Source organism: Astatotilapia calliptera, chromosome 22 (genome assembly GCF_900246225.1).
Source record: "Astatotilapia calliptera chromosome 22, fAstCal1.2, whole genome shotgun sequence".
Classification (NCBI taxonomy): Eukaryota; Metazoa; Chordata; class Actinopteri; order Cichliformes; family Cichlidae; genus Astatotilapia; species Astatotilapia calliptera.
The window spans coordinates 3,275,956-3,389,069 of NC_039322.1; the positions used below are offsets into that span (position 1 = coordinate 3,275,956).

Consider the following 113,114-nt stretch of genomic DNA (forward strand, 5'->3'; position numbering starts at 1 on the left):
TTGCTGCCATGTGATTTGCTCATTAGATATTTGTGTTAACACGCAGCTGAACTGATGTACCTAATGAAATGGCCAGAGATCGTAGATGTTCCATCAGGTGACATTGTTTCCATCCTCTCAGTGATTCCTCTGAATGGAGGCACTGCCCTCCAGGAGCTCCCTTCATGACTCCATGATAGCAGTCGTCACCAGAGGATAAAGCTGAGCTCTCAGAAGAAACGTGGACGGACTGGAGCAACAAAATAATGGCTGAACACCGTTGGTCCTTCAGTCACATGTTAATGGTACAATTTTAATTTCATGGAAAAAAGTCTCCTGTATTGTCGAAGGTATATTGATTATAAGTTCCCCAAGCAGATGCTATAGTTTTAAGCCAGTTTGCAGTTTTAAATATTATCACATCAAATAGCAAAATACATAACTTACTGAACTAAACTGGGACCTAAAAACCAGAAGATCAGTAGGAGCTCATATTCATCACAATTCACAGCTTTTGCGAGTATATCACCAAATGTGATCTTGATCTTCACAGTTTGAGTGATGACCCGTTAGTGATCAATGTGTGCAGGTTTGACTGCATTGCTCACATGCTTACTGTAAAATAAGCGGTGAATTGTGTGAATTGCGGACTGAGGGAAAACAGATGCCTCACCCTGGCAGAGCTCGTTGGCTGTTGAGCTGAACAAGTTGTAAAAAATACAAAAAAACCTCCACATGCTCATATTCTGACATTTCACTGAAAAAAAGATTCAGACACAAAACGACAAAACTCCTTCAGCTGTGTTTGAAATTGTAAATTACCATCTTTTTTATTTCACATATTTTCACATTATTTTCAATGACAAGCGTTCTCTTTAAGTGTTTTTTTTTTCTTTCTTCTTTTTTTGATCACAGCTATTCTAAAGACATTCAGGAGGAACCGAAGGAACAAAGGGACTCGGGGTTCATATATTCTATCTTCTTTTTCTCTGAGAAAGAGGCAGGATCTCAAGCATGGACAAAGGACAAATAATCAGAATCACGTCTGGGCGAGAAGAAAAGGGAGCAACTGGAACCGAGAGACAGACACGACAAGAAGAACAAGGAGACGAAAATAGAGAGAAAGAAGAGGACAGAAGTGGGAGGAGTGCAGGTACTCGAGTGTCCAGGTAAGAGTGTGACATAGCAGAGTGTGTAAGTGTTCAGGTGTTTACAGTGTGTAGTTATTAGCCTCACTCCATCCCTGAAACTGCTGCTTTCCTTACAAATGCATCGTTCTCTGTCAGTTGCGAGCATTAGTCTTCATGGTTTTCTGATATCTTTACTCATTATTTTCTCTGTGTTTACAATGTTAATCTTTATTTTTGCAGGTCTGTCCTCTGGCTGTACATAAACTACTCCTTTAAAACTACAGTAACAGTGCATGTCTGGCTTATAAATATTCAGATTTTATGTTATTCCCCTGCATGTGCGTTACACGTGTTGCATCTGCTCACTGTGTGTGTGTGTGTGTGAGTGTGTGTGTGTGTGTGTGCATACAGTTTCATCTCCCTACCTTTAAGTTCAGTGCATAATTTATTTATTTAGTTATTTTTAGCTATTTTCTTTTGCTTATCTGTAATCTGTCCTTATACATGGCTCGTTCCTTGTGTGTGTGTGTGTGTGTGTGTGTGTGTGTGTGTGTGTGTGTGTGTGTGTGTGTGTGTGTGTGTGTGTGTGTGTGTGTGTGTGTGTGTGTGTCATTGCAAGTCATTCGTCAGTCAGTTTCACAGAGCGCTGGGGTTCCTGAAGTTATGGCCTGCAAAGCGAGCCTGGTCGCCCAACTCTTCCTCAATCCTACAGTGGCAGGAAGACAGAAACAAAAACAACATTTTTTAATTGTTTTTGAAGGAAATAATTTCTGTTCTTCTTCATAAGGTCAGCCTGTAACCAGGAAGAGTTTATATTCTTTGCACTGGCGACATGTGATCATATATATTGAAAATAATATCTGCATGTCCAGCACAGCCTTCTTACTTATAATCTGCTTTGCATAAAAACTTCAACAAATCAACAAAAATCTGACAAGCTGCCACGTCACTGCACCACAGCTGCAGGCAAAATAATCCATTTATATCCCTAGATAAAAGCAAAATAATCGACTTTAGAAGATCATTGGTCATATAAAAAATAAAACAGGATGTATGCGAAAATGCAAATCACAACTCAGTTTTTCCATTGTTAAAAAGCTCATGTTACAGCATCTACCTGCTGCACAACAGATTCTCACGTGTGTGTGTTCACGCTCGATTGCGCTGATTAGCATTTATTGCTCGTTAATGCCCCCGTTAAGTCTCTGCACCCTTAACAGGTCCTCAGCAGTCCAATGGGATTACACCGCTGAGCCGATCCAATCTCCCTCCCTCCTGTCTCCTCCTCCCACCTCCCCCTGCCACTGACTGGCTTGGGCACATGGGGTGACACCAGCGCTCCTGTCGCCTGTCATGTCAATTAGCTCTCTGATGGTAAGCACTAGGACAGAGCAGGCACCTGAGGAGCTGCACTGTAATGCTGCCGCCTGATCTGGAGCTAAAAAAAGGGGCTACTAAACATTCAACAGGCCAGAGGACCAATTAGGAATTCATGAGTAAATACTGAAGAAAAGGACTGTTTTTGGAGTTATTTTAATTCTAGATTCAAAATGTTTTCACATTAAATACATACATATATATATACATATATATATATATATATAGAGAGAGAGAGAGAGAGACCTCTCTGTCTGCAGCACACTGACCTCATGAGCTGGTTGTACTTGGCCAGCCGCTCAGATCTGCAGGGGGCGCCAGTCTTAATCTGCAACAGTAAGATAAACATTATCCTGCAGGTGACCAACAGAATATTAAAATATAACACCAAGAACTCTCTGGACTTCTGGCTTCACAGGGAAACACTTGAATGATAGTTCAGAATGAAGCTGGACAGTTGTGGAGCTGTAGCCCAAAAATGTAAATTTAGTGAGGTGAACGAGAAGTTTAGCTAGAGGATAGCATCATTCAGCCACCCTAACCAGCTTCTTTGTACAAATATGGAAGTTTGTATTGTGGTGTACCTGCACTTCAGCTGTGTAATTATCAGCATGCATTAGCACAATGCTAATATTTTATGGGCTAAAGGTCATACTAAAGAATTAAGGTCATAAGAGAAAATTATTTAAATTGCTTATTGTTACTGTATTAGCAAAAGATAAAATAAAATGTGTGTTTCTGTGTTTAGAAGCCAAGAGAATTGATAATTATTTTAGACATTTAGTTCCATTCACTTATAGTCAGTTAGTCTAAAGAATAATACAAAACAATATAAGGCTGAAGTTAAATTTCTCATGAAGAAATGCACTAATATCTTTATTTTATCTTGTTCAGTTTACTTCACAATTTATTTTATATATTTAAAACAAACTTACAAAACGTAATATTCACTGTAAGTTTAGTTTACTGACATTTTAAAGGCAACAAGAAAAAAAACAATAGCTAAACGATTGTGGATTCTTACATCCTTACAAGGACAAAAACCTGAAACCTATATCTACATCAGCCATAACATTGACTTTGGTTTGGAGGAGAGACTTGAACGTTGGAGTCAGCTTCTAAACTTACCTGTCCAGTGCAGAGTCCCACCACCAGGTCAGCAATGAAGGTGTCCTCTGTTTCTCCTGAGCGATGGCTGACCATCACACCCCAACCATTTGCCTGAGCCAGCTTACACCTGAAGGACAAAGTTTGTTTCAAAGCACTCTGTTAGTCATTTTCATTTTCTTCCAATTGATAAAAGGATAATAATTGATAATAAAACTGTTCCCATAGACAAACCTCCCTTTGCTAAGAAAGATCTCTACCTGATAGCAAAGTTACATCTCCAAAGCCGTCATAACTTAAATTTTCTCTAACCAAAACTAGACAGCTACAAAAGACAATCAGACAGCAGTTTCCCGGTGTTGAAATGTTCACTGGGTAACGTTTGACACTGTGGGACAAGAACATAAAAAGCCAAGAGACAACATAATTTTAGCTATGCCTACAAGAAAGGCTAAACTCTGCTTTCTTTCAACCCTAAAATCCAACAATGACATAAATCCCTAAAAGCGACCACTAAGAGTCACTTTTTATTTAGGTGGACTACTGAAGAGGGTTGGATGCTAACCACTGTAGCACAGTACGAGGCAGCACTGAAGGTCGTGGGAGCACATAGTTCACCTTCCCTCTACACACTGATGCCACACTGTGCTGCATATATTAACTGCGCTGTGCTAATTGGACAAGTTAATTAATCTGATATAATTCATTTGTAACTGCGGCTCATCTCGCATGTTAACCTGCTAACAACATGAAGATTAAGACATAAAGTGTATTGCCCCCTCAGGGTTCGCGTGAGCTATAAAAAAAAGTAGCTAATGTATCAGATTCACGATGCAGGAAGCTTTTCATGTGATGGATGTAATACATCACCTTTACTGTCATCAGCTCTGTGTCTATCATTTAATCTCCCTCCTCCCCTCCTGCTCTAATCCAGCTACACTGTTGTGACTGATGGCTTCATAACCCTGAGTGACAGTTTGGTAAGTCTGTTATAGATGATACACACATCCAAGACTGGAGCAAACACACTCTTCACAAATTTATCATCAAGTGTACAGAAACATACGCAGCAGTGCCAACCCACGTCAGCAGTATGTCTGACCGATAGCTGAACCTTATCCTAAACATCTTCTGTCACTTCCTGTCCTTCATTTATCCGCCATAAATGGAACAAGGCCAACATGGCTGACAGGTAATGACCGATGTGACTGACACTATAGCGACATCCACTGGGTATGTGTGTGTCTATATTTCCACATCTTTGACTGACAGCTGGACAGCTGTGCCTCTCTCTGTCACCTCAGCAAAGATTGAAAGCGCTGTTCGGCCAATCCGAGGCTTCGAGGTCACGGACCTGCCTGAGGGGGTGGAGGGTTACTCTGTAGCTCCAGGACAACACTGTGTCAGTGACAAATTGAATTTATGCATCTTTAAATACCCAATATGTAAGAATTTGTAACTTCTTTCATTTATTAAATGGCCTTGTTTTTATTTCCACAATGTGAATCGTGTCCACACTGAAATTTCTCATTGAACTGTGGACTAAGCAGACGTACGCCTGTATGGCCTCGGTGACAGAGCCGATCTGGTTCACTTTGAGCAGCAGGCAGTTGCAGGCTCGCTCCTCAGCAGCTTTCTCTATTCTCTTGGGGTTGGTCACCGTCAGGTCATCCCCAACAACCTGGATCCCCACCTGGGCCGTCAGGCGCGACCAGGCCTCCCAGTCATCCTGGTCAAACGGGTCCTCGATGGACACCACTGGAAGTGAAAAAGGAGAGGTCTGTTACTCATCAATAGAGGGACTGCTAGTGCTAACTAGTGATTTAATAATAATAACCAATAATGTAATTTTTCAGATAACACAACACAAGTCCTTGAAATTATTGGACAATTTCAAGATATCATCATTTAAGTGGTATAAAGGGAACTCTTTCAGCTGCCCTGAACTCCGTTTTTAGACTTTTCAAAGTATATCACATAGCAGACAACTCACAGGTCTTTTCAGGCCAGATCAGATGAGTGTTACAGAGTAAAAAGATCCCTACAGGAAGTGAGACACATGGCACAACTGGTTACACAGAGCTATTCTTGGAATCAAAACAACCCTTATTTATCTCTCTTCTCGCCCCATGAGAGTTCGGATTCGTAGAAGAAGATGGATGAATGGATCTGATTACATGTCCTCTCTCAATGACATCATACAGAGCTCGGCTCACAGGGATTACTTCTACACTCACTGATTTTACCATTTAAAAGTCTTACAGTGTTTCATTTGAGCTTCTACCACTGAAGCTGTTTATATATGATAGATTTTTTTACATTTGTATTTACATTTAACCTTTTATATTGTGTATATTGTCTACTTTGTTACTTAACGTTCTGTTTATTTTTATCTTTGTGCACAGCCCTTTGTGACTGCCTGTCTGTGAAATAAATAAATCTTTACTTACATACTTAAATGGGGAAAAATATAATGGGTCATAGAGGGGACATTAAACGTTATTGCAGAGAACAGCGGCAGAAAAAAGTCAGCCTCATCTGGAGAAGGACTAATGCAACAGAGTTTAATCCAGTTTGACATTGATAGTAGTCACCCCTCCAAGTGACTTCTCTACAAACTTCATATCACCTGTAATACTTGTAAATCCTCCAAATCCAGTTGGCCTTATTATTGTCTTTATTATTGTTGAAGGGTTTCTGTATCTCTTCTGTATTATTTTAGGGAAAATAATAAAGCAGAAATATCCACCTAAAAGTACCCTGAAAAAACCCCAGAAATTTTACTGAGCCTGAGAGTAATCCACTAATGGAGAAAATGCTGAATTTTCACCGTCCCAATGCGTAAACAAGGGTGGAGATAAAAGCATTTGGCCCTGAAGTCAGCTGAAAATGTCAGCTAGCTAAAAGGCCAAGCCGTTTTTCTTTGGGTTTCATAGAGTCAGCAACCTTGGATTTAAAAGCATGTCGTGCTTCTGCAGTCCAGCAACACTACTGAAGAAATAAGCATTTCACCTTTATGTCACATTAACTTATTTTATCACTAGATAAAGAACTACTTTTTTAACCATTTGACATTGACTGAACTGCATTGAACCAAACACTGGTTGAGTTTTGTACAAATTTAAATAAGCAAACCTGGGTAGCTGTTGACGAAGCCCTGGTAGATGTCAGCCAGTTCCTCTGCAGTGATGTGTCGCTCTGGATCTGGTGGGGATTTGAAGTCCAGGTCGTACTTCCCCTCACGGTAAAACTCCGAGGCGGCAACGTCCATCCCGACTACTACCTTTTCTGTGAAGCCAGCCTTCTCAATGGCTGTCTGCAGCAGATCCAGAGCTGAAGAACAAAGAAAGAGACAAGGGGGGGGGGGGGATATAAAATAAGGAATGGAGTGAATCTTTTGCCCCCAGGCTTCTCGGGTAGGCAGGCATGTTTGCCCCAAATGTGGTCCACGTGGAAGGGCCACATTTAGCTTTGACAGACAGCGTTGACTCAGGTCCAATTTATATATGGGCCACATCTCAGGTATGTTTGGTCCATATTTGGCCACAACTGTGTGAGTACTATAACTGAGCTGTAAGTGCTGAAAGTAGGCCAGATTAGGCTCAAACGTGTCTTCTGTATGAGTTAGCTTCTCAGGCTGCAGACAGGCAGTACTGAGAGGTGGAAAACATCTAAAGCATTTCTGATGACTGAACCTATTAAGTAATATTAAACTTACATGTCAGTAAATATTCCATTTTAGATTTTGTTTTGTTTACCAATGGAAGTCAAGTAAAGATCATGTTTACAGAAATTTTCCATAATCAAAGCTTTCCCAGATCTATCTACTGATTCCCACTCCAGTTAAAGAAGGTGGCTTAAAAGCTGCTGCAAACAGACCCAAACATATTGGTAATTATTCAAATATCTGTTCCTCACCCTCACTGTTCTCCAGGATGTTGGGAGCAAATCCTCCCTCGTCTCCAACGTTGGTGGCGTCTTGGCCATATTTCTCCTGAATGACTCCTTTCAGTGTGTGGTAGAGCTCTGATCCTATCCTTAGCGCCTCCCTGAGAGACAGAAGAGATACCTGTTAATGACTGTGACAGGATGCAAGAACAAGGAGGCAAGGAGCAACACCAGCTGTGGTTTCAAAAACAACAAAGCAGGATGATTTAACGAGAAATGCATTAAATCAAATAAATCTAGCAGCTGAGAAATCAGACTTTTATGAACAGTCAATGCTTTTAAAGGTGAATTCCTACTTGAAAGATTCAGCCCCAACTGGCAGCACCATGAACTCCTGCATGGCCAGTTTGTTTCCTGCATGAGATCCTCCGTTTATCACATTAAAGGCCTGAAGAGAAGAGAAAAGAAGAGGAAAGGAAACAAAAAGGCAGAAAGAAGGCTTTAAAAACGATTAAAGGTCCTCGAATTCATCACTTTCTGTGTTTCTATAGCAGCTAATCAAAAAGACTTTTAGTAGAAACGTCTTGCCAGTGTGCAGAAGTATTTAAATGTGGTGTAAACAGAAGCATTAAATATATGAAATGTTACATTACATGGAGTTCTAATAATCCTTCAGTGACATACTGAACAACAAGGTGCCGTGTGAATGTTTCCACAGCACTGTAGGTGTTCTGCAGTGATTTAAATGCTTACAGGAACCGGCAGCACCAGCTCTGTGTTTCCAGCCAGGTCAGCTATGTGGCGGTACAGGGGGACTTCTTTCTCTGCTGCGCCAGCCTTACAGATGGCTAGAGACACTCCCAGGATGGCGTTGGCCCCAAACGTGGCTGTTTGAAAGGTCATAAGAGAGAAAGTGATGGGTGTTAGCATCCACAGTGTCTAGTGTCTCAGTTCACTTACCCTGAAAAACTATTTTAAGGAGTCGGTTCCTGTTAAAGGTCCAATTTTATAGCAGAAAAAGCATGTTTACAACCTGGCTACATTATAGGAGCGTGGCCTCTTTGACACACAGGTAGATGTGGGGGTTTTATGATGATTAATGCTGTTTTCTTCAGTAAACTTTAAATAAATAATGTTAAATGTAGATCGTATTTGGCATGACCAAGTTTGGCAGGTAGGATTCCATTTACAGCCATTTTCCTGGATTTTTCCTGGATTAAGCCTACATCCAGAAGTATCTGTCACCTTACGACTGTAGCTGCAACATTTTGTAGTGAGTATTGGATCCATTCAAATTTACATGATTTTTAAAGAGTTAAAAGTTAAACCTTTAAACTCAAACTTTAGCATTTCTGATATAGATTCCATAATTCAAATCAGATTCTATTTACTGACATTTTTTTCATGCTACCTTACATTTTGTTATTCTTTTGAAAAACACAATTTATTCCTCGATATGTTGTTGCTTTAAATTCTTTTATCTTTTGCTTTAATTTAAAAAGATTATCTCACTATTTTTTAACCATAGATTTAAAAAATGAGTTTAAATTTGTGTAGCTGTAAAAACTAAAGCAAAGTGAAATGCCACGGCTCTTTGGGTATAAGCATGTTTGTCGTTGAAAGCCGATACATTCAGCTGCAGTTCAGTCTGACAGGTTTCCGTGCTGGCGGAGATTAATTTCTCCCAAACGACATTACTTTGAGGGCTGATTACACTGCTGCCTGAACATGATTTTAAATTATAATAAATGAGCACTGCATTTATTTATTAAAGATGTGAGTTTGCATTGATCGTGCCAAAGCTTGTTTGGAACACAAATCTCTTTGCTCAATCTGTATTTATGCCCCTCGTCGCTCTGCAAAGCGCTCTGCGCAAAGCATTTTTCAAAATGTGTGTGACTTCACACGAATGGATGCTGAGCTGCAGAAACGGGGAGATTTCCAGCTGGCTGCTAGACTCTGATGATGTGCTGTTAGTCATCTTGATTTGCTCCTGTCGGGTTTCAACTCACATTTGTTTTCTGTGCCGTCCATCTCGATCATCATGTTGTCCAGCTGCTCCTGCTCCACCACGCTGATGCCCTGCAGACAAAAGCAGAACAATAAGTGGTGATATTCACATATAGTCTACAGTCATACGTGTTACATACATACATTTAGTTGCAGTAAATGTAAAAGACATGAGATCGTTTTTCCTTAATAAGACAAACACTCATTATGTAGGCTAAACTACCATGCTTTGTTATTTAAAAAGTGTAACATCCCACCAGTATGACATATTGGGAACATTTACCACATATAAAATCCACTTCTGGAGTTACTAAATAGTCAGTATGGTAATCCATCAGCTGTCGTCTGATGACAATTGTTTGTTCCAAGACAATTATTCACATTTTAAGTCTTAACATTTTCAGCCTCAATAACTCAAACAGCTAATTAATTAAGGCTATAAAATGTGGAGACACACAAACACGTGTGCAGTTTTTAATGCACGGTTCCCAACACAATGATTAATTAGAAGACATTCATAATGGTAATTAAATTTCCCTTTAAAGGGAACCTATTATATTTATTTCCAGCTCCATTATTTCCAACTAAAGCAGCTTAGTGTGATCAAAAGGTCACAATAATCATGATAATCAAGCTGTTTTGGATGTTTTGGCTATTTTCTTCCTTCTTTTAAGCCAACTTTTGTCTGATTGGCTGCTGCTCAGAACAGGATGTGGGTGGGGCATCTGTGTGTGAGATGACCATATGAAAGATATCCCCTTTCACTCCCATCATAATGGGAAAAAAGCAGAAATCCTTGCTTTAATGCAGATGTTTGCAGCTGTTGTTTCAGCTCACAGGAATCACAGAGTGCTTGTAGCTGAAAATTATTTTGAGCGGTCAGTTCGATTAAGAAAGTACTATATTAAACTGAGTACATAACAAAAAATAGGTTTAAGATTGACGTTAATCCTCTATAGTATAATAAGTGATGTGAGGACTTACAGAGGCTAAAAGGGCTGGAGCCAGAGTATCGTTGATGTGCCCAACTGCCTTCAAAACACCTAAAGTGACAAAGAAGGAAATCAGACGCACAGCATCACAAAAACGTGAGGTGAACACGTGAATTATCAATAACAAATAATGTTAAATTGTAGTGAAAACAGAGCACAGTTTTATCTATTAGTGTTCTTCCAAATTACTTGGAAATATTTTCATATCAGCACTGATTGCTTTTGCAGCAACTCTAGGGTGAGATTTACTGTGGATTCATTTGTTTGAGGGTTAGGTGAGCACCGCAGCCTTAATGGCTGTTTTATAGTCACTGAAGTGTCTTTCAGTGTTCGCCAGCAGTAAAAATGATTTGTTAGACAAATTTAAAATGCTGGACTTTATCAAGACTTTTGTGGCATTTTAGCGTCATATTATGAATAAAAATAAGATGTCCAAACATCTACACTGCAAAACTATTTGTGAGAGGAATACGTCGACAGGACAAAGAGTTTCTCAGCGTCACAAACACTGAATTAAAGAAAGCTTCTAGAAAACTGTAATTTATACTTTAAAGGTCTCTGAATGTTCTATATTTTTGTCATTGTCAACACATCTGGCTTATTTCTTCTTAAGTATTTTTACTTTTGTTGGGTATATAAAGCTTTTATAAAAATCTATATTATGTCTATTATGTTTTTATTTTGTTTTGTAGGGTTTTTATAAAATGTGAAGTGTGTTGGTATCATATAAATGCAGCACTAGTGACTGAAAACAGCACTCTGTTTCTGTTAGTCAGTGATCTCTTCATTGTTCGCCCTCTTGTGGTCATAAATACTGAATGCAGCTTTAAGTTCTCATCGAATGTAACGGTCTGTGCAAGCTCAGCTGATGCATCTTCATACCTTTGCCCTTGTAGCGGCTCTTGTCTCCATCTCGGAGCTCCAGAGCCTCATAGATCCCCGTGGATGCTCCGCTGGGCACCGCAGCCCTGAACAGACCTGGAAAACGAATTAAGAGAGAAAGAATTAAGGTTTTGATATGATAGATATTAGACAAGTCTTCATCTCAGACTGCTTTCCCTATGCCTTGTGTCATTTCTTAATAATCCCTGCAGTTGCTCAGCTTCATTTTACAGGCCAGCTGAAGGGGATTTGATGTCCCAAACAGCTGCTTCAAACTACCAAGCTCTGCATTTTTATTTTTATTTTTTAGCTTTCTGGCATGGTAAGTGTGAGCTGCTTTCCTGGTGGTAAAGATTGTGTTATTTTCTTCCTGTGACATTTTCAGACAGGCTCTTTAGCGGTCACCTTTTTCTGTGCGGAGGTCCACTTCAACAGTGGGGTTTCCACGGGAGTCCAAGATCTCCCTGGCAACTATGCTGACGATCGACATCCTGAAAGACACAGACAAGAAAAACAGCCCACCGTTAACTGTTTTTAACTTATAACTTCACCTTAACTGCACCAAGGAGATGAAACACAGAAAACTTCAGCTCCTGGATGAAAAGATCTATTTTTACAGTGAACACAAACACACGGCAGCCTGCCAGGGGAGACGGCGAGCAACATCAATGCAGAAATCAAAGCTCACTACAGAGGAGTGCATTGTCTCTCTCTCTCTCTCTCTCTCTCTCTCTCACACACACACACACACACACACACACTGCAGTTACTTTTCTGTTTCTGGAAGCAGCAAAAAGAAAAACTTCAGTAGGAGAGAGAGTAGTTTTAAATAATGCATCAGTTCGTCGCTGCTTTTATCCAGACTGGAATCTGCTGATTTATTCTGGTTTCGTGGTGATGTTCTATATTTTTCTCATTGTCAACAAAACTAGCGAGGCATTGATCATACAAACAAGTACTGTGAATCAAAGCCTGATAGATCTTATTTTTTCTTTCTTCACGCCGATTTCTCCCTCTCTGTTTCACTGGCTCACAGTTTCCTTTGTTACTTTGAAAGCTCTGTTATTTTACTCCTGCACACAGCCTCCTGCAGCCAGGAATATTCTCCACGGCACCAACAATCTGTTAATTTACTACAGAGAAAGCTCCCAACAAATGCAACATGCCTTTCAAAACATTTGCTAAATAGTACAACTCTGAGAATAGGTGCTATAATCACTGGGCTTGATCCTGTTTGAAATGTTTTAGTATCAGTTTATTCCTCACATCATGAATTTATGGCAGATGTTACATTAGAAGGTGATATATTTGTCATGTAGCTTAAGCAGAGAAGCGCCACCCACAGTCTGTTCAAACTTTCTGTTTATGAGGGGCAGCCAATCAGAGGAGAGCTTGTTTAAAGGTGAGGAGCTAAACTGGAATGAAATTAAAGGATGCACTGAGGTCCACTTTAAATCAAAAAGGATTATTTTGATCGAGGAATCATGCAAAGCTAATTTATTAGAGTCCAAGAAAAATATATAAAGTGGAAAATGTAATCAAACGAACACTGGTGCGACTGCGTACGGTATTACTTCTTTCCTTTCTTACAGTAATCTTTGAGTTTGTGTATTTTTCTGCATCATGATATATAATGAATACTTAATGACTGTGTTTGTATAAATGCAGTTCAGACAGTAAGACCCCCAACAATTAAACACATGTATACATTAATACATAAAAGAGATCGAAGTAAAAATGATGTTGCCTTCGTAGCCCTTCCGATCACTGATCTATTTAAGTTAATATACTTTGAAAACTTTGATCTCTTTCAAGGGATTTTAGCCATCAGTCTGACCTTGGCAAAGCTTTTTTAGGCTTCTACCGCTGCTGTTTACTGCTGCTTCTTGTATCCCAGGAGAGAGATCTCAGAAAATCTTTCAGTGCTAATGCAGGAAGGATGCTCCTCTGTGGGCAACCTGACACTTAAAGAAAAAACACAGCTTGACTACATGGTATTCTTCGAAATAGGCCACTGCAGCCAACACTTTTCTTCTGGTTGTTTCTGGACCTTTGTTCTGTTTAAATGCAAGAATTAAAACATGAAGAAAAAAAGCACGTGAACGCTAATGCTGTTTCTAAATCCATGCATGTTAAAAGTGGTTATGTGCATTAGATACAGAAGGAGTGATTGGACTATCGCTCAGAATGTGCCTATACAGTATGTTACACTGGTACAGATGCTATGTGCAATAAGCCACAAACACTCTTGGTATTTAACTTTTAATAGGTTGAAATGTTTGTTTTGTTGGTTTGTTTATTTGCTTTTTTAGTGCTTTTACTTGAATCTGAATTTAGAGGTCAACCTTCACACTGATGATTGATGCTTGTTGTCATGGTGTTTAAAAATCTGGCAATGAAGCAACAACTAAAGTAACACTAAATAGAAAAGCAGATTTTATCACCACACTGTGATGCTCAGAGATCAGCTGTGGGTTTAACAGCCTGTTGTTGAGGTTCAAAACATATCAGCAGCTTATGGCAGACAATGGCAAGCACACTTATAATTAACATTTACATGATGTGCACTGCTTGTCATTCATGTTGTTTGGTGTGAATAAGTTATTTATACTTCTGTAACCATCGACTGCGGGGTGACATTATCTCCTTTCCTTTCATAAAGGATGGTCTAGTGTATCCTCTGCTAAATGAGCTAATAAAGGAAGCATTAACCCTCCTTTATCAGCTGTCAGTATTACTTTTACACCTCATGGTTCGCTTTGTTTTTTATGTTAATTCCATCTTTTCAATTTTCAAACCCATTTTCGAGCCAGTGGAGAGAAGCCAGGATTGTGGTGATGTGATACCATCTGCTAAAACCAGAAAGAAGCCGAGCTGCTGCACTCTGAACTAGATGGAGGCGAGAGTTTTGTGACTTTTTGTGCAAACCATGAGGGAAGGAGGTTTCCTTTAGTCGAGCAAACGTTAGAATACGATTAAGATGATTTAAATATCAGCTTTTAAAAACACAAAAGTCAAAGATGGCTCACGAAGAACCAAGAGAGCCTCTTTCACTGGCCTTTCAATCTCTCGTGTACCCTTAACTAACTTAAAGCTTTCAAATTCTGTTTCTCAGCCAGAGAGACTGAACTCCACAGCACAAGATTAAAAATGTATTCCATCACTTTGATGTTGAATTTTTAATTTCTGTACCACTGTGACATTATTGCCATAACCTCAAGAGCATTTGAAGCTTTCATTAATTCTATTCTCCTGCGGTGGTGTTTCCCCTCTTCCTTCTCATTGACAGTCCAGGCACTCAGCGTTGTAACTGCAGTGATACATCAAAAAGGGGCTTTTTATGCCGTCCTCATCCCTCCGTACTGTATGAATACTTTATTGATCTGTGAGCTAAATCTGGCTCCCAGCTAGCTTGCAGAAACCTGGCGCCGAGGCTGTCCTCTTCAGATGCACTGACAGAAATATGGAGGCTCGGAGGAAGAGCTCATCCTCATATCTCTGTACAATACATCTTTTTTGGTTACAGACGTATAGATAAGATGTGGCAACATTGTTTTAGAAGTTCAATTGAATCCCAATAATGATAAATCAGCTCCACGTTGTATGAATGCACAACAGAGGGTATGTCACTTTAATTTTCTATCTCTGAAATATGGAAGAAGCTTCCAGACCTAAAGACCAGCAGAGAGCAACTTTCTCTGGAAATCTTGAGTCACCCTGTATCTCATATCACACTCATATCACAGTCTTATTTAACACAATGTGATGATTGTTGTGTAAATTGTGGTCATATTAAGATTTAAATATGTTTCAGAGAGTATGATCTGGGATGAGAGTACTTTTCAAAAAAGTTGGGGTTGAAAAATGCAAATTAAAAAAATTGTACTTCCCCAAAAAGTTGGCTCCAAAAGTCTCACTGTAGCTCATTTCTGCTGATTGAATACTATGACACTGCCATAGCTACAGGCAGTAATTTGAATGTAAATCATAAATGGCAAAGAATTGTGGGAAAATATTGTCTCATTAAAGTAAGTCTTCACTACTCCAATTCCATTACATTTACAGCAAGGGAAGGTTTTTCTGTAAATGCCATTTAGAGTAACGTCACTGGAAATGATGCAAAGACAATGAAATTTGCAGTCTTCACAGGAGCTTTACTGTAAAAGGTTTACAGTAGCTTACCGGCTTCCAGCTGCCAGTGAAATTGTAAAACTACAGCAACCTGTCAAACAGACATGCGCAGACATGAAAAATAATATGATTAGAGCCTAGTACGATAAATGCTTTTAAAGCCATCACTGTTAGGATCACGGCCACTTTCATCGACCAGCGCAAACACAGGCAGCCTCTAACTGCGGATGAATCCTGTCTGAAAAGGTTTGTGCTCCACATGTGTCTGATTGTTGTGTTGACTGGTACTTGGATGTAATTAGACTTAGTTGATCAGTTAGCAGGTCACCCTTTAGTCCAACTACGGTCACTGCTGGCTCCAGAAGAAAAACATGGAGGTGTTTAAAATGCTGATGTTAAGGATTCCAAACAACCAAAGAAACAGAGTCCTGCTGTTAAGCATGGTGGAAAATAATTGTATGAAATGATGGTGGCAACTAATGATTGTTTTAATTATGAGTTCATCTACACAACATGCTCTGAACTCATTGGTTAACTTTTTTTAACAGGTTATAAACCAAAGTCTGAGATTTAATATACTTAACATGTAATATGAGACCAAATCTCCCAACTGTAGAAACATAAACAGAAAAACGAGCCAGGTGAAATAAATAAAGACGGTCTCCTTGGCCTATCTTCATTCGTTTTATTGTCGAGTTAACCTGCCGGTGTTCCTGTGGGAGCACATTTTAAAAAGTGATTTCTGTCACTTTTTTCTATTTCTCTATATAATTTATGTCCTTGTGCTATCTTTCTTCTTCCTCTGTTATTTCCCCCGGTATTTATCTGACTCACATCCTGAATGCAAACCCTTTCTGCTTATGTGAATCTTTCCTGCAAACATCAGGCAGCGTTTGTTTCTTTTTTTAATTCCAGGTGTCACCTTCTTTCTCTTCTACCAGGTACACCATTTCCCTTGTGTGTTCCTTTTAACCCAATGCAAAGTCACATTACTCCTCTTGTCCTCTGACTCCTTCGCTCAGCACTGCTCTATCACGATTCCTCTGCGCAGCTCAGGGACATTATTTCCACCCATTTTCCCCTCACCATTGGTTTATTGTGGCATTTATGAAAATTTATGCTTATTCAGTTCTTACACTCGTAAGTCACAGGAGATAAAAGTGTCAGCATAATGAGTAAAGTGTATAAATGGTGCTCAGCAGAAGAGAAAGCAGATACTGTAAGGTGCCACCAGCATACTGAAGCGTCAGCTCACTCTGGATGTGTGGGTGGTTTAATTATTTCTTTTTTTAAAGTTTTGGTGCTGTTTGGAGCCCCACCCTGCCGTACTGCAGACTTTTCCAAACAGTTCCTCCCTGGGCTGGAGCAGCAGCGCATGAGATACCTCCTCAGAAACCCCACAATCCCCAGTTTTCATCTAAACTGTTTTAGTTTCATGAGGTAAAACTTGCTTTCCTAAGGCGACCGAGTGACTGCCTGGAGATTTAATTATAGCATTATTGTGTCAGGACTGTTCAAGGGCCTTGCAGATATATAGGTCTTGCGTCATCTGCTGTGTGGCCTCCCAGTCATGGTTTCACTCATTTATGCAGAGAAAAAATATTTCAGTGCCTCCTACAGCCTGCAAATGAAAAGAGACTTGTGTCTTAATGCATCGAGAAACCTAATTATGTTTATGTTTCATAGTCTGAGGCGATGCATTCTTTTAATATAAAGACATTTGAATGTAAGTTGTGCATTAATATCACTACTAACTGCATGCAGCAATCTCATATCCACACACATGTTCTTGCTTCCTGATCTGTCACTACCTTAATGGGATTATCTCATTACCCTCATTTCCATCCCTCTTTTCTCTCCTCGCTCTTGTTCTCTCTCCATCTCGCCCAGTGCTGTTTGGGCACGTTGCTGTGTATTACGTAAGCTCTACAGCAGCAGCAGCAGCAGCAGCAGAGAGGGATGGAACCCATGAACACACCACACCTACCAGAGACTGCAGAGCTCAGCAGAAAATGTACCAGCACCAAAAGAGGGCGTGCCAGAGAGGAAGTGAACGAGGAGAAGGGAGAGTGAGATGAGGGCACACAAGGAAAGGAAAGAAATAGAAAAACATCAACTCTGTGTGTCTCTGCATGTGGCTGGAGGGACAAAAGGATCAAAGGAAAAAGAGCAAGACAGATGTGATGAAAATCATCAGAAGAGAAGGAGAGAAATGAGCGAGAGGAAGAATACAGCCTATAAAAATAACACCACCTACCCATTTTACCCTCAAATTCTTCATAAACTCACAAAATATTTAAAACAACCACTTTCTGTACCTAAGATATTCCACATTTTGAAGCACTAAAAGAAACAAATTCCCATTTGAAAGCCCTCAGACTGCATAAATGAACAATGATCTAATTTAATGGTGCTCAAAATGCTCCACAATCCAAAACCTAACATAACTAATGTTCTTCCTGCACTGCTAGCAGCTGAGGAGCTGAGGACTTTGATGGCTTTTCCCACTTCGCAGGAGCATTAGTTATTGCACGGTGCATGGCTAATGTGGCAAACGTTACCATCTGTTTCCTTCCCTCCTACTCTATGTGCCCGTGTAGACTGTACTTTAATCAAATGGCACCCATCAAGGCTGAGAAATAAAGGCAACGCTTAAGTGCCAAAAACTGCAGGTCCCCTGATGACCACTGGAGGCTGGTTCCAAACAGAGACATTCCCCATGGACTCCAATGTTACAGTGTTCAACTCGTTCATCTCTACAGCAGAAATAAACATGTTTACAATGATTTTGGTCTCTAGCTGTTTTATATGACTCATGAACTGACTCATGGCACAGACCAGCGGTGCCCAACATCCGGGCCACGGACTGGTACCGGTTGAGTCTATACCGGGCAGCGAGAGTTGAGGCTCGGGTTTGAAATTTATGGTTTCCAGGGTTTTTACCATAGCGACCAGAGAGCATTAAGGGGCAGAGAGGAGGATGTTAAGGACGCTGCTAATAAAGTTACACAATTACACGGTCAATTCATGTTTATTATTATATTTACAAAATACCACAGTTTTTGTCTTGGTCATTTTATTTTATTTTGCTGTATTTATCTGCGACACCTTAAAGGCCGGTCTGTGAAAATATTGTCTGTGGTGCAAAAAATGGTTGGGGACCGCGGGCATAGACTTTATATAAATAGATGAATGTAGTGACCATGACATCACCCAGTAACTAAAGAAGTCCCACTATGAAGTCTCAGCTGGTTTGAAACTGGACAACATCTGGCTGTGCATGCTGCTCACCTACTGGTTAATGCCTTGTCAGTCACACTGAAAACATCCCCTGGTTCATCTCCCTTCTGGACTAATAGTAAACATATTTCTAAATGAACTTCAAGACATCTTTTTTATGTATAGTCTATGGTTGCAAACCAAGCTAGCTAGCATTAGCTAATTATGTAGCTCTCAACCAATTAGGATCACTCATTCTGGCACCAAAACACAAGGCGACAAAATGTCCAACTAAAAGCTTCAAACAGGAGTGCACAAATTACTGGGTGATGCAATTCATGCTGCCATCTTTTATATACAGCAAAGAGCAAACAGATGCAAAGGTCAGTATTTATTCCTGTGAGTGAAAGCCCTGATTATTTACAGTCTATTTTTAACACTTTCAGTTCATTTATTTTCATAAATAACACGTAAACAAAACAAATGAAAGCAGCCGTAGAAGGAGAGAAAAAGGCAAAGACAGAGGAACAAGTGCTAAAATGTGGCTTTAAATATATGCAAACTGAAAGAGAGAGAGACATAGGGAATGGCCAGGAGGAAGGAGAGAGGGAGGGAGTGATGAAGGACAAAATGGAGAGTGAGTGGAAATGAGGGAGGGCGAGAGAGCGATAGAGAGAGATAAAAAGAGGAGAAAAGAGGGAAAGATAAATAATTAAATGACTGTGTTTGGCTGGAGAACAGAGGGGAGATGGAGGGATGAAGGGGAGGAGGAGGAGGAAGGCAGGGAACAGAAGGCTGATTATGGCACACACTTGGGAAGTGAAGCAGTCTCACACATACTGTATGTAATGCTGATAATGTGTCGACGTTTACACACATGTAGCTTCAGCTGGCGATTGTCGCAGGTACTCGCGCACACTTAACGTCCGCCCACGCGTCACAGCAGGCAGCCGGAGATGCAGAAACCGAACACGCGCTGCTGTTACACCAGACCACAACACAATCAAGCGTCGGATCAAACACAAACGCACACGCATTTGACTCCTGCTGCCAACACACACACGCTCTGTACAGCCATTTTCCAAGAAATCAGAGACATGTTGGGTTTTTTCAGTGCTGCCATATTAAAAAGCATCAGACAGAAAACACACACAGTAAAGATTGACTGTAGAATCACACAAACACATTTTAGCAGGAAATCACCCCACCAAGGAAAGCTGGAGACGGATTCTTGCATTCAGATTGATTCAACATATTTTTTAAAAACAAAAATAAAAGTCTCTTTAATATTTATTCATACAGCTGTATATGTGCAATGATAAAGAATCCATCCATCCTGAAATTTGAGATACACTCCCTAATTTCCTTCGGGATTAATAAAGTATTCTGATTCTGATTAAAATTTTCAGTAACAAATAGTCTTCCTGAGACACAAAGATCATCGTGCAATATGACTTCGATTCACAATCTCAGATCCACTCCGACCATAAGCAAACAAAGTGTTAATGATTCATGTTACAGAATCATGCCTCTTCTCCCTCAAGGGAAGTTGAGTCACTATAGTGTGTAAACAGATGCTATACCTTTGAGATAGATGGATGCACTTTTATTCATTCAGTCTAAAATTACAAAACATATTAAACAACATTTTTGTAAATGTGCCAAATTGATAAACTGACTGATGTGCTACTCCTAACCCTTGGCTCTTTGAGAGGAACAGCTGATGGTGCTTAGACTGTAGACAAAGACTGACGTAGCTTTTCTTTCTGGAAAGTGGAGTCAGCACAGAAGGCGGTAAATCCTGTGGTTTCAAAAAAAGATGTCTGGCTCTATAGAAGTCTGAGGAAATGACGCTACTTCTCACTTGACCTGTGATCTTATTGGATATATAAGTAAAAATGGCAGAACGTCATAGTGGCTATTTCCCAGTGTGACATGCTCAAGAATCATAAACCTCTGAACCTGGAGACTCAACTCAGGAAGTCACAGACTTCAAAGTGCAATCCCACAAAGGCCTCGAAGCCATTATATGTACATACAGTAAATATAAGATTTCCAAAGCAACCATGGCCTCTCCCACTGGTTTCTGAAGTCCCGCTGTGAAGCCCGAAGCTGAGCCATGTCAGCTTTTTAAAACTAGCTGTCATGGAGCTGACTGTGAAATCGATGGACACTGCGTAGGCTAGCAACTAGTCGGTCACACAGCAAAGCTTACCCTCAGTCCTCCTTGGCTCTAATTGTTACTGAAATATACAAAACAGGCCTCATGTTGTATTCAATCAGCCTTAAAACTATCGACTTAAGATGGGACCATAAACTCATCAGGACGGTGCTCATGCTGGAAGCTCAAATGCACGAGATAGAGCTTCTTTCATTCTGAGATGTTCGCTGGTTAAAGGATGAAAAACAACAAACCAGCTGCAATAAAGAGAGAAGCTAGCCACAAAGTAAGACAAATGCATGATGCATTCATCCTTTTTGCTTGAAATGTGACATGCAAACAGCAAAAAATAAACATCTATCGCTGCTTCAAATCAATTAAAATCTATATCTCACTATTTTTTTTAATCATATATACTTCATCCATCCATTTCTGTAGTTTACTGACAAAGCGTAGCTGGAACTTATCCCAGCTTTCATGCAGTAAGAGGTGAGACACACCCAGATCACCAGTCCATCACACACGGACACCTCACATCCACACCTAAGGCCATTTAAGCCAGCATGCACCACCAGGTCGCCCATATTCATTTCACTAGTCTGTAAAGACTTTCAAAACCCTTAACTTTCCTTTTTTCAGTTATTGTTTGTTACTTTTCCCTTGAGGACGCGTTCCTGGAATGATTAAATAATGATTCCTGCTGTAAAAGCTGAATGTAGGACAAGTTATGAAATATTGTTGTTTTAATACCATCTCATTGTATCTCATGTCATATCAATTTTCACTGCTGTACTTTATTTATTGATTAATATTTGTTGCTTCTGTCAACCCCCACTCATAAATGTACCTGCTGCAAAAGCACTAACACACACACACACACACACACACACACACACACACACACACACACACACACACACACCTATTTGTGCCTCTCAATGAAACACATACACGGTTGATGTACCGAGGACTCAAACGTAATTGACTGCAGGATCATACACACAGACACAAACACACACACACAAACACACACACACACACACACACACACACACACACACACACACACACACATAGCATTCCTACAGCCAAGACTCACATGACCAAATACACACGCAATACACTTGACAGCCATTTTACAAGAAACCAAAGGAAATGCAGGCAGCAAACAGACACACACATTTTCTGTTAGATAGTTTGTCATAACACATCTAGCAAACACACACACACACACACACACACACTTACACTTCATAATGACAGTTGAAAGCTTTAACCCTCCTCCCCCTCTCACAAACCAGCTCACACACACAAAAAGCCATGACACACATAAATAAACCACAAATTAGTATCTAAAACTGCAGCTCTCTCACACACACACACACACACACACACAAGCTGCCACAAGACATCAAACCAATGCGTTCTTGCAAGAGGTTGTTCACACAGATTATGTGCATGTTGCCAAAACACACACAGACAAATACACATCATTTCCTTCCGCCTGTATACGCACACACACATTTTTGAAAGCCACAACAATGCAACATTTAGACACACATCTAAAACTGACGCTTACACACATCTTTCAGTACATGCACACACATGCATGACTTCCGGTCTTACACACACACACACATACACAGTTGGACTACGACCTCTCACACACACATGCAGTAAGACCTAAAACTGAAGCATTTCATTCTCGTGCACAACCTTCTGTATCCGCTATGCAGCACACAGAAAAGACACGCAATTACAATGATGCAGGAACACAAAGATGCAAAGAGGAAGAGAGGATTTCCTGCCTTTACCTGATGCCGGTGTGTGTGTGTGTGTGTGTGTGTGTGAGTGAGTTCTGCCTTTTACGGCGACTGAGAAAATACTGGAGAGGCAGAGCGATGAGAGAGAGAGAAACAGGAGGGGAGGAGGAAGAGAAGAGGAGAGAAGGAGGGGGTGATATATATGTGCGAGTGTGTGTCAGAGGGAGGAGGGGAGGGAGATGACTCAGAAGGGAGATGGGGAGAGGAAGAGGAGGGTTAATTAAAAAGGAGGAGATGGACGGAGGGATGATGATGGGGTGCAGAGGCTCTTTGCCTGACAGAGGAGGTAAAAATAGATGAAGGCAGGACCGGTTCTCGCGCTGCGTGTCTCCCTGCCTCTCTCTGGTGCTGCAGTGGGGTTCAGCTGATGTATATATGGTTACATAATTGAGCCTTCTCCACTATACTCACACGACATGATGCTCAGTGTGTGTAATGCTCATGTTGTAGGGAGATAAATATGACATAACAAGCAAAAATTGTGTGTTGCACTAAAAAGATATCAAGTGAAGTTGAACTATGGCCGTGCTGTACTTTCCTGTGATACTGATTTAACCTGTTTAACCAGGTGGGTCATTAAACACATCAACTGTTAGTTACAATGTTTGCCTGAAAACGGGAAAATCCTTGTGGGGACATGAGGAAGGACTAAAAAAGAAATTAAAGAAATTAAAGAACAGTAGCAACATACCGACTGACAAAATGCTGCCCTCTGGTGGTGAAAATGTAAAGTTTTCAGAGCGTAATTACCAAAAATCTGCATTTAAGCATATATAACCTAAATTTATGATGATTCAGTGCTTGAATAAAACCCCGAGCCTTAAATTGAAGCTGTTTATAATGAGGGCTGTCAGTTCCAGCAGCTAATTTACTGATTGTTTGGGAGTCTGTAAAAAAGAAAATGAATTGCCTGGATTTCATATTTTGTGCATCCTATTCATTTTTACCCAGCAGATGTTTTTCTTTAGTAGATATCCATGTGTAGGGCAGAAGGCTAAAAGCATGTTTACTCTTTACAGAATGAGAGATGAAAGAAATGCTCTTGAGAAACTAACCAGCTTTGTTTCTTCTGTTTTGATTTTTAGTTTTGTCCCTTTAATGCACGTACACGCTAATTTATCCACTTTTTACCACACAGCGAAGGTGCTTTCCATATTAACTTGTACTCATGATTTAACTAAAACTTGTATCTCTATATTTTCACTGGTGTTGTGTGATATTTCCCGATTTGTTTGTAACTTGGTTAAGTTATGGTGGTGTAACCAAAGACTCCAGTGATCTTTCACCAATAAAATTTTACTTTCACCAAATCAAATTCTGGCCTGCGGCGCAAATCCACCGTCGTGTCCTGAAAATGCTTCTAAACTGATGAGTTTACAGGAACTGTGACTGCGTTCTGGACAGAGCTCACCATAACTTCATTGTTCTTCCTTTGTTCTGTGCAGAATCGTGTTGAGCTGTGTCCTTGCTGCTCTAAAAACAGACCGGTGACGCTGCTAATGCTGAGAGTGACACTGATACACATTGATAGGGCAAAAGGGTGAAGCCAGTGTGTGCTCAGTGTGTGTCACGGTTGTCTATTATGGTGTGTCTTTGCCTGCATGCAAGAGTATTATCGGGCAGGTGCATACATCCACCTGTGCGAACGTCTCTGGGTGCGCTTCTGTGTGTGTGCGAGAGTGTGAGATAATCTATAATTAAATTCCTGAGTTTAATGGGATTATCTTTGGGAGACAAGCGGCACATCGTCATTGGCATCAATCCCTGTGGTTAGCTATGGGTGAGCGACTAAGAGAAACATATATACAGAAGGAGAGAGAGAGAGAAATAAATGGGGGCAGATGAGAAAAAAAGATGAGGGAGCAACAAAGAGGATTTTTTTCCCCAAAAAGCACTGATGAGATCAAAAAGCAATGAAATGCATGTGAAGTGAGCAAAACAGCGAGGCCATCCAGAGGGACGGAGTAATAGAGGAGCACCTCGCATTGTAATTATCTCATTTTCTGCTGCATTATCGCTGAAGGTTGACAAGCCTTTCCCTCGGCGAGGTCTCCCTTCACCTCCAGCACATCAGTGCTGACCAGGCCAACCAAACAAACAGATTTATCCCTATTAAAGACATAATACAGAGGACCAGCTTGCATATTCACTCATACTCATCTACATGGCTATTTTTACAAGCTTATGAACTGTCCACATCCAATTCCTAACTCATTATCGACCAGAGTCTGATCATTTCGACACAGCAGAACAGCTCTTCCCTGACCTCACGCTGTTTTCCACTGCGGTCAAGGGAAACAAATTAGATTGGATTGGTGTAAGAACTTGTATAGTATACTATAATATACTTAGTTATTTCTTGGATGACTTAAAATGTATCATATAAATGTTTAAAATCTATTTTAAACTTTTTTAAAGGCATTTTTAATGACCAGCAGGGGGCAACACCTCTAGTTGCAAAAAGAAATCTGTTTGCACAGAAGACTATTGGAAAAAAGTTTGGACTCTTCGCTCTATTACTGCAGTAAATAATCATTTTCTGCCTTAGCCACTCATTTCAGGTCATATTGAATAAAATATTATATCAGGGAGTTTTGTTTTGTAAATAAAGTATAGTTGTTAGCAAAGATAACGAAGGCAAAAACTATCAGCATGAGACTCCAAAACAGGATTTCATTAACCGATGAGCGATTTCACAGTGTTACATCCATGCTGTCTATAGATTAAACAAGCAGGGCGCGCATTCAGTGGCTAATACTAATCATATACAATGAAATTTAACATGTTTTGTTAAACAGATACAAAAAATGTAGCACGTTACAGGCTGAATTGCTCATTTTAAAGGTGCCTTGAATTTGAAATCTTTTCCTAATTTTTTCGTTGCTCAAATGGAAATGTCAGCAAGTGTGGAGTGTATGAATCCATGGAGATTTCTGAAGTAGCAGAGAACACCAGGATGCTCTCTGGTTGTGTTAAAACGTGTAAAATGGCCCTTGAAAATGAGCATTGCAGTGACCCTAAAAAGAAAAACAAAAGTATCCTCAGTGTGTACTTTATCTCCCTCTGGTGATCACTGAGGAAAATCTGTCAGTCTATGTGTGGTTTTTACATTTTATTGAACTGGAGCCAGGTTATTAATGCGAATCTCTACTGTTAACCTAAAATATCAGTTTTAAATTCGATTATGTGGCTCTATGTTGTACCTTTTAATGCTAAGATGACCTCTGATTGTGCATCCAGGGACTGTTTTAGATTATCTTTTAAATCATTTTCTTCTCAACCAAAAATGGGTGAAACCACTTCTCTGTTGTCCTGGTTTTGTTTGATCACGATAAAACTGTTTTACTTTCTATTTTAGACACATGTATTTTAAAAAATCAGTGACAAAAAACACAATGAATAATAACAGAAAGAAGAGACATAATTTAACCACAAATCTCGAAGAAAGAAAATGTTTAAAGACCGTAGAATATAAGCTCTGAAAATTGAAAACTGAGCAGAGGATTAGAAATAAGCTTGTGCTCTAGCTCAGGTGGTGAATATAAGAACCTATTTACACCTGGTTGTTGCAGGGAGACAAAGTGACGACAAAGACAAAGTGACGTCACATCCGCAGGCACTAGCTGCACTGTTTTGGCCATGCTGACCTCCCAGGTTTCCTACCATTTTAGCAAGTGCCCCTGTTGCCACAGCCAAATTAAAGACACAAGTTTATGATCGTGTTGGCATTTACTGCAATGTTAATGAAAGAGATGTTGCAACAGTTTGAAACGATGAAACTTTAAAAATCTTTACTCCTACTCATGCTCTCACTGGGAGTATAAATGTTTCCAAGCTGTGACGATGTCACTGCGCAAAGCCACCAATGTGGTGAGCATGATGCTCTCATAGGCTTGGACAGGTGAAGGCCTGACTGGGTGTTTGATCATGTTAAGCAAATTTTTCTATTTTTCTGAGAAAAATATAAAATTAAAAAATATAAAATTTGCATTTCTTACAGATGCAAAATTTCTCAGTGATGTAAATTTCATAACGAGCAGACCTTTGAGTGCCTGCCTGTTTTTTGTGATTGCACAAGAATTTACATTACACCTGCACTGTAATGTAACTATAATGTAATACAGTGTTATTTTAATAAGATTTTTTTTTTAAATAATAAATACATTACCTATTACCTGTGGCCGTGTTGTTTTAAATCAATTACAGAATAAAAGACTAATAAAAGAAAGACTGAAAGATTAATAAAGATTGTATTTTACAGTGATTGGTTTAAGTACAGGAACGTGGTAATTTTTAAGCCATAAAAATTCTCACATACCTTCCACACAAAGCTTGATTTTTTTAAAATTAAAACCGGAAATAAAAACTAAATAAATAATGAATAAAAACTCATGTACCATAACTTTTAATTTATATATTTTTGTGATGTTAACTAAATTAAAGCGAGTTAGAATTAACAAACGCTTTTATACATGAAGAGTAATAAAAACAGAGGAACTTGAATATAACATGGGTCATAGTTCCGCCTTCCGCCTCGGGTGAGGAGGGGTAGTTTACAGGAAGCACCTGAACGTAGCACCGCATTATAGCAAGTCCAGCGGCTGTGGCTTGAAAAGGTAGGCGCTGTAAGTGACGTTAACGATTTATCGGTGGTAAATACTGAAATATCCACAAAAATCACCGGGAGGTGTTGGGCTCATCTTTCCGGAGTTAAAACTGGCTGTTAGTGAGCTGACAGCTCACTCTCCTATACGGTAGTTGTCAAAACAAATGATTTCCTTGAGCTAACTTTAAGCTAGCTTCGCTGTTAAATCTCTGCCCAAAGTTACCGGTACGTTGTTTTTTTGTTTTTATATATTTGGGAGGTAAACTACAACGTTTAACCCTCTTATTTATAAAGTTTACACACGCGTCTTTTAAGATTGTTTTTGTCATTATCTTTATGTTAAAATACTTTTAAGCAGGTTATTTTGCTGTGGGTGGGGGTCTGGGCGGATGTAACTTTAGGTTAGCTTAGCCTCATTTAGCGAGCTTCGAAGAAGTAAAACTTTTAATGATAAACTTTTAGCAGATTATTTCCGTGAAAAACTGTCAGCAGGTAGCGACGTTAGGCGTTAAAACATAAAGAAATCTGTACTCAGTTACTGTACAAGTAGCAGGCCTGCGATTAAAATCTTACTGTAAGTAAGTGGACAGCTTCACATGCGGAAGTGAGTGAAAAGCAGCAACACTTGAATGGATTTTTAACCATTTACAGCTGAAAAAGTTGCCATAAATAAGTTGAAGTTGTCGGTGTTTGCTCAGGGTTCTGTTGACTTTTCTATTTGACGAGTCGGTGTTATTAAACTGCTGTTGGTAGTACCTCATACAAAATCTATCTTAAATTTGACAACGAAAGTTGAAAGTGTCTTATATAAAACTTATAAACACTATGCTTTCCTTGAAGTTACCATTTTAAAATTTTTGGATATTTTAGCTTTTAAAGGCGATTCGATTAGGTTCAAATTTTTTTTTATATAGCATTAAATCACACAGTTGCCTCAAGGCGCTTTATATTGTAAGGTAAAGCTCCTACAATAATACAGAGAATACAGAGAAAATCCCAACAATCAGATGACCCCCTATGAGCAACCCTTTGGCCACATAGGGAAGGAAAAAACTCTGCATCTGCTGCAGCCGGGTGAGGCAACGGGATGGAAAGATATGTAGGATATAAAGCTATACTAGTATCTTGTTTTTTAGCATAAATAAACCATTATCTACATGGTTTATTCTTGCTCACGTTCATTTGAGTTGGTGAACTCCAGTTGTTAGTATTGTTATGGGATGCATTGACTAATTATCTGAACAAATGATAAAATTTATCAATGTCAGGTGCTGTTGTCTGTCTGTTGTTTCCATAGACCGTATAGAAAAGACAGATGCAACCAACATCATTAATTTTGCATTCTGCTTAGATTTTTAAAGCCACAAAGTTGCTGTTTTGGCTCCTGCTGTTATTTTTAATGTAATTTTATTTTTAGAGTCAGAAGTGACTTTAAGTGGGGGAGTGCCAAATTATATAATAGATGTATAACTCTCTGTATCCCACTGTATTTCTATTAGCACGTTCCAGATTCCTGAGTACTACTGTGAAGTGTCAATTATGATACATTTCTCATCCTCTCCTCCTTCTTCTACACCCTCCACTAACGCTCTCTCCTCTCTTATCTCCATCTCATCCTCTTCACCTAAAGCCTGATCTCCTGGACTCAAGTCAGGGCTCTAGCATAGGAATGTGTATGTCGACAGGCATATTTATATGATTCATGTCAGCAGATCACACATCCAACTGTCCCATCTCTGGGCAGCTGACAATGAGCCGCCTATAACAACTACCGGATATAGGCTAATATTATGTCAGCTAATGGCTTGAGTGTGTATAAATAACACTTTTCCTCTGATAAACAACTTGATTATGTTCTTAAATGGTATGAGAGGCTATTTGCTTAGTGTTAGAGTCTGACAACTGATCCATTTCAAAGAAGCTTTCAGTAATACCAGGTAACACTGGCAAACGCAGGAGTGCTTACCGGCAGAAAGGTTAATCTCACCTCAGTATAGCTGTCATTGGTCAGAAGTGAGATTCACTGACTCATCGACTCATATCGGACTACTTTCACAAAGCTTTACAACCTCCTCCTGAGTAAATAGATGTGGACGCTTTACAGCCGGCATTTTAAAAGCTGTAGTAAACAGCAGGTTGATGGCCTACACTCACTACAAATGAGCGCCATCCAGAACCTTTGTGATAAATCAGGGGTAAAAATTTTAAATATCCCAAAATATTTAACACAAGTCCATTGCTTTATTTCTGATGTATTGCTAATGTTGATATTATTCAAATACCAAATAGTATGAAAACAAAATATTTTTACTCACAAACAGTAGTAGAAATGTGTCGGCCAACCACAACCATTATTACAGTACAGATAGATAAAAGACATAGCTGTCGTGACATCCTACTCTAGTAAAAGTCCCGTCCCAAGCTTGCGTTTACCATCTTGGTGTGTTGAAACACTGCATTACAGGTGATGGGTGGATCTAAGTGTTAAACTGCAGTTATTGGCAAATGACTTATGATTGACAAGATGTTAGCTAATGAATTTGGCTAATTTTTGGAGTTGGCCTCAAGTGTAATTGAAGTTTTCTTCAGACATAAAAAATGTTATTTTTCTATAAAAACATATTTTCTGTTTTCCCATAAAAGCAAAGTAAACTGACAAGAATACAGCAGTTCAGTCTAACAGCAAGTCTTTTAAACTAACATATTTCAACAATAAGTATTTCGCTAGTCTTGAATAAGGACATCAATACGGGCAACCAAGAAAACTGAGCTATTGAAAGTTGTAGCAGTAGTTGCGTCTTAAGGCAAACTGACATCCAAAGTAGTTTAGTATTTAGACGATTTGAGAATGTCCTTCAACATATATAGAATACTAAATATTAATTGTACATTATCTTTCACTGGTCTTTGTAGTCCAACTGAACTCTGCTAAATGGTAAATGGACTCGTTCTTATATAGCGCTTTTCTACTCTATCTGAGCACTCAAAGAGCTTTCTACAACAAATTCATTCGGCCAGTCACACCAATTCACACAAGCACCTTTTCTAAGCTGTTAGTGCCTATCTAAGATTCATGCACATTCACACTCCAATGGATGCGTCGGTTAGTATCTTGCCCAAGGATATTTGGCATGTAGACTAGGGGGAAGCCAGTAATCAAACCACCAATCTTCTGATCAGTAGATGACCTGCTCTACCGCCTGAGCTACAGCCCACCCCTAAGCTAAAATGCTTAGGGTTTTAGAAATGAGCCCTGTAATGAAAATTATCTGGATGCAACTGGGGCAGAAAGGGGCATTGAAAAGACTCAGCTAGCGCTAATTTCCCAAAACTATGTTTTGCTGACAAATGAATTCTGCAGACATAACTGGTGTCTTCATGCCTGCAAATGACTGGCCACCTTGTTTCTGACTCATCAGAGTTCAGCTGAATTCTGGCACTGCAAATTTACCCAAACAAAGAGCCAGTGATGAAGTGGCAGGCCATAGCCCTCTAACCATTGTCCTTCTTAATGAAGCCGCAGAGTGGGTATGAGAGCTGCTCGGCATCAGAGAGGTCACAGGTTCTCTAGTCATTGTGTAGTAAACATCGCGCCACAGACCAGGCAGTGTTTCCATCAGCCAGTCTCATACTGACTCTGCATTTTCATATCACCTGATGCAAACAGGCAGAGAAAAAAGGGCATAAAAACCATTTAATAATTCTTAAACCTGCAACTGAGCAGGTGTTTGTAAAAGTAATTTAATCTACATTTTGATCACCCATAAGCATCTATACATAGTAAATTAGTTAATGCTTCGCCCTCTTACTTGACACAACACAGTGGCAAGTTGAGCATAGTATCAAAACATAACTACATAGAAAATCTTGCATGTTAATATGACCCTTAAAGCTGTCCAGAAATGCATGTAGGTTTTGTCCAGGGGAGTTATAAGAAAACAGACCAAAGAGCCAGTGTAACAATGCCTACTGGCATTACTGTGTGAGATTTTGCTGGTGATATATCCCTATAAACTGGTGCTCAAAGTTGAAAAACAATTCTCAAACAAAATTTTGGCATGAGATTTGGACACTTGATTTATTTGAGTGATGTTTTTAACAACACCTAAATGTGTTTTTTTAGCCCTGAAGATAGGGTGAAAAAATAATACAGATGAAACGACACAAAATATAGCCCGTTGTCTACTTTGAGGGCCTGCAACTTGGAAAACACTCACAGTATGAAGCTAAAATTTATACATGACTTCATTTGATATACTAAAGTTGTGTGGAAATTACATGTAGATAAAAATCATTTGATTAAGAGGGTGGTTGGAGAAGTCGTTTTCTCACATTTATTTGCTTCTGTATAAAATCAACCTGTTACAGAGCAGCTGTGTCTGCTTGCACTAAAACTTAATTAAAAGTAACTGGAAATTGTGTCGTAAGCATCGACTGTAATGACTGAAATCTTTTGTCTCATATTGTCAAGGCTTGTTTGTATACAGTTATGTTGCCATGGTTACCCTTCTGCACATGAAGCATTGGTGGGAGGTGCAGAATCAAGAGCAGGGCATCACCTCGCTTATGGAAAGCCCCTGAAATGTAGCAGTTGCACCGGATGCTCAGTTTGATAATGACTGAAGTACAACTACAGCCTATTAATACTTTCATTCTCAGTGATTCAAGTAGATTAAACCTTAGATTATTCTCATAGATCCTTTTAGACTTGGTACAGATTGTCTCAAAAAGTTGCTTTTGTCTTAAAGGCAACACTCATCAGGTGATTTCCATTATGTATAACATATCTAATTACTTTCATTATGGACAAACACCTGATTAAGGTCTGTCAGGGGCTTATTTTGTCATTCCAGCAGTCTTCCAGAGACCCCACTTCCCTGTCTCACATCTGTTGTACACTTAGTTACTGATATGTCCTTTTTTCTTAACCAGCATATGCTCACTATGCTACTATGCTAACTTTTGTGGATTTAAATGTGGTGTTTTTAATCATGAAATTAAAACAAGAAGGTGTTTTCATAAGGTGTTGTAGGTGCATTATATCGGTGCACAGTTCAATTTTGTGGATAAAAATAAAATTTTGTGTGAAATAAAAATGATATGGTGATTTTTTTATAAGGTTCTGTAAGGTGCAAAAATGCGATAAATGAGCCATATCAGCCCATTGGTAGGTGGTTACTAGGCAACATGATGACGTTTAAATATATGACATACATAGGAACACCTCAGGGATCTAAGGTGTACCTGTGTGCCAGGTTTGGTAGCTAGCTCCTTGTGGTTTTAGGATCAGTTCAGGGATAAAGAAACAAACACACAGATGGAGATTGTGTTTGTTTTAATAAGAAGGTTTTCTACTTTTCTCCTCCTCAGATGCAAACTATAAAGTGTGTGGTGGTGGGTGACGGTGCAGTGGGAAAGACATGCCTGCTCATCTCATACACGACAAACAAGTTTCCCTCTGAATACGTTCCTACGGTGAGTAGTCTCAAATAACACGAGTAACTTTTTCACTTCCCCAAAGTAATAATACTTGAAATGACAGAGAGCTGACGCACAGCAGCAGCACGGGCCACTTTATTCCTTGTAACACCCAGTGTGCAGGTCTTTCCTGTGGAGTGATACTGATAGATGGGTAAATGCTGTACGTAGGTTACATAAACAGGTTTCTGAAAAAAGTATCGTCAGTATCGACGCCACTGTATTTACAGCATGCACATACCTTTCCAGTTCAGTGAGAGAGTGTCACTCATATTTCAGCTTCACTTTTATTTTTAAAAGATGGGAATGGGTACCAAAACTTGGTAGTAGTACACTGTAATAAAACTCTGGAGTCTTTTAAGAACTGAAAGTACCAAGTTGGGTCGTTTATGACTCTTATATTTTATACTGAAATATTTTTTTAATGGCTTTTGATGGGCTTGGATCAGTTCTATTGAAAATGCGTTAACACACATCACCTTCAAAGAAGATTACATTTCATTTATATGTACATAAACGTATTGCATGTACTGCGGTACAAGTGTATCATTTTAATAAAAAAACAGGATGAACTTTACTTTGATCAATAACAAGTTTGAATCAAGTCATTGTAGTCAGGCTGTTTGTTCATCCTTTATTTTCATTATGCTGTGTAAAACGATATATAAGCAAACGGCTTGCTTGTAACTGTAACATTTCAAATATTTTGTGCAGATAAATTCAAAATGAAACGTGCTGCAGCAGTAACTCTCACTTCTCTAGGTCTGTTAGGAGTGTTCCACAGCAAAACATCATGTAGTGGTTGAGAAGTTGTAGAAGAAGTGCATTGGCAAATTAGTGATGTGAAACTTTCTTGATGTGAAGCACATATAAATATGTGTCTTTTTTTTTAATATAAAATCAACAGACTTCAGTAGTCATTTCAAAGCTTTCTATGTGTAAATATGTCTGAATGTAGAAGTAGAAAATTACAGGTCATCCAGGAATTGAATTGTTTGAGACAAGCCTGTAGTTTACTAATTTATGTGTTTCCTGATCTAATTGTGTATCATTGCCAAATAAATCAAAATATGTGCAGTGTTTCTGTGACATAGAAAACATGTATAATGAGAAAAATATTGGTCCTAGCACAGAACCCTGTGGAACGCTACGACTAAAGTTTGGTCAACAAATGATCATAATTGATACAAAAATATGTGAAATTTCATCAGATAAGTTAAAGACCCGTCCCCTTTAGTTTACCTAGACCAATCATACTTACCTGTACCAGTCTGGTAAGGACAACTTAAGACTGAGTGCTGTAAATTTCTTCATCCGATGATGAACATGTGCACACATCCATGTCCCCTTAAATTTTCTGTGCTCACACAAGCTTTGCCCTCAGTTATTATATGTGCATCAACTATGCACGTGCCATTCAAGCAGAGGTGAGGTGGATTCAAGGAACAATAAAACACACCTTTTCAGACACTCAAACTGAAACAAACCTCCTTTTTGCATTTGGTCTCACTGTGTTCATTTATAGTAGGCAAAGTTTGTATGAGACGTTGATGTTTGGTCTCCAGATATATCCAGTGTTTTCTAATAACATTTCTAGTGTTATTATAACTGTTTCGGTCAGCAGCACCTTGAAATTACATCACATATATTTTTCTCAAATATCTTAAACAATTGGTCGGCAACCTGCGGCTCTTTAGTCCTTCTAGTGCGGCTCCGCGTGGTTTGGGAAAATAAATTAAAGTATTTTGCTGAAGTGTATTTTATTTATGTTAGTTCTTTTTTTTAACTTGTAGTTCTAAATTGGAAGATTATTGTGATATTGAAATATAAAAATAAAATTATATTTTATAATTTTTTCATCGCTCAAAATAAGCGTCACACTCACAGAAGCCGGTGTACCCACCGAAACGCCATGGATTTATCGAGACTTTCAACCCCAGGCAGGCCAATTATGGATCTTCGGATCCACATTATGTCAGCAGCTGTTCTCCACCGTGAACTATGTTAAAAGACAAACACCGCTCACGCCCCACAGACGACAGCTTACAGTCCTGCATAAAGATGAAAGTGACTTCATACAGCCCCGATTTGCAGACGCTGTGCGCAAAAGTTCAGGAGCAGAAGTCCCGTTGTAAACATGTCACGGCAGACCCGACGATGTTTGCATGAACACGCTTTTCAGCATCTCTTTATTGACCACTTTTCTCACACGGTTGCTGTACGCATACAGCCGGCTGTAGCGTTTCAGCTCACAGCCCGACACACACCAACAATAACACAACAGCATAGATGGCACAGACGTTAAGGCGGCGAGGCGTGATTGCGGGTGCCGCTCAGGTGCGTCCGCCTCCCTTGCAGTGGTGCTGCAGACCACCCCCCCCCCCCCCCCCCCCACACACACACACACACACACATTAACCAGGTAAAATACATATTTAGGCAGAATTTTGCAAATATCTATTTTTCATTTTTCAGCAGCATAGTGCTTTTTTTTTTTTTTTTTTTCCAATTATTTTTTTAAAAGTCAGGTCAAGGCTCCAAAAGCCCAAAGGCGATATAAGGTCACTTGTCTTTCATGGAATATTTTTCTCAATATAGATTTAAACCAGTAATGGTCATCAAACATTTTTACATGGAATAACTTGGTTGACCCACTTTCCTCTAATCTTTATTGAAAAATGGTTCCTAAATTAAATTTGTGCTGATGTTACAGTTTTCAAGGTTGACACATGATCAAGCTGGACTTTTCTTTATACCTATAAAAACACGGTGGAAAAAAAAACTAAATGTTCTTGATAGAGAGTAAGAAATGTTAGAAAAGGAGACACTACGTTACACTTCGAGGTGTGTTTCTCATACTGCTGAGCCAACAGAGCCAAATATTGATTAAGCTCCACCTTAGATTTAAGCTGACATCTTGATAAATGGTAAGTGGACTGGTTCTTATGTAGTGCTTTTCAGCTCTGTTTATACAACATGGCCCTTTCATACAAACACTTATTGTTTATACTTTAGTGCTTTCTATCCACCACACACACACACTGCTACTGCAATGAACGCATTGCAGATCGAACTTTGCGATTACAGATGAACCGCTCCTAACCTCCTGAGCTACAGCTTCTCCATTAGGCAGAGAGAGGTTGTGACAGTTCACACACAGAAAATGCTACAAGTTAAATGTTGCATATAAAAATGAAGGGCTTAAAAGTTTTTACAATACGCTTGTTAAATGATGACTTATAAACCCTGCTACTGGGTCCAAGCTCCTACTGCATTCATTAAGCTGTCCTCTTTTAATTTGTTAGTGAATTGTATCTTGGTAGCAGCACCCTTTTGCACTCAAGCATGAAGCTGGATGATATTTTGGTAAAAAGTTCTTTTTCACACCTTCAAGAGTTTTTGCACATCATTTCCTGAAGTTGTAAACTTTCTAGCGCTCGCTGTTTGTTCTGATTCTTGTACACGTTTGTGTCATTTTTGGTGCGTGCAGTCGGTGGTTTCATGTCTGTACCTGCAGGATTAGAAATGTGTGCTTGTCTCCTGACATCCTGTTTGATTCGTGACTATTCAAAAGTGTTGCGTCACGCTGCAGCAGCACGATGAGGAAGAAGCTTCGCAAGCTCTGCAGCGTGACACAAATGTGGTCCATGTGCGCCTCAGCTCAGCTGATCCGGCATTCTCTGACTCTGTGGTTTGTTGCCATCAGAAAACGGCTTGCTGAGCGTTGACAGGCTCTGCAGCCCTGCTAGAAATATCTGAAATGCCTCCTAATTGATGATGGGTAGGGTCTGTGAGTAGGGACTGCAAACTGATGAGTAATTGTCTTCTGTTTTCTGTTGGTGCCATTGCTTGATCTGTCAGCAGTCAGCACTGTTTGAGAATTGCGGAAGCAACAGTGCTGACTCAACTTTTATCTTTCTCTTCCTGTCAGACTGTCCATCTCACTCACCTCGCTTCCACTCCACTATTTTTAACTCTTCAGTACAAATGTCGTTCAACCAATTCTGTTTGAATTTTTATTACGATTTTTGACGGCCACCAATTACTAAAACAAGATCTTCTTTTTTTTTTTAATGTTAAAAAATGCACTTTTTTTTCCAGTATTAATACGGCTGTTACTGATTATTGTTGTCGTATAAAAGCACAACCTTCACATCTAGACTGTTTTGTAGCTTAAACAACAGTAGTATTTGCCATTTTACCTCTTTATGATTCCAAAACCTTATCAAGATCAGAAAGTACTTTGGTCTTTTAAATGCATTAAAGTTTAATGGGAAAATACCTAGGGAAAGAGAGTTAATGATAAAAACCCTGACCACCATAAATTTCACCCCGAGCCTCAACTCTCGCGGCCCGGTACCAAACGTCTCACAGACCCTTACCGGTCCGTGGCTCAGGGGTTGGGAACCGCTGCTTTAATAGGCTCGTTCTTCCCCGGGCTGTATGTTTGGCGTACCTCGTATATGCAGGAATGGTCATGTCAGTATTTATCTATTATTTGTTTATGTACAACTACTTTATTTCAAATGCATTGTTTAAATGCCACATTGTTGTTATGAGCTTTCCCTTTTATATTTAAAAATGCGCTCTGCTTCTTCTTAAACTCAGTCAACAAGAGTAGAAGTGAGGGCATCACGTGACCACCTCTGTTTGCCGAGACTGGACTGTTTGCTTTCTGTCTGGTCGCCAGTTCGATCCCCGGGCTCTCTGTCCTGGTCGTTGTGTCCTTGGGCAAGACACTTTACCCTACCGCCTACTGGTGTTGCCCAGAGGGGCCGATGGCGCGATATGGCAGCCTCGCTTCTGTCAGTCTGCCCAAGGGCAGCTGTGGCTACAACTGCAGCTGCCTCCACCAGTGTGTGAATGAATAGTGGCATTGTAAAGCGCTTTGTGTGCCTTGAAAATCACTATATAAATGCAATCCATTATTATTATTATTATTATTATTATTATTATTATTATTACCCACTGAAAAAAATAATGTAAAAACATATCTTAACGTATTAGCTGTATGTAGTTTTCAGCTCGTCTGTGGCTTCCTACTAATGAAAATATTAGCATAGAGCTCTTTTTTTCCTTATTAGCGCTACATGTAGGAAAACCTTTATATAAGTACTAAAGACTTAACTTTATTATCAAAATACTGATTATAATTACTGTGATATTTTCAGAATAAAGGTGCTTTTCAAGACAGAAGTGGAAATACTTTCATATAAATGTAAAAAAGGATATCAAGAACAAAGTTTTATTGTAAAATTTTACTTTCTTTCCTCATAAATGCAACTTTTTATGCTTATTATTTTTTATCATCCGTGAATAGTAATACGATTTTATACACCTCCAACATGATTCAGCAAAAGCTGTGTTATTTTGTTTTTATTGCTTACTGTCACATTGTTGTTATTCCTGTGCAACATCCTGTTCCTACCTGCATTCTCCTGTTGTTAATCACCGCCTTTTTACTTAATGTCACCAACATACTTAATGAACCCTAATCTTTGAGACTAGTCATCATGCAGCATTAAGTTGAGCAATGTCTTGTTTTAGACAAAACACTTTATTCTCCTGTACGCTTTCTGTTTCATGTTTGCTCTGTGTGTGTGTGTGTGTGTGTGTGTGTGTGTGTGTGTGGAGCAACTATACATCAGTGCTGTATTATGTGTCTGCATCGTTTCCTGTCAATCTGCTGACAAACAAGCCACACAGTAAGAAATTAGGAGAGAGTAAGTCTTCTCCAGGAAGTAATTCCTCACCAACAAGTCACCTTACAGGAATCTGATGTCAAACCTGTCACATTTTACAAGGAGTGTGTTTATTGTTTAATTTCAGGCTGTTGTTTGGCTCTGTATGAAACTGAAACGGCATATAAATACAGTTATCGTAACAGCACAGTCGGGACACCGTTCGGCACAGCGCTTTCTTTCCCCACTGTGTCTGCTGTGATCTGTTTCCAGCAGCTTCTGTAGTCGGAGCTCCATCCAAAGCTCTTACCATCAAACCTGTGTCTCTTCTTCTGTCTGTGTGGTGGATGTTTGAGAGGAGGGGCCAGTTACTCAGTGTTTCTGTCCAAACTTGACCTGAAGGGCACTTCTGTCTCTGTTTGTCCATTTCTCTGCGTGTGTGTCGCACACTCTGAACTGTTTCATCAGTCTATCAAACGTCGGGTCAATTCTGCCTCTTTGTGCTCGGAAGGAAAATAAACAACCAACAAACAGACAAGTAGAAGAAATTTTGAACAGTTGTAGCAGCAGCTTCTCTGGACATTAGGTTAGCATTGGGTTAAAAAAAGATGGTAAACCGTCGTGTTAATGCCAAATCCTGTAAAACCAGTTAACAGTTAACTGGGATTTCTTACTGGCTCAGGATCTTTGAGCGTGATTACACATAATCATGATTTGTCTGCATATAACTAAGGCGAAAAGTCTGTGACTTTTCCAGACGTCAGTGCGTTTTCCTGCTATCCTCGGTCATTTGACTGAACTTTCTGTTAAGTTTCAGCAATTAAACAAAAACATTTTACTTTGATGGAAGACCAGAACCTCTGGTGGGTCCCAAAATGTTTTGCGTGCCAGAAAAGCTGTCGTCTGCTGACTCATCTCGCCTGATTCACTTTTGGTGGCGTGCGACCAAAGTGGTTTTTGGCTGTCTGCTTTAGCTGTTTCTCCCTCGACCTGTGGCTACCATCCAATTGTTCTGATGCCTCCAAGTCTGCTGTCTCGCTGTCTCGAGGGTCTCGCTTCACAGCCGTCTGCACAAACAGACACAATGGAGGCTGTGGGCCAGCAGTGACCAGCAGCTCCCAAATAAGATGGGCTTCACGAGCACAAACACCCACTGGTGTGCACCCAACGGTCTGCAGGTCAATCAGCTCTGCCTGTTTAATCATTTCATTTGCAGTGTTTCCAATCTGAATAGTATTTAAAGTAAACTCCTTGTGAAGACTCGTTGCTTTAAGTGACCGAAACGGTTTTCAGTCCAAGACGAGACTAAAAGCTGAGCCTGTATTTTTAAGTTAATGAATAACTATAACTGTAATATAACATTACAGTTATAGTTCAAAATGATGCTGATTGTTTTGTGAAACAGTCGAGCAGCTTGAAACTCGCTGATGAAACATGTCTCTATGAAGATCGTCGTGCAACAAGCATTTCCAGTCAGCTACTGTGACCGTACCTTGTTTTATACTGCATGAGGTCATCACCATGAACACTCCCTGCTTTAGCGCACGTCCGCCGAGCCAAGGTTAGCAGGCGTGTTGGGACTGGACTGTTTTATTGTACACAGCAGCAGCCTGAAGGTATGGCTGTGATTAAATAAAAGGAAGGACTGAACCAAGACGCAGCAGGTCTGTTTACCTGAACAACAACAAAACAATATTCAGTTTCCATCATTTCATGTAATTTGGTAAAGATCATGTATGCAATAAACTATTTAAAGGGCAGCTGTTTTACCCATTTCCAGTTCCATATCTTTATCATTGGACCCTACTGCAGTAGCTTTGCATGATTCACAGTTCACAATAATCCTGATTTCTTTTACACCAGGCCGAGTAGCTGCACCTCTCAAAAAGAAGGGTTGAACAGCACGTAGGTTGGATTTCTCTGGCCAAGATGGCAATTTTGAGAATAACAGCTCTGAATCACATCATACAGATCCAGACAGTGGTCTTAGATACAGCACACAATGTTAAGAAATCCACTTCACACGTTCTCAACACTGGAAATGATCGGTTTCATGGAGGTGAACGCCTGCGGTGTTTAGTCAGTTTAAATCACTTTCTCATTTTCCCTCTTGCTGCAGTTCGTTTGTGCAGATGTAAATATAATCGCACTCGAGTGCGGACAAAAACAACCGCACCGAGACCCTTTGGAGGACGTCTCTGTGCGGTTCCAAATGAACTCAGCAGTTCGTTTGTGGTGTGAACAGGATACGAGCTCAGTCAGGCCCAATTACCATGTAGATGTTGAAAGTTTGAGCTAAAAAAAAAAACAACTTCCCGTAGTCACGTGCGGTTATTTCTTTGTATTCTGTGAAGCATGAGGTACTATAGATGTGCACAGGCTAGCAACTAGCCGCCCAACATAAATTGTTCTTTTTCAGTTGACACGTTTAGAAACTGAACTGATTCTGACCGGAGGAAATAAACTGTAGGTGTGAAACCGCTGATGGGTGCGCTCATCCACTGTTTAATGACTTAAAGATTTGCTTAATGGAGCATCATGTGCTCATATTTTAGCCTTTTTAACTTTGCACATTCAACACTGGAGTTGTCTGATTTGTATGACAGCGGTGCTGAACGTCTGTCAAACAAAATCACTAGGAAAGCACTTCCTTTTTCAACGATTTAACAACTCAAGAAGTCTTCTTCCAGTCTACACTTTACTTCCTTTTTTTGTTTTCTGCTCTCTCTGTCATATCATCCGGCTTCTGTTTTCTCACCTTTTCCCCTCTTTGTCCCCCAGGTGTTCGACAACTATGCCGTGACGGTGATGATCGGTGGAGAGCCGTACACTCTGGGACTGTTTGACACTGCAGGTAAAAAAAATCTAAAACCATTTCAGTTAATTCACTGTAGGAACACCGAACACACTCCCACGAGCAGTGACTGCCTAATATTTACAGAAAGGTTTTTTTTAGTGGAGTTAAAAGCACTACAAAACCTAAAAATAAAACTAAGTCAATGTGCTAACCCTCTTCTGTCAAAAAGATGATGAAAACTTCCTGGGGGAAAAAAATGCATCATGAAATCTTAATTTTTGGCTACATCTCACCACCACTTTTGGTAAAACAGGAAGTCAGAGAGTGAGAGTTTTTGGTAGTGTGAGATGTTAGCTGGTGGAGGTGAGACCGAGTGGACTGCGATCTGCTCCACATTTACCTGTCAAATAAACAAGCCACACTCCTAAGATTAAACCTTTACAGTATCCATATGTTTAAATGAAAATACCCGCTGCGTCGTTATGGTGAAGAGGGTGGAAGGTTTTTGTTTTGTAGCACGCTGCGCATGTTCATGTGTGGTCCAAAGTTGGACACTTTAATATGGGCATTGACTCAGTTCTGGAGCCCACCTCAACTGGACCTGAAGCTTTGTTTTGTTTTTTTATCTCTATTAGCTTAATTTTGTCATCTCGTGCCTCCCCCTGCAGGTCAGGAGGATTACGACAGACTGCGACCCCTCAGCTACCCTCAGACTGACGTCTTCCTCGTTTGTTTCTCTGTTGTATCACCTTCATCTTTCGAGAACGTCAGAGAGAAGGTTTGTTTAGCTCTCTCTGTGTTTTTTGTTTCTAGATTAAGATTGACACATGTACATTTTACCTTTTTAAACAAGGGCTGTCAGAATAATCTGTAAACCAAATTATTTACTATGACAAGTTATTGTCTTCTCAGTAAAAATTAATTGAGAACACCATCAGCTTGGTTTTAGATCTAAATTTGTTCACAGTGTAACTTTAAGGACACAGAGGAGGGTTCAGGTCAGTTGGAGTTGCATTTAAAGTCCATCAAGCCTGACCTTGACCTTGTCTTTTCACAGTGGGTGCCAGAGATTTCACACCACTGCCCACGGACGCCCTTCCTGCTGGTGGGGACTCAGGTGGATCTCAGAGACGACAGCAACACCCTGGAGAAGTTGGCCAAGAACAAACAGCGAGCCCTGAGCTGTGAGAGCGGAGAAAAACTGGCTCGTGAGCTGAAGGCCGTCAAATACGTGGAGTGTTCGGCTCTGACGCAGGTACGGAGAAAGAAGTAGTCGTCTGAGTGGGAGAAACAGGCCTTTAGTATCCATGTGAGCTCAGGTCTGAAAAGATAAACTGATGAGGTCAAAGGAAGTTTCACAGTTAAGTCTAATAAGTGTGGCGACGTGTAGCTACAGAACTGTCTGTGTCCAGATGTGAAACTGTAAACGGCTCATTTCCACGTGGCTCCGTGTACTAGGCATGATTCTGGTTACAACTGCTAATCAGCTTTTAAAAAGCACTTTTAAAAATAAATCATCATCAGACAATTACCTGTGAGTATTAAATAGGAACTGAAACTAGTATTTGAACAAGTGTTTACCTGCTTTAAAAAAAGTCTTCTTAAATGTAATTGATTAGTTAAAAACAGAAGACTTTCCTCCTACATGTTAATCTACTTATTCTACATACGGTCATGTTATTTAGTCAAATTCTTTTATTTATTTTTATGTATTTTTTGGTAGAGCTAGACAGAAACCGCCTCCCCTAGCACATTCAGCGAGAGGACAGGAGCTCCGGTCATTAGAAAAAAGTATTTGTTATTTTACTTTGTTTTATTGCAAGTAAATTTGAGGCATGCAGAGATCTGTGGCAGAACTCCACCTCGGTCTAAAAGGATGGCGACGTCGTCTATTTTCATTTCTAGTTTCCTTTGTAGAATTTTCTTTCTTTTTAAATGTGAATTGAATTTTGAATTTTGAAATTTAAATTTGAATTCATTTTTTTTTTTTTAAATTAATTATTATTTATTTATTTAGTAATGGGTTGTTTTTGTTTATTTAGAGGGGACTGAAGAACGTGTTTGACGAGGCCATCCTGGCAGCTCTGGAGCCTCCGGACACCAAACCCAAAAAGCGCTGCGTTCTGTTGTAGACGCCACGACAAGAAGAAGAAGAGGATAGGAGAAGGTGGAGGTGGACCAGGAGGAGATTATTAACCCAGATGGGAACTGAGGGGGGGAGGGTAGACGCATTTAAACAGTGCCTTCAGCCATAGTGACTTAACGTGGGTGTGGTGTTAGAACGGATAGGCGCTTTGTTTTCATCACCGTAACATGACTAACATGTTTGAGCAACACTCTTCGCTAACCTGGAAACAGGGTTTTAATAATCGCAGGAAGCAGATTGAGCAATAGTAGTTTAAACCTCAGATGCCTTGAAGATACAAACAATGGATGGAGTCACGTTAGCAGCTGAAACTTAACAAAAACTTTTAAAATCATTAAAAAAATCTACAAGGAACTGTATAAAATATCTGAAATAAATGTTGGGAACAATGTGTTGGGTCAGTAAACTGCTGCTTTATATTTGTGACACTTGTGTTAGTGATTGATCTGCTGTTGATTTCATAGCCTTGAAATAATTTGGTAATCAGAGTTTGAACGGCTGTGGTGTACAGTAGCAGTGACGGGCGCTACACTGTTGATCTCAACAATAGCTTTTTTTAATTTGTTAACTTTTCCACGTTAAAACAAAAAAACTTTGAGCAGTATTTTTCCCTTTTCTTTTGTTAACATAAAGATTAACTCTGTTTACAGATTTTGAATTTTTATTTTTAACCTTTAAACCAAAAAATCATATGCAGTTGTGCAGGCTTTGTGGATTTGTGTAAGACATAAGAGAGACACGTGGCACTCGTAGATTTTCAGCTGAGGACTCTCTAAATACAAAAAATAATAACCTACAGGAGAAAAAAGCCTATTTCAAGTCAAACCTGTAGAGCTGCTTTGATTAGATTTGACTGTTGCTTCTGTAAGTGCAGTTTTGATGTCCTGGTCAGCGGTGAAGTTAAAAGTATTTAAGGTAGTGCTTTAAAATAATTGTCCAGAGGTGTTTCAGCGTAGCTGCTGAGTGGCTGTGTTTGCTTCTAGAAAGCCTTTGTTGACATTCTCATCCTGTGGCGAAAAATCCTGTGAAACTTGAGGTAAAGGAGCTAGTTTGCTCTTAATGTATCCACAATACAATTCAAGCAAGTCCTTTTGAAGAAAGCAGGACATCTTTCCAAGCAGCTGTAGTTTGATCCCAACACAAGGTCAGATAAATCCTAAAGTAGATAAACCCATCCACCTCTGCTTAAACTGTAGATTTAAATGTAATCAAAAGTGTTGATCATAAGAAAGTCAACATTAGTGCTGTTTTATTCGGTCACTGGTTTCAAAAAAGCAACAAAAAGAGCATCAACAAACATCTAGCCGACACCTTTGGGCAGTAAAAAAAACCTCCTAGCTGTTTCCTCCAAACACTGAAAGAATGAGCGTTTAACCCAACATGCTGGAGTGAACTCACGCCTGCAAACCGACCAGGGGATTCAAACAAGGAACCTTCCTGCTGTGAGGCAACGCTGCTAACCGCTGCAGCTCCAGTAGCCTTCAGTTTAGGATTGTTTGAGAGCCGTGTCTCCTCCTTATAACGCCTCTGCGTGCTGTAGGTGCGAGTTCTGTAACTTGACTTCATCCGTGTCAAAAAGAATAACTGAGACTAAACATTTACTAACTGGGCAGAAGCTGCACGTTACAGGACAACACATGCATTGGTGTGCACAGTAGCTAACAGTGCCTCAATCTGTAGCTGAGAGAAGTTAGAAACTCGATGTTCTCATGTGGATGCATTGCTTTCCAAAGTAACAAAAATAATATTCAGACTCTTTAAGTCTTGAATTGTCTGAGATTTCTCAAGTTCCACCTGGTAACAGGACAAATGTGGGATATTCAGGAAATCTGAAGTCATGCAGTTTTCACCTGACCACAGAAACGGGAATGTTTTGCAAGAATTTGCATGCAACTGCACACAACATTATATAACTCCTAACAATAACTTTTAACTGTAAACATTAGTAGAGATATTGAAAAAGATTGGGCGAAATGTTCCTTTAGAACGAGTCACTGTGTGAAAACTGTGAGACGCGCCTTTTTTAAGTTTCTTAAATGTTTTCCACCTTATTAAACTGTTAAAGTCGACACAGACAAACGGCCCACGTGTGACCTCCTCTTGTTTTGTTCACTCCTGCTTCGCTGCTCCAGGCTAGAACCCGAGGTGGTTCTCTGGTGACTCGTTGGCTCCTCCTGGAGGCCTTAAAGGGGATTAGGCTGGTTTAAAGGATTCTGTGTGTCATTTCATTGGCTAAAATCAGACTGATCAGTGTTTGAGAAGTTAAAGTTGAGTCTTTTAAAGACATCAGTTCTACCTTCATTCATCTTCTAGCGGCTTCACAGTTTTTATATTTCATTTTACTACCTTTAAATAAGGAAGTGCTGCGCTGACCTTTAGAAAAAACCCTCCTCAGTGACTGAATTTTCCCAGTCATTTATTGAAACCTGCTGCTCTGACAGCAAACTTGGACTGAAAGAGTCGGTGCTGCTTGTTTTTATTCATCTTTCATAAAGTTAGTTAAAGCTACAATCAACAAACCTCTGATCTGAGGATGGTTTAAGGCGGTATGACTGGTGAGATGTTAAAGTTCTCTGACACTGATCAGGAGTCAGTAACACATTTGAAACCTTTAAACTGAAATCATTTCCCATTCAAATGAACTGAAATTCCACTTTCCCTCCTGTTTCTTTTCTATGGTTGATGATGGTTTATTCTGATTATGTATGGATGATTATAAGTATTATATAGATTTTTTTTCTTTATTGTTTCCTGGTGATTTTTTTTAACTTGGTGTTTCTGGAATTTTAATTCCTTTTCTCTTTAGACGTTTTTACTGACACTTGATGGTTGAGTGCCAACAGCTGGTTCGAGTATTGCTGGCCGGGTTGAAACTAAGTGATAACAAGCTTCTAATGGCAGGAGAGAAACATGAGAGCCGAAGCAAGAATTAAAGATGTTTTAAAAGATGAATGTTGGAAGTGGTGGGTGTTTGGAAATAATAAAACCAGTACTTGAATGTTTTTTTTTCACTGGGACTTTATTTGTTGAAATTAGAAAACTGCTTTTTTATCCGTGTGATTGCCAGGATCTTTTTAATTTGTTCATTTGAAATCAGACTGCCTCTTCATGGATGAAAGTATAAATGTTTCAAAATTAGATGGAGGATTTGTAGTTGTTCTTTTCATATAGTATGAATAATCTGAATGTATAATCTTTTGCTCTTGTTTTTTTTTTAAAACAAACAACAACAAAAGATGTGAGGACAGTTAGCTTGTCTGAGAACTTTAGCAGAAGGAATATTAATTTGGTTGTATGAATATATCTAATTATTCCTTTTATTTAAAAAAAAAAAGTGAAAGATGCTTTAAATACTTCAAAAGCAAAGGGCAGCGTAATTAAAGATATGACACTTTTTCTTAACTAAATAACAAAAGTAATTGTTTTCCAATTAGTAACAGACCGACATCCACACTCAACAGGCACTTTGTTAGGTCCACCTGCATGGCTACTTTAAGTGCAAACATTCATCAGCATAACTCAATAACTTAGACATGCAGACACAAGCAAGACATTCTGAAGTTCAAACGTCAGAAGAAAGGTGACTCATGGTTGTGGTTGGGATATGCCTGCACAACCATCTTTGGGGTTTACATAAAATTGTCTGAATGACAGAAAATATCCAGTAAGCAGCAGGTCTCTGGGTAAAAATTACTTTTTAGAGCTGATAGAGAAGCAACAGTAACTCCAAAGTCCTTACAGCCAAGATGAGCAGTAGAGCTACGGTAGAAGACCACACTGGTCCTGAGATAGACAAATAGACATATAGTTAATTAACTATTACTCATCGTAGGGAAAAAAAAAACACCATAAACAGACATGAGAACAGGAAACTGAGGTCCTCACTCACACAGGAGATGATGAAGATATTTTAAATTATCTGCAATAATAACTGAATCAGTTTGCTCATTAAAGCTAGACTTTTAAAAAAGTGTTCAATTGGTTTGGCACATTTAGTCCTCCATACTTCCGTAAATACACGGTTGGTTTTCAATAATGCTGGTTAGTACAGGACCCACACGGCGCTTTCTCTGACTGACAAAGGAGCATGAACTGATTTCCTTTTTCTTTTTTTCGTTTTTTTAGATAGCGCTGATTGTAATTGTTTAAAGTCACTTTGGGCTTCTGGGCTCCAGGAGCCGATATGGAGCCGGTGATCCCTTTGGGCGGATGTGAAGTGTCAAAAAGGGATCGAGATCAGAAAAATCAGGCCAAGAGGACGAGTTATTTCTTTATTTTACTTATAACGCCTTTAAACCCTGTTGGCCACAGACTATTTACCAATACAAGCAAAGTTATTACACATGGGAAACACAGAAACATTGGAAATTATATTTTGGCACCTCGCGTTTTCTTAGTGGACTCTCAAAGACGCATTTTCAGTGGGAAATGTGTCGCGGTTCAGACTCTGTACCTGAAAATAATCAGAGCACAGAGTGTCTGCAGCTGTTTAAATTAACTCCAAAGTAAACAAAATCAGTTTTAGCGTCTTAAAGTTATTTAAGCCTCATCTTCACTCAAATATTTACATTATGTCCAAAATCCAACTGGGATATTTCGATTGATTCCAACACGACAAATGATTGATTATTGATCAATGTGTTCTGTGCCTTAAAAAAACCCTTTGCAAATGAATCAGCTCTTCTTCGCACTTTGGCAGCGGCTGTGAATGAGGAAATGAATCAGCTGGCTCAGGTACAGCAGGAAGGGAGGAGATAGAGGGACACTCAGTTTGCTGAAGAAAATCTGACAGCGAGCAGGATTAGTTCACGGGGTCTGTTACCCCGGTAACTAACTTGGAGTTGACGTTTACTCGGTCTGGAGCAGAAAACCCGAACTTGGCCTCAACCCTGGATTATCAAACTCAGAGCTGATCGCTAAACCCGCTCCCGGAATAAGACCTAGCGGTCCATCGGCTGTGAACAGGAAAGGTAGGAGCTGCCAGTTATTATAAACTGCGATTTACTGACAATAAATACTCAAATATCTTCAGGGTACCTGTGGCAACCAAGACATTGGAGATTTAAAAATGATGGTAATGTGTGCGTTTTAACTCAAATTGTTATTTAAATTATTTTTTATTGCCTGAACATTTTGAGAATACACTTCTTAAACTTCAGTAAATAACAAAATATAATTAAAATAACACATAGGTCATGTATTCAGTGGTGTTGTTTGTCTGGCCAACTTGAAATCAGATTATGCTGAAGTTAAATAGTTTCATTTTTAAAATGAGCTCAATGATGAAAGTCATTTGCTGCAGTCTGCAGAACAGGAGTATCTGGATGCACCTGATAAACAACAATGTTTGACTTCCCAGATAAGAAGATGACATTTAGAAAAATGTTGGCCTGTCACCTGAGTCATGATTACGGTCGACTGTGGAATCTTAGTGCAACAAAAGGTCAGATCAACTTTAAAATACTGATGATCCTCGGACGTTTACATAAAAAACACTTTTTGAGCACTTTTTCAGATACTGATCGTTACACGTCCTTGTCTCTGTTCGCCTACATCATTAAACTAGTGCATTTTTGCTGTTTAAAGTATCATAGTTACACCTCATGATATTTAACCCTGAAACCCTTGGTCACCCTAACCCTTGGTGTGACAGAGGAGGATATTGTGATAGGGTGCGATGTTGGCAGATGTGGTGACTCCTAAAAGGACCAGCCAAAAGAAGAAGATGATGAATGTATAACTGTCTTCACTGAATTAAAACAACAACAACACAGTCAGCTAATTGTGAGGGGGTCATGGGGAACTTTCTCAGATTTGACTGCTTTTGTATCAAATGAACATGGTTATCATATTGTCTGAGGTGTTCTGTTGCCACGGTTACCCCACCAAGGAGGCAGAGGCCAGAGGTGCAGGGCAGAGAGCGGGGAATAGTCTCCAAAGTGAAAAGCCCTTCAAACATCTCTGTGCTGCACTCGGCGATGGACATTTTAAAAAAGGACAAAATTACTTTAATGGTAAAGGCAGCGCACACACTTAACCAGTGATGTGTGTGTCCCAAGGTTCATGAACTTACCATGATTTAAGGCGTCAATGAGCATCATCACGTGCTCTGCTCACCTCAGAATCGCCTTGTCATTGGGAACCATCAACCAATCAGAGCATAGTTGTGGTAGACTTAGGAGAGAGAAGTTCTAGGAGTCCAATATCAATATTTATATTATATTTCTAAATACTTTCAAGTTGTGCCAAGAGATTATGACACACTAATCTGAATCTCTTTCTGGATGCGCAAAATCAATTCGTGCCTGATGTGGAAGAAGAAAAAAGAAAGAAAGAAGATACGTAGCCTCTTAAACATGAAGCAGTAATGTGTTTGGTCTAAACTGAATATATACCAGTCAAGTACATTTGACCAGATTCATTTACATTTAAGATTTTACTCTGTAATTAAAAGTAATCAAATTAGTTAAAATCAGCATTTTTAGCATGAATATTTTCTTGAGTGTTGGTGGTCTGCAGTCTGGTCTTGTTCTGTTTGTACTGACATCAGTTCCAAATTTACAGTGACAACTTTTATTGTTTGTTACTGTAACCATAACTGTTACAGTATCATACATATAATAAGTCTATTTAAGCACAAGTGTCTAATTAAAATCAGCTGCATACTGTAGATGACACTCCAGAGACTCCCTCTGTTCCCCTGCCTCACATTTACTGTTCATTCATTCTTTGCTTCTTCATCATCTTCCATCCTCCTCCTCAGATGTCCACTATAAAGTGCGTGATGTTGGGTGACCTTGAAGTGGGAAAAACCTGCCTGTTCATGTCCTACACGGTCAACAAGTTTCCCTCTGAATACGTGCCCACGGTGAGGTGAAAGTCTGCAGACATGCAGCAGCATTCATTTCACTTTATTCCATGTAACACAGTGTGCAGCTCTTGTGCTGTTCCAGGGTTTTTATGCATAGAAGAACTGTCAGCGCCCCCTTTCAACACTGTGATGAAGCTATTACTATTTATGAACCCATAATATTACACAGAGGAGTGTTTTTAATGGACCTATTTGTGTTGTGTTGTGTTGAAAAACATACAAGTTAAACACCACTTATGATGAAAAAGATTTTTTGTGTAAGGATCCTTGGTCAAGACACTGAAGCCCAAACTGCTTTGATAAATCAGTGTGAGTGCATGGAATAAATCCAATTTTATTATGAAGAACATCTGTAATCAAGTCCTTTTGGCGGGTTTACTTCCTTCCTGTTGTCTCTTTCTTGTTCTCATTCCCCAGCCTCTGTCTCCTCCAGGTGGTGAACACTTACTCCATGACGGTGATGATCAGAGAGGAGGAGTACACTCTGAAAATGTGCGACACTTCGGGTAAAGACAAACATTTCTGCTCTCAGTTTAATAACTAATGAAACTCTGTGTTGTATAATATCAATCTTCATACCAGCAGCAGTCACATACATATAGTCGGAGCAATATTTCCTATAACGCTCAGAGCTGATTGTGATGAGCAGTTTCCCCACCGCTGACGAGACAACCCACACGTTATTTTAAGATTCAAGAATTTTATTGTCATATAAACCGCAAAACACAAGTGGTTACGCAGAGCAATGAAATTCTTACTTTGCAAGTTCCCGTCACACAACTAAATAAACAGCTGACTCAAATAAAGAACAAACTTAACTCTGAACATAGAAAATAATACATAAAGTAAAACAAGTGCTTATGTAGGTTATGCGTGGCTGTAGTCAGAAGTTGAAGTGGTGATATGTACAGAATATGCAATATTAAAATTGTTTATATTGTATATAAATGTACAAAATGCAAACATACAGGTCAGAGATAATCATCATTTTTGTTTTCACTGTTAGAAATTCAAGTGATACAAATTAAATAAACAAACCTATAATTAGATAAAAAGGTTTAGACTGCAGATTAGTGTTGACATAGCCTGTACATAAAAGATGGACATTCTTTATCTACTTGTGTACAGTCCTCAATGAACTCGTGATTTATTTACATCTCCTTGCAGATAAAATGGGGGGAAAACTTTAGGTTTTACAAATACAGAATTGATAGTATGGGCAGGCTAATGTCCAAACTGAAATAAAATGACACTTGTGTCTTTATTTTTCCCCACTGTCAAGCTGATTTTACCCATGAAATGCATTCTTTTATCAGCGAGGCAAGCCAGCTGGAGGTGAGATAAGGACCCAGAACGTAGGCAGTGACTTAGATGTGAGTGAGCTTTATTCACAAGGAGAGCAGGATACAGCAGGAGTGGAGATGACATACACAGAAACCCTAAACTGGGAAATCTAATAAAACAGAACTAAAACCTGAATCCACAGGAAGCCACAAAGGGAGAAACTCACGGAGGAAACACAAAACGATGTGCGGGAGTACGCTGTTATCGCCCCGGCTAGCTATCGAGTGGTGGGTAACAGATGTCTCCAAAAATGTCGGAGCGCTTTTGCAAATATGTGATATCTTGATAAATCGATATTTGAAGTTTACCCAGCTACATTCTCGCCTGAAAATATCTTAAAAGTTTACTTTGTGACCCAGAAAGAGTAATAAGAGTCATTTTGAAACTGAAATTGGCTGGGCCGCGCTGTGAATTCTGGGATATGGTGGGCCACGAAGGATACTCCCGACCCATCCTTCAAATTCGGGAAAAGGAGAACGCATTTGTCGGCTGCGTTTGGAGGAGTCTACGCATTTGGACGGCTTTTGTCGCGTCGCTGTGACGTAATCGGCCTGCAAATGCAGCCTCAGGAGGATGTTTGTGTCTGTTGTGAGGTTGGACATTTTAGCATGTAGAATCTACGGGAACGTCCTCACTTGGGAGGCATTTTTCAGCCTTCATTTGTTCGCACTATTTTTTGCTACTCAGACTCGTTTTGTGTCTCCCCCTGCAGGCCATGATGATTATGACAGACTGCGACCCCTCAGCTACGCCGACACTGACATCTTCCTCGTCTGTTTCTCTGTCGTATCACCCTCAACAGTTTATAGCATCAGAGAGAAGGTCTGTTTGGTTCACTTTTATTTTAATTGTTTCCAGAATAATAAGCAAACCACCTAAATGTTTAAATCGGTTCAAAGAATGTACAAAAAATTAATCCACTAGCTTTAAATTCCAAATTTGAAAAACGCAAAAAATGAGTTTTGATTGTGATCCTGTCGTGTTAGTCCCTCAAATGATTCCAATCAGCTTCAGGTTCCAACACAAAGCAGAGAATACCAGGAGCTGCTACATGACCAGGTTATTGTTCATCTGCTTACCTGAAGCAGAACCTGCAGTTGCACACAGCACGTGATCCTGCTGGCCATCAGGAAAAACAGAAATATGACAAACAGGTGGCAACTCACAAACAAATACTACCATTTCCAGATGCTTTTTTCACAATCCTGGATCAGCCCCCATTTGTTATTACTCCCAAGAAAAAAACTGAAAGGGGAAAACAATGAGGCAAAGTTGGCAATAAAATGGTTGCTTAATAATTAATATTTAGAACTAACTATTAGAATTAATGGTTAAAGAGAGACTCAAGCTGGAAGAAAGAAAATCTGAATTTGGTACTAAAAAAGAAAGGCATAAAGAATAAGTGATCATAATCTTAAACTTATCTGTTCACAGTGGGTACCAGAGATTTTATTCCACTGTCCACGGGTGCCTTTCCTGCTGGTGGGGACTCAGGTGGATCTGAGAGACGACGGTGCCACCCTGGAGACGCTGGCCAAGAACAAACAGCAACCGGTGACCTTTGAGAGCGGAGAGAAGCTGGCTCATGAGCTGAAGGCCGTTAAATACATGGAGTGTTCAGCTCTGACACAGGTACAGAGAGGAGAAGTCTGCTGCTGTGATCTCCTACGAGTCTCTGTCAGCCTTCAACACAAAAATAAAAGAAATGTGAAAGATTCCATTCCTGAAATCACAGGAAGTCTTTACAATTCTCTGAATTAAAAGCCTTTTGTCAAACGCTAGGGTAGCAACATATTTACCTCTGGTGTCCATCATCTGGTTCGGGGTTACCGCCATATAGCTGCAACTCTTTTACAACCAGAGGAGTCGCCCCCTGCTGGTCATTAGAGAGAATACAGCTTTAATGAACTAATGCATTTGCTTTACATTTCAAACCCAGAAGCTTCAGCCTTCTTTTATCCTGCCCATGTGGTAAATGCAACAATCATTTTCATTCTCTTGAATGCTATTCAGTTTAAGGTGACCACAAACAGAAACCAGAAGCTTCTGGGACCCTTCCCTCCAGATTCTCAGTTTCTAGAGACAGACAACAGCAGCTGATCACATTTTACACATTTGCAATATTTGTAGTTATCCGAAGAAAGATTCTGTCTTTCCATTTGATTTATGGTGTTTCCTTTATTTCTTAAGCTGAGTGTGGTGTTCTCTCTTATTCTCAGAAAGGAGTTCAGAATGTGTTTGAAGAGGCCATCCGGGTGGTGCTGGAGACTCTACACAACAAATCCAGTCGCTGTGTCCTTTTATAGACATCACAATAAGAACAAATGGAGTAAAGGGCAGAGGAAGAGAAGGTGGAGATGTACGTGGACGTAGAAAAAGGACTATTAGCCTGGATGAGAAGAGAGAGAGGAAGGACATACATATATACATACATACAAACAAACAAACAAACAAACAAACAAACAAACAAACAAACAAACAAACAAACAAACAAACAACTTTGGGTTACTCACATCTTAAGACTGTTGCAGAAAGCCAGAGTACAGCTGGTAAATCCTCTTGCTTTCATAGCTGCCTTGATGTGCCCATTCATTCATTTTCATTGTCCACACTGGATCGTCAAATCAAATCTCTAATGCAACCAGCCAAGGCTGCTGCTGAACAGCAACAACTAGAAAGCAGGCCTCGAGGTTCAACTGTATTAATGAGCAGTAGGACAGGTGTACCTAATAAAGTGACTGCTGAATGTATGTAGTGTGACTTTAGTGGCCTGTACAGTATTTGGTCTCACATTCTATATATTGTCTTTTTAATGATTTTCTCCATTTCAGCAATTATTCAAAGAAACTGTTTACACTTCATTTTTGTGTCTGAACACTTTTACTGTACATTAGGCCGATATGTTTGCAGTTCTCTGTCCAAGGTCAGGAAGTTTTTAATATTTTTTTTTAAACTGTTATGAAAAATGCCTTAACCAATTTGAGAGCTGAGTTAAGAGTGGTAAGAATGACATTCCTTGTAGAGTATATATATACTGGAAGTGTTGGGTATACAAGTGTGGCCTAAGTCTTCGGTCAGAAAGACTGCAGCAGTCCTGGAGTTTAGTTCACCGTCTTTAATTAAGCTTCACAGAAGAACTGGTTACATCAGGGCTTGCCGTGATAAATCCAACTGTGATGCAGCCAGACATGAATTTATAATTGTAGCAGATGCAGTATAGGTGACTATAAGCATGGTTGTCTGGAAACAGAAACAGGTAATACTATAGCTAGTAGGGTCAAAGATAACTAAGAAACAATCAGAACACATCATCTACTCAGACACAGCAATAGTTCACAATGTCCACAAGGCGTCGCTGTAAGAGCATAAGTTGGCTAAATAGCACATCTCTTCCAAGTTGCTAGTGGGAAGGCAAGAAGGTGGCAAGCTAACAACAATTAAACTAAACAATAAACAACAGAAAAATCCTTTAACCGCGGGATGTAATTATTGGAGGAGATTTAGGCCACTGGTATTTACTTGGTGCAAATTAATTAAATAAACCTACTAACATGATATCAGTTTACAGCGGCACAACTTTAACTTTAACCTGCACAAACAACTATAACTATTATCACACCAGTTAACCTATCAAAGGTAATAACACTTACAGTTTCATTAACTCACACGGAATCACACAAAACTGCGTTACAACTGCTCTGCCGCTGCGCCTTTCGTCTCTCCCTCTGCGTGATGCGCATATGACAACTAATGCGCTCATTTGGGTGCGCTTGAATCTTGCCTGTAGATATCCTGAGGCCGAGTCAGCAGGGAATTTGTACATCCCTGTTGTGAGATTTGCAAAAAGGCGATTGAGGAAGCAGGGCTGCAGATACCATCCACTGGGAGCCAGCCAGTGATGCTTCGTGCAATAAGTGAGGAAGGGAACTTGAATGCATCACACCCCAGCAGGTGTGAACAGGTAGAACGAAAGGTAGGCGCTGTCAGTGACATCAACTACAACTTGACATAGTTTCGTTTTTGAAAAGAGTGCAGAACAGGACCGACTGGATGATCAAACAGTAGCACACTCAGAAGATTTCCTCTGAGTCACTATTATTACGGAGAGTATATTCTCGAGGCCAAACAACCTTCAGATCAGTGTTAAAATTGTGATGAAGCGTGACAGCACGAGGACGCTGATGCTGGAATTATACTGAAAAGCTCCTGACTGACCCGGAGAAGATACTGAGGTAGGCCACAGCCCACAAATCTCCTCTGTGAATATATCAGGCAAGCATCTGTTTGTTTTGTATTATTTGAATTCTGCATATTGTATTTTACAACCAGTTGCATCTTGTGTAGACTTTTATCTAACACTGTGCAGTCAGTCATCAGTTTTTGACTGACACAAGAAGAGTAAGATAATAGTTAGAGACTGAAATTAACTGGTAACCAAAAATCTTTACAACTCGTGCTCCTTTGATCTTTTTTCCCACATGTTTTACTATCACTATACTTTGAAAGTCAAATGTATTTAAAACTAGCAATAAATTCAGTGACCTCTTATTTAATGTTGTGTTTTGTTATTTATTTGTTAGAACACTTTTTCAGAAGTTTCTCGGGGAACATAAAAATCTAATTCTATACCCATCTCTATTTACTCCAAGGCTTTGTAAGTCAGAAAATAATCATAATGACAGACTGAAAGTTGTGCGGCGTCAGTAAATGGACTAAAGTTGCACATGAGAAATCAGCTGATTGGGGTTTTGTCATTTGTTAATGCGATAAATGGAGAGAGTATGCAATCAGTTCTGTTTGTGGGTTTAGTACAGAGTCTTAATGGACCATGTTCTGGCCTCCATTGCAAAGGTGGCTGGCAAGAGCTGCGGTCACCAGGCCATTGATGTTTGCTGCCTTCACATTACAGGAAGATGGAACTCCACAAATACACATCAAAGTGAGAGAAAAATTGAATAAAATATCTTCCTGAGAACCAAGGAAGAACATATTTTCTGTTTAACTGTTGTGATTTCCTGCCTGTTTGGAGCTAAAAAAGTCCACCAATACACGAGATATCATGAGATATCTTGTGTTTTATTGAGCACATCAGGACTTAGTAGTGTCGCTTAAATAAGTCAATAGATATAGACCAAATTAATGTTCATTAGAAAGGACATAGATGAAAAAGCCGGGTCTCTCAGGAGGATATGACAAACTGATCTGGGTCCAGAGCTTCTTCTGCTTGCTGTAGGCCACAAACGGGCACTAACCCCATTACTTTTTCAAGTAACAAGTAATGTAAGGGATAACTATTGCAAACAAGTAATTTGATTACTGTTACTTTCCCGTAAGCAGGCTGTTTTACTGACAGTGACAGTGTACATCACTGTCACAACAGTTTGTTTTCATTCAAAGGCTTTATGGCTTTTCCCATAATACCTGGTGTGCCGGTCTCTAGTCAAAATGCCCGGGCCGATTTTCTGTCCCAGTCCAGCCCTGGGTGCAGCTATCTTTTTGTATGAACACTGTAATAAAGAAGCCATCTTTCTCTCAGCAGCTTTCACACCTTTGTTGATGAAGATTTGTCTTAAATTAAAACCTGATAGTTTAATGTTGATTTCTACAAATCAGCTGAAACACTGGATTTGTGTCAGCTGTAGGTTGATCAAAGTTCAAGTTTTTTTTCTGATACCGTAAAAAAGCTGAAAATGTTTTTAGTGGTTTTATGTTGTTCACACACACAAAAACTGAAGAAAGTCATTAACATGGGAATTATTCAGCTTTGTAGTTACCTTTTTTGTTATTTATTCACCTTTTTATGCCATTCAAACAAAAAATTAATGGAATAAGGGAGCAAACTAAAAAAAAAATATATATATATATATTGGTCACTGGTGTCATTAAGTCCCATCTAATTTTTTCAGTATTTTAGTATTAGACAGCAGTGAGGTCTCTTAGAGCTCAATAGCTGGTTACTCAAAAAAAGATCCTGCCTTAGACATGGTTGTTTAAGAAATCATCGGTTCAACAACGCGTTACCAGCTGAAACATTAATCACTGCAGGAATTATTCTATAGAGGGCTTTTAACTCAGAAAATGGGTAAGAATTAATAGATTAGATTATGTATATTATTATATATAGAGATTCATCATTTTTCTTCTACTTATCCAAATCAGGATCAGCCTATCCCAGCTGTCAAATGCCGAAAGTCACAGTCACAAGTTCTGCAACAGGTGAGGAGTTGAATTTTACTGGAAGCAACTAAATGCAACACAATATCACCAGCCCTCCAGGTAAGGTAGACGCTCTCAGAGACGTAATCTGCAGTTTACACTGAAAAACTGACATTGTGGATATACTACTACTCCTAAAGAAAACAAAAAGTAAGTAAATAAACCAGTAACATAAAATATACATTATTATTTTGTAGCGTTTTTGGTTTGACTCACTTGGGATTGAACTGAAATGGTTTTGCTTTTAAACATGAGCCATATCATGAAAATCATTTCCCTGCCGCAGATCGCTGAACAGGATCGACTGGATGCACCTGACGGACCGTGCACAGTGAGATGACTTCGTAGACAGCATTTGAATCATGGTGAAAATAAATCTCAGTGCTGAGTAAAACATCAGACCTGATGATACTGAAAAGTGATTCGTGAATGATCGGGAGGAGATCCTGTGCTACGCTGTGCCCCACACATCTTCTCTGGGAGTAAGCAGGTAAGCATTCGATTATTTTCTATATTTGAATTGTGCAAAACGTATTTTTAGAACATAGTATAGTGTATCCAGTGATGTGCAGACTATCAGTCATTACATAGTCATTAATAGTATGACTAGTAATGACTTGTAATAGACATTATAAGTTATATTAGTATCTAAACACTTTTTAATATAGTCTGTGTGTCTCTAAACACAGTGTGCTCTGTTCATCTGTTTTAATTAAGCTTTGCTCACATTTTATGGATGTTTTGTGTTTTCTTTTGTAGATGAAGCCGGTGTCAGTCTGAGAGTTTCCAGCTTATGCCCAGAGGTGGTGGGGGCATGACATCACAAAGTGTAGGACTGAATTCACTTAAACCAATGTTAAACTAAGATTTTTCTGTACATATTCACTTATTAAAGTCTTTAATTTTAAGGTTATATGCAGATCAAAGATTCCCATAAACACACTCAGCCTTCCCAGAAGAGTTGTTGCTGTTAGGTGCAAAGGGCAGGATGACATCATCTTAAACTCCTCGATAAATTCAGCTGCATTTATTGAGAACAAGAACTCTGGTGTCATGCACTGCATGTCAGGGTCTTTCCTGGCTAAACTTCAGCCTTTTGAAGGCCTAGCATAAGCATTATTGTCTCTCACACATAATATTGGAAAGGTTACTTTTAAAATGTATCCCACTACAGATTACAGAATACATGCCTCCCAACCGTAGTAAAGGGACCTCTGGCTAATACTTCGGGTTCCGTGTCGGGCTTGTAGCCGAAAAATAGCTTTACTTTGTTGTCTGGGTCAACTTTGCTAGCGAGAGACAGAGAGAGGCGTTGAAAGGCTGCTCCAACGGAACTTATTGTTTCAGAGGAAAACACGAACACAGTGTACAGTCGAGTCTTAACAGCTTACTTACAACTGGGCTCGTCAGGCACTCTTTTTGGCTGCAGTGGTTATTATTATATTTACATGCTTCCATCTCCCGTTTCTGCTCAGTGACAGCTCGTACTTTTCCACTCTCCTTTTTCTCCCTCGCTCACAGACACATAACGGGTATGACGGTCCATTCTCCCTGCAGCATGGACTACACTGCCCATGAGGCTACATGCATTAGGGCGATGCCTGTAACACTCTGCCTGTTGCCTTCATATTAAATCATTTTTAAAAATATTTCTTCACATCATTATGAGACGCGAGATTGAGACACAGACATTAGAGCCTTTTAATGCGCGTTTTGTTTGGGTTTCCACCGACGTGGAATGACCAAAATTAGAGAGGGCATAGCCGAACATATGAAACGGGAAAAGACCGCCGTGTAATCCCTTTATTTCAACAAAGTAACTGCATTCTGAATTCCAACTTTTTGAATGGTAACTGTAACGGAATACAGTTACTCATACAGTGGAACCCCCACTTACGAAATTAATTCGTTCCCGAGGGTCTTTCGTAAGTCAAAAAGTTTCGTAAGTCGAAGCACCCATCGCGCCGTTTGAGCGAGGCGATGCTGAACGATAGGCTATAGGCTAATTACCAGAGGTGTGGACTCGAGTCACATGACTTGGACTCGAGTCAGACTCGAGTCATTAATTTTATGACTTTAGACTTGACTTGAAAAAATGTTCTAAGACTTGTGACTTGACTTGGACTTTTACACCAATGACTTGGGACTTGAATTGGACTTGAACCGGTTCACTTGAAAAGACTTGATATTTTACCCCAAATATAAAATCTAACATGCATATTATATAGAGATTGAAAATGTGACGTCATTCACGGGTAGAACCGCAAAGGATTCTGGGAACTCGTGGCAAGCGGTACTAGCGCACGCAGGCTTTCAATTGAAATCAGTTACACAGCGATAAAAAGAAACACAAAAATGTCAAGAAGCTGTTGTATTATTAACTGCAATAGCCGGTCGCATGACAGCCACGGGAAGCCGACGGGTAAAGAGATCGGTTGTTATCGGATTACGTCGTTGAAGAGAAATTGTTCAAACCATGTTTCCGAAGTAACAAAGAGGCGACTGGATTGCAGCCATTCAAAGATCAAATATAACGTCCCAGAACACTCCAGCTCACAGGTTAGTCTGCTCCAAGCATTTACACGAAGGTCAGTGTTTTTTAGTACTTAATACGTCATTTTCATAACATAATTGGTGATATAGGTTACAAGCAAGTCTGGCGCTGAACAGAAATTGTCGCGCTATGCTCCTTTATTTATTGTGCATAAATAGTGAATTGTCCTGACACAATATTGCGTTTCGCTTCTGTTATTATGGTACACTGACAAAAACATATACTTTTATTCACAGGATAAAACAGGGTTTTTGTATCACTAATTGTCCAGTACGATTACAGCATACAATATTATTGTCACTGCTACATTTCTGTGATGGGTACCAGAAATTATTTCTACTACTAATTAATTACCGTTGAGCTCAAAGGTCCTATTTATAAACGGTTAACGAATGTGTATTTATGACGACAGTTTGTGAGACTGGTAAACTTATGATACGTACGATGGTCTTTCGTTCTACACGGTGCATTTCAAGGTCCTGTACCCATCCGGTGGTAAACTGTACCTGGGCTTGTTGCAGTGACCTGAAGTTACTAAACTTCATGAGTGTATGCACTCACTCCAAGAACCGTATGATTATAAATATGCATATAAATATGCTACGATGAGATAGCTGACTTCATCTAACTAGCAAATGTTGTCCAGGCTACGTTGGTGATACAGTTTTTTTTGTGTATGATATTTTTGTCATGCGATTTTAAAGCTGGTCCTACAACCGCATCCAAGAATAACATGCAGCTTATCTCAGAACTGTCGGTGAAAACTATTCTTGGAGCTAGGTTTAATTGAGCTGCATTTTAAAGAGGTGCAATTTCACAATTTGTGTATATTTTCTAAGTTCACTATTTTGTCATGTGTTGAGAAAAACACAGATTTAAAAATTACATGGTCTAATATTTACATTTAGCATAACTGCAACATGCTTTTTTTCGGGGTTTTTTTAAAGACTCGAAAGGACTTGAAATTCAAAGTTTAAGACTTGTGACTTGACTCGGACTTTTACACCAGTGACTTGAGACTCGACTCTGACTTGCCTGACATTACTTGAGACTTGACTTGAGACTTGAGGATAAAGACTTGAGACTTACTTGAGACTTGCAAAACAATGACTTGGTCCCACCTCTGCTAATTACTAACTAGAACAACAATGCATCGTTCAAGTGGAACAGCGAAGCACAATTACGAAAGCCAAGGAGTTGTCACATGATTCGGAAGGCATTGTGGGCATTGTAGGCTCAGCCAATCAGAGCCAGCGGATTTCGTTACACGGGCAGAAATATTGCCGTTCAACGCCTTCGTAACTTAAATTTTTCGTTAAATGGGATATTCGTAAGTCGGGGTTCCACTGTATTTTGTATTTTAAATACTTAACGGCGGTACATGTATTACGTTACTCCCCAACACTTCATACATACACAACACTTCATAAGCTTAACGAGAATCTTTGATGAGCACCAAGCTCATAATTGTCATAACTTAGAAGTAGGTTTGTAGGAGACACACACAGGTACGCGCACATATAGGCACTCACATGCTCACACATACATACACAAACACAGTGTTTTGGGTTTACAACACACCATGTGGGTTTTACGATGGGCTCACTTCTATAAAACTGTTGTAACAAACAAAGAAGTGGAGATCTGCAGAGGGACACCGGCCCTGTACATCTCCCCTTCTGGAAGCTGCATGTGTAACTGAAGATGAATACATCATACGGTTGACGACATCGCTAATTCTTTGCTGTCCATGTGTTCTTCTATTCTTGATACTGTAGCACCTATCAAAATGAAATCCTCTAGAACTCATTCCCAACATATGTAGATGCTGCCGAGCTGAGAGGAAATGGAAGAAAGATAATCTCCGGGTATCTTTTGATACTTTGGTTTCTAGCCGCCTGGAGTTTCAAATGCTGCTAAACGTGCTAAAGCGGCCTTTTTCTCTGATATTATTGTGACCAATGGCCATAACCCTCGATTGCTATTTAAAATCTTTAATTCAGTGGTTAATCCCTGCCCAGCTATTTCAGAAGCTATCGGAGTGTTTAGCTGCAGACGGGAGGCCGTATTCTGTTGTGCAAAACAAGGTGTTTAAACCAGTCAACGCATTAGTTGACGCATTGACGCCGTGCAGCCCCATGCATGCGGCGATCCGCGGTAACTAGTTAACGGAGATTTTCCGCGTTAATGCAGTTATGGCATTAACGTCATTTTAACGAGATTTACGCTGACAGTACCAGTTTAAACTACGATGAACGTGCTTGAGCCACGCTATGATATCCCGTCGCATGTCCCAGGCATCTTCTGTTGCCCTAACTACAAATGGGTGGACCTCCAGGGCAACGGAAAGCTACGTGACCGTGACCGCTCATTATATCACAGCGGAGTGGGAGATGGAAAGCCCTGTACTGCCCTATATTGCATATTAATTTGTTTTTATATAATTGCGTGGAATGAGTCTTGAGTTGAATGTTTTTTAATAGGCAAAAAATACTTAAATAAGTAAACGGCGAGTTAAATTTTTGTCTTCTTCCTTTTTTTCTGCTGATCCGAAAATTGATCCGATCCGTGACAAAAAAAACATGTTCCGATCCAAACCGTGAGACTTTTGATCCGTTGCACCACTAATGATGACATTGCTCCTTCATTGCACTGCTTCCTCGAGTGCATGAGAGAAGTCAGAGCATGGCTTTCAGACAATTCCCTTTTCCTGAATGAAAAGAAAACGGGGATTGTGGTGCTTGGCATCCATATCCCTAGGGGCCTATCAGCTGATACCTTTGGTTCCTTTGCCACGTCTTTCTCTGACTCAGTTAGTGACCTAGGTTTCCTGCTGGATAGCTCTTTTAAATTTAACAAACAAGTGTCTTCAGTAATCAAATCTAGCTTTTACCAACTGCACCTTATTGCTAAGGCTAAGCACTATGTCCGCCATAAAGATCTTGAAAAGCTCATTCATGCTTTTGTGACTTCTAGAATTGGATTACTGTAATTCCCTCTACTTTGGTCTTCACTCCGCTCTCCTTCATAGACTTCAGCCTGTCCAGTATGCTGCAGCTTGCCTTGTGACTTGCACCAAAAAGCATGCCTCTATCATCCCCGTTCTTATTGATTTGCATTGTTTACCCATAAAATATTGTATTTAATTTAAAATATTCTTGCTCACCTTTAAAATTATAAATGATTTAGCCCCTTGTTATCTTGTCGATCTCCTTATGCTATATGTCCCTGGGCGAGCTGTTAGGTCTTCAGCACAATTACTCTTGGCTCAGCCTAGATCTAGGGGTGACCGTGCTTTTGCCCTGGTTGCACCGAATCTGTGGAACAACCTTCCTATCGCTACCCGTGCGTCAGACTCCATTTTATCTTTTAAATGTGTTGTCTCTGGAGGCCTGAGGAATAAAAAGAACTGGGGTGAAACTGCTTTACCTGACACAGTTCATTTGCTTCCCAACATTTCTTCTTTTCCTCCCTTAATTCTTTTTCTTTCTCTCAGGATAAGGGAATAAAGTGTGTGGTGGTGGGTGACGGTGCAGTGGGAAAGACCTGCATGCTCATCACATACGTAACCAAAGAGTATCCCTCTGAGTACATCCCCACAGTGAGTAGTGTGCTAATAAATCCCAGTTTTATCAGTTTATTCAGTCCATGTCAACAACCTGCAATGTTTCTCAAGATCTTATTTTATTTTTTGAATAATTGTTTTTTGTTTTTTTTAATCCTCTCCTGTGTGACAGCTTTGCAATCAAAGTTATGATCCGAATGTTCTGTTGTGCAAACAAATTTTTCTTTTCCAAGATTGGCTCTATAAATTATTCATAGGCTTCTTTTGTTCAGGTGTTTATTTTATCTTTTTACTTATTCATTACAATTCCTGTTATTTCAGTTATTACATTATATGTGTTACAGTTTGAGAATGTGTAAGGCAGGACAGGCAGGAAAAAGGGAAGAGGGGTGACAATAGGTGAAAATATAATAAAAGAATAGAGTACAAAAGAAATGCGCACTGTATCACCAACTGCTGCACCTGTAAGAAAAGAAAAACACACAGCGCCTGAAATGAAAGTGTGCGTGTGTGTGTGTGTGTGTGTGTGTGTGTGTGTGTGTGTGTGTGTGTGTGTGTGTGTGAGTGAGGAGAGAGAGAGAGACAGAGTGAGAGAGAGGGCCTGTGTCTTTGTCATGAAATGTACTTGAAAACGGAGGTGGGAATCCACAATAACAGCCCCCAGGAGCCAGAGGCAGACAGAGATATCCACACAGCCCAGACCTGAGGCACTGATCTTATTAACCAACCCTCGTCCTCCTTGCCCTCTGTCTCCCCCAGGTGTTTGATAACTACTTTGCTACAGTGACGAATGGTGAGAAGTACAATCTGGAACTCTGGGACACTTCAGGTAAAAAAACAAAACAAATCTACATTCAGTTTAATAAATACTAAAAATTTCAGTTAAGTAATATTTATATTAGTAGCAGCAGCAGCAGGAGATCAAACCTTTAGGGGCAATTATAATGTCATTCACAAAATGTATTTCAATGAACACATTTGTATAAGATAAACGGTCTGTAAGTTTCTCTTACTTCACTCGCATTTTGCAGAATGTATATTTGTTAATAATTTTGAGTTGAATTACTGTGAATACATTTAAGTGTAGGATGGGTAATTTAATTTTGCTTTAAAATCTTCTTTTAGTGTAATGTTTATTGCTAAACTGTATTTTCCCACTTATTTCCCACTTTTTATGTACTGTTTTTTAATACACAGTCGTGCAGTGTGGGTTGTTGGACTTCTGCACTGTAGAGAGGCATTAACTAGCTGTGGAGTGAAACACTTTTCATACCGTGTCTGGTGCATTACAAGGACGTTCAGGCTAATTCCTGTGAATTCAGGATTGTGTGTGAAAATAAATGTTTGTATGTTTTTGTTTTCTACTACAAGCAGACTTTGAGGATAATTTCAACTGTAAAAGGGCACGTGTACAGCCTGAATACCGGCTAGTGTTTTCCATGCTAACAACATTAATAAAACAAGAATTGTTAATAAATTACTTTTAGTATTACTTTAGTAATACTCATACTTTTAGTTTTGAAGAGAGGTGAGAAGTAAAGAAGTCTGAATACTTCATTAGTGCATTTAATTACATTTTTTTTGTAGTTTACCGCGGTATGTATTTTTCTGACAGGTTCAAGACATTTGAGCGAAGTGTTTATTTCACATCATTACATGCCTTCAATCATCAAACTGATGTAAGCCATCATTGAGGGAACAATAAGACATAAAAGACAACCCTGTTGGTGTTTCCATCACTGGGGCTTTTTCCAAAAAAGAGATGAAAGAATATAAACAGGGGAGGAATAATCTGGAACAGCCTTTTTGGTGAGAGACTACTCCAGGTTTTATTAAACATTTGATGACACTCTCTACTGTAAATGACGAGATACCACAGTTTTCACATTAAAGAACACTGTTCCGGTGACGTCACCATCCCGAATGGCAGGCTAAAGCAATAGCTCCCTCGCGAAAATAGTTATTTCGTCCCTTCAGAACATCAAATACTAGACCTACAAATAATACTCGAATAGATGAGAGGGGCAAGAATGGGGAAGACGCGTGCAAACAAAGAAACCACCGCAGCAGAAACTGCAGATGCAGAAAATTTGAGGAGCAGCTCTCTTACGAAGGGACAAGAAGGCGAAGCTAATGCTAACCCAGCTCTCTCAAGTGCCGACGTAAGTTTGACAAAAATCCTGGAGGAGATTCGGGACTTCCGAAAAGACATAAAAGAACAATTAACTGATATTAAATCAGAGATTACCAGCGTTAATCAAAAAATAACAGAGGCAGAGGTACGAATTGAAAAAGTGGAAGACCGTGTTCAAAACTTGGAACAGACTCTGAATAAGATGATAAAAGTCATGCATCAACAAGAAAATAAGCTACTTGACTATGAAGGAAGATCCCGACGAAAAAATTTAAGGATCTATAATGTCCCGGAAGGAGCCGAGGGCTCGTCTATGGTGGACTTTGTGGAAAAACTACTGCGGGACACTCTGGAGATAAACCCTAACGAGGAGTTTGGCATCGAGAGAGCACATCGGGCGCTGGCTTTAAGACACGTGTTGTGCCAAAAAGTGATTGTCTGCCAGAAACTGATTGCCGTCCGCGGGAGCGCGCGCAGCTGCTTAAAGCTGTAGCGCCCGGATTACTTGCGTTGCCAGCTACTTCCGTACAACTGATATAACGGGCGGGGGGGGCAAACAAACACATTTATGCCTTTGTTATTAGGCAAAGGTATGCATATATGAAACTTCAACGTTTCTTGTAACTGAATTATGACGCTTTTCAGAACGTTGCTTTCGGTGTGTAGCGCAGTCACGAATGACTACACGCATCACGATGGAATAATTAATGCCTACAGGTTTAGTATGTCTACTCTCGTTGTTCATATTTGTTATAAGACTGTCGAATAGTAGTTAAAACAATAAAGACCATTTGTGCCAGTATCACCATGACTCTTTCTTGTTTGTTCAGAATAACGACTGAGAACATGGCATTTTAGCGCTACCAAAAAGTGATTGTGGCCTATAACTCGTCACTGAAACAATATTTCTGCTTCAAACTTGGCGGATGTCATTCAGAAGGGTCATATGCCAAATATTACATCTCAAACAGTCCCTTAGAACTGCTGGATAACCTGTAAAGGAACATTAACATTGATAATATGCCATTTTCAGCCTGCCAAAAAGTGATTGTGGCCTATATCCTGTCACTGAAGCAATGTTTCTGCTTCAAACTTGGTGGATGTCATTCAGAAGGGTCCTATGTGACATATTATATCTCAAACACTCTCCAAGAACTGCTGAAAAACTTTTAAAATAACATTAATACCGATAATATCTCATTTTCAACCTGCCAAAAAGTGATTGTGGCCTATATCTAGTTAATGAAATACTATTTCTGCATCAAACTTGTTGGGTATCATCCAAAAGGGTTACATGTGACACATTATATCTCAAACAGTCTCTAAGGACTGTTGAATAACTATTAAAGGACCATTAATACCCATAACATGCCATTTTCGACCTGCCAAAAAGTGATTGTGGACTATAACTTGTCACTGAGATACTATTTCTGCTTCAAACTTGGTGGATGTCATTCAGAAGGGTCATATGTCAAATATTACATCTCAAACAGTCCCTCAGAACTGCTAAATTACCATTAAGGGAACAATAAAACTGACAATATGCAATTTTCAGCCTGCCAAATCACTTTTTGGCAGGCCGAAAATGGCATATTATCAATGTTAATGTTCCTTTACAGGTTATCCAGCAGTTCTAAGGGACTGTTTGAGATGTAATATTTGACATATGACCCTTCTGAATGACATCCGCCAAGTTTGAAGCAGAAATATTGTTTCAGTGACGAGTTATAGGCCACAATCACTTTTTGGTAGCGCTAAAATGCCATGTTCTCAGTCGTTATTCTGAACAAACAAGAAAGAGTCATGGTGATACTGGCACAAATGGTCTTTATTGTTTTAACTACTATTCGACAGTCTTATAACAAATATGAACAACGAGAGTAGACATACTAAACCTGTAGGCATTAATTATTCCATCGTGATGCGTGTAGTCATTCGTGACTGCGCTACACACCGAAAGCAACGTTCTGAAAAGCGTCATAATTCAGTTACAAGAAACGTTGAAGTTTCATATATGCATACCTTTGCCTAATAACAAAGGCATAAATGTGTTTGTTTGCCCCCCCCGCCCGTTATATCAGTTGTACGGAAGTAGCTGGCAACGCAAGTAATCCGGGCGCTACAGCTTTAAGCAGCTGCGCGCGCTCCCGCGGACGGCAATCAGTTTCTGGCAGACAATCACTTTTTGGCACAACACCGGCAAAACTACGAGTGTTTTATGAGGATGGAATAGTTCTGTATCAGACGGCGGAGGAGGCGACTACAGACATGAAGGACAGAGGACTTCCAGTTAATGTGACTACACCGAAGGAGAGTCTGGTCGAGCAGCTGTCCCGTACCGCCTGGGAAACCACGAGAGGTCCAACTCAGCGAGGGACAGACGACGAGCGAGAGAAAGATATCAGGGCGAGACTGCGAACCTTCAGAAGACAGATCATGCCCTCGCCAGAGGAGCTATAAGTACTGTCGGACGTTAAAATGAGGTAAAAATACGTGGTGTTAAATATATTTCAAGATGTTTTGTGAGAATATCTTTACCCCAATTGGATGAGACTACACAGATATAAGCGAGAGACACATAAGGACACACTTTTTGTGAAATGAACAACGACTTTGTTTTCTGCCGCCTCAAGTGCCATGATGGGGGCCCTCAGCCCATATATGGGAGAGGCTTTCCTCCACAGCTAGACGTTTTCTCTAGCTCTACACAGGGTCATTTCTTAGAGACCCCAGCCTTGGAATCACAGTTTTTTGTTTGTTTTTTTTCTCTGTATTTGATGTTTATGTTTGATATGTTTGTCTGTTTAGGGAGTAGATCTGATAAGTTTAATTTTACTTGCTTTATGGACATACGCTGATTACATATGGCTAGTGATAAAGTAAAATTTATATCTTTCAATGTTAATGGGCTGTTAAATCCAATTAAACGTACTAAAATCCTAACTAAAGTGAAAGCAGAACAAGCCCATATAGTCTACTTACAGGAGACCCACATGACAGATAAGGAGCACGTAAAATTAAAGAGAATGGGTTTTACTAATCTGTTTTTTTCTTCATACAAATCAGGACATAGGAGAGGAGTTGCAATCCTTATTTCAAGCAAATTAAACTTTGAAAAAGTATCTGAAATGGGTGATAAAGAGGGCAGATTTATTCTAGTAAAAGGGAAAATAGATGGGAATTTGATCACCCTCTTAAATGTTTATGCCCCACCAAAGAGTGATATTAGCTTCTTCCAAAGGATTATTAATATTATGGTAACAGAAACAGAAGGCCTTTTGATCTGTGGAGGGGATTTAAATATACACCTGCAGCCAAAATTAGACTCGTCTAGCAAGAAAACATACGATATGAAATCTCCATATATCAAAGTGAATGCACTTTTTGAGGAGGTAGGATTAATGGACATATGGCGAGACCTTTTTCCTAATAGAAAGGACTATACTTACTACTCTGCCCCACACTCTCTTTATACAAGGATAGATTATTTTATAACATTTGGTAAAGATAAGGATAAAATATATACTTGTGGAATTGGAACGATAGATATAAGTGACCATGCACCAATATATTTATCCATTGATTTTAACTTACGGTTAAAAAATAATACATGGAAATTGAACTCAAGTCTATTGAATGATTCACCTTTCAAGGCACAAATTAAATCAGAAATTAGTCTCTTTTTAGAGTTCAATGATACCGGAGAAGTACCACCTCCCATACTATGGGATACTCTGAAGGCGGTACTAAGAGGGAAAATTATAGCAATAGCTTCATTTAGGAAAAAAGATAAGAATAGAAAATTAGAAGAGTTGAGTAAGAAACTAAAGGAATTAGAAAGAAGACATAAAAGGGACTTAACACAGGATATATTAAGGGACATCAAAAACATTAGGAACGAAATTAACAATATAGCCACACAAGAAATCAAGAAAGATTTAATGTTCTTGAAACAGAGACAATATGAAAGTGGCATTAAATCTACCAAAATATTGGCGTGGAAATTGAAAAAAAAGATAGCGGAAAATACAATTTATAAAATTAGGGACCCAAGTACAAAAGTGATAAAAAATAAATTAAATGAAATACAGGAAGCCTTTGAAAGATTTTATAAAACCCTATACTCTGAAGCCCCGGGCGGGACTGAAGCTCAGATGGATAGCTTTCTGAACTCTCTAGACTTACCCACTCTAGATGAAGAACAAAATCAAGCAATGACAATGAATATAACTGAGGAAGAATTAAAAGCTGCAATTAATAGGCTTAAATTAAGTAAATCACCAGGACCAGATGGTTACACGGCAGAGTGGTATAAAGAATTTAAAAAGGAACTGATACCTGTCTTACTGCCTACATTGAATTGGGTTTTGAAAAAGGCACAAATGCCCCCCAGTTGGAAGGAGGCAATTATTTCAGTTATACCAAAAGAAGGCAAAGATAAAATGGAATGTGGATCTTTCAGGCCAATCTCTGTTCTTAACGTGGACTATAAACTTTTCACATCTATCATGGCCAAACGGCTAGAAGAGTTCCTACCAACACTGATATGTAATGATCAAACAGGTTTCATACATCAACGCCAAACACAGGACAATATACGAAAGACACTACACATTATGGACCATATACAAAAACACAAAATCAAAGCAATTGTGATGAGTGTAGACGCTGAAAAAGCCTTTGACTCTGTCAATTGGAAGTTCCTCTACAGGGTACTATATAAATTTGGCTTTCATGATATGATTATTAAAACGATACAAGCATTATATGATAATCCTACAGCCAGGATCAAAATTAATGGATGCCTATCCAACAGTTTTACCCTAAAAAGGGGCACTAGACAGGGCTGTGCATGGTCACCATTACTTTTTGCACTATACTTGGAACCACTAGCTCAATCCATCAGGCAAAATAAGGACATTAAGGGAATTTTTATCAAAGGGACACAATATAAACTGGCTTGCTACGCGGATGACATTTTGATTTACCTTGGACACCCAACATATTCTTTACCCAAGCTGATGCAGTCATTTGAACAATACGGCCAATTATCAGGCTATAAAATTAATATAGGTAAAACCCAGCTACTCTCATATAACTACAGCCCACCAGAAGAAATAAAATGTAGCTACTCTCTGGTATGGCAAACGGAGTGTTTTAAATATTTAGGCATAAATTTACCGAAAGACCTTACAAAACTATTCGAACAGAACTACCTACCCTTATACAAAAAAATAAAGGAAGATATAGTAAGATGGAATTTAATTCCTTTCTTTAGTTTTAATTCAAGAATTGATTCTATTAAAATGAATGTATTGCCAAGATTTTTGTATCTATTTCAAACCCTACCAATAGAGATTAACCAAAGTCAATTTAATGAGTGGGATAAAATGTTATCTAGATATATATGGCAAGGTAAAAGACCAAGGGTTCGCCTTAAAACACTACAGCTGGCTAAGCAAAAGGGAGGATGGGGCCTCCCTGACCTCAGATATTATTATTTTGCAGCGCAGATGAGAGCAATAATATGCTGGTGTAACCAATCATACACTGCCCAATGGAAAACCATTGAGGAACAAATGCTGTCTATACCTATTCAGGCAACTCTAGCTGACAATAACTTACAAACCTATATAAAAAATACTGATAACATGTGGGTGAAAAGGACCCTTAAAACATGGAGAACTATTATAAAGGAATATAAACTCGAGACCAATATTACAGTTCTTAAATGGTGTGCTTACGACTCAGAGTTCAAACCTAATGAACTGGATTCTAGATTCAAGGACTGGACAGGTAAGGGCATAACAGCCCTGTGCAGTATAATGAAGGATGGAAAATTGTTCAGCTTTGACATGCTTAGAAAAACATTTTCATTAGAAAAAGAAGACTTCTATCGATATCTGCAGTTAAGGCACTATGCCGACACGAAGATGAGAAACGTAACAATGATAAACACACGCTTGATGGAACTGTTTATAAAAAGCTATAACTCAGAAACTATTGATAGAATTGTATCATGTCTCTATAAGGGTCTAATGGATTTGAAACCACATTCGACTTCATATATTAGAACAAAATGGGAGAAGGAAGGAGGGATAAAAATATTAGAGGAAGAATGGACGGCAATATGGAGATATCAGTGGATGTGTACCAGCTCACAAAAGTGGAGGGAATTTGGCTGGAAGTGCCTAATTAGATACTTTATAACACCTTCTCAGAAGTCTCATTATGATGATAACCCCCCTGCTTGTTGGAGGAACTGTGGAAATCAAAGTGCAAATCATTACCATATTTTCTGGGACTGCTCAATCTTGAGGGATTATTGGAGAGAAATACATAATGCCTTACAGGATATCTTTAAACGTGAAATATCTCTCGAGAGTAAGACTATGTTCTTTGGATATATACCTCAGGAATGGCCTAAATATGATAAACATTTAATAAATATTTTATTGGTGGCCTGTAAAAAGAATATCACCAGAAAATGGTTATCCCCAGAGAGCCCAAACATAAGTACATGGATGGAAATCACAATGGAAATTTATAACATGGAAAAGATAACAGCTTCTGTTAACCACAAGCTGGAGAAATTTACATCATATTGGGAAAACTGGGTTAAATATATCACGCCTCATAGGCCAGATTTTACTATTACAAACCAATAATTATGATGTATGTATATATATTTATAGGATCACCCCATACCAACACATCCGTGGTTTTTTTTGTTTTTTTGTTTTTTGTTTCTTTTTTTTTTTTTTTTTTTTTTTTTCTTTTTTTTTCTCTTTTCTTAGGTTTGTTAGTTTTGTTTTTTGTTTTTTGATTTTCGGATTATGTGATGGTTTCAATTACTTCTATCGTTGTAAGTATTCTTCCCTTATGACTTGGATGTAAATTAAAATACTATTTCAGTATTTAAGGCAGATAACCTAAGTATGAAGAATGCTTACATGATGTACATACTGTGAATGCCTGCTTTTGAAACCTTAATAAAAATATGAATTTAAAAAAAAAAAAAAAGAACACTGTTCTGAAATTGTTCCACAATTTTCAGATTGATGAACATTCTGAGAAACTGTGTCTATTAAATGTGCCTTTTATATTTTTAAATCCTGTTACTGATCTGTTGCAAATTAACCCAATCAGTCGGAAATATTGCTCCAGCTGTTTCTTTTCAAAAAATGTAATTTTCCAGCCTTTTGTTGCCCCATGCTAACTTAAAAAAAATAATTTTCCATTAATCACTTAAATGTTTCAGATAATAGCATTAATCTAACTTTTAATCAGGCTTTTTGTGTCTCACCCTTCAGGTCAGGAGGACTATGACAGATTGCGAGCCCTCAGCTACCCACAGACCGACGTTTTCCTCGTCTGTTTCTCCGTGGTTTCACCCGCATCTTTTCAAAAGGTCACAAACAAGGTTTGTCTACTTGGTGTATGCATTTTTTTTCTAATAAGATCTACATTTATGCCTTTTACTTTCTTTTTACTTTCAGAATAAATGAGTACTTGGTACTTAAAAGTAATTTCGATTAAAATAATAATATATAAATTAATTATTAATCTATGTGACCTTGTGATGTGATGCAACCACTGTGATGTCACAGTGGTTGCCAGAGATTGCATGCCACTGTCCGGGGACCCCCTTCCTGCTGGTCGGGACTAAGGTGGATCTGAGAGATGACAGATACACCCTGGAGATGCTGGGCAAGGAAAACAAGCAAGTTGTGACCTTCAAGGACGGCGAGGAAGTGGCTCGTCACCTGAAAGCTGTCAAATACGTGGAGTGCTCAGCTCTTACACAGGTACAAAAAGAGAAGAAGTCTGCTGGTGTGTGTTTTTTAACTACTAAATGGATCAGTGTCTAGATATTGCAGGTTTTTAGGGTTTCTGAAGTAAGACTGATATTTCCAGGTGCTGGTCATGGTTTCACTATTGCAGATCTGTTTCTAAAAATGTGAATTAAAGGCAAATGTCATCTGAAAAACACAAGAATCATACTCTAGAAAAGTTGCAACCACCATAGCATTACTAAATGCCTTCTCCTAGACAACAAAACATTTAGGCAGGTTTTGCACACTCGCATGCACCCTTAATAAAGAAGATTTATTAAGCTGGTTCACTGCTCCACAACCACAACGCAAAGCATATTGTTCAACATGAATTTGAGTTTCAACCTATAGATTGACTCTCCTCTCTAGTGCCAGGCATAGACCGTCACGCAGTAAGTGTGATCCCCTACCTAAGAGCACACCCACTTCTTATAAAACAGATCCACGACCCCGGTTTGTTAAGGGAGACAAACTTTTCCACATAATGTTGCAAAGTTGGGTCAACCAAAACAGCCTTTGAGGTCAAATAGTACCTCTCAGCTACCTCTGAAGTCCCGCATGCTACACGTGCTCAAAAGGACTCCCTTTTCCTCCACTGTCATCCATCTGATTTAGGGGTTACAGAAAATTTGCAATTGCCTTGTTCTTTATTTGATTCTCATTATACTCGCTGTTCCATCTCAAACTAAATACATATTTTTTCTTATGTGTTGTTTTTATTGGTGTTTCTTTTTAGTTTTTTTCTTCTTCTTCTTCTTGGTAGCTTTGAGTTTCCCTTTCTGTCTTGTTCTCAGATAGGAGTGCAGGATGTGTTTGAAGAGGCCGTCCTCGCTGCTCTGGGGAAGTCAAGTTCCAAACCCAAGAAGTGCTGCACTCATCTATAGATGTCACAAGAAGTAGAACAAGAGGAGGAAAATGACCTTATCCTCCTCTTGGAGAAGTTGGAGGTTTGACCTGGAAGAGAGTAGTAGCCTCGATGTGAACAAAGGAAGGATGCTTAACACGAGTTAGACCAAAAACAATATAAATATCTCTTTATTTAGCAAGCAGAGCTGAAAATGCTCTAAAAATAAAAATACAAAAGTATATTGGACAAATATAAATAATTTATGCAGATTTATTATTAATGAGTGCAGGCAAGTCTTTATATACAGTAGTTTAGGTTTTTCTGAACTTATGTTTACATTGTAATTTTTATGCAGTATTAATTAGTGTCATTCACTCGCTCATTTTTTTAATGGACACAAACTTCTATCAACTAATATCATTCTCAGCCTCTACAGCTTTGCATTGACCTGTTCATATGCAGCTTGTGTTTAAGGTACAACCATGTGAGCAGGAAACTGCACGCAGGAAACCATCTATTCCTTAGTAGGTTTTAAAATGATTTAATTACAACCGTAGATGAACAACAACACATGACATATTATTTATTTAACAAAGCTGTCACACGAAGAAGCAGTGTGTGATTTGGGATCATTTGGGCTGTAAAGTGGATCGGGGGACGCTGATGCACTTTACTTTTGCTTCCTTTGGTGCAAATGAAAGTGACACGAGGTTCACTGGAGAGGGAACAGGAAAATAGGAAAAGGGGAAAAAAGAGACTGGTTTTACAGATAGTAACCAAAAACCATTGCTCTGTCCTTACATCTGATCTTTTTCTCCAGTTCAACTTTTTGTTTATGTCCTTGTCACTGCTGGTAGCATGAGATGGTGCTTCCAACACATTCAGGTTGGAGAGGTAGAACAACTTCTCCAGAATGGCATATCGATGCAAGCTGACCTCTAGGTGCTCTCTATGCCCTTTGGTGTTTCTGAAACGCTTCACAAGCAGAGACTAATGAGGTGGGTTTTGCTTGCTCAAGAATACAATTTGGACATTTACGAGTAAAGGTGTGTCTTTACAATGGTAACTAGTGATCCACAGTGGAAGCAGGTGCAGGAAGCAAGTGGGTTGTAACAATAAGGACGCCTGATCAGGACACTGGAGTGTAGCGAGTATAACAGGAGGAACACTGACAGAGGCCTAAGGAATGGCCTCCGGAGTGCTCATTTGCATGTTTCTGGCCGCACACTATGAGAAACAGACTCCATCTGCTGGAATAAGGGTCTGACATCCTTTAGTGGGACCTGTGCTCACAGTCCCACGTCATGCATCACCAGAGTCTATCAGGTTCATACAGATGGATGTGAAAGAGTCTTGAGATGCAGTGTAGGCATTTTTCTGACTGCAGCATCATCCAGCATGATGGTTTGGCAGTGGTCAGCGATGGTCTGGGAGGCATATCCTTGGAGGATCATACAGATGACCTCCTCAGAACCATTGTGGATACGGGCATTGATACCATTGACTGTCTCTGACATTTTCCAGAGCTGAATCCAACTAAGAACTTCTGGGACACATTTTTTTACTCGCATGCCTGCAAAGTCTCCACCAAGCCTCTCTCATTTTCTCTGAATTGCTGCCTACCTGTCCACATGCCCTGTCTTTTGATTATACCTCTTTTAATAAAGCATCTAAACTATTTGTTGTCTGCTTTGCATTCATACTGAAAAGATGACAAGAGCATTATGTCAGTAAAGATTTAAATTTTGAATATTTCAGTTATCAAGATCAAATGTGTGCATTTCCTTGACTTCTTGAGATTTTTTTTCAGCATTGAAAATACTTTTACTTTCATACTGTTTAATCGTTCTTCATTTTTAGTTAAATTATAATTATCAGTGTAGGATATGCACATCTAACAGGTAACTTTTAACTTGGCTTGAGTATGTTGGTGCAGCGTGTCGCTATCTGAATACAAAGCACCATGTTGTTTATGACTGGCTGCATCACTTGTGCATCTTTGTGGCCACAGTTTCATGGATAAGTACAATTTTATGCTCCTGTAAATGATGAGCTCTTTGCTTTGCTGGCTCTTGATGAGTGTGCAAAGTAATTCAGTTATTATTACCACCAATATAGTTTTTAAATTAGACTTCATCATTAACTGAGTTGTAATAAAACTGTCTACAGAGTTGATGTGGAGAATAATGTTTAACACAAGCATGTTGTAACGTCCCTCTGTTAAAATAAAATAAAAAAATTACACTAGCAGTTTGCAGTCCCACACTAACCCACACACAAAGGTTTCTAAACTCCACCTTGATTACACATTACTGGAAGGGCAGTTAATCTCTAACTTTTTGGTTATCTTTTAACCAGGCAATAAAGACTTGCATTGTACTGACACTTTGACACTTAGCATTGTTTTATTTACATTTTTTTTTTTTTTGCAAAGTATGATTAAACTCTAATAAACAGACAAAGAGGCAGTGGAGCTCTGTAGACCTGAAACTTGACTTTTGCACTTCTCAAGTAAGTGTTGATGATTTAATATCTTACTATGCCTTTATAAAGAAACATTTATTTTAGAACGCACTGTTAACATCATGTTTACATTTTCTATTAAAAGCTTTCATGTTAAACTTTACTTTGAAATCCTGTTTGAATTGCACTTTTTTCAAATAAAATAATACATTTTACTTGAAAGCGCCTTTTGAAAACACTCAAGGACACTGTACACAGCAGAATAATAAAAGCAACATAAAAGCAATCAGTTTACACAATCATAAAGGCATAAGACATAAAACAAATGTAAAATAGCAGAGTGGAGAAGATATTTGGGATAAGCTATTTTGTACAATTGATGTTTGAGTTAAGACTTAAAGAGAGAGAAGGAAGTTATATTTCTTAAATCAGGAAGTCGGGAACTCCAAAGTCAAGGAGCAGAGCAGCTGAATGCCCAGCTCCCCATGGCGGCAAGATGGGGGGAGGAGACAGAGAGAGAAAGAGAAGAAAATATCTGAGACTGAGATGGGATGGTGATCTGAACCAGATCAGACAGATGTGGCGGGGAGAGAACATGAATTACCTTAAATGTGTACAAGAGTGTTTTAACAATGATGCGATATTTGACTGGAAGCCTATGAAGTTGCTGCAGGACAGGAGTGATGTGATGGACAGAAGGGGTCCTGGTGATAATATGAGCAGCAGAGTTCTGGACGTATTGGAGCTCGTGGATGGATTTCTGAGTAAGACCAAAAAGAAGAGAGTTGCAGTAACCAAACCCGTCGAAGTAACAAGAATGGCAGCGGCATGTGGGGTGAGAAAAGGACGGAGACGATTAATGTTGGCAACTGAAAGTATGCAGACCGAGTAACATTGTTAATGTGTGAATTGAAAGATAAAGTACTGTCGAGGATGACACCCAAACTTTTCACAGAGGAAGAAACGAAGACTGGCGAGTTTTTGATAGTAACAGAGAAACTGTTGGTTCTGAATAATGTTGATTTAGAGTCGACCAAGAGGAGCTCGGATTTGTTACTATTGAGTTTGAGAAAATTAGAAGAGAACCATGAATTTAGTTCGGCTAAGCAGAGGGTGAGGAAGGATGGGGGAGAGCAGAGTCAGGTTTAGTGGACAGATAAAGCTGGGTGTCATCAGCATAACAGTGAAACTGTATATTATATTTACGAAAAATGTGTCCAAGCGAAAGAAGGTAGATAATGAAAAGAAAGGGCCCCAGGACAGATCCCTGGGGCACGCCAGTGACCAGAGGAAAGGACTGAGAAGGGAAGGATTTGAGTCAGATAAACTGAGTGTGATCAGACAGGTATGCTTTAAAGCAAGCTAGTGTGAGTATGGGGGAAACCGATGGAGGCTAGCCTACTGAGGAGAACAGAGTGAGAAATGGTGTCGACAGCAGAACTCAGATCGAGGAGAATAAGAATAGAAAGTAAACCAGAGTCAGCTGCCATAAGAAGGTTAATGTGGATAGTGAGTTTAACTATACACAAATCAGTTACTGTTACTTGTCTTTACAGTTTATTTTGTTCCCAATTTTGCTCCTTTTTTAAAAATTGTTTTTCCTACCTCTCAGATGCAGACTATAAAGCTCGTGGTGGTGGGTGATGGTGATTCAGGAAAGCATGAATTCCTCTTGACCTATACAGGCACAGCCTACAAGTAAGAATACATACCCACAGTGAGTAGGTTTAAATACCACAGATAAAATAAAAAATAAAAAAACATTTTTCTCTGCAGGAAACTCGTGGCATGAAAGTCTGCAGACATAAACCAGACAGATTTCAGGTTGCTCTGAACTGCTCTTTTGTGTCACACAGGTTGTGATACTTACAGACCAGTGACTGAACTCTACAGGACACTAAAGACAGACAGTACAAACGCACATACATGCAAAACCAATCGAAGTGGGTTGTGTATTGTGTTCTCACACAATACAGGTCAAGGTCAAGGTCAAGGTTCTTTATTTGTCACATGCATAGTTATACAAGTATAACACACAGTGAAATGTAGCCTGACACGCTCCTCGACATGTGCAAAAACATTGGGGGGGGGGGGGTAGAGGAAAAACATTATATATATATATATATATATATATATACTATATTATATATTAATATATATATATATATATATTATATATATATATATATATATATAATATATATATATATATACTACATATATATATATATATGTAGTATATATATATATATATATGTAGTATATATATATATATATATATATATATATATATATATATATATATATATATATATATATATATATATACTACATATATATATATATATATATATACTACATATACATACATATATATATATATATATATATATATATATATATATATATATATATATATATATATATATATATATATATATATATATATATATGTATGTATGTAGTATATACATTGGGTGAATGTGCAGTAGTAGCAGTGTGGACCAATTTCTGTTCTAGTGTGTTTGGAGTTTGAAAGTAAGTATTCAAGTAAGCGCAGCAGCTGTAAAACACTTCCTGCATCCACTCACGTCCAGAGCCGAGGTTACCAGGAATGTTGGGATAAGCTGCTTGTTAACACACGTGGCAGAAGCCTGAACGTGAGTAAGGAGGAGTAACGCAAGACATGACACATCTGCTTACCTGAACAGCTGCAAACTAATATTCATGAAAGTGCTCAGCTCATTTCATAAATCAGTTTGACTCTGTTTAGTCATGCTGTAACGATTCTGCTGCATTTGCATGTTTACTTATCTTTGTTTATGTCTTTTGTTCCCTGTTTTCTCCAGGTGTTTGACAGGTATGCTGTGACAGTGATTGTTGGTGGAGAGACGTACACTCTGGGAATGTTTGACAAGGTAAAATTAGGTAAAAAAAAATACATCTAAGCTCAGTTTATTAAATTAAAAAATTCTACTGTACAGTGTGTGTGAAGGTTCTCAGTCATCCAGGTCATCGTTGTCTCAGGGGCTTAGAAAGAAAAGCGTCTGGACTTCTTTAGGTTTCTTGTAGATATGTCACCTCTCATCAGAGAATCTTAATCAGTTCTAAGAGCAATTAGTGGAGAGTCCCAGATTTCAAGCCTTATGGGAGTTTCCCCAACAGGATCATGGACCTAGAGGATCCTATTGATCCTCTACCTAATCCAACTTTTAAACTTAAACAATATTGTCTCAGTGTTTAACCCATGAAATCTCAATTTTCTGACTTGATTTCCACAGAGCCCTATTCTCATCAGCACCTTTGATGAAGTCACTGGTGTGGAAAAATCCTGTATCAGTCAAACCTTTGATGACAGACACTGAGGAACACCAGTCAGTCAAAGCAGCCATTGTCCCAATTTGAATCACTGTCATCTTTCCAGAACGTCACAGAGGTTTGTTTAGCTGGTATCTGTGTTTGTTTCTAATTTGATGGAGATACTGACTTAATTTAATGAGGTGATTCTCTTCACAGGCTGCCCTTTAAATTCAAACTCTCAAAGACTGTCAGTTAAAGGAAACCTCAGTATGCCTGTTAAAAACATTAATTTATAAAAAAAAAAAAAACCAACAACAACAACACAACAAAAAAAAGTTTAAAAATTCCTTATCAGAACATACATCAACATTGACTACTACTAAAGCTTTAAATAACTATCAAAATAATTAATTTAGATATTTTTCTACAGATCAATTGAAAGTTGATTATCTATAAAATGACAATATTTATACACATCTTACTATTTGCTTAAACTGTCATACCATGCCACTGAAATCACAGATGAAACCGAGGAGAAGAAAACAAAACACTCACCTGTCAGCAACGTTGTTGCTGCATTATTTGCTTCTCATTGTTCTCTGATTGTTAAAAATCAGTGTTTTTCGATACTTCTTTTAAATCTGAGAAGCAACTGACCGCAGTTGTAAAGACCAGATGTTAATCAGTTATGTGAAATCACCAAAACAAAATCACATCTTCTTCCAAAAGACCTTGAAAAATGTGTTCATGCCTTCAGGCCTAGTTTGGACCACTGTAATCCTCTGTGTTTAGGTCTGAAACACTCTTCTCTTTATCGTTTGCAGTTAGTCCAAAATGCCGCTGCATGATCACATCACTCCACTTTTAGCAGGTTTTCACAGGCTTTCCTTACTTTTAAAGTTTTAAATGGTGTCGTACCCAGCTATTTAACCAACCAGCTCAACTTATTTAACCCCAAAAGAGCCCTAAGATCTTCTAGCCAGATGCTCATAGTGCAGCAGAGGTCTCGATTTGGATCGGGAGTTTGCAGTCACAGTTTTAAGACTCTGGAATGAACTGTGTGGAAATAACAGAAAATATGTTGTTGCTAAACATGGCTTTCATTACTGGCATTTTATTAAAACTTTTATTAAAGGTGTAGTTGTAGTTATTTTTATGTACACATTGCAAATGTGCTCATGAAGAGTTGACGCTCAGTCCATTTAAGGTCATAAGCTTTGTCTGGCGTGATGGTCCCAACGATTTATTGTGTAAGTAACTGCGAGTGTAGAAGGTTAATGCATACATGCTTACAAACACAGTTAATTACAGAAGAAAGTCTGGGCCAGAGGCCAGGAAGACATTTTGCTGGTAACTGCATTTGTGCCTGCATAAGCAACAGTTGATGAAAACTGGACAAGTCAACAGGAAACATCTGGGGGTGAGACAGTTGAAAGAAACAGCCATGTATGGTAAAATGTTGCTGATAATGGAAATTTGTCTAACCGTCATTAACTGCAACTTATGCATGTTATATTCTTTGCTGACGCAGAAGGGGCTGAACCCTGACATATTAAAACCATTTTGAAGTGTGCTTTTTAGCGGAGATCTATGTTGACGTGTTACAGTGCACATCTTCCCACGCGTGTGTTTAATGAAATCATCATTTGACTGAACTCATCTGGGCCAGTGTTGGTTTGTTCCTATCCTCAATATCCAAGAATCAGGACAACTGCTGCTTAATATTCATACTGCAGAATCTTTCAAATGTCATCTTAAAGCTCACTTTCATATCCTTTTAATTCAAGTTCAGTTTGAGGTTGAAGGAGCACTCAAAAACAGCTTTAATGCTAACTCAAAAAGTAGCAAAACTGAAAATTCAAAATAAACATGCAATACAGAGTCCAAAAATGGCTGCGCAGAAGGCAGCGGTGGCGACGCAGTACAGGAGGCCGTCCATGACAGCGATGATGTCCAGCCAGTGTGGCCCCTAAAGTAGCCGGCGACGTTGAGTTGGCGGCCGTAAAAGAGCCAGGTGTACTGGACATGGATGTGCCATCCGAGCATGTTGTGGACCAAATGAGGCAGGACCACACAGCGTGGAAGCTGCAGTTGGAGACTCAGGAGGTGGCTTAGCGGACTCAGAGCGGTCAGCGGACACAAGGTGCTGAAATCCTTCCTTGGACCCTTCAGCGATAATGGACGGTTGAAGCTGCTCCACAGGCCCCTCAGCGAAGACAGAGGACGGCTGAAGCGATCCCTTGAACAGGAGATGGCTGAGCGATCCCTCAGACCCTCCAGAGGAGGAAGGCAGCTGAAACTGTTCTCCTGAACTGCAGAGACAGACACAGGGCCAGCAGATGCAGAGACCTCTAGCTGAACAGGCAGCTGAGCAGATGACTGAGCTGGTGACTGAGTTAATAAGTGAGCTAATATTTGACCTATGGATAGAAGTTTAAGATGATGTAGTAATGGTGGATGATAATCAGGTAGCTGAGTGAATTCTCCTGAGCCTCCAGAACATGAGGAAAACGGCTGGACGGGCTCACCTGCTGGGTCCATGTAATGGCCGTGATCTTCTGTCATGTGAAGGCTGTGTGCAAGTAGGACAGGGCCCAAAGTGCAGACACACAGCTGCAGCTTTAATGCTAACTCAAAAAGTAACAAAACTGAAAATGCAAAATAAACTTACGCAATACAGACAGTGAGAACACACAGCAGAGGATGAGGGTAGACTGCAACGCAGACCAAAGAAAACACAGGGCTTAATACACAGGAAGCAATCAGGGAATGAGAGACAGGAGGGAAACACAGCTGGGACCAGGAGCGATTCAAGGATCAGAGCTTTGGGGATGTTGAGCACCCAGAGAGCTGCCCAGCCAGGCAACATAACCTTTACTCATCACGATGAGACTTCTTCCCTGTCTCTGTCAGTCCCTGCATCCTGAAATGTCTCCAGTTGTCCCGAGTTCCCTCTGACTGTCTCCTTGGTGCATTTAAACCCCTGTTCCTCCCTGTCCTCATCGTCTGTTATCTTCGTCTCCGTTATCAGTCGTCATAAATTTACCCTCTCTGTGCAAGTCTGCAAATTTCTTTATTAAATCATAAGATTCTTAAATGCATCAAGTCTCTCTGTGCCTGGGTCCTCATCACTGACATCACTGTCTTGTACATTTTAACACAATTTAATCCCCACATTTGTGAAAGAAAAGCAAAACACTTTTTTGAAAAGTCTGTAACAGAACCATTAAATCTGATAAAGGTTATTTAAATGCTGAATGGATTGGAATAAAAAAAATACATATCCTAACCTTAATTACTGGCAGAGAATAATGAGTGATGCTCATAATGGGTAAAAAGTAAACGGGCACTTGTCTGAGAGAATCGTTTGTATAATAATCAACAAACTAAAATGTGAAATTCTTCTCCTCAGTTCAAAGACTCGTCCAAAAATACACTCAGCTTGCTTTTAAATTCAAATTTGGTCTTGACAAACTCAAAGTTAATTTTGTTTGGTTTCTAACTTCAGAGATATTCGCGCACACACAGAGCTACAGGTCAGTTGTTGCAGTAAAAGCCCATCAAACCTGACCTTGATTTTTCCACAGTGGGTGCCAGAGATTTCACACCACTGCCCGGGGACGCCCTTCCTGTTGGTCGGGACTCAGGTGCATTTAAGAGATGACAGCCACACCCTGGAGAAGCTGGCCCAGAGAAACCAACACGCTGTGACCTTCACAAGTGGAAAGGAACTGACTCGTAAGCTTAAGACTGTTGCACAAAGCCAGCGTACAGCTGGTAAATCCTAGCTGCCTTGATGTGCCCTTTCATTCATTTTTATTGCCCACACTCAATTGTCCAGTCAGATCTCCTAATGCAACCAGCCCCTCGTATACCTTCGCTGAGTGCTCACGCAGCTGAAGGAAAAGGTCAAAAGCTGAAGAAAATGTTAGCTGAATTGAATTTAATCGAATCGAATCGAATTGAATTGAGCAGCACGGTGGTTAGCACTGTTGCCGCACAGCAAGAAGGTCCTGAGTTCAATTCCACCATCAGGCCGGGGTCTTTCTGTGTGGAGTTTGCATGTTCTCCCCGTGTCTGCATGGGTTCCCTCCGGGTACTCTGGCTTCCTCCCCATATGGAAAAGAAATAGTAAAAACTTATATGTGATTACTCGTGAAAGTGGCCACTTTCTCATTACTTTCATACATTGTTTTAGTAAGTATCCAAAACATACAAGTTTCATTATATAATTTTTCAAGGGATCTTATATCTGTTTTCATTCTTATATGCTTTTCATACAAATTTCACACAAGACAGATACAAACTTTATAAGATTTATATACATCTTTTCCATATGGGTCCCACCGTCCAAAGACATACAACTTGTGGGGATAGGTTAATTGGATAATCCAAATTGCCACTAGGTGTGAATGTGCGAGTGAATGTGAGTGTGAATGGTTGTCTGTCCCTGTGTGTTGGCCCTGCGACAGACTGGTGACCTGTCCAGGGTGTACCCCGCCTCTCGCCCTATGACAGCTGGGATGGGCTCCAGCGCCCCCCGCGACCCTGAAAAGGATAAGCGGAAGCGAACGGATGGATGGATTTAATTGAATTGAATTGAACAGGCGAACCTAATAAAGTGGCTGCTGAATGTATGTGGTGTGACTTAAGTGAACTGCACAGTAGTTGGTTACGCATTGTCTTTGTCGTTATTATGATTTGAAATAAATCTTTCACACTTCATTTTTGTGTCTGAACACTTTTACTGTACATTAGGCCAATATTTTTGCAGTTTTCTGTCCAAGGTCAGGACGTTTTCAATAAAATTAAAAAAACAACAACATTTTAACCACTTGAGAGCTGAGTTAAGAGTGGTGAGAATGACATTCCTGCTGTGAGATTTGCACAGCGACTGAGGAAGCAGGGCTGCAGATACCATCCACTGGGAGTCACCAGGATGGACAGAATTAGAAATGAGTATAATAGAGGGAGACAAAGTTAGAGAGGCAAGGATGAAGTGGTTTGAACATGTCCAGAGGAGCGATAGTGGATATACTGGGCAAAGGATGTTGAAGATAGAGCTGCCAGGCAGGAGATGGTCTTGGTTTCCTTTCTTAAAAGCAAAATTAAAACCTTATGTACACATTTCACAAAAATGAAGAGAAACTTTTATAGATCAAAAGCACTAAAATGTTTATACCTCATGCAATAAGGGAGGAAGGGAACTTGAATGCGTCACACTCCAGCAGGTGTGAACAGGTAGAACATAAGGCATAATGGCAAACAAAGAACCTGAGCTCTGTGACAATGATTGTAATTTAACCCAAAACCATAATCTAAATAATATCGATCAGTTTTCACTTCCTGAATGTTTTTTTCTTTTCTTTTCTTTTCTTTTTTTTTTTTTTTTTTTTACAAAATTCTTCCTACAAAGTATAAAAGAAAACAGAAAGTAAGTAAGTAAACAAAATGTAGATTAGATTATGCGTTGTTGGTTTGATCCACGTGAGATAAAACTGGAATGAACTGAAATAGTTTCGTTTTTGAAAAGAGTGCAGAACAGGACCGACTGGATGATCAAACAGTAGCACACTCAGAAGATTTCCTCTGAGTCACTATTATTACGGAGAGTATATTCTCGAGGCCAAACAACCTTCAGATCAGTGTTAAAATTCTGATGAAGCGTGACAGCACGAGGACGCTGATGCTGGAATTATACTGAAAAGCTCCTGACTGACCCGGAGAAGATACTGAGGTAGGCCACAGCCCACAAATCTCCTCTGTGAATATATCAGGCAAGCATCTGTTTGTTTTGTATTATTTGAATTCTGCATATTGTATTTTACAACCAGTTGCATCTTGTGTAGACTTTTATCTAACACTGTGCAGTCAGTCATCAGTTTTTGACTGACAAGATGAGTAAGATAATAGTTAGAGACTGAAATTAACTGGAAACCCAAAATCTTTACAAGCTTGTTTGATCTTTTTTTTCATATGCTTTACAATCATTTTACTTTAAAAGTAAAATGTATTTAAAACTAGCAATAAATTCAATGACCTCTCATTTAATGTCGTGTTTTGTTGTTTTATGTTATTTGTTAGAACAGAAGTAATGCTAACTCCCAAAAGGTTGATTCTGTTCATCTGGATGTAGAAACGTTTCGTCACTCATCCAACTGACTTCTTCGGTCTCAGCTGACTGCAGGTTTCCCCAAACCTTATTAACAGTACATTTACACAGTGACTGAAACTAGCACCACTGAATGACCAATGGTCTATGAGGTCAGTTCCTTGATCTGATCAATGGCCATGAGTACCATTCACAGAGAATTGCTGCAATCACAGCATTGTAAGATGAAGAAAGATGTAGCCTCCCCATGATGAGGATTTACACATCCTGGACAGGGAAGAACGCTGGTATGAGCAGGGAGTCAAGAAGGCCATTTACATAAATCTCTGAATCGAGGAGGGGGCCTAAGGGTACATTTTTGTTGATTAGAGAATATTAACTCAAATAGGACTAGAGTGTTAAGTCTAGTGATTTAACTTGGGTTACTCACATCTTGAGACTGTTGCAGAAACCCAGAGTACCCAGAGAGCAAATAAGTCAGTGGATAAGATAAGTCAAAGCTAATGTCGATCACAGAGGACATAAATGAAAAGGCTGTTATTCTCGGGAGGATATGACAAACTAATCCTCTGCTTGCTGTTGACACTGTTTCCGTGAATCGCTCAACAGCGACATCTGCTCGGTTTAAAAAGTAATTGCAGGAAACCTGGAGACAGACTGAAGTTCGTTCACTTTGACATGTGGACAGCAAACGAGTGATGAGTAATCCTGTTTAGTTAACCAAGTGATGATAGAGTTCTAACTGGACAAAATAGAATAACACGGAGCAGAACAAAAATAATAGGAATGACTAATACGTGCTTGTAAAAGTGGGAGTTCATGTGTATCTGTGTGTGAGGGGAGAAGACAGGCTTTACGGTTTATTATTAATAAGAAAGAAGACGAATGTCGCATTTTGCGGCCAAGGTGACATCCTACAGATATCGCTGGAATTCATTCATGACGAGTGAAACCCGTAAACACACAAACGGCACTGTTAACGCGCTCCTATCGTCCTCCTAGCTTCTGTCACGTGGTTTTTCTTAAAGCCATACACGCACCGGTGCGAGGTGTGTGTTTGACACATGCACCGATGCTTCGGTATTGTTTGATCCATCACTGTCGAGTCGAGGCGAGTCGCGCCGAGCCGAGTAAGTGCTAGTGGAAAAGAGGTGTTATTTCCTCATATTGTCCTTTTTATTTCTTTAAATTCTGTGTCTTCCTTCTCCTCAGATGAAAGACATTAAATGTGTGGTGGTGGGTGACTATGAAGCAGGAAAGACCTGCCTGCTCAATTCCTACACAACTGACAAGCTTCCCATTGGAGATTTCCCCACGGTGAGTATCCGAAAACAGCACAGAGTCAAGTGGCTTCCATTCACCAGCTGTGAAACGGCTCAAAAGCCAGCTTGTTATTAACTTAAGAGTGTTCTCTGGAATACTCGGTGTTTGGCTCCATGCTGTCACACAGGAAGTGGTAAATGGTTGTAACTATCTAATCCAGAGGAGGAGCCAGACATTTGAAACACCCGGGGCTTAGCCCTAAAGGGTAGTATGCATGTGGGATTTTTTTTTTTTTTTTTGAGGGGGGGGGGGGGGGGGGGGGGGGGTGTAGAAATGACTGAAAGATTAATAGGCTCTGTTTTGAGTTTTGTTCAAAAAAGAATGACTTCATATAGGGAAATATATATATCACACATGCAGGACACCTTAAACTAGTTTTTTAATTGAGCAGCAAGACAGAACGAAGTCGGGGCTGTATCAAGACACAGGGACTAAACCCCAATTCATCCAGACCCAGAACTGATCCAGAATTAAAACAGGACTACAACAGTTCAAAAGCAGGATTACTGAGGACTTAACCAAGACAGAACCAGAATCAGAACTAGATGATAGCACTAAAAATCATCATAGACCTGCACTACACTTATTTATTTAATTCTACCAAAGTACAATATTTAGATTGAGAAAAGTTTATATAATTATTTAGCCTTGTTGTGCAAACAAGCCTGCAGAACTTAATAAATATAGAATCTGAAAAATAGCAAACCTAAAAAGAAACACTAGGTACGAGATACATGAGTACCTATGATACAGTGATACTTTTAGTAAGCAACCATTTGACTAACATGTGTGTCTCACCTGCTCTTGTTCATCTCTGTTCTGTCCTCATTCTCCATCTCAATCTCTGCTCCTCTCTCTCCCTCTTTGTGCTGACAATCATCAAATATACAGTTGAAACCAGATATTTACAAACTCTTCAGATCAAAACACAAACACTTTTTTAATTGTAACATCAAATCAGACTAAATGTTTATTTTTTTAGATTGATAAATATAAAAACATATTTGTTAACTTTAAGAGTAAAGAGAGAAACTGTCTGTGTTTTTTAATTGCAAATGGCACCAAATTGTATTCAAATTGAGCCACACTTATGGAGCTCCACGATTCTTTTCCTGGTGTTTTGGTTGACATCTCTTGATTTTCCCATGTCAAAGAAACAGGCTCTGTGTTTTGCCTTATATGCATCCACAGCTGTGCCACCAATTTACTCACATGGACTCTACTAACCTATCAGAAGCTTCTTCAGCTCAGAATGGAATCGTCTGGAGTTTTCTTATTAATTAACAATAAACTTAGTGTATATGTACTCCTAAATTTAATGAAAGTGATAAAAAATAGACAGCTCTGTCTCTCTTTATTCTGACATTTAACAAATTCAAAATATATTTCAATATTTATCTAAAACAAAAGTTTACTCTAAATTGATCTTGTACAGTAAAAATGTTTTATGTTTTCTCCCTAAAGTGTATGTAAATATCTGGTTACAAATGTGAATATCCTGCTGTGTACTGAAATCCCTCTTGTTTTGCATAGAAATATACTGAACAACATACAAAGCATAATATATAAAATAACATTTACCTGAGTTTTTTCTTTGAAAGAACCCTCTAATGTCCATTCTTATATTTCAGTACATAACTGAAACCGAATTAGTCGGGGAGGGTAAGAACTGAAAATATGAAATAAACACACGTAAGCTAAGACTCTCTAAAAAATAGCATTTGTTCGGCTTTTCATTTCGCCATTTGTTGATTCACTTGAAGAGCAAGTAAAATAATATTGGTCAAGTGATCAGTTTCATATCAATCTTTCGTGATGCACCGTCATATTTACATTATTTGTACGGTACGAATGATTTGCTTTGGTACCTGCTCAAACTAAGCTCTCCTTAGTATGGCTGGCTCCGTCTCTCCAACAGCGCACTCACGGGCAGCAGCTCCCCCCGCCCCCTCGCTCAGTCGCTTAGTGCCTGAGCTTGGATCATACCAATATCAGGGGGGGATTCACGCACAGTCGTAAATTCCCACAGTGTGCACTATGTGCTTCGAATATTGTGTGTACTTTTTGTTTTATACAGTTGTCAGCCAGGCATCTAACTATGAAAAAATTACACTCCAAAATACCCCGGGCTTCTGACAAAACAACCCGGGCTTAAGCCCCGTAAGCCACCCCCCCGCTCCGCCCCTGATCTAATCTCTGCAGGTAGAAGAGTGAAAGCAAGGCTCTGTGCAGTCATTGTAATGCTGACAAAGGGCTGGACTGGGGATCATTTCTGTTGATTGACGGATATAATACACTTGACAATAACTTAAAGTTACACTTTCGCTATTAGCGATGGCTCATGGTCAGAGTAGCCATTGGTTTTACCTGAAATCTCTCCCTTCCTAATTGTCCCTCCATCTATTTTCTTAACACATGAATTCATCTTCCTCTGTCTCTTCCTCACTTCTCCACAGCTGGTGCCAGCAGCAGCCTCCTGTGACTGTGAGGTCTGTTTTCTAGTTGTTACTGGTAATAAAGTTCATCAGCACCCTGACAGCTAACATTGTCTCTCAGCTTTTCACCACTTCTTCAACACTCAAAGTCCTTTTTGTCCACTTAAAATATGTTTACAGAACTATTGTAATATTTGTTGCACTTTCTGCTGTCGTCTTGGCCAGATTATTCTTACAAAAGACATTTTTAATGTCAACAGGATTTTTTTTAACTGCATAAATAAATGATATATAACAATCACTGCCAAAAACTGATCGTGGCTTCTACCTTGTTACAGGAATGTTGTTTGTGGCTCAAGATGACTTGGTATCATTCATGTGGGATATGTTTGACATATGTTTCACATATTATAGACCAACAAGTTATTTATAGCAGTTTAAATACGAGCAATCTTTTTTTGGCAAATACCAGAAATCAGTTTTTGGCAGACAATCACTTTTTGGCACAACACCGCTCGCATTAGGAGATTTGATTGGGCAATCCAGTGTCAGCAATGAAAATGAACGAATGGGCGAATAGGTCAGTCTGTGTTTAGTTTAACTTCCATCAAGGTTCACTGTGTGGTGGACGGCAATGGGACCAAAAGTGAAGGACACTGAAGATATAAAACTCAAAAACCTGTTTTATTATTTATAAGCGCTTACAAAAATGCATCAAAAAGGCAGGTCAGGGGTGCCGGTTTAGATCACTGGGATGAGCAGGTGACCATGTGCTGAGTGGCAGGAAGTGGCCAGCCTGGGTTGGAGTCTGACCCACAGCTCTTCGGTGCATTTATTTCCTTTCTCTTTGTCGCTATTTACTGAAAGGGCCAAAAAGATTTTTATTTTTTATATTTTAAAGCAAAAAATGCTTCTTAGAAAATGCGTGACAATGGAGGGCAAAACAAAGAACAGAAACAAAATGAGGGGTTAAATACACAAGAGGAGATGAGGGCAGAGTGGAGACGACTCGGGCAAAACTGAACATAACGCACATTAGACGAAAGACTATCAAAATAAAACGAGATGTTATCGAACACGGAAACAGAAGAACGCAAAGACAGAAGGGAAACCAACACGGAGAGAAGACTGACATCATACATGAGGCACAAAACACAGAGAAGAAACTAGGACAGACTGGAAGAGAAAGGAAACTGCTGTCATCTGAAGACCATAGAAAACAAAACTGAAAAGCACTAGGAAATAATATAATACTCACAAGCACGAAGCAGAGCTGAACACAGATCACATCATGAGCACACAAAAACTCAAGACACTGGGTCAAAGATGCAGGACCATGACGACTTCCTCCCAAATCATGATGTTAGTTTCCCTCAGCTGTGTTCCTACTTGTTTCCTCTCCCCTCGTTATCTTGTAAGTATTTTTTGTCTCCCCCTGTCCTTTGTCACGTCCTCATTCATGGTCCTGTGTCTCCCTGCTCTGTGTTTCAGAGTTTTCAGTTTCCCTTTCCTGCCCTGCTTCTGTGTTGGCCTTTTGTATTCTGTTAAAACAGCAGCATTAAAGCTCTTTTTCCATTAGTACCTATTTGGATCGGCTCGAAGCGGCACAACTCGTTTTCCATTACAGTGGGATACCACCTAATGCGCGTGGGGTTATTAAAGCAGCGCGGCCGACAGTCTCACGATGTGATTAGTATGTGACACGAACGCCACAACAAAGGCGGACGTCGAGGCAACAATCTACCTGCCGCACAGTCTGTGGCTTTTTTTCAGACTCGAGAACCACAATGTTGTTTTTTGGTGACATGAAGTCTTCTGACGTCACATTTTCAGGTCGCCTTGGATCGCTCAAAACCCCATGGAGTAGGTATTTAAAAAGTAGCTGGTACCAGGTACTATGACCTACAGGAAAAACCCTGAAAACACAAGTAGGTACTAATGGAAAAGGGGCTTAAGAATGATTTTGAGTTCTTTCTTCCTGCCACACAGCCGTACCTGGACAAAAACAAACATGGTGTTCACCTTACGGCTCTTCACCTAAATTGTGCTCAGTGTCAAGGTCACATTCGTTTCCTGGGCAATAACCTGTGAATTGTGATGGGCTGTGACTACATCACTGCCACTCTTAATTGCTTATTGTCTCATTGATTGTATAAATATTAACCTTCTTGTTCCTGCCTATATTTTCCTGTTGTTATTAACTATCTAACAACTCGTTGTCAGTGCTGTAGTTGTATCTTAAACCTTTAAGTCATCAGGCCTTAAGTTGAATAACCAGAGTGTCCTCTCTAATCTCCCAGCTGTGCCCTGCATACTTTCTTTAATCTTTGCTTTGTGTTGAGCTGTTTCATGCCAGTGCTGGCTCTTGTGGTGGTGTTTCCTGTCACTCATCTAACAAATAACCACCGCAGTAAGAAAACAGGTCACCTGTAACATTGTTTTTCCAGAGTATTTCTGACTCTTGTTTCACGCCATAACTAAAACATAGCATACAGTTGAGAATGAGTACATATAAATACATTTAAAAACATGCTCTAGGGTATACGTCTGTTTTCCTCCAGTTCTTTTCGATGCGCCTGCAAGATAACCAAAAATGTGGACGACATATTGAAATGCCCTAAAACTAGAAGTGCTACCATTTGGAAGTCAAAGCCAGAATCACAGTGCTGTACTCTGGTTTCTGTGCTTGTTTTGTTAGTGTTAGCAACCATAATAAGTGAAAATCGTCGCTGCAGACAAACCCGTTTGATCTGCTGGCCGTTATCTTGAAAACAAGATGATCACGATCAAAGGATTGGTCACTGGAATTCATTTCACTGCAAAGCTTTTGTTTTGGTAACACAAAACATCTCTTTAGTTGACAGTGGTGCGTTTTTACCTCTCACTAAAAAATCGAACTCACTCGATGTTCAGTTCAGTTCCCACCAAAACCACTAAAGAGAGCCTTTCAGCCAAGGATGTCAATCTAAAGGAAGCAGCAGTCACAACATTTAGTCTGTGCGTGACCACGGTGTTGGCATGTGACCAATATATGATTTGACTTTATGTCTATTGCTGTCATATTTTTATGCCATCGCCTTCTGATGGGTTGCCCTACGCAGACAGAAGTTTTGAGCACAGGCAGAAGGTTTCCTTTTCTTTTTTGCAAATGGTATAGTTTGGGCTGGAGCCAGTGACCTTGAAACCTCCTTCAGTAGATCTGTGATAGATCTCATCATGCACCGAGTTGTCCTTTAGTCAGCTTTTCACCCACTATGTGTTTTTGCACCACTCTGCATTTAACCTCTTAAGCACCCACGCATAACCGTAAATGTGATCTCCTCCCCTTTGCCCCGTATCTGGGGACATAGGTGCTTAAGAGGGTAATCGATAGTTATTATTAATCTCTGCATCCCACTGAGCCTGGTTCCGCCTGAGGTTTCTACCTATTTAAACAGAGTATTTCCTTCCCAGTGTCTCCAAAGCTCTTGCTCATAGGTCATCAGATTTTGTTTTGTTTTCTTTTTTTTTGGGGGGGGGGGTTGGTAGTGGGTTCAGTTTTCTCTGTAGTGTTGCAGGGCCTCTTGCAGTATAAAGTGTAGTGATGATGTGATGAAGCTCTGTGAATGTGTCAAATCTTTCTCCTAGAGCAGGTCTGTCCAACTCCAGTCCTCGAGAGCTACCGTCCTGCAGCTTTTAGATGCATCTTTGTTCTGACACACCTGAATCAGATGAATGGCTTGTTATCAGGCCTTTGCCAAACTTGATGGCATGCTGAAGAGGTAATCCAACCGTTTGTTTCATCTGTGTTGGAGTAGGGATGGATCTAAAAGGTGCAGGACAATAGCTCTCGAGGAGTGGGATTGGGCACCCCGTCACACCATTCAACGGCTTATTTGGAAGTACTACTACTCCGCATTTGTTGTACAGCAGCCCTGCCGTGATAATACATTCATTTATTTATTTATTTAGAAAGAGGGACAATACATATTAATGAATATTTTAACAAATAGCCTTGGGCTAATTTCCATCTGCAGACTCTCTGGCAGGTTGGTGTTAAACACAAGTTAGTAATAACATACAGAGACAATATTTACAGGTCATGTGACAAGGACAAAAACAGTGATCACATTATACTAGAACAAACAATGACAAGAACTTTGTATATTAGACAGGCAGATTTAAATAATTTGAAATTAGTAAAATTTTGAAACTTGTATTTATCTAAAATTTGACAATGGTGATATGAAAAAGGTTCCTTATCTAATATTTTCAATGATCTTTGTAGCACACTTCGATTGGCCCGATAGCAGCAAAGCTTGTATAGGACCAACTTGTAATACAGTATTCAATATGAGCCGGTATCATAGAGCGCAGGAATGTAATCGCTGCTGTCTGTTAATGATGTGCGGATATGTCTAAAGTTCTGTGTATTAACATTTACAGTTTTCACTACATATGGTCTACGTAACAGTTGATATATAAACGTATTGATGTATCAATTGCAGAATACCCATACGAGGTCCTGTATAATATAAATATATACATGCACACTCACCCCTCACTAACCATCCCCTTTGAGACTGATTTAAGACTTAAGACTTGAACAGAAGAGCAGGTATAACGTAACAGCTATAGCTTTGAATTTAGAGGATCTGCTGGGGATCAGTATGAGCCGGAGTGCTGCCAAGCTTGTTATACAGAGGGAGAACCCTGCTGCTCCCTCTCGACAGCTATGTCCTCACACAATATGCTCAGGTGTTATAGTGACTTTGTGCTAAAGACCTGGCAGGTTGCAGACCACTGAGTATCTGATCCAACACTGCTCAAGATCTACTTACAGTTCTGTGAAAACGAAAGGTCAGGGATTCAATCTCTGGCTGCTCTAGTTCATGGGTGTCCTTTGTCAAGATGATGAACCTCCAACTCGTTGACGCATTTATGTGAGTGTGTGGAACGTATGAGCACCTTTAAGGTTTAATAAGAGTGGGAAACTTTTCGTGTATTTATGGCACTTAAACAAAACTTGGTCAGATTTCACCAGTTTATTCTGTCAGCATCCACAAACATGTTTTGTTTCAGCAGTGTAATCTTTGTTTAACACTGGAACTACGTGGCTTTGGTTCAGCTCCACAGACTAACTGAGACGACACTCGTTCAGAGATTTAACTAGTCCAGAAGTCTACTTCCAGTTTTGTTTGGAGTACATCTGCAATCAAGGTTTTTCACAGGTTTACTGTCTTTTTCTTTGTTTCCTCACTCCTTGCCTTCTGTCCCCCCAGTCGTTTGCTACCTGTGTGAAGACAGTGAAGATCAATGACGAGGAGTACAATCTGCAACTGTGTGACTCTTCAGGTAAAAAATACACATAAACTGAAACAAAACAGATACTAATAGCAACAGCTGTAGCATATTTATAGTAGTAGCAGTATTTCCTGTAATGTTCGGAGCTGCTGGTGATGGATAGGATCCTATAGCAATTTGAAATCTTACTACACTGTCCTTATGAAGTTCCTTATGAAATCTTTATTTTTGGGTTGCGGCACTTATGAAACACAAACAGTTATCTGGCAACAGCTGTCAATCAAAGCAGCCATGCCACTGACTTTAAGCCTCACCAGTATCTTGATGGGTGATTTAGAAAAACATTACCCACCATACAGTTTCTATGAGGGAATAAATAAGTCCAGAGATGACAAAACTGTGTTTTGTATCAGGTTGAGAATGTAATTATTTCTGCTGTAAAGTTTTAGCCCCAAGTGGATATTAAAGGAACTGCAGTGTTTCTTTTTTCACATTTTTCAGCCTCGGAGATAACTGCTTAAATTTGCCTTGCTTTGGTTGCTCTGTTTGTTGCGGATCTTTTTCGTGTGTGTCTGCCTCTGCAGGTCAGGAGAACTACGAAAACATCCGACTTAACACATACACTGACACCGACGTCTTCCTTGTCTGTTTCTCTGTCGTATCGCCCTCAACCTTTGAGAACGTCACAGACAAGGTTCGTTTAGATGGTTTGTGTGTTTTATTTCTAATTTGATGCTCATGTCCTTCACTTTAATTACTTCCATAACTAGAAATATAATGAGCCAAACTCTAAGGATAAACACACACAGAGCAGAGATCGTTAGGGTTGCAGTGAAACTGCATCAAACCTTTAGCTTGTCTTTTTACAGTGGGTGCCAGAGATTTTACGCTTCTCTCCAAAGACGCCATTCCTGCTGGTTGGGACTCAGGTGGATCTGAGAGATAACGAGAACACCCTGGAACAAGCCCTGACCTTTACGAGTGGCGAGGAACTGGCTCATGAGCTGAAGGCCGTTAAATACATGGAGTGTTCGGCTCGGACTCAGGTACAGAGAGAGAAAAATAAGTCTGCTGGTGGGATTCTCTGTTGAGAAAGAAGCCTTGGTATCTATACGTTTTGGGCAATAAGAATAAAAGAAATATGAACATCATCATTACTCACAGAGTCACAGGAAGTCTTTACACTTAATAAAAAGGCATCACAAGCCATTTGTCAAAACCTAGTGGAAGTAAAAAATAACTACAAAACATCTCAGGTCGGGGTCCTGGTTACATACTCCTGATATATCTAAAACAATCACCACCACGGGGGGTCGTGGTCTGGTCCCGCCTTCGCCATTGTGGTTGATGTGGAGGTAGGGACGGGCTTACGGGGTCTGGAGAATCCCTAGGGACGTTATCCCTGGAGGACTTAACCCAGGGGTTGTGGTCATAACCTGGTTAGTGCCCCCCCCCCCCTTTTGGCCACTTGTGCCTCAATTTTATTCCACAACTTAGACATCCACATTACTCACACTCTCATAACACATACATATAGGGCCTTGAAGGTGGGCACATTAACAGCGTCTAGTGGACGGTCTGTGTATTCAACCCCACCTCTGGCGCCGGTGCCCACCTCTCAGTTTTAAATCCATGTAGACATGGAGGGTTCTCAGGAGGGGCCGTGCTAACACCTGCTGCTCTCTGGCAGCAGCACCATGCTCTCCCGTGTTTTAAATGCACCTTCGAACAACACGCAGCAACACTACACATGAGCGAGAGGAGGGAGGTGTGGGGTCTTCACACACTCCTGTTCTCTGCTGGCCATTGGGGCGGGGGGGCTGGGAGGAGGTGTTGGCCGTCCAATTGGGATCTAGGATGCGGGGCCTCCCTGCTGCTGCGGAGCCTGGAGCGGTCTGCTTGCCTCCACCCCGGGGGAAAGGGTAACTGGTCTAGGTGCCGTTTCCACCTCTAGGGGCGAGGGTACCTGGACCTGGGGTATAGAGTTTGTTTGGGGAGTGGCCTCTGGGCCTGCGGCTCGGTTCACTCTGGCACAGCTGGCTGCCGGCAGAGCCGGCGGGCACGCCACTGCAGCCCCCTCTGGCTTCTGCTCCGTGGCTACTGGGTGACCCCTCACCTGGGCTCTCCTCAGCTCTTCCCAGGAGGGTGACACGGATGCCCCTCCGGTGGTCCTCCTTGGGCTCTCGCACTCTGGGGCCTCTGGATGTCTGGGGCCTGGATCTCCTCTATGCCTGCTTCATGCCCTGGGGGACGGGGCTATGGCTCGCTACATCCTCTAGCAGACCGTTACATGGGGAAACCTTTTGAATACAAGCGCGCTGATCCACACAGGTGTGCACACGGGTGTTCACTGTTCATAGACATAAATTACACCTTCATTGGCTGCTATTTCCAAGCACATTGTGCGCTGTCGGTCCTGCTTGCTACACAACAACATTCAATATTTAGTATTTACTGCTGTTTACACTTAGCTAGATTAACGTGATGGTGTTGTGTTTAGTATGTTGCTCTGGTTTTTTTTTTTTTTTTGTTTTTTTGTTGCTTGTTTTCTATTCTCTCTCTCAACAGGTGATCCAGGAGATTTTAATTTTTTTTTCTCCCCCCCTTTCTCACTGTCCCTCTCCCCTTCTGTTTTTCTTTTCCTTCCTCTTTCTTTCTCCCTTTCCTATCTCTCACTCATGTCTCTCCCGTCTGTAACAACTGAAAATAAAATAAAATAAATAATAACAACAAAGGTCGATCAAAAGGACCAATACGGCAAGGCCGTGATGATCCATTTGGCAAAGTAAATCCATTGGCGATCCTTGTTGGTCTTCAGACAACAATTCTGACGGCTAAAGAACCAAATGGGACAGGCAAAAAAACAAAACAAAACAAAAAAACAATCACCACATGGAGGCTCAACGTGCACCCGTTTTATGACATCTACCAACTTAAAACAGAATAGATCAGCAAAGCATGGTGAATTTACCGATGATACTGTTTAAAATTGCAACATAAACTAAATAATTAAGATTAAAAAAATTACAAATCACAAAAATTAAAGATCATAACAAAATTTTTAAGTATGGCTCAACATATTTGAGTAAAATACTGGCCTCTATGACTCTAATACCCGCAGCACCTCACCCAGAAGGCTTCGGCATCCCCTCTCTGTGGGTGAGCCCAGACCCCACAGGGGAAGCTCATTTCCACTGCTTGTATCTGCAGCCACTGCCCTACAAATCAGTCTGCCAACCTCCTGCTCCACTCTCACCTCACACCTGTTCTTAGGCAGCAGCTCCTCTCCCATTTCTAACTGAGAACAGTGGCCTTAGTTGCGAGCTGCAGTTCATCACGCAGTGAAGCCAAAATAACCAAAGCATCCTCAGCAGGGAAAGAGGAAACCCTCTGTGCCTAAAAATTAATAACAATTATGAACAGAACCTTTCTCAGAGTGACACTAAAAACTAGTTCATGCATGTATTACTTCTAGGCTAGACTACAGTAATTCGTTACTATCAGGATGTCCTGAAAACTCCCTGAGACGGCTTCAGTACTCTTGCTGCAGGGACTAGAAAGAGAGAGCAGATTTCTCCTGTTTTGGCTTCCCTTCAATGGCTTCCTGTTAAATCCAGAATTGAATTCAAAGTCCTGCTCCTCACATACAAGGTCTTAAATAATCAGGCCCCACCTTATCTTAATGACCTTGTAGTACCATATCAGCCTATTAGAGCACTTCGCTCTCGCTCTGCAGGCCTACTTGTTGTTCCTAGAGTATTTAAAAGTAGAACGGGAGGCAGAGCCTTCAGTTTTCAGGCCCCTCTTCTGTGGAACCAGCTTCCAGTTTGGATTCGGGAGACAGACACTATCTCTACTTTCAAGATTAGGCTTCAAACTTTCCTTTTATTAAAGCATATAGTTAGTGCTGGAACAGGTGACCTTGAATCCCCCCTTAGTTACACTACAATAGGTCGAGGGTGCTGGGGGATTCCCATGATGCATTTAGTGTTTCTTCTTCACTCACTATGCCTCTCTGGATTGAATCATTAGTTATTATTAATCTCTGGTTCTCTTTCACAGCATGTCTTTTGTCCTGTCTTCCTTCTCTCACCCCAATTGGCCACGGCAGATGGCCCCGCCCCTCCCTGACCCTGGTTCTGCTGAAGGTTTCTTCCTGTTAAAAGGGAGTTTTTCCTTCTGTCATCAAAGTGCTTGCTCATAGGGGCTCATATGACTGTTGGGGTTTTCTTTGTATTTCTCTGTTTTCTTTGTATTATTGTCAGGTCTCTACCTTACAATATAAAACTGCCACGCACCTTTGAATATGTTCAGAGGATAAATACTTGATGCAGTGTGTTCAAGGACCAGGATAAAAACTGCCTTTCTCTTCCTGAATCTGAGGTTTGATCAGTGCCTTTCAAGGAAGGAACAGTCTGTGGCAAACAGGGGAGCCACCTCCCCAGTGTGCCAGCACAGAGGCGCTGTACTCAACGTCCATGCAATGTTTCAGAGGCACGTCAGCAGGACTGCAGAGACCATCATGATTTCTCACATCTTAGATTTTTCCTTGTAGAGTATCAAAATAAACAGTTTATATTCACAATATTTCCTGTTTATCTTGATACTCTGCTAGGAAATAGATCTTTATTTTGATCTGATAACTCCTCCACCTCTCTCTGAAGTAGAAATCTTTTTTTCCTCTTGTTAAATTTGAGTGTCTCTTTCTGTCTCGTTTTCAGGAAGGAGTGAGGGAGGTGTTTGAAGAGGCCATCCTGGCAACTCGAAATCCTACAGATAAAAAATCCACTTACTTCTGTGTTCTGCTATAAACGGAAAAGGAGAAGGAGAAGGAGAAGAGGAAAAGAGGGTTTAGGAGGAAGAAGGGGAGGTGGACCCGGAATCATTAGCCCATATGAGTGTTCAGCCATAATGGCATAGGCTGGAGTCTGTGAATCGACATCATAATTTATTAATTAATTTTAAATTTAAAATGTTTTACATTTTAAAATAGATGTGTGGGGGGTTAAGTTAGGAAGAGAATTAAACAGTTTTACAGCAGTAATCTTTTGCCTGCTATGGACCGTTTTCCCTCCTCCATTTGGGATGGAGGCTGCACAGCATCCTGGTGAGGCCGAAGAATTGCTGCTTTTCTGGATACTGTGACAATGTTAAACTGTGCTAAACCTCCACATCTCTGAAATGATTTAATAGGTAATATATTTATTTACTTGTTTATTTCATATATAAATGATTATATTTTTAGTTGACTGTTTACTATTCTTGATTGTTAGTCAGAGAACTGAGTAACTGCACTGTCGTGTTTTCTTTGTGGTGAATGACAATAAAGAATCCTTGAATCCTTTAAACTGTACATTGTAAAGCTTCTCTTAAATTATCTGAATTCATTTCCTGGTTAGAGCTAAACATTTAAAAGTGCTTAATACATTTGACACATTTAGTACTCGATACATGAGAGAGCACACATCCCTGCTGTGTCTCTGGGAGCTGTTAAATCAGGGTTCTTGAACTTTTTCCTCCCTAAATAAGAGTCAGGCAAGGTTATTTTTTTAAAGTTCCTCTCTAATAATGTCTGAATTCATTTACTGATTATAAGTAAACATTTGAAATGTGTTTAATTCAATCTGCAGATCAAATGCTCCCTACGTGAGAGTGGACACGTGGTTTACGTCTGCAGAGCAGATGCAGTGTCCACTCACAGAACTCTAGGGGGAGCTGCTCCACAGGTTTTCAGTGGGCCCTGGTGGATCTGGTATGTAAATGACCTGGGTTCATTTTGATTGGCAGACTAAAATGGATCCTTCAGACCAACATGGCATGGAGGCTGAGACCCGCTCACTCCTTTGTCTGACTAACAGCAGCAGCCAGGCGTGAACCAGACGGAAAAGAAAAAATGAATTAGCCCTTCATTCACAGCACAGCCCGATCTCTCTCTCCTACTCCCATCCTCTTCTTCAATGCCTTCTCCCATCAGCCTTTTCTCCGTGCGTCTTTGTGTCTTTTGTCTGAGCCTTTGAGGTCTTTGTGTTTGAGTCCTCTCAGCTCATCTAAAAACTTGAGTCATCATCCTTTCGCAACAGTTTCTAACCACAGTGATCACTGATACAAACTGCAGGAGCAACATGTTTACAGTTGTCTTATGTGGAGCTCTACCCTCATCATGTTCGAGACATAAACCACTCAAATGAGCTTAAAGGCCATTTATCAGATCTCATTTAATACACTGTTATATGCAGTTACACCTCTGGATAAAAATAACCTGAACACAATCCCATCCACATAAACATGCAGATTTTTATCCACCGAAAAACTTTCAAGTGAGACTTCCCAGAGGTGAGGAAATAGAAAAAGTAGAAAATCAGTGTATAAAATGTTGGTTTTCAGGCTTATATGCAGAAATGTGTCCTTGTTGTGCAGATGATAATAAATTAAAGGTCATTCCACACCAGGTAGTTTGCAAGGAGGTAAAAGATGCATTAATGCTCATTTAAATCCATTTAAAGTATCTGGAGCAAAAGTACTTATCATGCAGAATAATGTACATGATATTAATGACTTTATATGATACAGGGACTAAATACAGCCTGAGGGTCAGAGATGGCCTGCAAACCAACATCAATAAGATGTAGCAATATGTCAAGAGGAGTGACAACAGTGAGTCTGCACTGCTTTGACTCAGCGAACTTTGCTCTGGCTCATATCAGTCCTTTGGCAAGAGGGAGCTGTATTGCGGTTGTAAATAAATGTAAGGGACAGAGACTGGTGAAAAAACTGTCATTTACAGGAAAGTATTACAACGATGAGACTTCATGTGGAAGCTGCAACAATGTGTGGAAACTAAGTTTGGTATCTTTCTTTGTCTGTAGTTAATAAGGACAAAGTTAATACATTTGCAAACATGCAGTAAGATTACAGAGAGGCAGAGCGATCTCAGTGTATCACCTGATGAATATGAGTGGCTGCCAGCATGGAGGTGAAGGGGACCACCTTTGCAGACTTCTAATGCTGGAGATTTTTTATCCCCTCTAGTGCATGGCCCTTTTCTCACCTTAAAGCTGGTGCCACCTCATTTTCCCCTTTGTGCACTCACCTGTGCACCAAAGTGCTTTACAGAAGACAAAGTTATTATTTGGTGTTTTTTTTTTTTAAATTATGTTGTTTAGAATTTTTACACTGCAATGTGAGTGCACCACTTTAATCTACAATAAGTCTACAATAAACTGCCTTTTTGAGTTGATTCCCGTGTTGCGAGTGCTGCATCTGTTGCCTGCACACAGCGATTCATGACAGAATCCGCCAGTATGAATTTTTCATGTGTAATGGCGATACATGACTTTGATCTTCTCTGGGATAGCACAGCATTGCAGTGGTTTCTGTGCAGCGTTTGCATGTTTTCCTTGTATCTGCCTGGATATTCTCCAAAGTAGATGTATTTGCATTTATATAGTCACATTTAGTCACATTTTAACCACACATTCATGCCGCGTGTTTTTCTGTACACTTCCAGCACTTTATCTACATCACATTCATGGCCACCTTAGAATGAGCAACTAACCTAACCCGTGCATGTCCTTGGACTGTGGGGGGAAGCCAAAATACCCACACAAGCATGGGGAGAACATGCAAACTCCACACAGAAAGCCCAGGAACCAGAAACGTGTGGTTAAATGCAGCTTGTGATGTAGAGCACCTTGTTTGGCCAGTAAGACTGGAAAAGTACTTTGCAATTGTGCAGATATCACAAAATAAACCAGAACTGAACTGAATAGATCAGCAAACTGTGACCAGTATCGGACTCGAACATTAGATAGAACCCTCTGTTTGTAAATAGCAACCATTCATAAGAGATTTAGCTTCTGCAACAGCTTGTTTCATACAACAAAACAGATGAACTGAGAAGATAAATAAGGATTATTTTTGTAGGCCATGCAAAGCTACTCTAATACAAACAGAGCTGAAAAAATTAGTAGACTTTAAATTTACTGACAGTTGATCGTTTGATTAATCTTTTTAACTTTGATAACTAAAAACAAGTTTTTGTGAGTGGAATAACTGCAGCTCAGTATCGTTGTAGGTAAAATAAAATCAAATATTTTTTAAATGAATAATTTTCACATCATGTCTGTGAAGGTTCTCAGTCATCCAGGTCATCGTAGTCAAAGGAGCTTGCAAAGAAAAGCGTCTGGACTTCTTTAAGTTACTTGAAGACGTTTCACCTCTCATCCGAGAAGCTTCTTCAGTTCTAAGGACTTTTGACTTTAGTTGCCTTTTACAGCGAGCGCTGCCTTTCTTCTTCAGGTATTCTGAAGTTTTTGTTCATATTTTGTAAACACAGCAACATCTCATCCAAACTTTTTTTTTTCCATTTTCAGAGAATTTAAGTCCCGATCAACGTGAAAACCCACATCAAACTGTTTCCAGATCAGTTTCACTTTTACTTTGAGGAACTTGATGATTTATTACATTTGTGTGGCGGCCATCTTGCCTCTGACACTTTGACTGCTGTCTGTCCCAAAGTGCCTCTCTCACTGCCGCTACTGCTTGGTAGTGTGGCTGGTGAATATTATTGGATGTCCATCTGACCTCATTATAAGTGTGTTGCTATGGGCAACCAGCATGGAGAACAAGGAGGGGAGAGAGAGAGAGAGAGAGAGAGAGAGAGAGAGTTGCATCATGGGATAGAAACCTGACCTCTGCCTGTTTTTTTGTTTTTTTCTTCTTCTTCTCTCTGTGGACGCACATGTGCAGCCATGCACACACGCGCACACAAACACACACACACACACACACACACACGGTTTGTTTGAACATAGATACATAAAAGAGGAGGAGGAAAAACATAATATCCGTTTACTGCTGAATGTAAAGAAAAAACCACAAGACTCGTGATGAACTTGCACACAGTGGACACTTCTGTTGAAGGAAACCAGCACTGTTTGTGGTTTGTCAGGTTCATTTACACCATGCAAAATATAGCTAAGAGAGGTGAGTTATGTGTACATTGTTACAACATGACTAAAGTTTCTAATAGTGAGGTCAGTGTATGCACAAGGCCAAAAACTTAGGCTTGAAGCTGATCTGAACACTCAATTTTATGTTTAGATGAAGTTATAAAGAGGGAAATCTTGGATTTCCGAGGGGCAGCCAATCAGAAGACTTAAAACATAAAACATAAATCTAAACATTTTGAATCTGGATGTCAGGAGCGCAGGGTGGATCAGATTGTGAAATAGAGGGACGCTGTGTGTTTGTTTCTCCCACTGACCATTTCTTATTGTTTATATGTCACTGCTGCGTTGGTTCCCAATGGTGTGTCCAGTGCAAAGTCCAGGTGTGCTTTTGGCTTTTGTGTCAACCATACATCACTCTTTGAACTGCTTAGAGAGTAACGAACAAGGTTGAAATTAGCACATTTCAAAGGGTCTTATTGATAATGAGGCGGTAAAACAGATCGTTCTCAAGCGCGGTGCGAACCACAGCTAATTAAATAGTTGCTGTTATAGTCGGTTCAAACGAGCTATTAAAAGTCCCTTCATCTGACAAAATAGAAATAAAAGAAGAACTGAAGAGGTTTCAGATGACAGTTATACTCTCGGTGTTGTAATGTGTGTATTTTTACACACATTGCAAAAGAGGTTTTTAATCTCAATGGGACTTTTCCTGGTTAAATAAAGGTTAATAAATAAATAAAAATTACATGGCAATAAAGCTGCTTCTGTTTTTGAGTTTTATGTTTCAATGTGTGTGTGTGTGTGTGTGTGTGTGTGTGTGTGTGTGTGTGTGTGTGTGTGTGTGTGTGTGTGTGTTTACCGTTTTTAGTGTGTGTTAACATTTTGTGCTTGTATTTAAATTTTTTTGTCTCTTTATTGTACTTACTCCAGCGATACTGTGTAGTGTATCGGTGCTGTAGTGTTATTGAACCACATACCTTGTGCACGTTTATTCATCCATATCGTGTTTGCATATAAAGTTTGGTGTATTTTTGTACGTCTTTCCAAATATTGTGTTTCTATCATTTTATTTTGTGTGTTTACCTTCAGATTTTATTGTTAAAAAAAACATGTGTGTTATAGTGTTATAGTGATTTCATGTTGGTGTGTCTAATTTTTGTCTGCACTCAGGTGTATTTTTGCATTATTTCTTTTTATTTGGTGTGTTTCGTTTTTTCTTTGATGGAGTACATGTTGGCGTATCCACAGTGCGTTTCATTTTGTGTTTTCATGTTTGTGTCTCCTGTTTTTTAATTCATCTTCCATGTTTCTTTGTGTCTACTTCTTTATCTTTACTCCATACTTCCTCGTTTTTGTGCTCACATGTTAAATCTTGCGTCTTTCTTTGTGTCTGTGCCTCCATATTCTTGCTCATGTGAGTCATTATTTATGTGCAGTGTACTTTTTTATGGGTGTGTGTGTCTGTGTCTGGGTGTGTACATGCTGCATGTGTGTGTGTGTGTGTGTGTGTGTGTGGATACGAACCCGTCGGCCTGTAATTTTGTGTGTGTATGTGTGTGTATGTGCTTACTTGCGTGCGTGCGTGCGTGGGAGGTGTATATATGTGGGTTTGTGGAATGTTTGTGTGTTTATTTCTGTATGAACTATCTGCAGACACACTGCTGTATGTGTGTGTGTGCGTGTGTGTTCATATGCAGTATACAGTGAGATTCACAGAAACAGAGATTGCCTTCATCTCTGACATAACTGGTTACCATGCATACTGTGCGACTCTGACTATTATGGGGTGTTCTTTGTTTTGTCACGACGTGCCCTGGTATGGAATGGGAGGGGGGAAGGGATCAGGGTGTGTGTTGGCGTGCACAAGTGTGCGCGCGCGAAGTATGTGTGTGTTTGGGGGAGTGTTGCAGGGAAAGCGTGTCGGGTTTGTGTATGTGTGTGTTGAGCAGAAGATTGTGTGGGGGTTGGGCGTGCGTGTCTGCGCAGACGTGTGAGCTTATAATAAGTGCATGAGAGAGAGAGAGAGAGTGAGTGCACGCATATGTGTTTGAGAAGGTAAGATAAAATGGCAGCTCCTGTGTGTGCGTGCGCAAGGCTGGTTGTAAAGTTTACTTTTGCTGCTTTCACACCCAGAAGTCAGTTTGTACAGTCAGAATTACCCTGTTTTTGATATTTTGGCTCCTCATTTTCCTCCTGAAATGAGTTAATCCAGGACTGTGGGGGTTTGGATATATTCAAAAGGTGACCCTTGATTGAATTCAACTGTGTTTATATAGCACTAATTCACAGCAGCAGTCAAAGACCCTTCAGTATTACAGAGAAAACCTCATCTATTAACACAACTAGAATGAACGACCACTTGGTGATGGCAGGGAGGAAGAAATCCATTTTAACAGGAACAAACCTCCAACAGAACAAGAGAGGGGGAGTCATCTATATAACAATAACTATGGAAGAGGGAAGATCAAATTAATGACACGGGGAGTGAAATAATCAGAATTGGGGGGTTTTACCCTGTTTTCTTATATATTGTGCTTTGTTATCATATATTTATTTATTTAATGTTTTTGCTTCACTGATAGTGTTTCCTCTGTTCGGTTTTTAATGTTTTATGGTGGGCTCAGCAGTGATTTTTGTCTTTACGTATGAGAGAAAGTGAAAGAGAGGCTATGCTGTTGTGTTTCCTTTAAGTAACTTGGGCTGCAAAGTTCTATAAAAAGTGCTATACAAATAAAGTTTTCATTGATTTGATTGATTGAAAAGAATTAAGAAGAGAAGAAATGATAAGTGTATGATGGAAAGTACCTCAGCAATCTGAGCCTGCACCAGCATAACCAGGGGAGGGTTCAGGGTCATCTGATCCAGCCGTAACTATGAGCTTTATCAAAAGGGAACGTTTAAACCTGATCTTAAAAGTAGAGACAGTATCTGCCTTGTGAATTCAAACTGGAAGCTGGTTCCATAGAAGAAGGCCTGAAAGCTGAAGGCTCTGCCTCGCATTCGACTTTTAAATATCCTAGGAACCACAGCTAATCCAGCAGTCTGAGAGTGAAGCACTGTGCTGTGATAATATGGTACGATGAGGTGTTTATGTCAAAAGAAGGATTTTGGTCCAGTGATGAGAGGAATTGTTTTTGTGACATTACACTGAGTCCATTGGATTTTTCTGAAGATATTGTTTGTGTTTATCAATCATTCAATTGTTGATTCTGGAAGTTGTGATCAGTTAATATCAGTTATTACATAGTCCCTCTCACACACATCTGACATTATGCATATATGGCGTGACTCGCTTTAATAGATTTTGCTTTGTTTTTAAAATTTTCACTCTTTAACGTGTCTTTACAAAAGAAATTACTTACTTATTTTTCATGAAGTTCCAGCTGGCACTAAATATACAGACTGTAATGTATTTTTTTTTTTCAAGGTTAAAAGTACTTTTTTAAAAATTAACCTCTGCACATTTTCAGCATTATATAATGTTGCTATTGTTATTATAACTGTTGGTATTTCTCTTTACATCTTCGCCAGGCTACTATAAAGAAAAAGGTGTTTTATTTACTTACTTAACTGGTATATAAAGTTTACCTGTCTCACTACACCATCTCCTGGTACAAACTGGTATTACAAGAAAGTACAGCCTAGCCCTACTTCAACTTTAGTTGATATCCCATTAATGTAAGACATTTTTGCATTCAGCTCATCTACCACCCAGTCTCCTTTCAAAATTCAAGACTGGCACTCAACCTTAATGTCCTAAGTGTAAAATAAATACCACCGGGTTAACGCGCTGCCTTTGGTCCTGCCGTTGATTGCAGAAATATTGGGATTTAGTGCTCTCCAAATTGCAGAAGATCTGAGGAATTGGACTTAACTTTGTCCCTATTGGTCTCTCGCATACTTACCTATTTTTCTGGACATTCTGTGCCAGAACAATGAACTACTTCAGCAGTATATTTTATATTGTATATTTTATTTTCTCCCATAAAACTCCCACAATCTCCAGGTGGCACATATAGCATTGGAACACATCCCATTGGACTTCATGACTTGCCTGATTGATCCATATGGAAACAGTTTTTACAAACTGTGACGACCATTTCATGAGCATGTTAATGTAAATGTTAATGCGTCTGCTATTTTCCTGATAGCTTTTTGTTTTTGCATAAGAAAAAACTATCAGCATAAAACATTGAGGTCATATTTTGACATGGTGATGATCACCGATTCCTTCGTCTTATACAATGAATATGTAGCTTGCAAAGAAGAATAAAAATATGTTTAGGTATCATGTGGCATAATATGATAGGTTAGTATCATTTGACCTACTAGCCAAACCTGAATGGGTTAATAATGTTGAATTGTAGCATTTTTTCACTTATACACACTGATTTTCCACTCAATCTTCTCTGTGAGGTCATATTAACCTGTAACGTTACATTCAGGGATTAATCGAGTTGTGGAATAGCAGTACTGGAATCAAAAGTGTATTTATAAGTTTCATACTTATGTTGATGAGTTGCTCAGTTTTATTTTTGCAGACTGGAAAATCTGAAGAGAATATTAGAAACCAAGTTTTCTCCCAGAGCAACTCTCTGGCAGGTCCTAACAAAGAACACAATCTGTAAATATTAATAAGGGATCTGAAAATGGGGCAGAAAGAAGCCCGATAACCAAAACATACATGTCAAAGAATAAACTGTCAATGCTAGAAGGGACGGCGTCCAAGTGGAAGGTCTCACTCTGCATTGACAAAATAGGTGATCAAATTTCCATCGGACTTCTAAAGGCTCCACTAAGACTAACAGTTTTTCAGGACTTCTCAAACATTGGGACATTTTCAGATAGTACAGTTAACACCAAATAAATCCCATGGACTCTTGCAAGAGAATGAAACAGTGAAATGTGAATAGAGCAGCATATGATACCTGGTTCAGTAGGAAGCCTCACAGACGGCATCTGTGACCAACATCCAATTTGGCCTAATAATAACATTCCTGTTTGACATCACGCTCGACACAGGACACCTCACGGATTTACAGCAAAGGTGCCGTTGACACTGACTCTTCCTTCAGCTGTTGTACAGCGTCAGAGCTCAATGTTTAAGTAATTTCCCACGAGCAGCTCTGCCATTGATTGGCTCAGTAATCAATGTGTATACCTCCAAACATCCTTGCACCATGACTTTGACATTTTGATCTAAGTGCAAACATAGGACTGAGTTGCAGTCTGTTTGTGGTCCCAGCATCGAGGACTTCCATTTCTCAGTTGTTCCAAGTTTTAGTTTGACATTTAAATTCCTCAGCAAACATGAGAACACACACACACACACACACACACACAGAGAAATAGGTGTCAAACCCAATTTAGCCTGGAGCTTCAAATTGTTCCAGCTTCTTCTAGTGCAATACCTTCTGAAAATGTTCTCATTTAATAGCCCCCATTTATAAAACTGATGATGAAATCTTAAGAAAAGAACTGCAAGTCCAAAATTTATGCCCTCCTTTGTAATTTCACATATTCATCCAGTGGGCCGGATGAAACCCTTTGGGAAGTCGATTCTGGCCCTGATGTCCAGCTGAGGATCCTCTGACCCTAAAGTATATATAAAAGTATATTTATGTTTAGTGTTAAAGGTCATTACTCAAAAACAATAAAAGACATTTTTATCTTCTACTTTTTAAGTAATGTATTACTTTACATGTTCTTTTTTTTCTTATTCTTATTCTTCTTTACTTCTGTGTTTCTTCTATCAAGGATGACAAACATCTTTCTTTCAGTAACATATTTAAGTTTTACTACAAAGCTGACAGAGAGGGTGAAAAACAGCTCATAGAGGACTTGACAGAAAAATGTTGTGGTTTTATGCAGTAAATTAAATGTAATCATCACTCCTCAAAAGTTGTAAATCACGCTTTATTTTTGTCCTCTCTCTCACTTCAACTGATGTCAACCAATTGTTGCACAAGCTCAAGTGGGTCATGCAGATAATTGGAGAACATAACTGCCAGATAAACTGCCTCCTGCCTCACCCCAAACAAACAAGGTGTACTTTGGTATCGTGCATGTAAAACCTGCTGCAGTCCAGTTTTACGATCCACATCAAGAGATTAGAGAGATGGATTGTGGTGGTCGGTTTTGTCAGCCAGAAGAATGAAAGATGTCCCACTTGACCTTTGTGTTGTTCACCTTGTTTCACTGTTATTTGCTTTTTACTTTTATGTTAATACTTTTCAGGGTGTACTCCACCTCTCGAACTATGACGACTAGAATCCAACTCCAACTTGGACGGATGGGTGAAAAGTACTGGCAAATGTAATGTGATTATAGTAATGCATTACGCCTTACACTACCAAACATGGCATAACAATAGACAATAATACATCTGTTAATAAGACAATTGTGTATAACTGAACTTGACATTTAAAAAAGATGTGTGGGAGTGACTTTTTTCCAGTCCTTTGTTGATTTTGGTGAACTTTCCTTCTGTGGTTAGAACCAAATAAATACACAGTTTATCATATCTGTTTGTGATGATCTGCAGCTCCGTGAGGCTGTGGGGGAGAAAGGAAGAGAGCGAGAGGAACCCCGGCCTGACGAAGTGCGACAAAGACGTCACAGATGGGAAGGCTGGGTATTTTGAGCAGCGGTGGCTGCCGTTTAGAGAGACATAATATACTGTGCACTTGAGGAACCTATAAGCTATAAGACAGGAAGTGATGATGGTGTTAGTGGAGGGGGAGGAGGAAGGGGCTGAGAGTGAGAGAAAGAGAGAGAGAGAGAGAGAGGAGGAGAATTAGCCATGTGATTATTATGGACTGGCAGGCCAAGCGCTGAAGAAAGGAGGAGGAGGAGGAAGTGGTGGTGGCGAGGAGGGTGGGGGGGCAGGCAAATGCTTATTATGGGATGTCTGTGTTGTCAGATGGGGGGAGGGGGTATTATGTTGTGGCCTAGGCCTGTTTTTGTGAGCAGTGCAATCCCGCCAAACCCCTCCAGGCGCGTGTTGACATCACAGCCCGACGTGCACAGACTTTGCATATTTGCTGGTGGTGGCGGTGGTGGGTGGGCAAGTGAGGGTGGAGGGGGCATCTATCTTCAGGTGACTCAAGAAGGGAGTGAGACCCGAGAGAGGAGGCAGCACAAAGGCAGTGAGGCGAAGTAGCAGCAGCTGGGAATTCATCAAAAAACTTCATTGGCAAAGTATCTGAGCAGCACAATACACTCCCTGTCCACCATAATGAAAATTACTGAGGCAGCAGTGGAGCACGCACCGTGTTTATGTGCAGCGATTTGCTGTGTTTACTGCCTAAACTCTTGCAGATTTGCATTGTCCTTCTGCTCGGGAAATATATTATTTATATATACAGCAGCAGGCTGTCAGACCAATTAAGTGACGGCACTTGTCTGTAACATCACACAGGAGTTGTTGGCGTTTTTCTTGGTCAGCATGAACTCAAAACTGCACAAAAATTATTTGTCACAACTGGATTTTGGCTCTCGGCCCTGCTCACTATTGTTCCCTCCTTCGCCACTGGAAGCAGGCCGACTGTGACAAGAAGGGACAAGTGGGAACAGAGAGATGAACTGGAAGATTTTCATCTTTGTGTAATTGTGTGACAAATTCCTGAAGATGCGCTCTGCAGACTTTTTTGTAGTTTACAGCTTTATAAATCTGAGAAATCATTCAAGAACCTGGCATCTCTTAGCTCACTTTACAATGCCATCTGCCAGTTTGGTAAAGGCTCTCAAGCTCTTTTGCTAATGTTTGCACCACTATATCTGCAAAAAAAAAAAAATAAGAGTTTTCCACACAGCTGGCATATCACTCCACTTTGAAGTGTGGCATTTTGAACCATCTGTAAACACCTCTTTTCCAACATGGTCAGACAAAATGGCATTTGAACCTTCCCTTTTTCTAGCACAACCTGGCCCTTAGCCATGCTAGTAGCCTAGCCATTCGAAAGGCAATGCCAGCTGGTCGGTCGCCCAGACTGTCCTTACTTTGGTCATCCTCTCGTGTTTTCTCTTGCGCCAACAGCAGTTTGACATTTGCATTTCTAACTGAGATGTCTCAACAATTGATGGATGCACTGTCACAATATTTGGTGCATGTTCTCCTCAGGATGAAATGTTATAACCTCTGTGATGGTCTGTCCGGGGTGTATCCTATTTCTTGCAACATCAGTTGGGATAGACTCCAGCTTACATTCCTTTTTTGTGTCTCAGTCCGCCAAATACTCCACCTCATCATCAGCGCAGACAAAAAAGTCTCTGGTTTTATATTTTTGCCACTGCTGTCCCTCTGTATTTTCTACAAGCAGCCAATCCTCTGTTTCCTGTTTACAATGGCACAAACATATCCAGTCTGTAAGAACGGTCAGTGCTCAATGTGATATGGTTTGGTAAGTCAGCACAGAGAAATTCTGAATCTAAGACATGAGTCTACATCAGGGGCATCAAACATAAAGCCTGGG

The 113,114-nt window shown here is 39.7% G+C and overlaps 5 protein-coding genes across 10 annotated transcripts; 4 read left to right on the forward strand and 1 right to left on the reverse strand.

Moving 5' to 3' along the window:
* Positions 1–1,672: 1,672 nt before the first annotated feature.
* Positions 1,673–22,806, reverse strand: LOC113014529 (gamma-enolase). The gene is made up of 13 exons (XM_026156122.1): positions 22,691–22,806; positions 11,771–11,856; positions 11,366–11,461; positions 10,476–10,534; positions 9,494–9,563; positions 8,235–8,368; positions 7,838–7,929; positions 7,512–7,642; positions 6,729–6,926; positions 5,150–5,351; positions 3,615–3,723; positions 2,756–2,814; positions 1,673–1,815 (listed from the first exon to the last, which is right to left on the reverse strand). Exons 2-13 carry the CDS (start codon positions 11,853–11,855, stop codon positions 1,746–1,748), a joined length of 1,305 nt encoding a protein of 434 aa, XP_026011907.1. The 5' UTR covers position 11,856; positions 22,691–22,806; the 3' UTR covers positions 1,673–1,745.
* A 4,425-nt stretch (positions 22,807–27,231) lies between these two features.
* Positions 27,232–46,405, forward strand: LOC113015068 (cell division control protein 42 homolog). Of its 3 annotated transcripts, none has more exons than XM_026156988.1 (6): positions 27,232–27,324; positions 32,676–32,780; positions 41,246–41,318; positions 41,930–42,039; positions 42,319–42,516; positions 43,304–46,405. In XM_026156988.1, the coding sequence occupies exons 2-6, from the start codon at positions 32,676–32,678 to the stop codon at positions 43,391–43,393; spliced, it is 576 nt and encodes a 191-aa protein (XP_026012773.1). In that variant the 5' UTR covers positions 27,232–27,324; the 3' UTR covers positions 43,394–46,405. The 3 variants fall into 3 exon arrangements, with proteins under 3 accessions (XP_026012773.1, XP_026012772.1, XP_026012774.1); XM_026156987.1 differs by having other exon boundaries at positions 27,232–27,315; XM_026156989.1 differs by lacking the exon at positions 27,232–27,324 and adding an exon at positions 27,331–27,453.
* Positions 46,406–46,474: 69 nt separating this feature from the next.
* Positions 46,475–54,068, forward strand: LOC113015069 (cell division control protein 42 homolog). The gene is made up of 6 exons (XM_026156990.1): positions 46,475–48,377; positions 50,171–50,275; positions 50,712–50,784; positions 52,335–52,444; positions 53,057–53,254; positions 53,842–54,068. Exons 2-6 carry the CDS (start codon positions 50,171–50,173, stop codon positions 53,926–53,928), a joined length of 573 nt encoding a protein of 190 aa, XP_026012775.1. The 5' UTR covers positions 46,475–48,377; the 3' UTR covers positions 53,929–54,068.
* Positions 54,069–54,071: 3 nt separating this feature from the next.
* Positions 54,072–75,352, forward strand: LOC113015067 (cdc42 homolog). 4 transcript variants are annotated; one of them, XM_026156986.1, is made up of 10 exons: positions 54,072–55,854; positions 56,474–56,561; positions 57,782–57,988; positions 58,125–58,328; positions 58,598–58,667; positions 63,889–63,993; positions 64,717–64,786; positions 73,405–73,514; positions 73,702–73,899; positions 74,721–75,352. In XM_026156986.1, the coding sequence occupies exons 5-10, from the start codon at positions 58,632–58,634 to the stop codon at positions 74,808–74,810; spliced, it is 609 nt and encodes a 202-aa protein (XP_026012771.1). In that variant the 5' UTR covers positions 54,072–55,854; positions 56,474–56,561; positions 57,782–57,988; positions 58,125–58,328; positions 58,598–58,631; the 3' UTR covers positions 74,811–75,352. The 4 variants fall into 4 exon arrangements, with proteins under 4 accessions (XP_026012771.1, XP_026012768.1, XP_026012769.1 ...); XM_026156983.1 differs by having other exon boundaries at positions 58,125–58,667; XM_026156984.1 differs by having other exon boundaries at positions 57,782–57,838; positions 58,125–58,667.
* Positions 75,353–87,639: 12,287 nt separating this feature from the next.
* Positions 87,640–101,020, forward strand: LOC113015070 (cell division control protein 42 homolog). Its single transcript, XM_026156991.1, has 6 exons — positions 87,640–87,778; positions 87,861–87,965; positions 95,668–95,740; positions 96,274–96,383; positions 96,559–96,735; positions 100,411–101,020. The coding sequence occupies exons 2-6, from the start codon at positions 87,861–87,863 to the stop codon at positions 100,498–100,500; spliced, it is 555 nt and encodes a 184-aa protein (XP_026012776.1). The 5' UTR covers positions 87,640–87,778; the 3' UTR covers positions 100,501–101,020.
* Positions 101,021–113,114: the final 12,094 nt, after the last annotated feature.

Excerpts from the sequence above, each read along its gene's own strand:
- LOC113015070 (XM_026156991.1), top strand. The coding sequence starts at position 87,861 with ATGAAAGACATTAAATGTGTGGTGGTGGGTGACTATGAAGCAGGAAAG. Across the intron at positions 87,966-95,667 it reads CCATTGGAGATTTCCCCACG|TCGTTTGCTACCTGTGTGAA; the intron begins GTGAGTATCCGA and ends CTGTCCCCCCAG. Across the intron at positions 96,736-100,410 it reads AGTGTTCGGCTCGGACTCAG|GAAGGAGTGAGGGAGGTGTT; the intron begins GTACAGAGAGAG and ends TCTCGTTTTCAG.
- LOC113015067 (XM_026156983.1), top strand. The coding sequence starts at position 58,632 with ATGCCCAGAGGTGGTGGGGGCATGACATCACAAAGT. Across the intron at positions 58,668-63,888 it reads GGGGCATGACATCACAAAGT|GATAAGGGAATAAAGTGTGT; the intron begins GTAGGACTGAAT and ends TCTTTCTCTCAG. Across the intron at positions 64,787-73,404 it reads GGAACTCTGGGACACTTCAG|GTCAGGAGGACTATGACAGA; the intron begins GTAAAAAAACAA and ends CTCACCCTTCAG.
- LOC113015069 (XM_026156990.1), top strand. The coding sequence starts at position 50,171 with ATGTCCACTATAAAGTGCGTGATGTTGGGTGACCTTGAAGTGGGAAAA. Across the intron at positions 50,785-52,334 it reads GAAAATGTGCGACACTTCGG|GCCATGATGATTATGACAGA; the intron begins GTAAAGACAAAC and ends CTCCCCCTGCAG. Across the intron at positions 52,445-53,056 it reads TTTATAGCATCAGAGAGAAG|TGGGTACCAGAGATTTTATT; the intron begins GTCTGTTTGGTT and ends ATCTGTTCACAG.
- LOC113015068 (XM_026156988.1), top strand. The coding sequence starts at position 32,676 with ATGCAAACTATAAAGTGTGTGGTGGTGGGTGACGGTGCAGTGGGAAAG. Across the intron at positions 32,781-41,245 it reads CCTCTGAATACGTTCCTACG|GTGTTCGACAACTATGCCGT; the intron begins GTGAGTAGTCTC and ends TTTGTCCCCCAG. Across the intron at positions 42,040-42,318 it reads TCGAGAACGTCAGAGAGAAG|TGGGTGCCAGAGATTTCACA; the intron begins GTTTGTTTAGCT and ends GTCTTTTCACAG.
- LOC113014529 (XM_026156122.1), bottom strand. The coding sequence starts at position 11,855 with ATGTCGATCGTCAGCATAGTTGCCAGGGAGATCTTGGACTCCCGTGGA. Across the intron at positions 6,927-7,511 it reads CATCCTGGAGAACAGTGAGG|CTCTGGATCTGCTGCAGACA; the intron begins GTGAGGAACAGA and ends TTTGTTCTTCAG. Across the intron at positions 1,816-2,755 it reads AAGTACAACCAGCTCATGAG|GATTGAGGAAGAGTTGGGCG; the intron begins GTCAGTGTGCTG and ends CTGCCACTGTAG.